This window comes from Callospermophilus lateralis, chromosome 3 (assembly GCF_048772815.1).
Source record: "Callospermophilus lateralis isolate mCalLat2 chromosome 3, mCalLat2.hap1, whole genome shotgun sequence".
NCBI classification, from domain to species: domain Eukaryota; kingdom Metazoa; phylum Chordata; class Mammalia; order Rodentia; family Sciuridae; genus Callospermophilus; species Callospermophilus lateralis.
The window spans coordinates 53,319,585-53,463,763 of record NC_135307.1 but is presented as its reverse complement, the minus strand read 5'-3'; the positions used below and the strand labels follow the sequence as shown (position 1 = coordinate 53,463,763).

At 33.1% G+C, this 144,179-nt stretch overlaps 1 pseudogene; it reads left to right on the top strand.

The window, feature by feature from the left end:
- Positions 1-119,402: 119,402 nt before the first annotated feature.
- LOC143396073 (U1 spliceosomal RNA) lies at positions 119,403-119,552 on the top strand (annotated as a pseudogene).
- Positions 119,553-144,179: the final 24,627 nt, after the last annotated feature.

Genomic DNA, 144,179 nt, shown 5'->3' with positions numbered 1-144,179 from the left:
ATGATATAAAAAAGTAAAGTACATGATAACAGCTAGTAGGTTTGGAATTCCTTAGATTTGCATCTCCTGTCTCATATGCATAGGGTAATATTAAAGCAGGATGTTTAATTAGGCTCTATGAACTTTAAATGAAGAATCAGTGATGTTTTACAAATTTCTCATGGCAAGGTTAAGCCACACAAAGTACTTTTTAAAAGATGTGATTCAGCAGATTTTACCTAGTTGAATGTTTTAATTCTTTAGATGGATTTCATAAGTAAGCATAGGTTGTGATATTAAAAAAAAAAGTGTTGGCAACAATTGCAGTAGAAGATTAGTTGTAGAGTCCCCGGATTTGCTAACATATCCCTGAAATATAAAATGCTATTTATTCTCCTAAATTCTCTTAGGTGCACCCCATCTCTCTCTCTCTCTCTCTCTCTCTCTCTCTCTCTATATATATATATATATATATATATATATATCCCAAAAACACACACACACACACACGTCTGTGTGTGTGTGTGTGTGTGTGTGTGTGTGTGTTTGGAGTAGTGTGTTAGTGTGTGGCCCAGTATATACTATTTTTAGGTATTAGTTGTTTGAATCTTGACTAACGAACATTTTTCAATACTATCTGTTATTTATTGATTCTACCTTTCATAATTATTTTTCTCTTCATTTGTTTACATGTTTATTCCTTTAGTGGGTTTTCAAAATAAAAGTTATATTAAGATGCAACATTACCCTCAAATTTACAAAGAAAAGAATCTGGATAATGGAAAACTTATAGAAAAGAAGCTGATGATATGTTTACTAAGATGCTTTAAAGCCTATGTCTACAGTGAGCTATACCATTAATACACAGGACGCATTTGTGTCTTTCCACAATGTCAGAATTTATTAAATAATCGTAAATACACAAGCTACCTCAATTTCTCCAACTTTGAGTCACTGAATAGTCATGGTTCACTTGGCATCTGGACAATGGCAATCACAAGTTCTTTTGTTCTATTCCAATTAATTGCTTATATCTATAACCTTCAAGTCACGCATCACATTCCACACAATGATGCATAGGTTACAGAACAGCTAAGAAAGAGATAACAATGGCCACAGGGTTTAGGGAGGTAAAGCTGAAATTAAATTTAGAGAAATGGTACAGATGCAAAAGAGTCACTGTAGGTAGCCAGATAGAATTCAGCTAAAGAACTTACCTGAGGCTTGAACTTATTTAAAACATAGAGCTCTTCAGAGATCTGAGGTATTCAAACAAAGTTGTTCAAGGGAAAAGACCAAAGGCTCCACATGGCAACTAGGTTTAAAGTGGAATGGATTGATCTGGGAGATCAAGCTGAGCTAAAAACCTGGGGCTAAGGTCAGGAATTCATCGCCTGTGAACTTCATGACACCTCACCAGATTGTTGAGACTTAGGTATATGCATGGCCATACCACTGATTAGGTATCTTTCTTTTCTTTTATTTGTTTTTGGTGAGAACATTGCATCATTCACTGGTATAGTGTGATTGATAAGCTAACGGGACCTGTTTCTCCAATATTGGTTAGATATGCCCATGCATCAGGGCAACTCTGATTTAATTTAATAAGTTTATAGGTTGTGATTTTTTATTAGAACAATTAATTTATTTGTCATTTTATGACTTATGGTTGTGCTATACAGCAGGAGGTTGCTTTTTTGGAGAAATCTAGGTAGTTTTTTTTCCCCTATATGATTTCTCATATATATATATTCAGGATCTGGTGTTATTGTTCGGATATGAGGTGGTCCCTAAAAATCTCTTATTTTTTCCAAGTGTTCAGAAGTTAAATGACTGGATTATGAGAATTGTAATCTGATGAGTTCAACCTAGTTTGAATGAACTGACAGGGTTGTAACTGTAGAGGGAGGATTTGGAGTAGGTGAACTACTCGGGGTATGCCATGGAAGAATGCATTTTCCCTGTGGCACTCTGTACCCCCCATTCTCTGCCTCCTCATTTCCATAACAGAAGCAAATTTCCTCTGCTGCTCCCTTCACCTATGGAATGCTATTTTATCTTGAGCACAAAGCAATGGAGTCAGCCATCTATGGACTGAGACTTCTGAAACTGTGAACATCAAATAAACTTTCCCTCTTCTAAGTTGTTATAGGGTATTTCAGTCACAGTGATGCAAAATTTGCTTGAAACTGAAATTGATACTGAGAGTGGGGTTATTGCTGGAACTAACTGACCATGGGGTTCTGAGGCCTTTGGAGCTGGTTTGAAGGAGGAATTTTGAAAAGATTGGAAATTCAGGCTGGAGAACCTTTAGAATGTTGTAAGTAGAGCTTAAAGGATATTTCTGGAGGAAGCTTAGAAGACCAGAATGGCAATAAGAATGAGGACTGTGATCATAAGTTTTCAGAGGAAAATAAGGAAGTCAGCTGAGAATGAGGCTAGAGGCCACTGATGCTACATTCTTGCAAAGAAATCAGCTACATTTTGTTCATGTCCTGAGACTTTGTGTGAATCTGAATTTAAAGATGATTTTCTAATTAATCTGGCAGAGGAAATATCAAGACAGCAGAGCATGGAGTCAGTGGAGTGGATATTGTTGGAAGCTGTTAGCCTGATATACTGTGTCAGGGTTTTTAGCCCCCATTTCCTCCTGACCTGCGGGAGAGATGGGGAAAACACAACCCAACCAGGAAGAGCCAAGAAAGGAGAGGGTCGACTGGCCAACCGTCTGGCACCCAGCCCTCCCTCCCAGAGGACAATCAGATGAGCCAGAGAGACCAGTCAAAGCAGGAGCTCATTTATTGAGAAAACACACACAGCTAATATAATGTACAGTAGCCAATCAGAATAAAGGTCAGCAGGGTGAGGAGAGTTCACGTGCACACCATCCTACAGGCAGTAATGGGTGACACGAGCTGTCCACGAGGGCGGAAGTGTTCTGAACCTGTCCTAGAGGTGGTCCGATTCTTCATCACAACCCATGGTAATGCCTTCTGGCTAATCGCCAGGTGCTTATCTTAGCCACACGTGGCCCCAGGACTGGGAAGCCGGTAGCAGCCAGCAAGTTAAGTTTCCTCTTTTCTGATGCAACATGCCCCACGTTACATCATGCCCTACAATACTGTGAGAATTTGGAGCAAAAGCAAGGCTAAGTGATTTAAAAATTTCAGCTGAGGAGAAATGTTCATGTGTGGTGGGGCCAAGGTACACATGCTTTTTGAAGAGATCAGAGTTCATAAAGACATGTTAAGTACTTTAAACATAAGCAATAGGAAAGAACTGAGGGCATTCTTGGACTTTGCAAGACCATTCCCACTGCTGGTTCAAGGATGTAGAAGGGAATATTCCTCTGAGAAGAGATCTCACAGAGGAGCCTAGAAAGATGTTTCATCATGCTGTGCCACACAGGCACTTGGAGGCTGCTGCAAACTTGATTCTGGAGAACCCAGGTATTTCATAAGCTGGAGTCAGACTTTGGCCTCATTCACATGGTGCTGGCTCTGCAGGAATAAAGGATGCTTGAGTTAAGGGGTGTAACTCAAGTTAAGGGGCTTAACTTCTGGAGGCTTCCATTGAGATTTCAAGGAAAGGTCTGGAGGCCCAAGTGCATGCAGTAGGGTCAAAATCCATGTGGACTGACCCTTAAAGGCTAAAGTCTAAAGCTGTAAATATGAAGATAAAGTTGAAATGGAGACTTGAGGAATTAAGAGATGCCCATAACATGGACTTTCTACTGGGAAAATTGTTTGGCTTCAGAGAGAGCAGGTTAAAAGAGAGGGTGTGTGGGCTACAAAAAGCAAGATCAAATGGGCAGGGCTGCCGGAGCCCTTTGAACATAACTTTTTGAAGTGTTGTAGATGTTGTATGTGGAGGGAGTGGTATTACAGATAGGGTTATGGACCCTACTTGCCATGCAGTGTTTTGGTCTTGCTTTGGCGTCATCCCTACTTTCTGTGCCCCACCACTCCCACTTGGAATTAGAATGTTCACTCTCTGTCACCTGTATTTTGAATTATTTGCTTTCCATTTTATTTATTTATTTTATTTTTTAGGAACCAGTGATTGAATCCAAGGATTAACAAATAAGCCATATCCCTAAGCCCTTTTTAAATTGTATTTTGAGATAGGGTCTTGCTAAATTGCTAAGGCTGGCTTTCAACTTGCAATCTTCCTGCCTCAACTTATAGAGCCATGGGGAATACAGGCATGTGCCACTGTGCCTGGCTATAACTTGCTTTTGTTCTTTACAGGGGATCACAGATAAAAGTTTATATTGAGGCTCAGAAGCGACTTTGAAGCAATGTTGTAATTATTGACTATGAGACTTTTGGAGGTGGACTAAGTGAATTTTGTATTATGAGATGGACAACTGTTTTGGGGGTTCAAAGGCATAATGTTATGATTTGGATATGAGGGGCTCCCTAAAACCTCCCGGATAATGGAAGAATATTCTGAAGGGAAATAATCAGATTATGAGAGCTGTAACCTAATCAGTCAATTCTAGTTTGAATAGAGTGACTGGGACATTACTGTATTCAGGTAGGGAGTGGCTAGTGGAGGTGGATCACTGGAGGTATGCCTGGGAAGGGAGTATTTTTCCTATGGACCCTCTTTCGCATCTACCTCCTTGCTGCTATGAGAGGAGCAGCTTCCCTCTGCCATGCCCTTCCCCCATATGTGTTCTATCACCTTGGGCGCAGAACAGTGGAGCTGGCTAATGATGAACTGAGACTTCTGAAACTGTTGACCTCAAATAACCTTTTCCTCCTCTAAGTAGTTCTTATCAGGTATTTCAGTCCTAGTGACACAAAAACTGACTAAAATGGACAGTTATATACTTGAGCAGAAGAGTTAAAATCTTTCTGTGTTAGCCTTTGCCGTCAAAATGGAATAGCTCAGGGAAACTGTTTCTTTATAAAATGGAGAACTCCTCACACCCTGTATGGATTTTTATCATTTTATGTCTAAACAATTTCAAATAAAAATAAATTATGATTCATGTTTAGTATAGAAACTATAGATTTGAAAAAAATTAATATAAATATAGAGTCTATCAGGTGCCAACTAATATTAACATGTCATGTTTTTAGCATATAATGAACATATTTTTTACATGTACACATACACACACACACACACACACACACTCACACACACTACACAACCTTCCCATGTAGCTTGGGAAATTTTCAAGGGGAGCAATATTAACTTTATATGGGTATTAAGAGAGTTTTCCAAAGAAAAATAACAAATTGGGTTTATTTAGAGATGTTATTTTAGATTTTTTTCTGCATTTATTCACATGTCCATGTGGTGGTTTCTACTTTTCCTCTAAGCACTAGTTTATTTTTAATTCAGAATGTTTTCCAAAAAGCAAAGAATTATGTTGGCTCTTGTTTTCAATGGTTTTAGATCATAGTTGCTTGGCCCCATTGATTTTGCCCTGTGGAGAAGCAGGAACTTCATGGTGTAAAGCACATGGTAGAGCAAAGCTGCCCAACTCATTTCAATCGAGAAGCACAAAGGGAGAGGAGTGGTCCAACTTTCTCCCATTCAGCTACAAACCCCAAACTAACCACCACTGCCCCATATCATCTATAAAACACAGGGCTTTAAGATCTAATAATAACACTATCAATTTTAAATATAAAAATTTTAATATAAAAATTTTAAATTCCCAACTGTAATTGAAGAAGAATTTATTTGTTCTTTCAGTTCTGTGAGGTTTTACATCATGAATTTTAAATCTATAATACCACCACACGATATCTTTGTGTTTGCTTGTCTCCATTATAAGGAAAAGTTATTTTTTTCAGAGATAATTTTTTTTTTTCAAAAGTCTACTTTATCTGATTTATCTAATCCATGGCTCTGTGTGTTTTAAAAGAATTTTCAAAACCTAATTATTTTTTTTCCTTTACTTATGTGTCCATATATTTAAGATGCTCTCATTGTTATAGAAGAAAATAACATCCTTAAATCCTGGATGATAATTCCTGCCATTTTTTTGAAGTATTAAGACCACTTATCTTAATTTAGTCATTGATATAATTTTAAGTGTGTCATTTTCCTTCCTTCCATCTGTTCTTTGGGCTTCCATTCCTGCATCTTTTACATTATTTCATATTACTTGCTAAATATATACATACACATTCGTGTTGTATATGTGTGTTTTCTCAGGAATATCATATTGCTCTGTTTAAGATATGAATGGTTTTTCAAGTAAATTTAAACAACTACCACTGTAAAAATCTAGAAAAGAGCCCACTAGACCACGATTAGAACTGTGTGGTAAAATTTACTCCATCAAAGAACACTTGAGCAAAGTCCTTTTCTTACTGAGACTAATCACAATTTATCAAACTGTGAACAGCAGTTACAGAATCATTAAATCACTCAATAACAAGGGGAAATGCAAGTTCAGAAGGAAACTGACAAGACTTTCTCCTACTTTTTCCATATTGGCACTGGGAGTATGCACCAGATCTCTTTGGATGATGTACACTCAAATCCATCTGCACCATTCCTAAAGCTTTTGTCAGCGCTAATAAAAAAAAGCAAACCACACAATCTACAGGCACTTGTATGGCTCTAATTTACTTTCTCCCTTATTCTGAAAAAGGCTAACTCTGACTATTCACACCAGACACTTGATGCTCTTTTAGTTGGACATATTCATTGTGCTTCTTCCCACTCTTAATGTTTTTCCTCTGCCTGCAATCCTCTTACTTTTATAATTCTCATTTTATGATTACCTGCAAATGTTTAAATTTCATTTGTAACATTAACATTATATTTAGCTTCTGATTTGCAGCATAAGATACAACTCTTTATTTTCAAATTAATTTGTGTGATTAGTTGAGCAATGTCTTTGTTTTTGAGAAGACTGTAGGTTTGAGGAGGGTACATTCTTTATTCTTTTAAGTTTCATATTCAAATACAGTATTCCAAAAAAACAACACAATTTCTGGAGAGTTGCTAGCATCAAAACTTATTTGTAAAATGGCAAAATAAATAGATTTAAGGATATTTCAAAGTGAAAGAAAGTCTCCAGGTTAAGGCAGCAAATTATGTTTTTTCCAGTACATACTCAAACATTCTAAGTTTAAAACAGAGACATATGTGACAATGTTGTACTAGTGAATGTTTAATGTGTATAGTAGGTCAGTGGTTTTGTGGACATGACTTGTGATGTATTCCTGCATGTGTATACATGTATGTTTGCATTCAGTGTTTGTATATGATATGTCTACCTAAGCTATGAGTTCATCGTGTAGCACATTTTAAAATTATATATAATGAAATATTTCAGTCTCAAACATTCATGTTAATGATATTTTTACATAAACCAAGAAGAGTGCAATAGCACTTAAACTGAGGGAACCTAAATGAACATTACACTTGAGAATTTGTTATTTATGAAGCAATGAAGCAATGAGTGTGCTCATGTGCTTTCTCTCTCTCTCTCTCTCTCTCTCTCTCTCTCTCTCTCCCTCTCTCTCTCTCTCTCACACACACACACACACATACACACATAAACACACACACACACACACACATATACTCATACATGTTTGTGTAGGTCCATCTAAATACAACTTGATCTTCTGAAGATAATATTACACATATATTTCTTCTATTTTCTCTGACAGGTCAATCTTTTATATCAAAAGTAACTTCTAATTAGACTTAAAATCATGCTGGTGCTGAGAGCCACAGCCGAGTCTGTATGGCCCTTGGCATTTTGCCAACAGTATTGGTTGACAGGTGAGGCATTACTATCCGCCTTGGCCGCTACTTTTGAGTTCTCACGCTACTTTGGAGTTCTCGTGGGGATTCCTGGGGATTCCCCAAGAGTTCCCATTGGTTGAGGAAGTGCAGGAGGAGGGATTTCCGGGAGAGATACTTCCGGCTGTGGGTTCCTGGGCAAGCCGCGTGGCATTCAGAGAATTCCCAGGGAGCATGTGTGATGTGTTTTCTTGCAAAAATAAAGTTTGTTCCTGCTTCAGTGGCTCTCCTGATTTGTGCCCAGCTAGACTGCAGCATTTGGCAGCCCGTACAGGGAACGTCTGAAGCTTGGGGGTAAGTGAAATTGCTCGCCCTTAAGAGAAGGAGAGAGAATGGGTGACCATTTTAAAAAACAATGTGTTCTTGTTTTGATTTGTTTTGTTTTTGTTTCAAGCTGCCTATCCCTAGAACTTTTTCAGGGAGACTGGGAAAAATGGTTGTCTCAAGGTTTGAAGTTGTTCGTCCCTGAGGAAGAGATAGAAATAGACCCCAAATGCACATGTCAAGAAAATAGGAAAATTGATACAACGATTTTTTGTTCCGTTTTTGTTTCATTCTGTTTCGGTTTTGTTTTGTGTTAACTTATTGGGTTGTGTTATCTTTATAACAGATTAGAAATTACTAAAAAACAAACTGAAAGAGTGTTAAGTAAATTGTTAGAGGTTCAGACCATGGAGAAAGACATTTTAGATCAAGCAAAAGAGAAGGTCTCTCGAGCTAGTCAGACAGAGGAAGAAAATTTAAAGGAAGAAAGCTTAGAGGAGAAACAGCTATTAGGGAAAAAGCTACAACAGGAGGCTGCTACTAACACCGTTCTATCACCAGAGGGCGTAATTCAACCAACAGCTCCACCTATGGAGATAGCTGAGTGGCCCTCAACCCCCGTAGTTGATAGATGGAATCCTGAGACAGGACCTCAAAGATTAGCATGCCCTGTACTTGAGCAGGCAGGAGGGCAGCGAATTCACCATGCTTTAGATTTCAAAACAGTGAAGCAGTTAAAGGAGGTTGTAACAACCTATGATCCTCAAGCAGTCTTCGCTATAAGCATGGTCGAATCCATTACCAACTTGGATATGACACCAGTAGATTGGGCTAGTATGTGTAAATCTGTGCTAAATGGAGGACAATATTTGTTATGGAAGGTTGCCAATGAGGAATTTTGCATGGAGACGGCTAGGCAAATTGCAGCAGCCGGTTACCCTCAAAGAAATCTAGATATGTTGTTAGGAAAAGGACCTTATGAGGGTCAACGGCAACAAATTGAATATGATCCTGCTATATATGCACAAATTACTGCAGATGCAGTTAGGGCATGGAAGACTTTACAAAGACATGGAGATTTGCAAGGTCAATTATCTAAGGTAATGCAGGGAGCTAATGAACCTTATGCTGAATTTGTAGATAGGCTTACTCAAACAGCTACCAGAGTTTTTGGGGATACAGAACAAGCAATGCCATTAATAAAACAATTGGATTATGAGCAAGCAAATCGTTGGTGCAGAGAGGTCATTAGACCATGGAAACATGGAGATTTAAACACATCTATTAAATTATGTAGAGACGTTAATGAACAAGGGCAAGTCTTGGTAGCTGCAGTAAAATAGGCTTTAGATGCCAGGCCAAAAACATGCTACAATTGTGAATAAACAGGAAATTTTAAAAGGAATTGCCCCATAGGAGGAGGGTTTAACAAAGCTAGGTATCAAAAGAGTAGAATACCACGTATTCGCACAGGATGCCATAGAGGGAGATATTGGGCTAATGAATGCAGTTCTCAAACCACCATAGAGGGTACTCTGTTATCAAAAAATGGAAAAGGACCAGGTGTTTACCCATGATATCGTGGAGAAAGGCATCAGGCTCCATTGACAAAAAACGGACAGGGGGGCACAATGCTCCGGGGCCCACGACCACAAATATATGGGGCACTGGAGGAACCCAGAAACACCATGGAGGAACCCAGCAACACCATCAGGATAGTGCCCAGGACACATTATCCATCAGATCTCTCATCAGACGAACCAGAGGGAGCGCAGGGTTGGACATCTGCGCCTCCGCCAGAGATGGGAGTACTAACTAACTCCAGAGATGGGAGTTCAAATCATTCCCACAGGAGTACAAGGACCTATTCCCCAAGGAACAGTAGGCTTATTGTTAGGATGCAGTTCTTCTAGTCTAAAAGGACTTATGATAAGTCCTGTGGTAATTGATCCTGATTATGAAGGTGAAATAAAAATTATAACTAGTTCACCAATAGGTATATCACTAATTTCACCAGGAGATAGAATAGCACTGCTATTAATAATACCCAGCCTACATGATAAATTTTCCAGTAGTAGTATAGAAAGAAGTTCCAGGGGATTAGGCTCCACAGGTGTAGATTGGGCTATGCTGTCTTTAAATTTAGATTCTCGCCCCATGCTAAAACCAAATATTCAAGGACATGAATTTAATGGGCTACTAGATACAGGTGCAGACCTTAGCATCATATCTCGTCAAGAATGGCCAAAACATTGGCCATTACAACAAGCCACTCAAACGCTTTGAGGCCTAGGAGTGGCAACTAATCCCCATAGAAGTGCAATGGTATTAGATTGGAAGGATCCTGAAGGATGTGAAGGAACTATACAGCCATATGTATTGGATCATCTTCCTATAAATTTATGGGGACGAGATGTCTTAGATCAATTAGGTTTGACATTAACAAATAACATCAATCCAAATGTGCCCACTATTAGGGTTAGACAAGGTTTCAGGAAAGAAAAAAGATTAGGAGAACAAGGTATAGCAGCACCAATTCAAATAGATGAAAGACTAATAGACATGGACTGGGTTTTCAGGAGGGGTCACTGAGGCAATAAAAATTATGTGGAAATCAGATAGACCAGTATGGGTTCCTCAGTGGCCCCTGACTAAAGAAAAGATACAAGCAGCCCATGACCTGGTCAAATATCAATTAGCGGAGGGACATATACAACCTTCTGTATCTCCCTATAATACTCCCATTTTTGTCATTAAAAAGAAATCTGGTAAATGAAGATTATTGCAAGATTTAAGAGTCATTAATAATGAGATGGTTATTATGGGACCTGCTTAATCGGGGATTCCTCTATTGTCTGCTTTGCCAAAAACCTGGTACATTTTAGCTATAGATATCAAAGATTGTTTTTTTTTTTTTTTTCAATTCCAATTCATCCTGAGGATAGTTCACGTTTTGCATTTACTATTCCTGCACTGAATCATGAAGGTCCTGATCAGAGATATGAATGGAAAGTACTCCCTCAAGGGATGGCTAACAGCCCAACTATGTGTCAAAGTTATGTTAACAAAGCAATCCAGCCACTTGGAAATCAAAATCCTGAACTACAAATATTTCACTATATGGATGTTGTATTGTTAGCACACAAAGATAAAAACACATTGCTAGAATGTTATGCCACACTTACAAACTAATTAAAAAATTATAATCTAGAGATAGCAATAGATAAAGTACAATTAAATTTTCCAATTAATTATTTAGGAGTTCTATTATCCTCAACCATGGTCCATCCACCAAAAATTCAAATACGAGTAGAATCAACTCAAATCACTTAACTACTTTCAAAAGTTATTAGGAGACATAAGTTGGATAAGGCCTTATCTAGGCATACCAACAGGAGAGTTGGGACCTTTATTTGATATCCTAAAAGGTTCATCAGATCCAAATTCACCCCACATGTTAACGCCTGAAGCCAGAAAGGCATTAAAAATTATTGAAGCATATATGGAAAATATGCATTTGGATAGAATTGATATAAATTTGCCTTTATTATTTATTGTACTACCAACAAAAAAAAATTCCTACAGGAGTATTTTGGCAAGAAGGTCCATTATTATGGATACATTTATCTTATTCTCCTAATACTATTCTTACTAGGTATCCTGAGGCTGTAGGACAATTAATACTCAAAGGAATAAAAGCAGCAAAGGGAGTGTTTGGAATTTCTCCCAATAAAATTATTACTCCATATACTATAGATCAAATTGATGAGTTAGCTAATGAGTTAAATACTTGGGCAATAATCATGTGTAAATCTAATGTTTCATTTGATAATCACTTACCATCTAATCCTTTGTTGTCTTTTTGGTTTTTGCATCCTGTAGTTTTTCTAAAAATGACAAGAAAAACCCCTATCATGAATGCTCCAAATGTATTCACTGATGGGTCAAATAATGGTACAGCAGCAGTAGTTACCCCTGATCAAACTTTTAAATTTTTAGTACCCAAATAGTCAGCTCAAAAGTAGAGCTTAATGCAGTTTTACAAGCTTTTGTGGTGTTTAAAGATTCTGTGTTTAATTTATTTTTTGATAGTCAATATGTAGTTAATGCTATAGTATCCCTTGAAGATGCTGGTAGGATTTCCCCTTTTCTCTTTGTTTTCCACTATACAAAGTCTAATCTGGGACAGAAAAGATCAATTCTTTATAGGATATATCAGAGCACATACAGGATTGCCTGGAGCCCTTAGTTTGGGCAGTGATTTAGCAGATAAATCTACACATGACATACATATTTTCTCTACACTAGAAGAAGCTACAAATTTTCATAAAAGGTTCCATGTTAATGCTAATAGTTTACAAAAGTGTTTTAAAATAACTAAGGAACAAGCTAGACAAATAATAAAACAATGTCAAAATTGTGTGACCTTTTTACCACAAGTTAATCTTGGAGTCAATCCTAGAGGACTGATACCTAACCATAATTGGCAGATGGATGTCACACAGTTGCCAGAATTTGGAAAATTAAAATATTTGCATGTTACAGTTGATACTTCTTCCGGATTTTTGATGGGCTCCCTTCATGCCGGAGAAAAAACTTAAGATATTATAGCTCATTGCTTACAAAATTTTGTCACTGTGGGCATTCCAAAACAGTTAAAAACAGATAATGCTCCTGGTTATACTTCTACCTCTTTTAAGCAATTTTACTCATCATTTGGCATTACTCATATAACAGGAATTCCATACAATCCTCAGGGACAAGGCATAGTTGAAAGAGCTCATCAAACTATTAAAATGTACTTATTAAAGCAAAAAGAGGGAATTGGAAAGGGGTATATATCCCCCAAAGATTAACTTAAAATAACCCTTTTTACTCTAAATGTTTTAAATTTGGATTCATCAGGACTTAGTGCTGCGGAAAGGCATATGTGTCCTAAAAATGTACATAAGCCTAAGGTACTTTGGAAGGATATTCTAACAGGACAATGAAAGGTCCTGACCCAGTGATTGTCTGGAGTTCTCTTTGTGTGTTTCCACAGGGAGAACAACAGCTGATTTGGATTCCAGAGAAACTAACCAAAGTGATTTCTACAGACCAAAAGAAAAAGTTGATTTGCCTCAAATCCATAACAGCTGATATCCAGAACTCCATTTTGGCTATTTTTTTTCATCTGCGACAGTGATTAACCAGGATGCTTTTTTCAATATCTATTTTATTATTGCCTTTTCCCACATCATAAAATTCTATTTTATTTTTTGAACTCATACAGACCTAGGTTAATGTTTTCCTGATCAGTTTTATTTTTTGACTGCGGAGTTTTAAACATTGCAATGGAGATTTCACCTGTGTAAAGCTACAAGGCCTTTACTATTGTCTTATGTGTTGTATGTTATGTGTGCACACTTCTGTTTTGTATTGTATGTCTATATTTGCATATGTCCATAGATCATATATGAAGAGCACTCAAGAAAAAATGGAATCCAAATATTTTTTATTATTCATGTGATTTAAATGGTTTAATTTTAATTGGGTAAACAGCTGTTGAGGATTGTTTTAATAGGTGAACAAATAAGGAGGTTAACAGATCTGTTTGTTTACTTTCACATTTTCTTCTCATTATATTTAATAATTCTGTTCAGAATAATGTAAATTGTTCAGAAAATTGTTTTCTTAGTACATGTTGGAATGTTACTTAATTTTTTTAGCATCATTGCCAGAATTTCTATCTTCATCTCAGTGCCGGTGAAGACAAAGATAAAACCAAACTACAGCTTCTTCGATAGTTATCACAACAAACTGTATAAACTGATGCATCAATGAATAATAACTCAACAAGTAATGCTCAATCAAGGAGTCAATTTACTTTGGGAGGAAGTGGACATATTGACAGATTCCTCTGCTTTGAACTGCTTGCAGAACTTGCCTGGACTATGTATCACTTGTATGCATTGTGAACTATCTGTTGGCACAGCGAATTGTGGTAGTGCTGGAGTATTTTTGCTGATGGTGTCACCGGTGGTACAATTTTTCAAAGGAGCCCTCAATTGGCTTAGTGTTATGGCACTTTGCATCCTCCTCCCTTCTACTAGTGATGGTCCAAAATTGGGGGTAAACAGAGGTGAGGCAAAGAACCTCACCCCCCCACTGGCACCAAGGCCAAATTTGGGGACCAACAGAGGTGAGGCAAAGAATCTCACCCCCCACTGGTGCAAAGGCCTATCCACAAGTATGGCTGTATGCTGGACCAGTAGTCAGTGACGGGTATGATGCAATTGCAGTGGTACCAACCTAAGACAGGAGGCTGACGCCTAGAGGTCAGCTCATCTGATGACGAGTAAGGACCATATGTTGAATTGGACAACCTAACAGGCACGGTCCTTAAGCCACATTGCTTGTTGTTTAATTAAACAGAAGGGGGGAGATGCTAAGAGCCATGGCCGAGTCTGTATGGCCCCTGGCATTTTGCCAACAGTATTGGTTGACAGGCGAGGCATTACTATCCACCTCGGCCGCTACTTTTGAATTCTCATGCTACTTTGGAGTTCATGTGGGGATTCCCAGGGATTCCCTGAGAGTTCCCATTGGTTGGGAAAGTGCAGGAGGAGGGAGAGATATTTCCAGCTGCGGGTTCCTGGACGAGCCGCGTGGCATTTGGAGAATTCCCCGGGAGCATGTGTGAAGTGTTTTCTTGCAGTTCAAAAATAAAGTTTGTTCCTGCTTCAGTGGCTCATGATTTGTGCCCAGACAGGCTGCGGCATGCTGGGAGAACCTTAGTTTCCTAGTTTCAAATCTTTCATATTTTTTTTGGAGACCCCAATTACTTCTAGTTCACACATGCATATAGAAAAATTTGGTCAATCTCCTTCCTCTACTCTTCTCCCTCCTATTTTCATGAAATCACGCTTTTTTATTTCTATTTCTCTCTGGCATCCACATATGGGAGAAAACATTCAACCCTTTACTTTCTGAGTCTGATTTATTTCATTAGCATGAAGTTTCCTATTTAGCAGCAAATGGCATACATTTGGTCTCGATGATTGCATAGAACTTCATTGTTTATTCATGTCATATCTGACTTATGCATTTGTCTGTTCAAATTGATACCTAGGCTGATTCCATAATGTGGCTACTCTGAATTATGCTTCTATAAATTCTGAATGCACGTGTCACTCTAGTATGTTTACTTCACTCCTTTGGGATAAACCAAGGAGTGGGACAGCTAGGTCATATAGTTAGGTTCTACTCCTAGTGTTTTGAGAAATCTCTATTGATTTCTATAGTGGTTGTACTACTTTGCCGTCCATCCTACAAGGTATAAGTGTTTCTTTATCACTACATTCTAGCTACCATTTATTATTATTTATATTTTGATGATTGCCATTCTATCTGAAGTGAGAGGAAATCTCAGAATAATTTTGATTTGATTTTTCTTATTTTTAAGGAGACAAAACACTTTGTTATATTTTTGTAGGATGTTTTCATTTCTTCTTTTCAGATATATATATATTTAATTCATTTGCCTTTATATTAATTAGTATATTGGTTTCTTGGTGGATAAGTTTTTGAGTTCTTGATATTTTAGAAAAAGAAACTGAACAAGAGAAGCAGATTAAACATAAGCTAATGGAAAGATAACTCAAATTATCTGTTTGTAGATGATACGTTCCTACATATTGAAGACAAAAAAAAAATCCACTAGAGGACTTCTAGAGGTGTTAAACAAATTGAACAAATTAGTTGGAAACAAAATCAGCAACAACCACAAAAAAAGCTTTTTTAATATACGTTGATATCAAACATAATGAAAAATAAATCAGGAAAATAGTTATATTAATGGTAGCCTCAAAGAAAAAAAATCTGCAAATAAATCTGATTAAGGAGGTGAAAGAATTTTACAATGAAAATTATAAAACACTGAAGAAATAAATAGAAAGAAACCTTAGAACAAGGAAAGACCTCCCCAAATTAATATCATTACAGTGGTTATACTACCAAAGCAATATTCAGATTCAATGTAATCCCCCATCAAGATACCAGTAATAGTCTTCATTGAACTGCAAAAAAAAGACATGAAATTCATTTGCAAGTATAAAAGATGCAGAAGAGCCAACGCATTACCGAGCAAAGAAAAACAATGCTGGTGACTTCATAATGCCTGATTTCAAATTATACAACAGAGCTACTGTAAAACAAACATGGTATCAACATGAAAACATACACAAAGGCATCTGAGTACAATAGAAGACACAGAGAAAATACCACCTATACATAGTTACCTGATATTCCACAAAGGTGCCAAAAGCATATATTGGCAAAAGGACAGCTTTATGAACAATTTTGCTTGGAAAATTGGATATACACATGTAGAAAATGAAATAAGACCCTCATCTCCCTACACATATGTCAATTCAAAAGATGACAGACCACAAATTAGAACAGAAACTTTGCAAATACTAATAAGAAAACATAGGGTCCATACTCCAACACATAAGTGCAGAAATCGACTGCTTTAATGCAAATTCTCCATCTCAAAAAATGAAACCAAGAATTACTAAGCGGAATGGCATTAAATCAAAAACAAAATCCAAAAACTTCTTCATAACAAGGGAAACAATGATGAGTGTCAAAAGAGAACATATTGAATGGGAAATAATCATTGCTAACTTTTCTTCTGATAGAAGAATATCCAGAATAATTCTTAAAAACTATTATTTAAGCTGATATATAGGCTTTATTACACTTTAGTGCTAACTCAAACACAGCTACATAACAAATTTGCTTTTTACTGTCGCTCGAATAACTTTCCATAACTTATCGGCTTACACTAAATCTATTTATTATACTAAAGTTAATAAAGCACAGATAATCTAAGTCTGTTTAACTGGATTTACAAGGTATCATTCAGGACTGTGGATTCTCATCTCTAAAGCAAGGTCTTCTTTCATCATCAACATTTCAATTTTAAGTAGACTTCAACTCCTTGTTCTTGTAAAGCAAGGGACTAAAATCTTTAACCCATGTTCCCTCATTACTAATTGACAATGGCATATTGAATCTTTCTCATACTTTTAATGTCCCTAAAATTCCTGTTTTTAAAATATACATAATTTCTTGGTTATTTTTAGTTATACATACATAAGGATTCCTTCTGACATAATTATAAAGGCATAGAATATAATTTGTTCTAATTCAATACCAAGTATTCCCCCCTTACTTTCTCCTCTTCTGTCCCACTTTTCTTTTCCCTTATTCCTCTGATCTTTCTGCTATTTACTTATTTTTTTAATTATACTGTTATGGATACAAATGATGGTGAATTCATTGTGGTATATTTTTATATGTACATAGGAAAGTTAGGTCAGATTTATTCCTCTGTTCTTCCCTTATCCCATCCCTCCTCCCTCTGTCCTAATCCACTTTGTCTACTCCATTGATGTGGCTATATCCCTATAATATGCTGATTTCAGATCTTTTAGATATAGACCAAGGAGTTGGGTAAACTCCCCTTTTGGTTTCACTTTTTGCTCTCAAGGGATTACATAAATACAATTGGCCCAGAAGACAATCCATAATTTCCTCATTGTGTTAATTTCAACTGACAAATAAATATTTTTGCATCTGCATCATTTCTTTTACCATGTAAAATAACATACTCATGCCGGGAGGTTAAATGACAGATGGTAGAAATAATGGCAGACACTATTTTGCCTGATACATTCCTAATCATATTTATTTCTTTTGAGTATGTAAGTAACTAAATCCTCCCTAATAAAGAAATAATTTTCTCTAATTTAATTTTGTTTCCCCTACCTCTAGTCTTAGAGTTGCCTATTGTCTATCTGCAATCAAACTTAATAGACCAGAGGCCTTTGCAATTATTTATTGCTAATAACTTGTTTTCTACTGAAGTATCAACAACTTTTAAAATATGAATGCTTGGTTTAACTTTGCTCATTGGCTCAATGTCTGAAAATTTTCTACAAATTTGAAAAATCTTTATAAGACTATTATCCTATTTTTTAATATTTCACAACTATTACAACCTAGTGTGGGTTTGAGGAATTAATAATGTTTCATGGTATTGGTGATGGGTCATGGGAAATTAATGACATAAATTTTGCTTAAAGAAAATCGGAAGACAGTGAATTTAATTTTATTCTAAATCATTCTGTGAATAACTGAATTAGTATAAGAAATATGACAAAAGACCTCAGGGTAGGGTAGAATTCCAGGCTGTCTGTATAGTAATGTCACTGGATGTGTGAAGTATCTTAAGAGGGGCCATCAAAGTTAAAGTCAAGCTATCTCCTGAGTGGGTAGAAGGGGTAACTCTTCACAGTGTACATGCCTGAGTTTCTAGGTGTTATTTTCTGAATTGAATTTACACAAACGCACTGGTGTAACAAATTTATTATATAATTAAAAAATATATTCTTAATTAATACTGAATAATAAGAAGACTGACTAAAACAGATTATAAACAATACCATATAAATATTATAGTCATAAACTACAAAGGTAATTGACTTTCTAATTTTTGTGGCAATCATTTTCATCTTCCATAAAATAGCAATTATCAGTGCCATTCACAAGCAGAGCACCCTGAACCTTGATTTTTTATACCCCATTTTATTTGTATAATAGCAGTCATAAGTATATACGATTACCATATTTTGATTATTCCATTAATATTATCTTTCTTGCCAAATAAGCAAGAATAATAAAACATCTTTTTATTATTCACTGTCAAAATTCCCAGGGCTTATATTATATCAAAAGAATATTTGCTAATAACTGTGTTATATATATGCCAATTCTATTACATTAGTAAATGAAGTACATCTTATGATTATTATCTTAAATATCCTTTTAATTTAATCATTTAATAATTACAATGATTTAATTATATCATGATATATTTCTTCAACATGTAGTTGCCAAATATTGTAGTGCTCTATAGATGTGTTATATCTTTTCCTACACCTATTTTAAAGGAAAAATTTTAAAAGTTATATAAAGTATTGAAACAGTGACACCTTCAGAAATACTGAAAAATATATGAAGTAGTTCTAAATTATTGACCAAATATAACTTATCTTCCATAAAATTTGTCTTACACTCTGTCTTGCTACCATTTAGCTAATACAAAATAAATACTCAAGAAAACATTTCTTTGTAATTTCAGTGCATTTATCTCTATGAGAATAAAGATGAAGTAAGTGTTTTCAATCAGAATATCGGATTTGGGTTATCTATATTACTTGGTTGAATCATGTAAAGATAGAAGCCTTCAAAAATCATTGGACTGTTGTGAAAATGTTCAAAACATACACAAGATTTTTGTTCCCCAAGATTTAGTAGCCTCCTGAAGCAGAAATACTGTGGAAATCATAGTGATTTAAAGAGATCATGATATTTTGGCTTCTGTACAACACATATTCATCTGAATAGTTGTTAAAGCTGACAACCACAGCCAGAGCCTAGCTGTCATAGTATTTGCCTCTTTGGGGCACAGCAATTCCACTAAACCATATAAATATATTCATATCATTTTAATGGAAGGTAAAATTGGTATAAATTTAGTACTGTCACTATTATATACTATCTTTATCTTAAAAATGATATCTTCTGGCAAACCATAAGCCATGTACAGTGAAGATGCTTATTTAAATGAGTCTTGGTATATTTATATCCCTCTTCATTGTTTTATACAAAATGACTTTAGAATTGAAGGAAACTAGGAAGTAAAATCTACTTTGTAAAACCAATGATTTTCAAAATTATTTATTAAAAGACCAGTCTACAAAATATGTTCAGAGAGAAAAAATAATAAAACAGTGTTTGATATGACCTAATAGAGCTCACTATAATTAATAATTTGGAGACTGTGGTTAGAGTATAGAACAAAATCACTCTGTGACTTTAAGCTAGAGACTTAAACTTGCAATCCTTAGTTACTTTCACAAATGAAGGTGCTGCACAAAAAATTTAACACAAAATTTTTGAAAAAAATATTCACTCTATTTTAACTCCAAGAAGATAATTTTTTTTTATTTTTTATTGTTAGTTGTTCAAAACATTACATAGTTCTTGATATATCATATTTCAAATTTGATTCAAGTGGGATATGAACTCCCATTTTTACCCAGTACACAGATTGCAGAATCACATCAGTTACACATCCATTGATTTACATTTTGCCATACTAGTGTCTGTTGTATTCTGCTGCCTTTCCTATTCTCTACTATCCCCCCTCCCCTGCTCCCCTCCCCTCTTCTCTCTCTACCCCTTCTACTGTAATTTATTTCTCCCCCTTATATTTTTTCCCTTTCCCCTCACTTCCTCTTGTATGTAGTTTTGTATACCCCTGAGGGTCTCCTTCCATTTCCATGCAATTTTCTTTCTCTCTCCCTTTCCCTCCCACCTCTCATCCCTGTTTAATGTTAATCTTCTTCTCATGCTCTTCGTCCCTACTCTGTTTTTAGTTACTCTCCTTATATCAAAGAAGACATTTGGCATTTGTTTTTAAGGGATTGGCTAGCTTCACTTAGCATAATCTGCTCTAATGCCATCCATTTTCCTGCAAATTCTATGATTTTGTCATTTTTTAATGCAGAGCAATACTCCATTGTGTATAAATGCCATTTTTTTTTATCCATTTGTCTATTGAAGGGCATCTAGGTTGGTTCCACAGTCTTGCTATTGTGAATTGTGCTGCTATGAACATGGATGTAGCAGTGTCCCTGTAGTATGCTCTTTTTAGGTCTTTAGGGAATAGACCGAGAAGGGGAATAGCTGGGTCAAATAGTGGTTCCATTCCCAGCTTTCCAAGAAATCTCCATACTGCTTTCCAAATTGGCCGCACCAATTTGCAGTCCCACCAGCAATGTACAAGTGAACCCTTTTCCCCACATCCTCGCCTGCTCAACAGATAAAAATGTTTTTAGTAATATTATGAGATTTAAAAAAAAAAAACTTTAAAGAAGAGAGAACTTATTATATTATTATAACTACCCTGGTCAATCAAATATACAAACCACTATAATTTAGATCTTGAAACAACCTAAGAGATAACCATAAATATTATAGTTTTTTCTTGAATACTAAAATAATACGAAGTAATACTAATGACAGCAATTCACATTGTTCTAATGCTTATTGAATTCCAGGTTATTTGTGCTAAATCCTATAGATAGGTTGAAAAGTAAGAGGATAGATCCTAGATAGGTAGATAAATAATTTTTATGTAATTTTTAATTAAAGCTCTGTTATGCTAATAATAAAGTTGAAAAATTTTTAACATTTTGCTTAAGTATACATGACTCACACAAAATTTAGCCTTGTCTGTCAATACATAACCTTTATGCTTTTGATCACAAAGCTAAAGTAATCAAAACAAACTGATTTATTATAATATAAAATAAAAAGAATATTTCCCATTATTTAAAAACATTTTAGAATATAAATAAAAGTTGTACTCCTCACTTCTCTAAAAGTTTTCTAACATCTGTTAATTTTTTAAAATGACAGTAGGCATTATTACGTAGTAATAAAAACTTGAATTTTTGGTGCACTTGAAATTTAATGTTGATATGTAGTTGTGTAAGAAAAAAGTTTTCAACAGGTACTTTGTGGCAGTATCATTGAAGTCTAATGACTAATTCAAACACTTTTTTTAGTTTATATATCAATGTCATTTTTGCTTGTTAATTTTATGATTTTTCTTTCAAATTAATTTTCAGCTTATTTATCAGGAGGTTCCTCTGTCCACAATAAATACTCCAATTTATTAATTTATTATCATATCATTTCTTCATTTTATTCTCTTACTGTCCAGACTATGATAAGTTGATTATATTTTTACCAGTTACTTTTTTAATGCCTTTTTCTGGGTTACACTATAAACATATGATAGCAAATTTAATTATAACCGTGATATTTTTAAAGTTTGATCATTATTTTTAAATCTTAGAATAAATATCTTTCTTAGTCTCAATATTTAACACCTAATTAAAGAACTATCAAAAATTCTGTCCTTTATGACAGTAACTCAGGATCATAACTCAGGATTTTACTCTACAGAACTCTCTCCAGGATTTCAGGCTAAGCACTAAACTGCCTATAGTCTCTCTATTTAGATAAAAACCAAAACATTCATACTGTAATATCACTCCCCATCAAACCACAAATTCCATATTTTCTGTCATTTATAGGGTAAATAATTATATTAATTATTAATGCTAAATGCTCTTCTTTTATTTCCCAAAATTACAGTTATGTGTTTCTAAAATTGACCTTTTAATATAGTGATTAAAACACACACTTTAGAACACAGTCTTGAGTTAATGTTCTGCTTCTTTGCCCTTATTTTTATTTATTTAAAGCACTTCACCTTGTTTCACCTGTAAACTACAAAGCTTGGATATTCATAATATCAAATATATGAGGAATAAATGTTTGTGTATGTTATGTGCCTGCTTTTATCTCTCTATGATTTATTCCATTAATATCATTGAATGTTAAAAAATAATAGAAATTGAAAATATAATTATCATTTATTGATCTTCAGAAATATGTCTTACAACAATCTTTTTCATATTTTTTTCACAAGTTGGCATAGGAATTCATTATTAAAATGTGAATATTATTTTATCGCCTGACATGTTTTACTTTTGAGTCAACAGACATCAACACTAAGAAAAAAATAATATCACAAAATACTAATTGGGGAGTAACTTCTGTGAAAGAAAAAATGGAGGTGAGGAGTTGAAAGAATTAGAAATAAGAAGGTAAATTCATTTTGTGTGTGTGTTGAGGATTGAACTTCTGGCCTAGAACATCCTAAATAGGTGCTCTACTCCTGAGCTGAATCCCCAACCTGAAAGTCAATTCTTACCTCTCTGCCCACTGGGAAAGGAAAGATGAGAAAAAATAGAATTGAATATGTGGAGTCCTCAACAGCCATGCAGATCTGAGAAAAGTGTTGACCAACACAACAGGGAGATTTGGAGCAAATATTACACATAAGAGGAGCCCAAATTATATAGAAATGGTCATGACCTAAGAACCCATTTTGTTTATTCATGTCCTGAGGTTAACACAGGAAGAGTAGCATTATGGCTTGAAAGCTTGGTTAACTTGTGGCAGTTCTGTATTAGGGATTGGGGTCTACAAACTTTGTGATTATGACATACTTGTTGACTAAGAAGTTTCTGTGCAAGGACACAGAATGCCCTGCTGCTGGGATATACCTGCCACTGGGAAACTCCTGTGAAAAAGCATGGGATGCCCAGCTGCCATAGCAATGCCCTTCACAAGTTTACCCTGCTTCCCAGACCTAGGATGCCCAGCCGTCTCCCTCTGAGGTAATAAGATAACTATTCAGGCACTAACTGCTCTCCATAGTGATGCACCTGGAGGATAGGGGCCTCATGTGTATTCTAACCTGGACCTTATCTCAGTTAGCTAGTACTCAGGGTTAAAGAAATACTAATGAGAATATAGTCATGGTAACAGGAGGTATGTGTTCTTTGAGTTAATAAACTCCCAGGCAGGGATGAGCGGACACTTCACTTCTGCACTTCTCCTTCACCATTTCACTTCACTCTCTTCACTCCATCCTGTCTGCTGCTTGCACCCTGTGTCTGTGTTTCTTTGTGTACCTCCTCCACAGGTCTCCCTGTGCAGGTATTTTATTACAATAACTTTCTTAGACTCTGCAGCTGGAAACTTTTATCAAGTTAGTCTCACAAACAGGACATTTTTTGATGAAAGAGTAACTGTCTTTCCATGCCTACCAAACCATCCTAATGCTGGCATTGAAGATAAACTCCTGTATTCCTGGCAATCCCAGAGGCTGAGGCAGGGGAATTGAATTTTTTTTTTTTTTAAAGAGAGAGTGAGACAGAGAGAGAGAGAGAGAGAGAGATTTTTTTTTTAATATTTATTTTTTAGTTTTCGGCGGGCACAACATCTTTGTATGTGGTGCTGAGGATCGAACCTGGCCGCACGCATGCCAGGCGAGCGCGCTACCGCTTGAGCCACATTCCCAGCCCCTAGGGGGATTGAAATTTTGAGGCCATCCTCAGCAAAACCTTGTCTGAAAATTAAAAATTTAAAAGGACTGGGGGTGTAGCTCAGTGGTAAAGTAACCCTGAGTTAAATCTCCAATGCAGAAAGGAAAAAAAAATAAAACAAAACAACAAAAAGCCTTCCCAACATACGGCTACCTTTTAATACATCCCTCACACAACTTCTGATGGATATAAAGGTGAAGTTTATATATTTAAAGTTAAAATATTTAAAAAGTTTATTATCAGCTAGAAATAAAAATATTATTTCCAAACCATTAGTAAAGATATCTTTATATTTTTTGACCTATCCACTAACTCATTTTACCTTTTAATTTGAGCTAAAGCAACTTTAAAATCTCTGTCATTTCTACTGATTAACACTGCTTTAACCATATTTGGTGTCAGTCTGGTACACATGCTTTTGAGCTCTGTATTGATTAATATTCATCCCAAATATAATTTCCTTCCATGACTTTACCTTCACAACATCAGAGTGCATTAGTCACCTCCCTTCACGTCCCATTGTGCACTATAGATGTTAATGGACAGAAGGGAAATAACTTCATTAGAAGCTATTTCATGTTGTGAAAATTTCATGAATTTCGTGAAACAAAGGTCATTATTATTGAGCAGAAAATATTCAGATGCGATGTCAGAGAGAGAAATTTGAAACAGAAAAGCATAGAAACAATTATATGAAACTGCAGAATTTTGGAAGGCATAATAGCAGGGCAATAATCCTTTCTTTGAATGTATTCAATTCTGTTAAAACAATTATGATTCATGAGGATTTTCCTGCATGTTGATCTGCATATAAACAAGAAATTCAAAAAGTAGAAAGTCATTATATTTGACTCTTTTTTGTGTGTGATATTTTGAGAAAAATACTACTGGATAGAATTTTAAATTTGCACTGCAAATATTTGATGTATTTAATCTATCTTTTGTATTTATAATCTAGCCTCCCCCAACAAACCTGCCATGTACAAGTGTTGTGGTGGCTGGATGAGAGAAGAATACTACCTTCAATGAATGTAGGAACTTTTGTTAATGTGTTTGTGAGAGCTCTGCACAGACCATCTTAGTAAGAGCAATGGCAGCATCCTACTTGCTTATCCAAATGGTGTTTTGAATCCCAACAGAACCATGAAGATGTCACCCTCACAAATACCCTTATAACTTAAGACACAGGAAACCAACTTATGGTCACTTTGCAACCTATCCCAGTTTGCAATGAAGAAAGCTTTTCCAAAGGAAAAGGTCCGATGTTGGCAAATCAGTGAATGAGAAATCCATGGTGTGGCTATAATTTTCTTTTCAATTCATTTCATTTCCCGAATGGTAATGTAATTAGAGTGAAAATTTTAAATTTGCCAAAGTGTTTTCATGGGTTAGAGAGATCATGCCAATTTCTTGAGAAACAAACAATTCCAGTGTGACCTAGAATAAAGATAATTCTCTGACAATTAATTCCAAGAACAGAGCATCATGTTTTTCATGTCTTTAATTTTAATTTTTGTTTATTTACTTTGCATTCTATCTCTAGGCATTAGTAATATGCTATCACATAGTAGGTCATGATTAGTGAATGAACTAGTACATAAATGAAATGATAAAGGTATCATAGTTTTAGCCATGTATTGGGCTTTAAAAGTTCTGCAATGACTTTGGAATCAAAGTAATGCAAAAGTAATAACAAAAAATAGTGATACAGAAGGCCAGAATAGGAAAAAATATACAAAGCATGTCAATCAAAAAATTTAATTCAGAAACCAAGTGAAATAATCTTTCCAACCTAAAACAGGTACTTATAAACTAGATTTCCCCTTTGAGATAATTTATAAAAAGGTCTATAAAAGAAAATTCACTTTATTATTAATATGTTTTAACATATATCAGTTATATATTCAATTATATATGTATGATAGATAAAATTTCACCCATTACAACTCCATAATTTATGACGGTTTTTGGAAAACTTATCAAGTGGTGCAACCACGACCATAAATAGAGCATTCCATCTCTCCAGTAAGAACTGTCATGCTAATTAACAACTAATTCCCATTCTACCTCCAGCCTCAGGCCACCACTAATCTACTTTTTGTAATTTTGCCTTTTCTGATCATTTCATGTAAATGCAATAATAAACCATGTGATCTCTTTTTGCTGGCTGCTTTTACTTAGAGTAATGGCTTTGAACATGTGTCAGAATTCTTTACTTTTTTTAGCTAAATAGTGTTTCATTGTATGGATGCTACATATTTTGCCAATGAAATCTATAAACATAGACAAAATTGGATATATATATATATATATATATATATATATATATATATATATATATATAATTATCTATGTGTAATGTATATTTGTCCACAATGTATAAGCATATAATTCTCATTATTAACAGATGTTACATTTTGTAAAATTTTTGTGGACATAAATTAGTAAATATTGCAATACAGTTACCAGGGTAAAATATAGATAGATAAATGAATAGGTAGATCTATTCCTATGCAGTATATAATTGGTTATAATTTTAAATCCTTAAAATAACTTATTTAAGTATATTCTATTGTCTGTATTTTATAAAATAGAGGGTGAGATTCAGCAGTATGAAGTGACTTGCCTGACACTACCCAGATTTAGCACTTGATCTCAGTTTCCAATATAGTCTAACCAGCCTTTAGGCCAGAGCTTATTGCTCTATGCTCCACTCTTGTCTACAGTCTCATTCTTGGTTATCTCTGCAGGAGAGTTAGTATAAGAGGTTAGAGCATCACCTGATTCCACTTCAGCTGGAAATGATACATCAAGAAAATGGAATATTTCATCACTTGGTTAAATAAAAAAAAAAGTACAAAAATGCACACACAAAGAAGCCTCATTCAGTTAATTCTTATTATTAACAGAATCCACATTTGTAAACATAATCACTCAAAAATTATTTGTAAGCCCTCAAACAACATTCAAAACCTTTTTTGAAGTCACTTGTAGACATGATCATAAGAACAAAATTTTGAGTCATCTGAAATACATGGTCCCACCTGAGGTAGAACAAGCCTTCTCATTTGAGACCCCCAAATTCAAAACTAGTGTCATTTTCAAGGTTTAGTTGTTGTTCACATTTTTCATATGGTGTTTTCCATTGGAATTTCACTGTGTAATATATTCTGCAAGAATACTGTCAAAGTGCTATCTAATCTTCCGAAGGAAAATTTATGGAAAAATATGTTTGCTAAATATTATACTTTAAATAAGAGGTGTCCTCCAAAAGCTCATGTGTTAGACAATACGAGAATACTAAGATGTGAAATGATTGTGTTATGAGAGCTTTACCTTAATTAGTGTTTTTATAGATTAACTGGGTGGTGGTCATAGGCAGGTAGGGGCTGGCAAGAAGATGTAGGCCACTGGGGCATGCCTTTGTGATTTATATTTTGTCATTGGTTAGCAAAGCTCTTTCTCTGCATCCTAGTACCATGTCCCGAGCTACTTTCCTCTACCACTCTTCTGACACGATATTCTGACATACATTGGACCCAGAGCCAGCCATATTTGAACTGAGACATAAAAAATTTTGAGTCCCCAAAGGAAATTTTTTCTTCACTAAAATAGTTTTCAACAGGTCTTTTGTTCATAGAAGTGAAAAAAAATGACTAGATAAACATTATTCAGGTAGGAATTTTAGAATACTGTAAGCTGTGTATTCAATATTATTGAATCAACAACATGGTACAACCAGAAATAAGAAAAGGGAATTCTCACATCTCTACATGAGGCCACTCTGGGAAGTGGTAAAGAAACATCCATGATGCATGATGTAGCTATATGAAAGATGGAAAAGTTGCTAAATTAATGGATTCATTAGATGATGATCTATTAAAAAAACTCATGTGATTATATTCACCTGATGGACAGATTTGGGGAAAATCTCCCTTCATTCCTGCTAAATGTCTCCATTTTATGCCATATGTCTTCTCTTTCTTAAGTAACTTGTTCTGGACCTCACACTTAGTGTGTTCAAATATCTAAGAACATGACTACAGAGGCTGTGTGTACTCTCAAGTTCTAGTCACATAAGGTCTCCTCCCACATCATATTGGTCAAAATGAATTGAAAGATCCATCCAGATTCAAGAACCTGAATGATTGCTTCATGACATAAGTATTAAAAGTTGATATATTGCAAAGGTGGGTGAACTACAGAAGATACTATTCAACAAAGACCATTAAGATAATAATTTATTAGTTTGTATATTTTTTTCTCTACAAAGTGTGAAAAAGATTCAATCATTTCCTATTCCATCTGAAACAATGTTGCAAGCAGCAAAGCTAGAATTATGTTAACTAGTATAACCTTCAAAAAACCAGGAGAACTAGGTTCTTTGTTTTAATTTGAAATATAAAATAGCATCTGATTTAATGTAATATTTTATACTATGATAGAAGCAATTTCTATCTCCCTTCTTTTTTATTGGTCTTTCTTTCTCAATAAATAAAGAGTAGAGAAAGTATTGTTAACAACATTGACACAAAAATATAAAGATTGAAAAAAATCTCTTTTGATCAAAGAAATTAAGTCAATGGTTAATAGTTTGAAATAAAGATACCATTAGATGAATTTTTATACAAGATCCTTTAAAGAGTACAAGTAAATGAAGGATTTTCTGCCATGCATCTTTTGAGGTGAATGTATTCAAAATACTGAAATAATTAAAATATAATTTTAAAATTGAAAATCAGATTAATTTCATACATTAATGTAGATACAAAAATCAAATACAAATTATTCCCATTCAGAGCAAATATGGTAGTACACACACAAAAAAACAAAATCTTCTAGAAAAGAGGTTAATTACACAAAAGCAAGGATTCTTAATATAGAAATATCTATAAACATAATTTTTCTCAGTTATAGGTTAAAGAGAAATATATTGATGAAGAAAACCTTTTTTAATTTATTTAATATCTGTTGTTAAAAGACAGTAAGCTGGCTGTATAAATGAATTTTATCCCACAAAAACCACAAAAATTATAGCAACCTAGATTCAACTCTGTACATTTCACATAAAGTGAGTCAAAGACCCAAATTTAAAATAGTAAACTACATCTGGGAGCTGTGGTACATGCCTATAATCCCAGCAGTTAGGGAGGCTGAGACAGGAAGATTGTGAGTTCAAAGACAGCCTCAGCAAAAGTGAGGCACTAAAAGCAAATCAGTGAGACCCTCTTTCCAGATAAAATACAAAATGGAGGGGGTATCGGGAGGGCAGCAGAATACAACTGACAATAGGACTGCTGTATGTATACACATGGATGTATAACCAATGTGATCCTTCAATGTGTACACGTGGAAAAATGAGAATTCATACCCTATTTGAATCAAATGTATGATATGTCAAGATCATTGTATTGTCTTGAACAACTAATAAAAAAGAAAAAGAAAAAAAATAAGGCTGGGGACATGGTCCAGTGGTTGAGTGTCCAAATTCAATCCCCAGTACCACCAGCAACCCCCACCACACACACACACACACACACACACACACACATACAAAAAAAAAAAAAGGTAAACTACAAAATTTCTAGTAGAAAACCTGGAAAAAAAACTAGGTGATGCTGAATCCAGATATAGGTTTTTATATACAACTAGCACAATCTATTAAGAAAAATATTAACATGTATTATATTATTTGCTGGGAGCCACAGCCAATTAATATGATGCATGGCATTTTTGATTGAAAGGTGACGCCAGCTAGCCATTGAGATGATATGATTATGTTAAAAATTACATTCATATGGATACCGGATTCCTGCTGTTTACCTGGGCCTGCTGCGGGACTCCTGGAGAGTTCCCATTGGTTGGGAAAGTGCAGTAGGAGGGAATTCCGGGGGAAGTTTTGGCGCTGGGGGTCCGGGAAGGAACCGGCGAAACGCCACGTGGGTGGATCAGGATTCTTCCTGGACACAAACGTGGTATTTGGCGGTTGTTTCAAAAATAAAGTTTGTTCCTGTTTGAGTGGCTCCTGATCTTGTGCCCAGCCAGACAGCGGCAACTGGTGGCCCTGTACGGGGAGCGCCTGAAGCTTGAAGGTGAGTAAAATTGCTTGCCCCTGAGGGAAGGCGACAGAATGGGTGACCATTTCAAAAAACAATGTGTTCTTCTTTTGATTTATTTTGTTTTTGTTTCAAGCTGCCTATCCCTAGAATTTTCTCAGGCAAACTGGGAAAAATGGTTGGCTCAAGGCTTGAAGTTGTTTGGCCCGGAGAAAGAGAAAATTGATACAACTATTCTTTGCTCCGTTTTTGTTTCATTCTGTTTCGGTTTTGTTTTATGCTACCTTATCGGATTGCGTTACCTTTATAGTAGATTAGAAACTAGTAAAAAACAAACCGAAAAACTGTTAAGTAAATTGTTAGAGGTCCAAACTGTGGTAGAAAACATGTCAGGTCAAACAAAAGAGAAGGTCTCTCCAGGTAGTCAGACAGAGGAAAATTTGAAGAAAGAAAGCTTAGAGGAAAAAGGACCATCAGTTGGGGAGTTACAACAGGAGGCTGCTACTAACTCCGTTCTATCACCAGAGGGCGTAACAGCTGAGCGGCCCTCAACTCCCGTAGTTGATGCACAAAATCCTAAGGCAAGATCCCAAAGACTAGCATGCCCTGTACTTGAGCAGGCAGGAGGGCAACGAATCCACCGTGCTTTAGATTTCAAAACAGTAAAGCAATTAAAGGAGGCTGTAACAACCTATGGCCCGCAAGCACCCTTCACCATAAGCATGGTCGAATCTATTACCAACTTAGACATGACACCAGCAGATTGGGCTAACATGTGTCGATCTGTGCTAAATGGAGGACAATATTTGTTACGGAAGGTTGCCAATGAGGAATTCTGCATGGAGACAGCTAGGCGAAATACAGCAGCCGGTTACCCTCAAAGAAATCTGGAGATGTTGTTAGGAAAGGGACCTTATGAGGGTCAATGGCAACAAATTGAATATGATCCTGGTGTATACGCAGAAATTGCTGCAGATGCAGTTCGGGCATGGAAAACTTTACAGGGGCATGGAGATTTACAAGGACAGTTATCTAAGGTAATACAAGGAACTAACGAACCTTACGCTGAATTTGTAGATAGGCTTATTCAGACAGCTTCTAGAATATTTGGAGATGTAGAACAGGCAATGCCATTTATAAAACAACTGGCTTATGACCAAGCAAATCGTTGCTGCAGAGAGGTCATTAGACCATGGAAACATGAAGATTTAAACACATATATTAAATTATGTAGAGACATTAATGAACAAGGACAAGTCTTAGCAGCAGTACAACAGGTTTTAGATGCCAGGCCAAAAACATGCTACAATTGTGATCAGACAGGACATTTTAAAAGGAATTGCCCCATAGGAGGAGGGTTTAACAAAGCTAGGTATCAAAGAAATAGAATACCAGGTATTTGCCCACGATGCCGTAGAGGGAGACATTGGGCTAATGAATGCCGTTCTCAAACCACCATAGAGGGCACTCCGTTATCAAAAAACGGACAAGGATCAAGTGTTTACCCACGATATCGTGGAGAAAGGCATCAGGCTCCATTGCCAAAAAACGGACTGGAGGGCCCAATGCTCCGGGGCCCAAAACCACAAATATACAGGGCAATGGAGGAACCCAGCAGCACCATCAAGGTAGTGCCCAGGACACATTATCCATTAAATCCCTCATCAGACAAACTAGAGGGAGCGCAGGGCTGGACATCTGCGCCTCCGCAAGAGCAGTACTAACTCCAGAGATGGGAATTCAAATCATTCCCACAGGAGTAAAAGGACCTCTTCCCCAAGGAACGGTAGGCTTATTATTGGGACGCAGTTCTTCCACACTAAAAGGACTTATGATAAGTCCTGGGGTAATTGATCCTGATTACTAATAATACCCAGCCTACATGATAAATTTTCCAGTCGTACTGTAGAAAGAGGTACCAGGGGATTGGGCTCCACAGGTGTAGATTGGGCTATGCTGTCTTTAAATTTAGATTCTCGCCCCATGCTAAAACTAAATATTCAAGGATACGACTTTAATGGGCTACTGGACACAGGTGCAGACCTTAGCATCATATCTAGTCAGGAATGGCCAAAACATTGGCCATTACAACAAGCCACTCAAACGCTTCGAGGCCTAGGAGTGGCTACTAATCCCCATAGAAGTGCAATGGTATTAGATTGGAAGGATCCTGAAGGATGTGAGGGAACTATACAGCCATATGTATTGGATCATCTTCCTATAAATTTATGGGGACGAGATGTCCTAGATCAATTAGGTTTGACATTAACAAATAACATCAATCCTAATGCGCCCACTACTAGGGCTAGACAAGGTTTTAAAAAAGAAAAAAGATTAGGAAAACAAGGACAAAATATAGCAGCACCAATTCAAATAGATCAAGGAACAGACAGACATGGGTTGGATTTTCAGAAAGGGCCACTGAGACAATAAAAATTACTTGGAAATCAGAAAGACCAGTGTGGGTTCCTCAGTGGCCCCTAAATAAAGAAAAGATACAAGTAGCCCATGATCTGGTCAAACAACAATTAGCGAAAGGACATATACAACCTTCCATATCTCCCCATAATACTCCCATTTTTGTCATTAAAAAAAAATCTGGTAAATGGAGATTATTACAAGATTTAAGAGCCATTAATAATGAGATGGTTATTATGGGACCTGCTCAATCAGGGATTCCCCAATTGTCTGCTTTACCAAAAACCTGGTATGTTTTAGCTATAGACATTAAAGATTGTTTTTTTTCAATTCCAATTCATCCTGAGGATAGTCCACATTTTGCATTTACTATCCCTGCACTAAATCATGAAGGTCCTGATCAGAGATATGAATGGAAAGTACTCCCTCAGGGGATGGCTAATAGTCCAACTATGTGTCAAATTTATGTTAACAAAGCAATCCAACCACTTAGAAATCAAAATCCTGAACTACAAATATTTCACTATATGGATGATATGTTATTGGCACATAAAGATAAAAACACACTGCTAGAATGTTATGCCACACTTACAAATTTATTAAAAGGTTATAATCTAGAGATAGCAATAGATAAAGTACAATTAAATCTTCCAATTAATTATTTAGGAGTTCTATTATCCTCAACCATGGTCCGTCCACCAAAAATTCAAATACGAGTAGATCAACTCAAGTCACTTAACGACTTTCAAAAGTTATTGGGAGACATAAATTGGATAAGGCCTTATCTAGGCATACCAACAGGAGAGCTAGGACCTTTATTTGATATCCTAAAAGATCCATCAGATCCAAATTCACCCCGCATGTTAACGCCTGAAGCAAGAAAGGCATTAAAAATCATTGAAACATATATGGAAAATATGTACTTGGATAGAATTGATATAAGTTTGCCTTTATTATTTATTGTACTACCAACAAAAAATATTCCTACAGGAGTATTTTGGCAAGAAGGTCCATTATTGTGGATACATTTATCTTATTCTCCTAATACTATTCTTACTAGATATCCTGAGGCTGTAGGACAATTAATACTCAAAGGAATAAAAGCAGCAAAGGGAGTGTTTGGGATTTCTCCCAATAAAATTATTACTCCATATACTATGGATCAAATTGATAAGTTAGCCAATGAGTTAAATACTTGGGCAATAATCATGTGTAAATCTAATGTTTCATTTGATAATCACTTGCCATCTAATCCTTTGTTGTCTTTTTGGTCTAAGCATCCTGTAGTTTTTCCAAAAATGACAAGAAAGACCCCTATCATGAATGCTCCAAATATATTCACTGATGGGTCAAATAATGGTACAGCAGCAGTAGTTACCCCTGATCAAACTTTTACATTTTTAGTACCCAAACAATCAGCTCAAAAGGTAGAGCTTAATGCAGTATTACAAGCTTTTATGATGTTTAAAGATTCTGTATTTAATTTATTCTCTGATAGTCAATATGTAGTTAATGCTATAGTATCCCTTGAAGATGCTGGTAGGATTTCCCCTTCTTCTACTGTTTTCTCTTTGTTTTCCACTATACAAAGTCTAATCTGGGACAGAAAAGATCCATTCTTTATAGGACATATCAGGGCACATACAGGATTGCCTGGAGCCCTTAGTTTGGGCAATGAATTAGCAGATAAATCTACACATGACATACATATTTTCTCCACAATAGAAGAAGCTATAAATTTTCATAAAAGGTTCCATGTCAATGCTAATACTTTACAAAAACGTTTTAAAATAACTAAAAAACAAGCCAGACATATAATAAAACAATGTCAAAATTGTGTGACATTTTTACCACAAGTTAATCTTGGAGTCAATCCTAGAGGACTGATACCTAACCATATTTGGCAGATGGACATCACACACTTGCCAAAATTTGGAAAATTAAAATATTTACATGTTACAGTTGATACTTCTTCCGGATTTTTGATGGGCTCCCTTCATGCCGGAGAAAAAACTAAAGATGTTATAGCTCATTGCTTACAAAATTTTGCCACTGTGGGTGTTCCTAAACAGTTAAAAACTGATAACGGTCCTGGCTATACCTCTACCTCTTTTAAACAATTTTGCTCATCATTTGGTATTACTCATATAACAGGAATTCCATACAATCCACAGGGACAAGACATAGTTGAAAGAGCTCATCAAACTATTAAAATGTACTTATTAAAACAAAAGGAGGGAATTGGAAAGGGGTATATATCCCCCAAAGATAAACTTAAAATAACCCTCTTTACTCTAAACTTTTTAAATTTGGATTCATCAGGACTTAGTGCTGCGAAAAGGCATATGTATCCAAAAAATGTGCATAAGCCTAAAGTTCTTTGGAAAGATATTCTAACAGGACAATGGAAAGGCCCTGACCCAGTAATTGTCTGGAGTCGGGGCTCTGTTTGCGTGTTTCCACAGGGAGAACAACAGCCGATTTGGATTCCAGAAAGACTAACCAAAACGATTTCTACAGATCAAAAAGAAGATGATTTGACTCAAATCCATAACAGCTGATATCCAGAACTCCAGCTTGGCCATTCTTACATCTGCGACAGTGATTAACCAGAATGCTTTTTTCAATATCTATTTTATTATTGCTTTTTCCCACATCATAAAGTTCTATTTTATTTTTGAGCTCATATAGACCTAGGTTGATGTTTTTCTGATCAGTTTTATTTTTTGACTGTAGAGTTTTTAACATTGCAATGGAGATTTCACCTAGGTGAAACTACAAGGCCTTTACTATTGTCTTATGTGTTGTATGTTATATGTGCACACTTCTGTTTTGTGTTATATGTCTATATGTGCGTATGTCCATAGATCATATATGAGGAGTGCTCATAAAAAAATGGATCCAAGTACTTTTTATTATTCACGTAATTTTAATGGTTTAATTTAAATTGGGTAAACAGCTGTTAAAAATTATTTTAATATGTGTACAAATAAGCAGGTTAACAGATCTGTTTGTTTATTTTCATCTTTCCTTTTCATTATATTTAATAATTCTGTTCAAGATAATGTAAATTGTTCTAAAAAAAAAAATGTTTTCTTAGTACCTGTTGAAATGTTACATTTTTTTTTTTCTTTCTCTCTTTAACATCATTGTCAGAATTCCTATTTTTCATCCCAGTGCCGGCGAAGACAAAGATGAAACCAAACTACAACTTCTTCGATAATTATCACAACAAACTGTATAAACTGATACATCAATGATCTTGGGAGGAAATGGACATATTGATAGATTCCTCCACTTTAAACTGCTTACAAAACTTGCCTGGACTATGTATCACTTGTATGCACTGTGATCTATCTGTTGATACAACAAATTATGGTAATGCTGGCGTATCTTTGCTGATGTGTCACCAGTGATGCAATTTTCCCTAGGAGTCGTCAATTGATTTGGTGTCGTGGCATTTCTGTATCCTCCTCCCTTCTACTAGTGATGGTCTAATTTTGGGGGCCAACAGAGGTGAGGCAAAGAACCTCACCCCCCCACTGGCACCAAGGCCAAATCTGGGGGCCAACAGAGGTGAGGCAAAGAACCTCACCCCCACACTGGTGCATAGGCCTATCCACAAGTATGGCTATATGCTGGACCGGTAGTCAGTGACGGGTATGATCCAATTGCAGTGGTATCAACCTAAGACAGGAGGCTGACGCCTAAAGGTCAGTTTTCCAATGACGGGTAAGAACCATATGTTGAATTGGACAAACCTAACAGGCACGGTCCCTAGCCACATTACTTGTTGCTTAATTAAACAGAAGGGGGGAGATGCTGGGAGCCACAGCCAATTAATATGATGCATGGCATTTTTGATTGAAAGGTGACGCCAGCTAGCCATTGAGATGATATGATTATGTTAAAAATTACATTCATATGGATACCGGATTCCTGCTGTTTACCTGGGCCTGCTGCGGGACTCCTGGAGAGTTCCCATTGGTTGGGAAAGTGCAGTAGGAGGGAATTCCGGGGGAAGTTTTGGTGCTGGGGGTCCGGGAAGGAACCGGCGAAACGCCACGTGGGTGGATCAGGATTCTTCCTGGACACAAACGTGGTATTTGGCGGTTGTTTCAAAAATAAAGTTTGTTCCTGTTTGAGTGGCTCCTGATCTTGTGCCCAGCCAGACAGCGGCAACTATTAGTATTAAAAACTTTAGCTCTCCAAATGTCATGGAAAAGAAAATATAAAAAAAATCTACAGACTGAGATGAAAAGTAAAAGACATATATTTGATAAAGAATGTGAATTTAAATATACTAAGAATTTTTAATCTAAATAACAACAACAACAACGTGAACATAGGCTTATATCTGAACAGATACCTCACTGTAAAAGAAACACATGCAAATAAGTAGAGATTATAAATATCCATGTCATTGAGGAGTTGCAAATTAAGGAATCAAGATACCAATAAGCAACTAATAGAATAACCAAAATGAAAATACATGAGAATATTAACTATTCCTGAGGAAGAAGAGCAAGAAAATGCTCATTTATTTTCAGGTGGATTGTAAATGTCCCTTTACAAGATAGTTTTTCAGTTCTTTGAAAGTTGAAGATTGTTTTACCTTTTTATACAGTTATCACATAACTAGGTATATATCAAAGTGGTTTGCAAAGCATGTGCGTTAAAAAACCTCTGCATGAGTGTTTGCAGCAACTTTATGTGCAATTGAACCAAACTAGAAACAGCTAGTGTGCTTCAATTAGCAAACAGATTTTAAAAAGCCAGTGTGAATTCTCTACAATAGGATATTATTATACTGTAAAATAATGAGTTATGAGGTTACTCAGAGACATGAGTAATGTTAAATGGACAATGTCGAATGAATTAAAACAGTCTTTCAAACATATATACCATATAGTTTAAGTTGCATTGTAACATAGAAACAAGTGCAGGGAGAGTAAAAATATCAGAGGTTGACAAGAATTTCAGGAAAGAAGAATATGGTTGAACAAGTGGAAAAGGGGTGATTTTTCAGAGAGGTTAAACTATTCTCTGTGATGCTACAATTCCAGTTTCATGACAAGTGCAAACCTTTTCTAAAAGCCACTGAAATTTACTACCCTCCAAAAGAAGCTTAGTCTATACAGATTTTAAAATATCTTTTTAGAAATTAGTTAGGATAAAATGGATAAAATGTAGAATGTGACAAAATAAATCAACTATATTACAATTGTATTTAACTTCAATGAAGGGGGAGAAGGAAATGTGCTGACTTAAATAACTATGTAAATGAATGGAATATATCAAACTAAAGGCAAAATAAATTATACATAAATACTGTAATCTAGTTGATATATTTTATAGGAACACAGGTTAACTGTTCTGATATTGCTATACACATATATGGGAATTAAACAATTAAGTAAATGGGTGGCAGAGGGTAAATACCAATTTTATTATTTTTTGAATGAATATTTATACATAAGCCTGGGAATGAAGCTATAATTATATACGAGGTATGAATTTATTTATTTATAGAAATTTTGTTGATATATGCATACACATGAGTTAGCAATATACATATATTTCTTTGCCCTATCTCTTGAGTGGGTCTAAAAGCAGTGGAGCCTAGAACCCATCAATGATTACACCAACGCCTACATCTAATACAATTTTCCAAAAGAAAGAAACTGGGGTCCTTGGAAAATAACTAATTTAGGTCCAGGTAAAGAAACACACAAATTAAATCTGAAGCATCTTAGAGTGCCACAGAATAGCTCAAAGCTCACACACACCACACACACACACACACACACACACACACACACACCACAGAGTATTATAGTAGTATGTTCAAGAGACATAAAAGCCAAATGACAAATAAAAGAAAGGCTCCTGAAAGCCAAAGCTGTAATAATTTGAGAAACAAAGTAAATACGATAGAGATAAATTATAATTCAAAATATAAAACAAGGATCCCTGAGTTGTTATTACTGTAAATAAACATTTGAATAAGCAAATAAATGGGGTAAGAGACACATTTTCCACACATAAGTTTTCAAGCAATTTGTGAAGATACTGCACCATAAAAGTGATAGATTATGACCTCTCACAAATGAAGTGTGGGTTTTATGTAGCAACTGGGTTTCAAAATGCACACTGTATAAAGTGGGGTGAATAGTGGCTTATGATTTCTCTTGTACTGGGATGAAATGCAGGGCCTTTATGCATGGAGGCATGTGCTCTACCACTGTACCACTCTACTACATCCCCAACCCCTGCAAGTGGTAACTTAACAGTGGAGAAATCTTACAACCAACGCATGATACAGATAAACAAGACCTATGTTAAAAGTGGTAAATCTGTATATATACCTTCTTACTTTTGTGCTCTTCGTTTCAAAAAACAAATAAACCCAACAAAAAAATCTCAATGCAAAAATATATAGTCCAAATTAAAACAAACAACAAAAAACAAAGAAACAAAAACCTAACCAGCATCTCTAAAAACAACATCATCAAACACAAAGAAAGTATAGGAAGTGGAATAGATAAGCTCAAAGAAACTTCTCAACTAAGAGCAAAGTTACATCTGGATCTGTTCCTGAACTGGAAGAAATGTGGTGAAAGTTTAAACTAAGATGATTTATGTTAAATAGAAACTTTAATTGATAATAATGTATTAATGTTCATTCATTTATTTGAAAAAAAAAATGTACCATAATAATGCAAGGTATTATTTAGGGAAAGTAGGTGCAAAGTATATTGGAATTCTCTGTAATAAACTAGCAATTTTTCTATAAATAAAAAAAATATATAAAATAATATTTAGTTAAAACTAAGGTCCATATTCTAAGAAGGAAAACATTTAAAACATTTTATAATCAATAAAATATAAGATTTTTTGCTATTAATATTTGTAACCATTATTCCTGGGTTATAGATAGAATAATTAGACAAGAAATCAAATGAAAATATATAATATAAAAAGTAGGAAAAACATTAGTAATTGTGGACATGTACCCTGATTTATAAAATGTAGAATAACATATGAAAAATCTTTTAGAATTTATTTTAAAAGTGAATTTAAAAAGTTAATTGGTCAATTAACCAGGTTAAAAGGCAACTTACAGAATTGGATTAACACATGATACAAAACAAATGAATCTTGAGGACATTATACAAAGTGAAATAAGCCAGTTATAAAAGCACATATAACTTGTTAGATTCCATTTATGAGGTGCCTGGAGTAATGCGCAAAGGAGAATTTGAGTTAATAGGGGTTATGTGAAGGAAGTCTTGAGGAGTCATCTAAGAGATATAGACCTCCATTGTTTACATGTGAAAAAAAATCCTGAGACTAATTCTACAATAATGTGCATGTACTGAATATTATTGAAATTTGCACTTAAAAAGTGCCTGTCATTGAAAGAGTCAACACAGAAGCTTCAGTGTTCACCTTTCTCAGTACCTGCAACTTGCTTGATCTGCTTTTGAAACTGAAACAGGGGTGGCACTATCACTGGACAACACTGCCACCATCCCCCTCATAACCCCCCCCACACACACACACAAAAATAGAAGCCAAGATGCTGTCAATGACCATGTAGCTATTATCCACTACCCATTGTAGTTTGAATAGGTAAAAACCTATAGCTTCCTAAAGTTGTGTGATTCCTCCATATTAAAATGTACATTTCTTTGGATGTTTGGGAATTCTGTTTCCAGTCTTGGATAATGTCATCCTACAAATTGAAGAACTTCCTCATGATTATCTTAATACATTTTGTGTCTCTAGCATAGCACAAACATCAAAAACATAAAATGATTAACAAGGTAAATTGTTATGGTTTTCTACCATGATTGGCTAGAAAGTCAAATAAAATTATTTTTTCATTAAATATTTTATTTTATTTTTTAAATATTTAATTGATTTTATTTTTTTAAATACATGATAGTGGAATGCATTACAGTTCTTATTACACATATAGAGCACAATTTTTCATATCTCTGGTTGTATAAAAATTCGTGTCTTCATACATGTACTTTGGATAATGATGTCTATCACATTCCACCATCCTTGTTAACCCCCTGCCTCCGCCCTTCCCCTCCCACCCCTCTGCCCTATCTACAGTTCATCTATTCCAACCATGCTCCCGCTCCCTACCCCATTATGGGTCAGTCATCTTAGAAAACATTTGGCATTTGGGCTGGGGATGTGGCTCAAGCGGTAGCGCGCTTGCCTGGCATGTGTGCGGCCTGGGTTCGATCCTCAGCACCACATACAAACAAAGATGTTGTGTCCGCTGAGAACTAAAAAATAAATATTAAAAAATTCTCTCTCTTTCTCTCTCCCACTCTCTCTTTAAAAAAAAAGAAAGAAAGAAAGAAAGAAAACATTTGGCATTTGTTTTTTGGGGATTGGCTAACTTCACTTAGAATTATTTTCTCTAACGCCATCTATTTACCTGCAAATGCCATAATTTTATTCTCTTTCATTGCTGAGTTATATTCTATTGTGTATATATGCCACATTTTTAAATCCATTCATCTATTGAGGGATATCTATTTTTATACCCCTATATCATTAAAACTAAGAAGACAGATTCAAATGTTTTTTATAATTATCACACAATTTAAAAAAAATAGAACTGTATCTGAAAAAATATATAAAAAGCTTTTTTAATGTATTTTAGTCAGCTTTTTCACTAAAGGATCCAACCAGCACAATTGTATGGGGAGGAAAAGTTTATTTTAGGGCTCAAAGTTTTAGAAGTCTTATATCATAGAAGGCCAGCTTTATTCCTCAGAGCCCAAGTTAAGGCAGAGTGTCATGATGGAAGAGTGTGGCAGAGGGAAGCAGCTCACATGATCAGATATCTGGGGGGGGGGGGCTCCATTCTTATGATACATTTGTATACCCAAAGCCATGCCCCTAATTCCCACCTCTTCCAGCCACACCCTATCACTTCAGTTACCACTCAGTTAATATCTATCAGGTGATTAAATCACTAATTGGGTTAAGACTCTTAAAATCCAGTCTTACAACTAAGTCTCCTCTGAACTTTCTTGCATTGTCTTACATGTGAGCTTTTGGGAGACACCTTATATCCAAACAATAACATTATGTTAAAATATTGAAATTATTTAAAATATTTATGTATATGGAGAGTGTATTTGGTATAGAAAAATCTTAGAAATTTTATTTTATATAAAAAATACAACTTCCAAAATACAACATGCTATAATACCCTTTATTTAGAGTTAATAAACAAGAAGTTCATGAGCAACATATTACTTACATGTGGTAGAACTATTTTTCAAAGGCAATGGCAAATGCTTATCTCTGGATTAGAGGACAGGAAGATGGGCAAGTGGAGGATAATATAAATTGGTGGAAAATACTACTAATATTAATTTTTTAAGATGACGGACAAGTTTACAGGTATACATTGAAAGTACAGTTTTTAAGTAAATAAAAGAAATCTAAACCAACTCATCAAAGATATATTATTGTACAGTAGCTACCTTTTTAAACATTTATTTTGTTTATTTTTATCTTTGCGGAGGACTGAACCCAGTGCTTCACATGTGCTAGGTAAGCGCTCTACCACAGAGCCACAACCCCAGCCCCACAGAAGCTGCTTTTTAATCAGCTATAAGAAAATTGGCTTCCAAATTTTAGTTTGCTTTCAAGAAGAAATGAATGAAGAATGTGTGATATTCTTTAGAAAGAATAGCTGACATGTTAATGAACTAATATTCAAATGGGAAGAAATGATAAGGAACATCTTTCTGTGACTATATGTATTATTATGTAGTTATGAGAATATAATTCATGCAAGTTCATTTTATTCCTCCATTTTACCAGGTAATCTCCGAGAGAAATCAGATTATTTGATGTGCTCCTTCAGCTGGCTTTATTAATACATAAATTAAATGTCATCTTTGTTGATGCATGTCCAGCCAGAAGGAAGTATGTTTTACTCAGTTTGTTATGACCAAAATATCTGACAAGAACAATTAGAAGAGGTAAAGTTTATTGTGGATCACAGTTTCAGAAGTTTCAGTACATAGAAGCCTGGTTCCATTCTTTGGGTCCTGAGGTGAGGCAGAACATCATGGTTGAAGACTGGTGGAGGAAAACAGCTGGGGACATGGCACAAGGAAACAGGGAGTGGGGGTGGAGAGATCTCCTCACCATAACAAAATATACTCTCAATGCCTATCTCCTCCATCCACATCTCACTTGCCTATAGTTACCTCCCAGTTAATTTCTATCAGGGTATTAATTCACTAATTAGGTTAAGGATTTATAACCCAATCATTTCACCTCTAAGCCTTCTTTCATTTTTTCATACATGAGATTTTGGGGGCACCTCATATCCAAACTATAACATAGTGTATTAAATTTCAGTGCCACTACTAGGATTTTGTTCTGGATTTGTGTGATCTCATACATCATATTAAGTATGACCATTTTATGTAAATTTGATCCAGAAGTGAGCTAATAGTTTAAGATAATGTAGTAGAATAGATAAAGAACACCTTAAAACATGGCCAACTGACACAGTAAAACACCCCGATAAAATCATTTTAAATTGGCATCTGAGTTTCTAAAAAGGCCGTTAAGTTAAATAGCAAATTTATTCAGCTCTAATGAATATTTGATTGGCTTTCAGAGATAATTGCCCTCTACCAGGGTCATAACATTAAAATGAAAATGAGTCATTATCCTCTCAGTGAGAATTGGAAAGAAATCCCTATTAAAGTTTTTGAAGGAGCTTTTCAATGAAATAACTTTGCATACTGTTGACATTGTATAATCATTTGAAAATATCTCTTCAAATTTGCTTTGTATATTGACTTGAAGTCACATTTCCAGGCTCATAGAAAATCATCTCAAATATATAATTATGACATACCTTTACCTTTTTTTCCTGCATTACTATTAGTACATAAAGATTGTAAAAAAGGATAAAGCAATAGGCTAATAAATAACTTAATGTCTTTTCTTTTCATGTCTATTATGAATTATTATTTGTTTGGGATTAGAGTTTTTTTTGGTTATCCAGAAATGAAATATTTTTGAAGTACTTTCAAAATTACCTAAGCCATACTCTTTAAGTGGCAATTTTATTTCCTTAGAAAATAGATATACATAGCCATAGGAAATAAGGTACTGCTCTTAAATTTAATCTGGGATTATGAAAACAACATGTGATATTGGTCTCAGCAATAAAACTAATATGCTAGTTTTTTTTACATCAACTCCATCAGAATATCTTCAACTGTCATGCAGAGTATGCAGAGATTTAGGGGAATTCTACACTTAAGTGCAGTTATTGTCGTATTTCTTATGTATATTAGTTGTAAGTTACCAAAAATAGAATGAAAGAAAATGTTCAAAAGAATCTTGTGTAAGCATGGCATTTCCAAGTGAAATTGGCTGTAGAAATACTTCAGTGTCACAATAGCAATAATAACAACTACGAAAGTCTGAAACATCTACTTTGAAAGCTGGTAGTTGATGGTGGTTTACAAACTGCTACAATGCAGATAAGAAAGAGAGAAAACTATCCCACTCCAATTAAAAACCAAGTTCTGGGGAGATAAAAGTCATAACTATTAAAATAATGACAGACACAGAGAATAGCACTCAATAACATCAAATGCATGAGTGCACATCATGATTATAACAATACAATTCACTGCTGTGTCACAGTAGGATTCCAAAACTTAGGTATACAAGAATGGTACTATTTCATTTACTTTAACGTGCTTCCATAAAATTCCCTACACATCCCTTATGGCATTTCTTAAATATTACTTAACCTTTTATGATATAGTTTAAATAACTCCACTTCTGTTATCCCAAGTAAAGTCTGTCTTTGCGGCTTCTACTTTAATTTTGTATATCTCTAGTGTAGAGATGAAATATCCTCTACAGACTCATGTGTTAAAAACTTGTTCATCAATCTTTGGTAAGAGAGGTGGTGGAAGTTTTAAGAGGTGGGGCCTGGTTAGATGCCAGCTCCTTGAAGGAGACATTGTCCTCTCACACCTTCCTGTCTCTCTTTTGCATCCCAGCCACCATAAGGTGAGCAGTTTCCTCTGCCATACACTCCTGTCATACTGTACCACCTCACCCCTCCAAAAGAAAGGAACCAACTGACAATGGACTAAAACCTCCGAAACCATGGGTCAAAATAAACCTTTCTTTCTTCTAAGTTGATTATCACAGTATTTTGCTACAGTAATGAAAAGCTGTTTAATACAATCACATTAGTGCTCATGCCATATTTTAAAACGTATAAACTAAATTTTCTTTCTTACTGGTATGTAAAATCATTGTGTTATAATCATTGGATAATTAGATTTGCAGAAGTACAATAATAAATATGCATGCCTGTCTTCATCACTAGACAGCGAGCCTGAAAGTGTGAGATTTGCAGCAAGATTAATATTTTATGTTTCTTAGAGGCCAAAGAATGCTCAGGATATAATAAATGTACACTGAACAGATGGGTAATGGTGACTTATTAACAGCCTAATAATTAACGATGCATTAAAAATAGCAAATGTTAAAAACTTTAAATATTTTTTATAAGGACTATATGTGAAAAAAATGGTATGATGAAGACAACAACATATGTTCTTCAGGTTCAGATTCTTTTTACTGAAGAAACATTGTCTTCCATTATATTCAAAACAAAAAGAACAGGTTTGTATATGATCTAGAAGCAATTTATAAAACCAGTGTAAATCAGGTGGCAGAGCCTAGGACAATTTAACAAATCCTAGAGAAAAATACCTGGGGCTCACATGGAGCCAAATCACTTAAAGACTGGTTAATTGAGAATTTAATCTTTTACTGAGTTTTATGACAATGTCATTTATAGCCTAATGTAAAATCTTTTGAGAATGAAAGAGGACATTATATATTGTCAAGATAAATTTAAATAACTAAAAATAATTTGGCGTACTGTGTGTCAGTTCCAGTTAATAAAACATATATATTTCATATATATGTATATACATCTCTCTCTCTCTCTCTCTCTCTCTCTCTCTCTCTCTCTCTCTCTCACACACACACACACACACACACACACACACACACACATGCACATATACCTAATTCAGAATACCTCAGAGTATGAGTGAATAGAAAAATTTATATATGTAGGCTTTCCTCCACTTCTGTATTAATCAATTTTACTCAGGATATCATTGGTAAATTGACCTTTTTTTAGATTTACTAAGATTTTGTTTATTTTATCATATCAATTTTGTTTACTTCTCATTTTTATCATTAAAAATTAAAAATATATAAATAATGGTATAAAAAAACTTATATGCCCATTTTCTAGTTGTAATAAATAACAATGAAGGACCAATCTTATTTTATCTATATTTTCACCTACTTTCCACCCATCTTTTGAATTATTTTAAGGCAAAAGACAGAAATTTTAATATGTAAAATATAAATATTTCAGTGTGAGCACTAAAGGTAAGGACTTAAATTTTAAATATAAATTTATACCATTATCACATCTAAGTGAAAACCTTTATTCCTTAAAATTAAATATTTGGTAAATATTCAGATTTGATATCAAGTTATATCATTTATTTACTTTTTATTTTTTAAAAAATTTGTTCTTATTAGTTATACATGATAGTAGTATATATTTTGACATACATATATTGAGTATAGCTTCTTATTCTTCTAGTTTTATGTTATGTAGAATTACATTGGTTATGTATCATATTTACATACAAAATTCATTGATGTTTTGATTTTTATATTTGAATTGTTCAGTTAGGATTCAAACAAGGTACAGTTATCCCTTCCTCCTACTATTATTGAGGCATAATCAGTTGGGCCCATTTAAAATACAAAATGAGGCATCCATCTGGGAAACAATGATCACATTCAAGTTGCAAATCATTTTCTTTAGCCTTATTTATGGTCTATAAATCTTCCATCCCCAAACTCATGCAATGACTGACCCATTATCTTTACATGTTAATTTGTTTATGTTATATTAAATGTAACATAAAGAGAATGATACATTGTTTACTGGTTTGAGTCTGGCTTCTTTCCAGCAGAGTAATTTTGAGAATCCTTTGCATCATTTCACATATCAGCAATAACTTTTTGTTATTAAGCAGTGTCCCTTTGCACGGATATACAATTTTCTTTTTCTGTTCACCCAATGCTGAACATTTTATTTATTTCTACTTTATGCCTCTGACAAATAAAATAGTATATTTGTTTATAAATATTTGTGGGGAGAGTTTTTTTAAATATTTTTAATTGTAGATGGACGCAATATCTTTATTTTCTTTATTTGTTATTGTTTGTTTGCTTTTTTTGCTTTTGTTTTTGTTTTATGTGGTGCTGGGGAACAAACCCATTGCCTCACATATGCAAGGCAAATGCTCTACCACTGAGCCACAACCCCAGCCCCTATGGGGACAGTTTTTAATTTCTTCTTGCAGTAGAATTGCTGGATCACTTTAAAAAGTGCTTATCTTATTTCTTAAAGAAACTGCCAGTCTTTCAAAGAAGTCTCATCATTTTTTATTCCCACCTACAGTACAGTTGCTCCATATTTACTCTAATAATAATTTTTCTTTCTTTTGCCTCTTCTTTTCTGTATGTGTGAGCCATTGCAATGTGTTTATGGTGATAGCACACACACAAGTTTAGCTTTTTAAAAGATCCTTATTATTTTAATCATACATCTTTATCAGGTAAAGTGCAATAAATCAATACACAAACATAATGTATGCTGATCCAACAGAAGAAATTCAACAGTGTGACTTTAATTGACATTCTCCTGAGAAGTAATGATTGAGCAATTTTAAAATATCATTGGACATCCATGTATATACTTTTGAGAAATATTACTGTACACCTTTGAATCTTTTAATTGTATTGTTTATTATTATTAAATGATAAGGATTTTTTTTACTATTCTAGATAAAAATGTTTTATCTAGGAGCTTCATATAATTTATTTCATTTTTAGTTTTCCTACCAATAATTTTTGAAGAGCAAATTTTTTCATCTTGATATATTTTATTAAAATACGATTTTATAAATAAGTGCTATATCCTGGAAACATTGCAATTAATGTGACTTCACAAGCAATAGTACTAATCTCAAAAATCTAGATAGGTTTTTTATTTTATTTTGTTTATGTGGTCCTGAGGATTAAACCAAGAGCTTCCCACATGTTAGGCAAACACTGAGCTACATTTCCTGACATTTTTTAAAACTTTGTTTTGAGTGTGTAGATATTTCTTTTGAGAAATGAGAGATCTTGAAAATAAATTGCATAATAAAGTTCATAAATTTTGTTTTCTTTAGGTAGTCTGTAATGTTTCAACTTTCTAGGATTTCTTCATTTAACTCCATTTTATTTTTATTTTTTTCATTATTTTATGTAGTTCTCATGTTACTATTTTCTTAATATGAAATTTGACTTTTATGTCTTACTGTACCCCTATTTTCAACTTCTGTAATGCATGTATGGATTGACTTCTCAAATTCTTAACATTTTTAAAAATCAAACACATAAATTATAATTAGGTATAAATTTCTTCATTTGTTTTAGTGTTGGAATACTCTGTCTACACATATTGAATAAATATAATCTATAAATTATATTTCTTTTACTTTAGTTTTTTAAATATTTAAAGTGTATTAATTATACAATTATTCATATTGGAAAGTTTATATAAAAATAAATTTAATTTAACAATTACAGTTATTAATAAGTTTATATGAAATGTGATATGGAAGCAGGTTAAATAGTATCCCTTTCTAGCTCTTCTTTGATTTGAAGATACTCCTCTGAAAAATGAAAATTATAAAAATCACAACATAAGAGACTACATGCCTGTATGGCTAAAATAATATATATAGTATTAATCTGTTTTCTGTTGCTATAACAAAACAAGTAAAGCTGGGTACTTTATAAAGTAAAGATCTTTATTTATTTCAAAGTTTTTTGGTTTGAGATTATGGTGCCAGGAAGTACTACAGTCTGGTAAATGCTCCCTTGGCTGAGATACATGGCAGATGACATCATGGTAGACAAATATGTAAAAGTGATTATGTGGTGAGACAGGAAGCCAGAAATCATGGACAGATCAGCTTCGCTGTACTATCGCAACCCTCTTTGGAGAACTCACCTTGGTCCTTAGTCTTTTCAAAGGGTAATGGCCTCCTCCTATGTGGTAACCCTCTTCAAGTTTCTATCACCTTTAACACCACCCCATGGAGATGAAAGCTTCCCAACATGTGAACCTTAGGGGGTGAAGCACATCCAGATATCAGCAAAGGGGAAGTGAAAAGCAGCTTGTGTTTATTACACTCAGAGTCTTTTACTTGCCTCTTGACAATCGTAGGTCAATATTACTGTAAATATGTATGCAGTTGAGCTTTAAAACCTGGTGAGGGGCACTTCCTCTGTGTTCTGTCTCTCAGGAGAAATGAAAGTTTCTAAACCTTCTTCTATTGACTGAGACTGACTAGAGCCAACAATGTTAAGAGAAGGACTTATGTGAGCTCTTCCTCCCATTTCTTTACCTGGTCTCCTTTCCAACCTTTTGCCTCTTTGAATGTATTTATGAAATGGCTCCAGGAGTTCAACTGTTGATTAGGTCAACTCAGAGCACAGTATCCAGATTGTTCACAAGATGGTGAACTTGAGAGTAGATCATTTCCTCTGGCCTGCAATAATTCAGTTGAGAAAATCTGAGATTGAGGACAGGAGTGCTGAAACCTGGTTTTGAGTTACACTCATGTAGAGGTAAGCCCTCTGAACCACCTGAAGTTCACTACTAATATTTAAACTTGAGTTTGTACATGCTCAAACATCTCTTTCTATGTCTTTTTTTGAATAAATGATACTCTTCTGTAAGATAAACATGATTAAAACCATAAAATCAAAATGTGTTTGTTTACATGGCTAAAATTATGAAAGTGATATGTATTAATCTTTTTTATGTTGCTATAATAAAATAGCTGAGGCTACATTCTTTTTAGAGAAATAAGTTTACCTAGCTCATCTCATTTTTGTGAAGGTATCTATCATAAGGCCACTGAATGTGGGCAAGGAATGAGGTAAGGAGAAAAAAGGCAACCAGAATCTTATCCTGCTTATTTCCTGCTGCCTACATTCTGGATGTTTTTCAACTTTCTCCACAGTTTAAAACAGTTGTGTCACAGAGCTAACTTTGTGTGACTGGACCTATCTCTTCTGAAGCCTTTTGAAATTGTGGCCTTGTGACACCAATATACATTTCAAATCAGTGATCTCTTTTGATTCCAATTATAGTGGAAAAAGTCATGATTTCCCGTGTTCTAAATCTATGCTGGATAAGGGACTGACTTTCTTATAATAAATTTGAAATTTTTTGTTTCTTCATCTACACATTTATTACTCATTCTGCCAGCTGATGTTGATATTTAAAATACAGGAATGTGTTCAATATTTTTTATTACTATTAGTTGTTCAAAACATTACAAAGCTCTTGGCATATCATATTTCATACATTTGATTCAAGTGGGTTATGAATTCCCATTTTTCCGCTGTATACAGATTGCAGAATCCCATTGGTTACACATCCACGTTTTTACATACTGCCATACAAGTGTCTATTGTATTCTGCTGCCTTTCCTATCCTCTACTCTCACCCTTCCTTTCCCCTCCCCTCCCATCTTCTTTCTCTACTGCCGCAGTCTCTGGCTGGGCACAAATCACGAGTCTCCACACAGCTTGTAGATTCAAACAGCAATTCTTTATTCCCAAACTCACACCGGCCGTCTACAAACACGGTCTGGGGAAATCCATGTTTTCTGCCCAAATCCACTCTCTGCCCAAATCCACTCTCTGCCCAAATTCACTACTCTGCCCAAATCCACTCCGCATGGGCTTCTGTCTCCCAAAATATACTGTCTGACCCTAAGAACTCAAGAGGAACTCAGCAGCAGGATACGCCCTATTCTAAAGGGGGAACACCCTAATCTCCTATTATGCTAAACTGCCCTATTCTAAAGGGGGAACACCCTAATCGCCTATTATGCTAAACCGCCCTGGTCCTTGAGCAAGGTCACCTTTCAGAAGTCCTTCCACTAGACAGCATGGGAGTAAGCTGGCAAGGAGATTGTCATACCTACTTGGCTGATGGCTCCCAGCACTCTACCCCATCTACTGTACTTCATTTTTCTCCCTTTTTTTTTTTTTATTTTTACTTTCCCCTCAATTCCTCTTATATGTAATTTTGTATAACACTGAGGGTCTCCTTCCATTTCTATGTAATTTCCCTTCTCTCTCCTTTTCCCTCCCCGCTCTGGTCCCTGTTTAATGTTAATCTTCTTCTCATGCTCTTCCTCCCTGCTCTGTTCTTAGTTGCTATCCTTATATCAAAGATGACATTTGACATTTGTTTTTTAGGGATTGGCTAGCTTCACTTAGCATAATCTGCTCTAGTGCCATCCATTTCCCTGCAAATGCCATGATTTTGTCATTTTTTAGTGCTGAGTAATACTCAATATTTTTTAATTTTGATTTTTTAGTTTTACATGGACACAGTACCACTTATTTATTTATTTGTTTGTTTGTTTGTTTATTTTTATGTGATGCTGAGGATTGAACCCAGTGCCTCACACTTGTGGTTTTACCACTGAGCCACAACCCAGGAGTTCAAAAGAGGACATGGTAGGGAGATGTGTTGTTTTGCACTTGCACTACAAATTTCTGAATGGCAGAAAATTTAACATGACCAGAAAACAAATGAGAATTCACAATTTCCTGGATACTTTGAATAAGAACTATGTTTGTGAAAATCAATGATGTACTCTAATAACCTTTGAGACAGTCACTGTAGTCTGTCTCATGGGACCTTAGTGGATAAAGAACTTCTGAACAGTGATGTTACCAGTGTTACAAGGTTGATATTGAGGGGACAGAAGCAAGAGAAGCTGTTTTCAATATATTAACAGGGCCTGAATAGCCATGGCATGGAGAGCTGTGACAGTGTTGCTACCTTTCCTTACAGTGACAGATATGAAGATAATGTCACTTTTGATGGTTCCTGTAACTGACAGGAGATGGTGTCTGATGGTGTCAGTGGTAAGTCAAAATAATTTACATGAATTCATTAATTCTATAGTATGTTTTAATGAAATTGTTTATGTAAACTGGCCCCATACATCATAATATCATATTCCTATTTGTTTATGCTTACAATAAAATCACCCCTCAATACCAAAGCAATAAAAATTAAATTATTTTCAAAAGGCCCTGTATGAACTTTATCCTTTTCAAATTATTTTTTTAAATTATTTGTTCTTTTTAATTATACATGATAGTAGAGTCTATTTTGGCATATTTATACAAACATGGAGTATATCATATTCCAATTAAGATAGGAATAGGAAAGACAGTGCAATGAATCAGACACAACTTTCTTATGTACATATATGAATATACCACAGTGAATCTTAACATCATGTATATCCACAAGACTGAGATCTTAATTAGAATAAGATATAATTTAAGTAAACTTGTAATCACAGCAAAAATGATCATCAAATCTGTACGTTTGCTTTTTTGATGAAGTATTATAATGGTAATACATTTGTTATGTTCTTTGTATCCATATAATGTATGGATTTCTGTACTACTATACACTTGAGATAATAACTTTAGAGTAATTAAGAAAAAAATTTGAAGTGTGTAATAATTAAAATTTAACAATAGACCTTACTTATCAGGTAAATAATGAAAAAATCATAATTATATAATTTTTATTAATTTGCATGTCTTTAGACATGGCGTATTATGTTTTATTTTATTATTTACTGATAATTGTCAGATTTCAAAAAATATCTTCTAGGGTTGTCAAAATATGCACAAGCAGAGCCAAGATAATTGGCCTAGAACAGTGACCCAGTCAAATCAGGCATTTGGTCTTTCTTTCAGACACACATTTAAACTAAGAATGAGTACAAATCACTAGCATTTTTCTACTTCTCTCACAACTGCACCAACCTAAATGGAATATTTTTCTTCCCAAACATTTTCTCCACACTAATAAAGTATAGAAACCAATTTATAAGCAATGCAAGAGTGTGAATGTATGTGAAAATAAACACTTTTTTTGCAAAATTAATTTTGAAGATAAAAGTAAAACTAGAGTTTAAGATGACTTTGCTTTCAAAACAACTCCTGGTTCTTAAACTTGCATCATTGACCATGTATATACTCTTTTTCTTTGTTTTGTTGAGTAGTGCATGAAATTTCAGTCTAATTTCTAACACATTGTGAGGTCCTTGTGCTTTGTTTATATTAACTTTTTAATCCTAAACCTCAACTAATGAATTCCTCAGAACAGACAACTGATATATGAATTAAGTGTTCATAATTGGTATTAAAATTTCCTTCACACTTAGGAAAAATTGTGTTTTATTTGGTTTTAGAGCAGACTGATCTCAGTAATCTCAATGATAATTCATTCTTTGAACAAATAAAAGAATTTGTCTGACCACTTTAATATTTAATGAGTGCAATACTATGAAGGAGGATAAGTAATTAAAATCATTCTTACCTAACAAGATTGGAAATGTAATTCAGAAACTAATTAAAATCTTTTACTGAGAAGAAATAATTCAATTTTATTTCCTATAGAAACATCATTATTCTGTCATTTGTTTTTAATTCTGCCCATCAAATACAAGCCCACTTTGTTAGACATTGAGTACAGCTGAATTTTCCAGGCTTACACTTAATAACTTCTGCATCAAAATAGAATATTTTTATCTTGATTTTCTAGAATCTAGATATCAATTGAAGTGCCTTATATGTTTGGCAGAAACCATTTATTTTCTTTGCACACAGGCTCCATTTCCCATTTCTCCTGCAGTTAGATATGTCTATGTCTCTATGGAAGGACACAAAACCGGGGAGGAGCTGGAGTGCCAATGAAGAGCAGTACTTCAAAGTCTGACCAGGCAAATCTCCCACAGATGACTATGTTGCTCATGTTCCCTCCCAGCTGTGTAGAAGGGAGACAGCTTCCAGCATAAATTCATCATTCACAAGGTGAAAAATGGAAGGTCCTGGGTCCCTACGTGACAACTTGAAAGAGTGTTGTACAGTCTGCAACACTCACATCTCCTTAATAAGTAAAATATTAATAAGGTACTAAGTATCAAAAATTTGGTGATTTAGTCTTCTCAATAGTTAATGTCATCGTCATCTTTACTTAATTTAGTGTAGTTGGGAAAAAAAAAAACAGAAACAGGATCAGGGCACCTTCAACCAAACACACTGTGAATTTATGAAAGTTCTAGACCTCAATTTGATCTTCATCTGTTCATTGTTAGGGGTTCATTTTACATGTGAAACAAAATATACACATACATGTTCTTTTTTAATTGTTCTTTTTAGATATACATGACTGCAGAGTGTATTTTGACACATTATACATACATGAAGTATAACTTATTTTAATTAGGATCCCATTCTTGTGTTTGTACATGATGTGGAGTTTCACTGGTCATGTATTCACCTGCTTGCTCTTAATGATTATTTCCTATATTCCCTGTGTTCCAAGAACAACTTGGAGTAGAATGAGCTAGATATAGTGCTTGCCCTCCTGGATTTAAGTCTTCCTAATATAGCATCCAGAGCTATATTTATGATATGATTACACTGTTATAAATCTCAGTGTGTTGTAGTGATTAAAAATACGCAAGCAAGGTCAATAAATTGCTGACCTGGAGTAGGTCATGATCTGTGGTAGATTTGGAGGAAGAGGTAGATTGACCCCAGGAGTTTGTATATTGCTAGATAAGCACCACACCACTGAGCTACAACCCCAGAACTTTTCATTTCATTTTAAGACAGGATCTTGCTAAGTTTCCCTGGCTGGCTTAGAACTTACAGTCCTCCTGCCTTGGCCTCTCAAGTAGCTGAATTTGTAGGCCTGTACCACCAGGCCTAGTTTATGATAGGTTTTGATGAACACAGAGTCAGGTAAACTTTATGAAGCAGTTCATAGAATATTCACCTGGACCCCAGCACATTGAGAATGTTAAAAATGTTACTATCAGAATTTAAAAAAAAATTGGAGCATCACTTCTATTCTCCAAAGGAAATACATTGCTTTGAAATAAGATCATAAAAGTTCAGAAGAGAAGTACATTTAAAAAAATTAATAAACAGAATTAATAAAACTGAGTGATATTGGACATCAGGGACCAACAGAAAGGCAAAAGAACATAACCACACCACTTTCCTGATTTTTGCAACTGAGAAAATCGCAGTACTATTTAATGAGTCATGAAACATAAAAAAAGCAGGTAGGGGTATTAGAAAATCACTTTAGAAATAATTAATTGGAAACTGCAACCCAATATCAAAATATAAATATGTTAAAGTATGTTTCTCCATTTATTGAAGAAGCCCGATATGTATTAGTAAAATATATACATATGATATGTCACATATGTGCATATTATATATGCATGTACTTATATATTGTATTGTCAAGTATATATGGTTACAATTGGACAAATCTATAATCATTGATTTTGCTAATTTAAATATATTAAATATTGCAACATTTGGTGTGATATAATTTGATTGAGGTGCAATAAACTCTACATTTGTGGAATGTAAAATTTAATAAAATGACATTTATTTGGATGTTGCTGCAAACCCAAGAGCAAAATTAAGATAATGCAAATATCTATTATACTAGCTCTATCCATTTCTCTGAAAATGATAGGATTTTATTCTTCTTTATGACCGAATAATATTCCATTGTGTATGTATGTTGCATTTTCTTTATTAATTAATCTGTTGACAGGCAGCTAGGTTGATTATATATCTTAAGTATGGAATAGTGCCATAATAAATATGAACATACAGGACTTAATTTCCATTTAACATATACAAAATAAAGGTGAGATGCCTGAGTCACATGGTAGTTCTATTTTAACTTAATGTATCGCCACATTATCTTTTTATTAGCATTCTTTAATCTTTCTCTTTATGATACACAAATTATTTTAAAATGAGTTTCCTATAGTTTACAAATAGTTTATTTTTTTCTTAGTCAATTTTATTAATTCTGCCTCCAACTGAGTTTTTAAACCATTTATAGTTAATAGGATTGTTTTTATGATTAGTATTTAGTCTTTCATATTGCTGTTCTTTAGATTTCTTGCAGCTATAATATATAAATTTCTCCCAGACATAGCATATATATTTAACTAATAAATACAGGACTTCTTCAATAAATGAAGAAGCTTCCTTTGACATATTTACATTAAGGTATGGTGTAGTGACCTCTAATTAAATATTTCTAAACTGATTTTCTAACTCCTTACCTTTGTGTTTGGTGGTCTAGAAATACTCTCAAGTCACTGATTTGCTCAAAGTTCCAACATGATTTATATTGATGGTTAAGGGTCATTATAGAAAATGTCATAGAGAAGCAGGATAAAAATCATGCACTGGGTGCAGTCCAGAGTGGTCAGGCACAGGCTTCTAAGCTCAGGACTTGTTCTGTCTTAAAAAAAAAAAAAATCTTTCTAGGGAGCTCCCTTGAGTATCAGAGTTTTAAGTTTTATGGATCCCTCTTGTGCAAGCACATGTTGCTACATAACCAGCCATAGTAACAACAAATTAGGACTCTCACAAAGAACTAAGTGTACATCATGAGTGTTGGATTTTTTTTTATGCCAGGAACTGGCCAGGGGCAAGTGATTTTCCGGTCTCCTTGTGAGACATAGAAGGAGTGAAAAGCCAAGCCTGCTATGTTAATTGATTGTTTTTCTGAATTTCTTTATTATTTATGTTATTTTAAGATTTAATTTTATGTAGTTATCAGTTTTTTTATTATAATCTATTTTTTATAGTTGACTTTTGCTTTGGGATTTGTAGTGTATATAATTAACTTGTCATAGGCAAATGTTATATATAATGTTACACTTTGTGTGTAGTTCATATACTATAAATATATATATGTGCACATATATAATGCATGTATGCTTCCTTTCAATTTTAGACTGTCTTTATATTTTAAGTTGACATATTTTATAAAGTATAAAATAAATTATCATTTTTTATGAAATTGCCTTTGAAGTAAATACATTTAAAAATTATACACATACTTTGTAAAATTCCTATTAGTGCTTTTTCAGGTTCTCTAACACTCTTTTCTGCAATGTGTAATCTGTCTCTCTCCAAGAGAAATCTCAAGAAATAAAACTGTTCTAGCAGTTGTCTCATAATCATCTAATATCTAATCTCTCTTTGCTTGCCTCTCCTTCCTCTCCTCTTCTATTTTTCTATTTTCTTTCCTTCCTTGTTTTTGTGTGTGTGGTACTTGGAATTGACCCAGGGGGACTTAGCCATTGAGCTAAACCCCTATCCTTTTTTAATATTTTATTTTATTTATCTATTTATTTTTGGTACCTGTGATTGAACCCAGAGGCTGTTAACCACTGAGCCATATCCCCAGCACTTTTTTTATATATTTTATTTAGAGACAGAGTCTTGCTGAGTTGCTGAGTGCTTCATTATCTTGCTGAGGCTGCCACAGCTTTTCGAGGCACTGGGATTACAGCCTGGCACCACCAGGCCTGGCTGATATTTTATTTTGAGACAGGGTTTCACCAAGTTGTTTAAGGTCTTACTAAATTGCAGAGACTTGCTTTGAAATCACATGCCTCCTGCCTCAGCCTCTTGAGCCTTACAGGAGTATGTTACTGGTCTGTTTTTTTTTTTTTTTCTTTACTATTACTTTAGAATTATTCAGGAAGTTCTTCTCCCTTTGTACTTACATTATCTTGCAGGTATACATTCTACTGATTGTTGCTTTACCTCATAACATAGTTCCATAGCTTTATATCTTACAATTTATTTAGTGATAATTTTTTTTTACTGTTAAGACTATTTCCAATTAATTTTAATTCTAATGTTAAATTACTTATCATTATAAGTTTCAGAGGATTACATATTCTTTGTTATATTCTTATTATAAATATTCTGTATGCATGAACACATGTAAATTCCATATTTTCAATATAGCTCACATGAAATATTCTATATGTTCAAATAGATGTTACTGTAAATGTATGATAAAATATGTAACTAGTAAAATAGATGATACCTTTTAAAACAACCAGAAAAAAAGATCATTTTTAGGATATATTTTAAATACTGATTAATAATTACAGAATATTTTAAAAACATATGGAGGAAGGTCTCATTTAAGCTTTAAAGTAAGTAGAAAATGGTGAGAGAGAGAGAGAATGACAAATTCGTGTCAAGATTTTATGTAAGAAACTTATGAACCTGAACTTTGGCTGCAGAATCTTTTATGGCAGATCCAGGCCAAGGTCCCTGAAACACTTGCCTTATAGATTAAAATTTCAACAGGAATTATGGAGGCTGTCCAAGGCATCAGTTTGGCAAAAATGAAATACTCTTGTGATTTCTATATTAGATTATAAACGGAAAATTAAAAGGGAATGTGTTGTCAGTTTTTTGTCTTTGTGACAGAAGTCCCCAGTATGAGCAGGTTAGAGAAGGAAACCTTTTTCTTAGAATTTGTTCTGTTTAGTTATACATAACCATAAAGTATGCTATATTCATATATGTACATACAGAAGTTAAATCAGATTCATTCCACTATCTTTCTTATTCCTGTCCTCCCTACCTTCTCTTTACTTATTTGGGGCTCACGGTTTCAGAGGTCTCAGTCAGTGGTTGGCCAACTCCACTGCTTTTGGCCAGAAGTGAGGCAGAACATCATGGTGGAAGGGTGTAATGAGGGAAGCTGCTAAGGTTATGACACATTGGAAAAAGAGAGAGGAAGGGGCCAAGGGTAGAGAAAGGCTAAGATCATACCCCAGTAATTTAATTCCTCCGGCCAAGCTCCATCTGCCTACAATTACCACTCATAGTTTATTAAAATTATTAATACATTAAGTGAATCAATTAGCTGATTAGGTTACAGTTCTCATAAGCTAATCACCTCTGAACATTCCTGTACTATCTAACAGCTGAACATTTCAGGGGACATTAAAGATCCAAGCCATAATAGATGAATTTAGTGTTAGTTTAATTTTGCACAATTTTCATAGATGGATCTTTCAAAGAGTAGATTTATGAATGGAATGTTATAATCAATAACATGGTTAATATTAAAAATTGGAATTATTCAAGAAATAAAAAACAGAAAGAAAATAAAAGAAAAGAAAGGAGAGAAAGTAAACCAAGATGTATTTTGGAAACAGCTGAGGGAAAGTTTGTGGAATATGATAATGGAGTATTAAAGGCATTATGTTATAGATCATGCAGAGCTTGAAAATCGTGTTGGACTGAATTTAATATTTTTATTATTTTTCAAATTTTTTTTTCTAAAAAATGTATTCAAAAGACAAATAAAAGCACTTAAGCATTTTTATATCTAAGAATAATTCTCCTATCATAAAATATGCCATGTCATACTTCATAGAAGCTAGTAATCTAGAAATGATTTGAAAATCTGATGAAATATATTAAAGAAGATGTACTTAATAACATATGGCCCATTTAGCTGATTAATTGATTATATTTGGAGATGCAGATGTTTTTTAGTGACTCTCTTTTAAACAGCAATGTTCTGGTTTAATACTTTTGGGTCTCTATTGACTATTGAGCAAAAAAATATGCTTTATTTTTTCAGTGGTATTTTCATATTAGACAAAATTTAAATAATAAATATTTGACTATTAAAATTAAAATAAATAAGAAATCTCAATAACAAAATATTCCACCATTTTCAAAATAGTAAAACAAATTTACTTTTCAACTATTATTATTGTAGAGGGAGAAACATATATAACATATAAGGCATAAATTATATATATATAGACATAAACAAATACATATATTCAAAATTCTAACAAGCCCAAGTAAAATATCTAACACCCAACGTAAATTATTTCAGATCATTGTTTGTGTTCAAAATTAATATATATATATTAATGGCTTTAACCATTTTACATATGAAAGCAAAATTCTTTTTTCTGGGATTAGGGATTGAATTCAGGAGCACTGGACTACTGAACCACATCCCTTGCCCTATTTTGTATTTTATTTAGAGTCAGGGTCTCATTGAGTTGCTTCAAGCCTCGTTTTGGTTGATTCTGTCTTTGAACTCTATATTCTCTTGCATCAGCCTTCTGAGTCACTGAGATTACAAGCTTTTGCCACTATGTCCAGCACAAAGGGAATCCTTATTTTAGCTTTCTGATTTTGCTTATCCCCTAGAATGATGATAAATTCATAGTGTTTCAATGAAGTTGACCTCTGACATTTTAGAAAGATTGTTTTGGAGGTTTACCCTCATTTGTTAGGATATCTTGTTTTATGGTATTCTATCAATAAAGTTTTGGTATGCTGCACTATTGATGATTAATATTCCCTTTCACATACATCAGCCTGACTAAAGTTTTATAGAACAAATGATCCAAACAAATCCATTGTTTATTTTTAGATTTCTAGGTTTTCTTTTCTACATATCTTGGTGCTCATTTTTCTAGCTTAGTTGAATCGTTGACATTGGCTCCTATATTCTATCTACAACTCTGATCAGCTATATCCTCTTCTCTTTGAGAATCTATGCTTGTGTGTGGAGGCTCATAGGGAGGAAGTGCAGATGTAAATTCACAAGTGATAAATTGCAAAAGCTTAATCACTTATGATGAGCTTGAAAACCAGTATTTGCAGTTTTTAAAAATGCCTTGTACAAACAATTTGTAACAATACTTATGAAATTCAGAAAATAACATTTCATATAAGGTTATAATCACAAGACTACAGTGTTTTAGCTTTTATTTTGGGGGGATGGGGGTACCAGGGATTGGATTTAGGGGCATTGGACCAGCCCTATTTTGTATTTTATTTAGAGCAAGGGTCTCACTGAGTTGTTTAGCGCCTCGCTTTTACTGATGTTGGCTTTTTACTCAGGATCCACCTGCCTCAGCCTCCTGAGCTGCTGGGATAATGGGCTTGTGCCTGGCCTTCAGTGTTTTTCACAAATCAATAGAAAGAAAAATATGTTTCTTCACATAAAAAAATATTTATTTTTCTATAGAGTACATTTTATCAATTTAATCCACTCATGAAGTCATACAAAAATATTTCTTAATTCTATTTTTAGTGGACTTCTGTATTCAATAATTCTTGTTATTGTAAATTAATTGTTATAAGCAAAATAAGTATATGTTAGATCTATATTATTCCTAACACTTTTGTTTTTGCTTTTTACCCCATCTAAAATGGTCTTCTTTTTAAATTCTAATATGATGTGATTTCTAACAAGTGGTTTTTAAGCATTTCAGTTTCTATTTTACAAAGCAGAGAAAATGTACTTTTTATAATACATACCATTTTTTTAAATGTCAGAAACACTATGGTAATGGATGCCACTAACACATCATTTTACAGATGAGTTAAAGCTTTTAAAAGGTATATATTCTGTGTACTCTGCTACATTTAAGTAGCTTAAATGCTTTGAGATCATTCATAAGCTATTTTTAACTCTTATTTATTGTCAAAGCAAAAGATTTATTTAAATAATAAACATAGCTAAGATAATAAATTAATTGAATGTTTCAAAGTTTAAAAACATATTATATCATAAATGCAATATTGTTCCAGGACAGAAAAGTAGTTTTAACAGTGTAAAATATAAGAACTAAATTTACTATTTATCAAATTAAATGAGAAAGAGCCCATAAATAAAATAACAGATAACTAAAAGACATTTTATTCATTTAAGTTTCTATTAGGAGATAAATTTAAATTACATAGAGAAAAAGATAAGTATAAGAATTTCTAAAATTCATGTCCTATTATGATATTGCTATCAATTATTCTAAAATCAATACATGAATCAGTCAGTCCTAACATTAATTCAATTTTTAGAACTTGTGATGTTTTATTCTATTTCTCGGTTCTCTTTCTTTGAAGAACTCTGCCCTCTGACTAATACAGAATTGGACAAATATTTTTAAAGGTAACATGGAAGAATCAGTATCTGAGAATAACTATTTAATGCTGAGTTATTTTTCTTGAGGATATAGTGCTTTATAAAATGCTAATTCTAATTTAGCTATTTGAATTAGATAAATTTGACTTTTTTATATACACATCAACAGAAATGCATATGTAAACAATATACTGTGAATGCAATTCCATTGTATATTGGCACTAGCATAAATACATATATAATTTGAAAATATTTTGTCATATTTTATGAGTATCAAACTCATTGTGAAATGCAAATATCTTATCTATTCAACTGGACAAGTATTAATAATTGCATACACCTACATAACACAATCTAAAACACTTTGTAAAATATAATCATTGCTCCAGAAAGTTCACTATGCCATTTTCCAAGGAATTCCACCCTGCTATCAGTAATTTATTATTTTCATCAATGTTTACGTTTTGATTTTTCTCAAACATCATGTAAACAGAAAAATACCAATTCTGTGAACCATTTACATGAACTCTAGGATTCAGTAATTTTAGGATGACAGTTATCCTCAAACTTCCAAAGTGACTATGCATTCAATACCATACCAATAGAAATTGATTAAAGACTTTTTGGGAAAAGCATCAAATGATCTTTTTTTTAATTTATGGAAAGTTATAAATTTTACATAATCAAAATAGCATTGAAAAAAGGGCAAAGATGACAGCCCTGCTATTCCTGATTTCAAGACTTGATACAAAGCTTCAATCAATGAAATATATAGAGATGCCTAAAGTTGAACTATGTTTATGCCATTGAATAATTAAAAAAAACCTTTTTATTTAATTCAATGAGGATAAAATAAAGATTTCAACAGGTGTTGCTGGAATAATCCTATATCTATATAGGAAAAAAAGTGAAACCCAATTCTTATCTCAAACTGTATATTTTTATGACATATTTATGACATAATATGTCATAGATGATAATAAAAATTTCAATTTATTATAATCCTAGAATAAAATATAGGAGAAAAATCTATGTGATACTGGATTGGTCAATGAGTTTTAAAATACACATAATAATGCAGACCATCCAAAACTATGTTGGTAAAATTTACCTCATAAAAACTAAAAAATTTTACTCTGAAATAGACATAGTGAATTAACTAATGCTTACCATATGTGTATGGCAGGGGGAAGTAACAAAACATTTATGTAAAATAAAATTCTTATCCAGAATGTAAAAGGAAGGATTATAACTCAAGACATTACATATAATTTTAAAAGAGGCATAGGGTATGAAGGAAGATATTCACAAAAAAAATTTCAACATCCTTGGACATCTGAGAAATGACTAAAACCAAAACCAAGCACTAGCACTTAACTGCTAAATGGAGTTTAAAAATCTCACATTACCAATGTCTGCAAAGATTTGGAGCATAGGAAATCATGGTTTTGCACTGGAAAGTAAAATCATATAACCACCATTGAAAACAGCATAAAAGCATCAGAGAATATTAAGTACACACTGACTCCCTGATTCTGAAATTTCACTTTTAAGTATTTACTCAAAGGAAATATAACATTTGTGCACACATTAGACTATGTGTATGTTATTGAAACATCATTCAGTATGGATAACAAAATGGAAAGAACCCAATTATCTAATAAGTACTGAATTGATAAACAAATGGTAGCATATCAATATTGGGGAATGATTCTCAATCATAAAAAAATAAAATGTTAAAATATGTTACTGCATAGACAAATATGAAAAATATGCTAAACAAAAGAAGTTAAATAAAAATGTGTGCATGTCTTATGCTAGAGGTTAAGGGAGACAACTGACTGCAAAGTAGAACAAGGGCAATTTTTACGTTGGTGGAACCATTTTTCTTGATTTTGAACAAAGTTACTCAAGTATATATATAGAACTGCAAGATTTGATCAAACTGTACTTTTAAGTTGAGTAAATATTGCTGTTTTGTTTTGGATTTGAATTATTTTACTATATTATTTGCATTTCATTTGTTTTTTTTCCTTATTGATTTGTACAGTTCTTCATATATTCTAAATAAATTTCTCCTGTGAGTCTTTGTCATTTGTTTGTCAAATATATGTAAACTGTAGTCCTATAAATCAAAAGAAAATATATAAGTATTTTAAAAAGAAACCATTAAGTAATTAATGTTGGTTCATGCTTCCCACACCTGGATGTGTAATGTGTCTAGCTTGGGAGAATAGCTGAATAAGGATAGAGGACTTGTGCATTGTAAATAAATTATTTCTTTTTTCTTTATATATGTAGCATTTTGTTTATTTTTTATAAATATGGTAGTTTTAGAGGTGACCACTGGTTATTATGTGGTGGTATATTTGCACCATCCATGTGCCTAATTATCCCTGAAAATAAACATTATACATAAGTATGATACATAAGATTTTCCTCCTGTTTACATTGACAGGAGTCCCCTATAAAGTTTTGTAAATTCGAAGACTTACAGACATCTAAACTAACAAAGACCTTATATGCTGTGTACATTTTATATTGAAAGATCTAAAAAACTGACATTTTAAATATACTTAATGCTACTTACAAAATATAAAAATTATAATTAATTAAATAGACACTAAACTAGTAGGATAAATCATTTATAGATGAAATCTGAGGAAAATATTGATGGAATTAAATTATTCATTTTATGAATAAAAAGTATTCTTTATAAACTGATTTTTATTTAATGACTACAAAAACTGAATTTTCTTCTTATGTTTTCCAAATTAGCTTATACATGTATAAGATAAAGTATATATTTAATTTTATTACATTTATATATATATATATATATGTACACATCTATATACGCTATACCATATATATGTATGTATATATATAGAGAGAGAAAGATTTGTTTAATAAAATAGAATACAAGAACATTTTTATTAATACAAATATCAACACATATATTAAGAGGTGTTAGAATAATTTATGAAAAAAAATTAAAAAACTGTTGTCATATGATATAAGAAAGACATTTTTAAAGTTAAAATAATTTCAAAGAATACAATACTGTGTTTTGTTGTATATGGAAGAACCCCAGTAGTATGGATTTGCTCTTTTTCAAACTCTCCTAAATCTGGCAAATTGAAAAATTCATTTAAATTTTTCCATCCTTAGATCAAACTATACTGAACTGAAATAACTTTTTCTCATCAATTTCTTATTCCTTACATTGTACCAGGAAGAGTATATTGAGAACATCATATAGAACAAAATACAAACATACATACATACACAGATACATACTATATATACAATAACATAATTTTGGTGATAGAAGATAAAGGAGGCAAGTAGAAGTTTCCCTAGAAACTTAGTTGACAGTTACAAGAAAGATTTCCTTCAAAATCACCAATTTCCTCAGATTTTTAATTTACAGATGGTTTATTTTTAAACCTTGTTATTTTTGCATGATTTTTTGAGGAAAATATTCTATACTGATATTCTATTCTGATATTGTTGTTTTACTCAACTTTTTTGATGCTGTGAACAAAAGACCTGACAATAACCATTAGAGGAAAAAATGTTTATTTGGGGCTCATGATTTCAGAAGTCTCTGTTCATAGGTAGCTGATTCCATTGCTCTTGGTCTAATATGTGGCAAAACATGTTTAGTGGAGGAAAATAACTGGGAACATGGAGCCAGGAAGCAGATGGACAGTTCTCTCACTAAGGACAAAATATATACTCCAAAGATACATAAATCCCACCAGCCACACCCTACCTGCCTAAATTTTAAGATCCAGTCAATTCCCTATCAGAGGATTAATGCACTGATTAGGTCAAGGGTCTCATAACCCAATCATTTCACTTACAAGCTTTCTTGCACTGTCTCCCACATGAGCTTTTGCGGGACAACTTATATTTAAATCATAACATTGTGTTTATCAATTTTTCATCAGTAAGGTTGGTAAAGAGAACAAAGGAAAAAAGAAACAACCAACCAACCAAAATAAGCAGTAAATACTTCCAAATCTCTTTTAAAAACTTTTTTTTTCATTTATAATTTGTATTAACATTGTATTACTTTACATTTTGCAAAGTAATTAATACGACCTAAAAAGAAACCTTAACAAATAGGCAACAAAAGCAAAAATATAAATAGGAATATGTCAAACTAAAAATTTTCTGCATAGTATAGGAAACAATCAACTGAGTGAAGATAAAAACTGTAGAATGAAGAATATATTTACAAACTATTTATTTATCAAGAGATAATTATTTAAATATATAAGGAACTCAAATAACAGAATCAAAAGAAATAATCCAGTTTTAAATAATCCAGCTTCTTCAAAGAATAGAGGGTGCAGGGATGAATTTCTGTGTAGCCCAATTATCATTATTAAATTTGTGCTCATAGTTTACTCCCAGAAGGTGGTGTCTGAACATAAGGTCAGAAGTCATAGTCCGTTGGCCAGCATAGAACCTCCTTTGGAGCAGGGCATCACCATAGCACCTGGGCATTCTCAATTTGCAGCTTTGTGCCAAGAGTTCCCAGATCATGGCAATCCTGTTGCTGGACAGTTCAAGGACCATAATTAAAATCATTGCTTTCAATAGTACATATTTTGAAAATATAGATGAGAAGATTTTGAATATTCTCAAAGTAATTATAAATGTTTGAAGTTATGGATATGCTGATTACTCACACTCATGATATATACATATACATAGGTATGTATTACAAATAAAAAAAGAAATAGTGCATTATAATATATCAAATAAAAATAAAGATGATTGCCAAAAATTTTTAATTGACAAATACATGATGTTACATTTTAAAATGCCCATTTTTACTCTAATTTCCCCAAATTTACATAACCATATACCTATAGGGAAAATTATACATTCACTCAAAAACACTAATTGCATATGTATTTGTGTGTGTGTGTGTGTTACGTAAGTTTGTGTCTATACACTTTCTTTAAAAAAATCAAAGAGATACTGGTACTATGGATAAAGCTGAAGAGAAGGTGAGAAACAGATGCCTGAAGAGGTGGGATGAACCATGTGGACATGTGGACTTTTGGGAAGCACAATTCAAGTAGCGTTTACAGTGGGCTCAAAGGCTTTGGAGAAAAGCACGCCTGACATGTTAGTGAAGTAATAGAAAGATGGAGTTCACTGAGAGAGGTAGAATACTGAAGCAAAGGCATAGCAGAAACCAATGCTGATTTTTATTCTGAGGGAGGTACCAAGCCATCACCTATCCAGTGCCAGAACAGTGGTGTCATTTGATGTACTTTGGAAAGAATCACTCTATTTGCTGCATTGAGAATAGACCTGAGGGTGGTGTGGCCGGTCAGAGCAGAAATGGCAAGATTCCTTAGGAGGCTCTTTAAATAATAGAATATTAGTTCAGGTTCTTAATTATGGAAGTGTTAAATGGAAATATACAATTTTCTGGACATACTGTAAAAGAAAGTGAAAAAAATGAATTGAAATGACTTCTCAGTTTTGCCTTGCTGCCTGGAAGGATGATGTTATTTGCTGAAACGAGAAAGACAATATGAAGGAGTATGTTTGGATGAAAATTGAGTAATTTGGTTTGAATAAGGTAGGTTGAAGAATAGATGACAAGTAGTCATAGAACATGAATTTGAAATTCAGAGGAAAGGTAAGGGTAGAGATTTAAAATTAGGAGTCTTTAAATTCAGATCACTGAGAGAAGAAATAGGCCCAAAAAGTGAGCTTTGCTCTCTCCAACACAGGCATAGATAAGATACAAGGCAAAAGAAAACTTAAGATAGACCTTTGAGTAAGGAAGATAACGATAAAGGGGAGAAAGAAGTGAAACTACATCAGGCCAACATTTTGTACATCTCATATGAGAAGGAATATCAAGTTGAAAAAATCGACCTGCAAGTCCCACATGAAAAACAATCAACTTCAAATTAACAGTTCATATTACATGAAATAATGTTCAGTTAATTGGCAAAAAAAATTGATATTCTAAAAGAGGTACCAGTAAAATCCTCATTGAGCATCAGCTTTAAAGAGTATAAATTGGATTCTTTTTTTAAAAAGAGTAATTTCATAGTTAAATACCTCAAATTGTAATTATGTAAATTTGCAGACATGAATAATCATAAATATATAATGGCAGAAAATAAGTTTCAATTTAATGGTATTATGTCATAGGCAATACTATCCCAGAAAAACAAGCAAACAAAAATACTGTTTTAATGTACTCCAATTTTAACATTATACTATCAGAAGACAATTCATTATATTTGGGAATAGAAAATAAATCTTTTTGTGTGTGTGTTTTCAGTTCTAGTAAATGTTTAATCATTATCATCAACACTGAATCAGTTAATACAGCTTTTTTCTCTGCAATTGACTGAAATCTAATTTTAGTTGATTTTCTTCATAAATAGGCCTTTCAATTTTTTAGATTGTGGAATGAGATGGATATCATTACCGTAAGTACATGTATGAAGACACAAATGGTGTGAATATACTTTATATACAACCAGAGAAATGAAAAATTGTGCTCTATATGTGTAATATGAATTGCAATGCATTATGTCACCATGTATAGCAATTAGAATAAGTAAAATCTTTTTTTAAAAACAAGAACATTTATATTAGGAATACTACAAATAATAATAGACTAGTAATGAATCATGATGGCGAATAGGTTTTTTCAGTGTTCTGATCAAAAAAGCTATAGGATGATACTGAGGATTCCAAATAATTATTTTTTTTCTTTCTTCACACTTTAAAATAGACAAGATAGAACTGTAATCTATCTCTTTATTTATGTATTTATTTTTGTGACAGGGATTGAACCCAAGTATACTTAATCATCATCGTGCCACATCCCAAACTCTTTTTCTTTTCTTTTTTTTTTATAAAAATGAATCACAACTTTTCATTTATCTGGTTTTTGTGATGCAAAGTCACACCATTCATGCAATCATACACATACACAGGGTAATAATATCTGTCTCTTTTCACCATCTTTCTCACCCCCACATCCCCTCCCCTCCTCATTCTCTCCTCTACCCAATCCAACCTTCCTCCATTCTTTTCTTGCCCTGTTCCCATTACGGATCATCATCCACTTATCAGAGAAAACATTTAGTTTTTGAATTTTGGCAAATGGCTTCTTCACTTAGCAAGATAGTCTTCAACTCCTTTCATCTACCTGCAAATGTCATAATTTCATTCTTCTTTAGGGCTAAGTAATATCCCATTGTGTATATATACCACAGTTTCTTTGTCCATTCATAGTTTTAAGGCATCTAGGTTGGTCCCACTGTTTCGCTATTGTGAACTGAGTTACTATAAACATTAATAATGTCGTGTCACTTCAATATACTGATTTTAAGTCCTTTGGGTATAGGCCAGGGAGAGGGATAGTTGGGTCACACGGTGGTTCAATTTCAAGTTTTCTAAGAAATCTCTGTACTGCATTCCAGAGTGGTTGCACCAATTTGCAATCCCACCAGCAATGAATAAGCATACCTTTTTCTCCACATCCTCAGCAACACTTATTGTTGCTTGTATTCTTGATAATTGTCATTATGACTGGAGTGAGATGAAATCTTAGAGTAGTTTTGACTTGCATTTCTCTAATGCCAGACATTGAACATTTTTTATATATTTGTTGATTGATCATATATTTTTATTTTAAATTTTGTGACAGGGTCTCACTAAGTTGTTTAGGTGCTCCGAAATTTGCTGAGGTTGGCTTTGAACTTGAGATTCTCCTGCCTCAACCTCCTGAATTGCTGGGATTACAGGCATGTCTCACTGCACCCAGCTTAGATCTAATAATTTCTAATACATCTTCTACAATATTATATAATCATGTGCATTAACATTAGTCTTAAACCTCAGAAATATATTCTTATAAATAAATTAAATAGAATTTGATTTTGGATTGGAGTGTAGAAGATACTATCAAAGTTATATCCCAGCTGCAGCTCTGCTAGGTGAAGGATACATTTGCTAGGTGTGAGAAAAACACTTTAAAGTCTAAATTCATTATTTCTACTGAAAAAGTAACTTGCTTTAATTCTGAATGATTTTTGTATTCTCATTTTATATTCTAGGAACACTATGATTGCTTAATTTATGAATTGAGTAAATATGTGTAAATGTTGTAGAATGGCATATAGAAATTATTATAAATGCTCAAAAATGCTGATTACTATTGTTATAATAATTTTTGTTATTATTTTTACAATTGTATGATGACATGGTGCTTCAAGTAAAAAGTACCATTTCATTCATTAACATGGTATGATAACATGAAAACTCAGATTTTCTCTGTGTCTGTTTCCTCTGGAACTTGAAAACAATTTTGTAATGTGAAGAATCCTAATAATTGAAATATCCAATGATACAATGTCTGGAAAATGCAAAATAAGTCTTAATATGCACACACAAGCTCATATACGGTTTTGAAAAAACAATATTTAAACTGTCCAACATTTGAGGACCAGAGGTATTGTTACTAAAATATTTTATATTAATTGAAAGTCAATATTATACAAGTTAAATCACATGTATAAATGCTTTGTTTGCTTCTACCCTATGTATTATTAACTTGTAATAATGTGACATAGCAGTAAATCTATTGTGTAAAATGTATTTAATTCTAAATATAATGATCTGGCTAGGCAGTAATTTGCTTTAATTGGATTATTATCCCCTTACACTACATTTATTGCCTTTGATATGGGGCTTTTTAAAACAAATTTATTAAATGATATCAGTCAGCCATGAAAATACATGAAAAATATTTACCAGCCACAAAATGTTTTACCAGCCCTTCTGCTTTGGTGACATCCCAGTTGTAATCAAATTAATGTGATTAGCATTCTTTATGATTCAGTCAGCTGGAGTTCTTTTCCCCTGAACCCCCAAACAAATGGCTAATTTCCAAATGCTAATTAATTTTTGTGAATTGTTTTGGACTTGACACTTTGAATATAATGTATTATGACTTACTAAAGCCTGAAATATTGCTAAATGTTTATTCTGTAACCATTGTTGATCTATGTTAACGCATATTTTCAAAGAAGAATATTTAGCTGGAATAGTGGAGAAGAGTTTGAATATAGTTAAAACAAGAAATGATTTGATCTTTCCGATGACTAAATCCATCTACAAAAACCTTATTTGCTAGTTAAGGTCTATAGCTTCAGAGTCAAACACCATGCCCAACAATTCCTCTCTACTATTCACAGAGAAATGAGTATTTTTGGGAATTTGGAACTGGAAGGAAATAGTGGTAAAAGGTGAAGCATATAGTTCCCTGTGATCATCCTACATTCCTAATGATGGGACACAAATTCTCTGGCAGGCAATTGTTGGTTTTGAAATTAAAGAATAATTCAGAAACACATTCTCTCATCTGGCTCTAATTCATGGTGGGGGTATCAGAATTGTTGTTTAACCTTTGTGGAACTCAATGTCTTTAATATTATAATAGGGTTAGGTAATTAGTTAAATAATTTCTAAGACCTGTCTTAATGATTCAAATTTTTTATTATTGCTTGGCTTGATTTGTACAAGATGACAGGGCATACCTAGTGATATGTGCATTCTAAAGCTGCTTTGTTTAACATACAGGTCACCATTCAAGTTGAGAAAATAAATTTATAATAAATCTAAACATTAATTTGTGCTCAAATCATGAAAGCTCTCTATCTTCAGACAATCTAGAAAGTCATAAAAGAAAATAAGAGAAAAAGAGAGTAATATCTAAACTTAAAAAACATATGAAACAAAAAATACATTAAGTCAGGAATGTATTCACATAAATAAGTCTAGTATTATTCCATTGTAGAAGAATTGCCACATAAATAAGAGAGTTTTCATGGTATCAGAATTGCAAGGATAGAAGCTTAGAAATTGGCATTTACAGTCCAGACAGTGGAAACAGCTCCAGAAAGTGAGAGGTGAACTACAGCATTACCCACATATCGGGGGAACGTTTTAGGCAATGCTATATTTCCCTTCTGTTGGAAGGAAGAGAAAAATTCTATATTTAAGGAACCTGAGAAATGCCAAATTCTCCTAAGAGGCCAGTGCTCACTAGATTTGACAACAAATTAGTGACTTTGATGAGGACTGTTCAAGAATACAAGAAGTCCTTCTTTGCAGTATATTGCTTTTTGCAATTGCACATGAAATTCTCATTGGCAGCTGGGGTCAAAGAAAATTTTCTGAGGCACTCTGAAGGTAGGATAGGCTAATAGAGAACATTGGGTTCACATACCTTTTTTATATTGTTTGTTCTATTCTATTTGATCTTTGTATCTCTAGCCTTTAACTATGTGGCTATCACTGGTAGGCTAAATAAATGCCAAATGAGTTGAATCTATAAAGATATTATTTATTCCAAATTTCCAGTGCCTTCTCTATTGTGAACTCATGGAGTTTGGCTCAATTTCTTGAGAAATACAAAGAATTTTTTGATGTGAATTAAATGATCCAGGGAAGTTGCAGTTTGAGGATGGCTCTTTTCCTTTTATGTTTCTTCTAACAAATAGTTCATTTACCAGCAAGTTCATACATGCTAAAGTGATGTAGTCCTCACCCATGCTGCATAAGCTATTCATAAAATTGGACTTGAACATTGCCTGAGCAATTTCTTGCTTTGCCTTGTGACCAGAGTCCTTTTGTTCTGCATGTCATGAAATGTTGTAAACGGGGATTCTGACCCCCCTAGTAGAACTTATTTACCTGTAAAATTGTGAACTAGCACTCACTTCCAGAAGGTCTCTCTCTCTAGTAGAGAAACAGAAAGACTTAAATATTCTGCATCAATGATCCCAAAGTAGTGTGATACTGGGATTTGACTTTTAAAGTCTTGTATGATTTTTTTTAACTTTTTTTTTTCCTATTCATAACTACAGTAAGCCTTTGGAGAAGTTGTGCCCTGACTGGTTCACCCAGAATGAGCTTTCCCTGAGCATGTTCTAGAGATGTCCATCAACATTAGCTCTATTTTTCAATGTACCAAGACAGGTTGTATATTCATAGTATGCTCATTTACAAAATAAATGTCTAGTGTACAGGCACTCACACATTGTGGAATAATATTCCTTAACACTTTGTAGTTTAGTTGGCTCAGTTCCTCAGTGGTTAACCAACAAATTGTTATTAGTGAGTTATTGGTATTAACTATTTATTTGAACATGATCTCAAATAGGGAAAATAGGAACTCAATAAAAATTAAGGACGCTACAATATGGTAGAGAAAGGGAAAATTCTGAACCACTCAAATGATTCTCATTTCCTATTACTTCCCTTTGTGTCAGAATATTTTATCTATCTAAAACATGCTGATTATGTCAGGCCCATTGCTTGAGATTCTTCTATTGATCATTAATGACTGACAGATAACAGTAAAACAAACACATTCTGCATAAATTTTCAAGATTTGATCACATCTTTTTATAACTGATTTCACTTACTGTAGTGCAAAACAATAAAAACTTCATAAATTATCTACAGTATTGTAACAAGAAATCAAAATGTGAACTTGTGTTAGTGATTTTCAATATTATTGTTCTTAGAGGAAAATAATTAGCCCAGATGATAGCTTTTATATGTTACTTAGATATGAGGAGGTGTGTGGGTTTTAGAATTGTTCAATTGTATTTATATGACAATTTTTCTGTTTATATGTACTGAATTCCAAGAACACAATATCTAATTTTAATCCTCATAAGATCAAACAGGAGGAGAAAATAGATGCAGGAAGAATTCAATACACATTATACAAGCAAAACACTAAAGTTTTTTTGCAGAGAACACAACTAGGTCACCAATTCTATTACAAATTTGAAACAGTAATATTGAATCAGATTTAACAAGTAATTGCCAAACCGCACTGGAATTGCCAAAAAAAAAAGACAAATTGAAATTGGGGATTCTATCCATTACTGTTTAAAACATTACTCTCTCATTAATAATTGGATGCACTTATATTATTATTATTAAAGCATAATTAAAAAGACATTTACCAACTAAAAGCCCAGAACATGTACACAACTTCATATCAGTGCAATAATTTAAAAATATTATCTATTTTAATGTCATTTATCCTGTAAAAATTCCTAACAATATGTCACTAGAAATTCAATAGCCACAGATATATGACTTATAAATGCATATCTATACCAAGGTTTAATATTATTTTTGTCTTTCTTTTGAATGCTCCAGAATGCAGCATTAAGTACAAAGTAAAGCACCTCTTGAAACTGTACAATATAAATATTCTGGATGCACAGTCAAATGAGTTGAGGGACCAGTAAAATATTGCATTCCATATGCTTTCCCCCTCTCCCTCATTAAGAGAATCCTCATCAATTTTTTTTCTTTTTTTTTTTAATAGGCTATCATTTTCTTCAAGGTCTAATACAAAGACAGTTCCTCTGAAAGATAATCTGGATTTCCAAAAAGAATGATAGTCACTTTCTCCTCTCTGCTCTAATAGACCATGTAGTACATAGGGCACTCATAAAAATTAATAAAATTATACCATGAGTGTTTTTCCATATTGTCTTCTCCTCCTGGACTTTCCAGAAAATATAGATCAGATCATCATTGAAACTTTAAGCTACCAGCATTTTACACAGACTAAGATCTTAAATATCGTATGTATTTCTTTAACTTAATCGTGATCATTGTTGGTACTGTGACTGCACATGCTTCATTCTTACCGGCATTTCTGGTCCTTTATATGCAATCTATTAAAGTTCCTCTTTTGTAAAATATACTCCCCATTCCTCTGTAAAAATTGCTTCTAAACAGAAGATTCACTGTTATTCCATTCAGATTATAGATCTTGGTTATAGCATTTATTATAATGTACCAAATCTTTCTTATTTCTCCAGGCAATAAACTCTCCAAAGGTAAAAATGCCATATAATCTTTTCACCTGCATATGTCTTACAGGGTCTTTGAAGGAGTATACACACACACACACACACACACACACACACACACATACATACAAACAAACACACATATATATATTTCCAACATAATATTTATGTATGTTTATGAGATATGATAATTTAAATATACATATTTACATATCTCAAATGCATATACTTATCCCACATTTGTAGAAATCAGATTCGTGATTATTAGTGACTAATATAATATAACAGATCCTCATGAATTTTATGTAATATTTGAAGATGATGGTGCTGGTAAATCAGAAATAAAAGATAGTTTTACAGTCCTGTGGAGCATTTTTGTTTTGTTTTTTTGTTTTACAGTTCTGTAATTTTAATGATAATGCCAGTGAAATCCCTTCACAGAAATAAAACCACTTAGAGTGATCCAGGCATGTGGTTGATGGGAAGGACATTCTTTACACACTATTAAACACTCATTTTAACTGTAACTAAAATTTGTGATAAAGAGAATCATTTTCTTTCATTAGTCTCTATTGTGTGATATCAAAAAGCATAGAAATGAATTGTAGATAAAAGTTTCAAAACTTTTTCCAAATAAGTCTGGAAAAACACCTTGTGATTCATATTTTTAATGAAAAATATTTTACAAAATATTTTAAATTTATAAATGTGTCATACATGCTTATCATAGAAAGTTTTAAAATTAAAGAATAGGAGATGATTGAAAACTAGGCACTCCTTCTATATAATATTACTACTAATATTCTGAAGTACCTCTCATTTTTAAATTGATACATAATGTTTATGTATGATAAATATGATAATTTGATACAGGCATACAATGTATAATAATCAAATCAGGGTAATTAGAAATTCCATTTTCTTAAACATTTAGTATTTCTTTGTACTGGGAATCTTTGAAATCCTTTCTGCCGGTTTCTCATAAAATAGACAATAGATTGTTTGTTTGTTTGTTTGTTTTGTGTGTGTGTTTGTGTGTGTGTGTGTGATGCTGGGAATTGAACCCAGGGCCTTGTGCGTGTGAGGCAAGCACTCTATCAACTGAGCAATATCTCCAACCCTAAAATAGATAATAAGTAGTGAAAAATTGCCAACCTACTCTGTTGTACAACACTGGAACTTATTTCTTCTATCCAACAATATTTTGGCACTTATCTGTACACCCCTAACTTATCTGTACACCCCTCTTTTTCTTTTCCAGAATCTGGTGATCACTATTTTATTTTCAATTTCTATAGTGTTAATTTTTGTTTTCCACAGAGGAAAGATTAGTACAGTATTTGTCTTTTGGTACCTGAATTATTTCATTTAATATTGTTTCACATAAGGTCTTCTAGTTTCATCCATATTGTTGCAAAAGACAGGATTTTTGTGGGCTTTCACAGGAAATATTTGACATTAAAGTCTGAAATCAGCAGGTACACTAGCAACTTCTGTGATCCAACTACTCAGGAGGCTGAAGCAGGAGGATTGCAATTGCAAGGCCAGTATTTGCATCTTAGTGAGATCCTCAGCAACTTAGTGAGATCCTATCTCAAAATGCAAAATAGAAAGAGCTGGGGATATATCTCAGTGCTAGAGAAACCTGAGTTCAATCTCCAGTACTAGAAAAAATGATAACAAAGATTTAAGAATATTTTCATTAATGATATTTCATTAACAATATTTTTTTTCAATTTTTTCTCATGCTACTCAGGTATGTGGAAATGAACTAATCAAAACTATTGGTTAATGGAGAGAAATAGCATCCCTTTTTTTCTATTCTCTGTGATCTAGTTCAAATAATTCAGTAAGTTTCTTAAGTTTATTTGATTTTGAATGGTACATACTAATTGGAAACATTGGTGGGTTTTCTAGTGGCATATTTGTGCATACATAAAAACACAGTCTGATCAATTTCACTTCCCATTACCTTTCCACTTTCTTTCCCTTCCTTTCCTTCATGATCTTTCTCTACCCTACTCATTACCTTTTCTAATAGTAGTGTCTTTGAATTTATCATCTATCATAAACTATCATTAAATTGTACCTAGTTGTGTATATTTCAAACTTTCTACCCCTTACTTTGTTTATAAACCTTCTTGTATCCTAGTTATGCATCTTCTCCTTTTTTTTTTATATAGTTTGACTTTATCAATATGTTTTCCTGAAAGCATTATTGATTCATTTGGTTACTTTTAATGTCAAATGGCATTATTCAAATTCTATACCATAATTTAAATTATTTAAATCTCTTGATTTGCTAATTAATACAAACCTAATGTGACCAAGAAATTACATTAAAATAATGTAATTTGTGAAGATTATCATGCAAAATGAAAATGTTTTTCCTCTTCTATTAATAGAGAGCCCATCAAAAAAAAAAGAAATCCATGAATGGAAAATGAAAATTTGTTTGGTTATCCATAAAAGAAATCACCACAGTTATAAATTTGACATAAATCTATTCAAATATAAATATCATGCCCAATTTTGAAGACATTGTTCATAGTGTGTGCACATAAATCTCATCATCTTTTCCAGGCATATTTTAATATGTAAAGTGATGTACTATTCATGATCTTTTATATCAATTTATGATCTTTTAATAAATTTCTTTTTATAGGTCATCATTGCATATTCTGAACATTTCTAAAAGAGACATTCAGATGTGAATCAAGGAATATTAAAAATTTTAATTTAAAAAAATGCCACCATTATGGAGTATTCTAGATCACATTTTCATTGACATGGCTTGAAAATACCTTTTAAACCCCAATCACTAATACCGGTAATCATTAATCCTCTTTATCCTATGCAGTATGGAAATGTGACTCTACAAAGTGTCACACAAAGCAAAAACTTCTGAATTCTCTGTGTTTTATCTTTAAACATAATATATTTTGGAAACATGTTCAAGAAACATAAAAAGCAAAACAGATTTTTCTCTTTGGGAAAGAAATAGCTGTTTCTGTACGTTAGCTTGGGAATATATCCAGAAAAGAGGGGTTAATGGTTGTTGGCTCAATTAGTGCAACCTGAATGAGCAACTTTTTTTGAGAGCTTGAGGGTAAATTAAGACAACATTTAGCTCTGCTTCTTATTAGCTGTGCATAAATTCTCCCAAGAGCCTAATTAGCTCTGTCACAGTGAGTGTCTCATCCATTTACACAAGAGAACATTTTCCTTCCCTTACACTTTGTCATGGAATAAACTACTACAATATTGAATTTAAATTCTGTTTAGGTAGTATTATAAAATTTGCTGAAAGTTACAATAGTTCCTGGAATTAAATGGATATTTTTATTTTTTTTTCTTCTGACTCCTGTGGTATTGACCTAATATTAAGTAAGAAAAAACTTGTGAGGGCAAAGTGTTCTTCTGTTCATTTGCTTTCAGTTTTTGTGCCCATTACATCCTGCATAAGACATAGATTTATTTTCATGAATGAAACTTTTCTACTACTCTTTAAGTAGTTTATTGTGAAAGAACAATGAATTATAAGCAAGTGGATAAACATAGAGTAAATGGAAAAGACAGAAAAGAAACGTTAATTTCATGTTAGTAAAACCAACTTAAGATATCTATGCTATTTATTTATTTATGTTGGGGATTCAACTCAGAGGCACTTGGCCATTGAGCCACATCCTCAATCCTATTTTGTATTTTATTTAGAAATAGGGTCTCAGTGAGTTGCTTAGCACCTCACTTTTGTTGAGGCTGGATTTATACTCTCAATCCTCTTTCCTCAGCCTCCTGAGCCTCCCTAACCACTGTTATTACAGGCATGCATCAAGGCGCACAGCATGATACAAGTTTTATAAGAAATAAAATTCACTCTCAAGTCCTGTTGGATATCTTTAGGCCCAAATAGTAGTCAAGGGGTAGCAGCTCATGGAAAAGGGAACTTGAACTTGAGGCTGAAGGATGCACACATTAGCTTTTGCACACGCAAAAAAAAATGCTGACAGAAAGGGTGGACACAGAGTTGGGCAGTGTGCTCTGAAGGCTTTGACTGAAGCCTCATAGCTAATGACTCATTCAGATTCAGGCTCTGAGCTGCCAGAAGTCAAAAAGTCTACTTTTTTAAAATTAGTTACTTTTATTGACACATAATATGTGTAGATATTTATTTATTTTTATAACTTTATTTTTTCGATCCTCAGCACCACGTAGAAATAAAGATGTTGTGTCCACCAAAAACTCTCTCTCTCTTTCTCTCTCTCTCTCTTAAAAAAAAGGGATCCATATAAACCTCTTCAGGAAAAATAGGATAGGGATAAGGGTAAGCAGACTGTTTGGCTCTTAGCAGGTCACGCCCACATCCGAGGCTGTGCTTAACTTGAGTGGTGAGCTAGAACAGGGAGCCAAGGTGAATTGGGCATTCTGGCACCAGTGGGTTCTGCCTGGGAGTTCCCCAAACCAGGCTCCCTTGACTAAAGGATGGACCAGGGCTCAGTTCACACATGGCTCATAGATGGCTTCCCTTCAAAATTCTTCTATGCTTTTTGAGATATATGATGCATTATTGTGTATTATCTTCACTCTGCTGTGCCTTAGAACACAGAACTTGTTTCATCTTTTTAACTCTAGCCCTTGTCCATCTTTTCTTTCTCTCCCTAGTCAGTTGTCACCATAATTCTACTCTCAAAAAAATCAATTCATATAGATTCAATATGTGAGTGATAGCACAGTGTTTATTTTTTTTTCTTATTTTACTTAACATAACGTCCTCTGGGTTAATCCATGTTATTGTGAATGACAGGATCTCATGATTTTTATGTCTGAACAGTGTTTTATTGTGAAATTTACTACATTTATTTTATCTGTCTGTTTGTTGATGAACATTGGGATGATCCCACACTGTGGCTATTGTGAATCATGTTGTGGCAGTGATAAACAAGAGAATGCAACATGCTGATTTAATTTCCTTTGGATATATAGCCAGGAGTGAGATTGCTGGATCTTGTGGTAGTTCTATTTTTACTTTTTAGATGAAATTCTATACTGCTTTTGATAATGGGTATACTAATTTATTACATTCCCACCAACAGTGTATAACAGTTTTCTTCTCTAAGTATTCTTGTCAGCATTTGTTATTTTTATCTTTTTTTAGTCTTTATATGGGAAAGTTTGTCTATGGCATATGTGGCATAAACTGAACTGTATGAAAAAGAATGAGATACATGTGGGATCTGGCTTTAGTAGACCTGGAATGTAGTGAAGGAAATACCTGTATAAGTGCACTTTTATAACATATAAAAAAATAGAGTAAAATCAAAAAAACCCACAAAGCTTCTACCAGTCATCTTCATTACTCTTGGCAATTTATTTAACCTACTAAAACTTATTTCCTTATCAGTAAAATGTAGATGAAGCTAATATCTACTTTATGGATGGCTGTTAGCAAAACATTTTAAGAAATATGGCTTTAATGGTTTCAGAAAATCTGGCTCCTTCCAAAGATCCCAGGGAGATATCTGTTTCTTTGAATACTCCAGCTTTGAGTGGGTATCAGCTTTCTTTGGCTTTTGACTGTGTCACTTTGATTTTTGTTTCTCTGCTCACATTGACTTAGTTTTCTTTTATAGTCAAATGTCCCCTGCTTCCCTCTGAGAAGAACCATTATTATTAAGTGTCATCTAGATGATCTCTCATTTCAGTATCTTTAATTTAGTCACATGTACAAAGTCCTTTGTACCATGTAAAGTGAAATGACAATAGTGAATTATCTAAAGTAGAATTTAGAAAACAACCCAACTTAAAATAACTACAAAAAATACTTAGGAAGAAATTTAAACAGAGATGAAAGAGCTCTAAGATTAAAATTATAAAACACTGATGAAAAAAATTGAAGAGGACACAAAAATACAGAAAACATGTCATATTCATGGTTGGAAGAATTATTAGTTTTTAAATATCCATACTAACTACAGCAATTTACAGATTCCAAGGAGTTCCTACTAAAATACCAATGTAGTTATTCACAGAATTAGAAAATAATACTGAAATTTATATGGAATCACAAAAAATCCTGAATAGTCAAGAGCAAAAACAACAAAGCAGGAGGCATAACACTACTTGACTTCAAGACATACTATAAATGGCTAGAGAAATAGGACTCTTTCTTCAAATTAATCTACCCCCAGCAATACACACACACAAACACACCAAAAAAATAAATAAATAAAACTGAAAAACTATTAATCAGAAGAGCCTATAATGGCATAAAAATAGACCGATGGAATATAATAGAAATGCTAAAAGTGACCCATGGATACAGAGCCAATTGACTTTCAACAAAGATACTAAGAGCATGCAGGGGAGAAAGGAGTGGCTTCAATAAAGAGGGCTTCAAAATATGGAAATCTACTTGCACAAGAATGAAATCAGGCTCCTATATCTTATTAAGTTATAAAATTTAACTCAAAATGGATGAAAGACCTAAATGTAATGGAAACTGTGAAACTACTAGAGAGAAATACAGGAAATGCTTCAGGAAATTCAAGTGTGCAGGGATGTTTTGGACAAAAATCTCCAAAGCACATGAAACAAAAGCTAAAATAGACAAATGGGATAAGATAAAAATGAAGAGCTATTTCGCAGAAAGGAAACAATCAATAGAGTCCATAGGCAACCTAAAAATATTTGAAAACAATATATCTGATAAGTTGTTGATATCCAAAATGAATAAGGAACTCACAAATGCAATAGCAAACCATCTCTCCCTTTCATGGATTTTGTACTGTCTTGTGTATGGACAGAGTCTTTAAGTGCTGTCTCTGGATAGAATCTTTAAGTGGTGTTTCATTTTACCTGTGGTCCCAGAGATTTAAAGTTTTATATTGGCAATACTATATAAATTTGAAATTAAATTCAACTTTCAGTCATATGCAAGCATTTTGTGGTTAACTAGCTGAACAAAACACTATCTAAAAGAGCACTAAACTTCAACCAAACAACCTGAATTTAAATTTTATTTCTATCACTATGTAATCAACTCCCCTGAAAACTTAATTTCATCACTCTAATACCTTCCTCAAAGATTTATTATAAAAATTAATGAATAAATGTGAAAAAAATCCAGAATTGATTTTAATAAATATTTAGGTATAAAAGTAATGCAATTTCTTCTTCATCAGAGCTCAGAGACAACACATATTAAATCATGTATATCAATTAATTGCATACATTGTTTAGAAAATACAATATCATGCCCACTTCCTATTTAAGCATATCTTCTTTTCACAGTTTATGAATGTCATTGTAATCACATCTTCTTAATTAAGGTAGAAATCGACCAAAGTTTTAAATTATGCTTATACAAAAGATATCATAATGTTTTCCACATGAGTTTTCAAAGAAGTGATTGCATGTCATTTATAAATCATTGAATATGAGATGAAAATAAACTTATGTGTTTCAAAATTATCTCTACCCTAAAGGTTAAGGAAAATAATACTCAACTAAAACACAATGACAAAAACAATAAATTAGAAAAATTGTTTTTTATTTGAGAAACCAGACAAGCAAAGTATTACCCTTTAAAGTAGAGTCACAATGTATGGTTTTGTTTGTTCTTGAAAACTGATTAATGACTGATGATCTTTTGTTATTACCAGTATTAAAAGTAAGTGTTATGTATACTTCAAAGAAAACCTGATAGGCCATGTCCATTTATATATTATAGGGCTGTAAACCATGAGACCACCATTACTGTGTTTTAAGCAACAATGTTTGACTGCAAATATTGATTACTTTGGTGATGTACTCCAAAGGATAGATGTCACATTATACTTTTGCTACTATAAAATTAGTTGTTTTCTACACAAATTGTTAATGTGTACATAACAACAAATTTTCTTGTTTCAATAAATTTTAAATAAAATATCATTGCTATTAAGACAATACTTCTTTATAAGAAAACTCTATGTTCAACATCAAGAAGTTAACATGTCAAAAACAATTTTTAGAAAGTAGAAAACATAAAATGCAACTTAATTTCCTATGCTTTATGATCACTGATTTTACTGCACCATACACTGATCTCACTCTTAGGTGATAAAATCAGTTGTCTTTTCAGTTTTAACTGTAGAAGATCAAAATCATACCCTCTGTGTATTATTTATTCCTCTCTCAAGAAAGTTTCTTGATGAAATAAACTCCAGTGACAAACTTAACAACTGCTACATACAAAGTCAGACTGACATTAGGCCTATGACATTTTCCAATAGCACACATAATCTACTTAATAAAGCTTCAAGAGAGTTAACTTTCCTTCAATATTTCTAATTTAATTTTGCCATATTGGGATTTCCATGTGTTTTAATCTCCATAGCTATGCCATATGTTAGAAAACTACTTCCATTTTACCATAGAGTAAATTAAGCTTCATTTCTGGTAAACCAGTGTTTCTAAATTAACACTCCATTAAATGGTGAGCTTGGGACACCAGGAGATGTCAGAATATGTATTTTAGTGAATATTATTTAAGAATATGTGATAGAATTTTGAACTATGTTGGAAAGTTAAAGCATCAGGGTATAATTTGCCATGTGAAGAATTGATTGCTTTGAAGTAAGAAGCCAGAGACCAAGCTTGCTTAAAATTATTACTTAGAATTTGAAAGAATGAAAAAGACATGGAAATAACACCTTTAAATTTTTAAAAAGAAAGAAGAAGATGGGGAAGAAACAAAGAAAAGAAAATAGATAAAAGGAGAAAATGCACTGAAATACATACATGACACATAATATGCATGGCAGGCAAGTTGCTTTCATGAAGCTCTCATTTGCTTATGTTTACTGAGGTAGAAAAATTGTTGCTTTGGCTTGTCTCCCAGTTCTATGTGCACACATTAAAGCCTGAAATCACACAAAAAGTTAACTCAAGATGAAATTGTGCCATAACTGTAAAAGTTAGAGAAGACATATAAGATGATGAATAGTTTTGACTTTATTATATTTTCTTGCTTTTTAATGATTTATAATAATTTTAAAAATATACAATAATTAGATCAAGCTATGAATTTTTATAATTATAATTATAAATCATATGTGTACACATTAACAATGTTTATCATTTCTATTTTAAGTAATCATTTAAAAATGTAGTAGAAAACAATGTAGACGTTTGCCCTTTTTGCATATAAAGATGTGAAATTTATCACTTGGTTCTTCAGTTATAGGAAGAAAATTTATGAGGAGGTTAGATGAAATTATCTTCTTACATTTGATGCAGATAATGAGTCATTGACCTAATCCTATTTTCAGTTTAAAGAACTTTTATTCTTAAAAATAGCATAGTACAAAATTCTCTTAGAAGATCCCCTCTCAGGGAACTTAGGTTTATTATCAGGGTAATCTGTAATTCTCCACTACTGCTTTGAAACACAATGATATGGGGTTTCCTTTGAGTAATACAATTGAAGAAAATTATTTTTAGGAGTAGTTTTACTTGTCACGAAACATCAGAATATTTTTCAATAGTTCTGAGACTGAATAAGATATAACACAATGCCATAATTTCTCAGCGGATTAATCATAAGGGTTTTCTAGCAGATGTATTAACTTGATACAGTTCTTGAATTTCAAAATAAACCTCTTACTTCATTGCACTCAGTATTGACCTTCAATGTACAGTGTGACTAGGTTCTGTTTTAAATTTCCCCTTTCTCTGTTTGTTTATTTGAAAATTTTTGAAATTTTTCATAATAAAACAGTTTTTTATTTGCCACAGTCCGGCTGCAGCAAAATAGCCAGGGGGTGAGGAGCAACTTGTGTAGATTGATACAGCTGGATTGGGAGCCCTTTATTGTAGGACCGGAGGGGTATATATACATTCCACACAGCTTATCTTAATTAACATAAACTAGATACAGCAGTCAACCAATAAGGAATCTCCACACTTAATGGCTCGCTGGAGTTACTTCACAAACCACTCCCTCTGCAAAATGCCAGGCACCATCTTTACTTGTTTACAGAGTCTAACATTTATTTCTTTTTTAATTTTTTATTTTCAGTACTGACAATTGAACCCAGAATCTTCCACATGGTAAATAGGCACTCTTTCATTGAGCTACAACCCTGACCCTGTGGTTACCTTCTTTCTGTGATTCCAGAAAAAAGACATAAGAGTCAGCCCTATCTAGGAGTTTATTTCTGCTTGAGCATTAGATAATTTTAGTTTTTCCTCATAAGTAATACATTTAATTTTATGAGAATCCACCGGAAATTGAGTTATTTCAAAGTATTTTAAAATACATGAAAATGACTTTAAAAGGTTTGATTTATCAATGATAGGTAAACACATCAATAATGAAGGATTCGTCCTAAATATGAAACTGGATCTAATCAATCCTCTAGATTTAACTACTGAATTTGATGGAATAAGCTAAATGATGCCCACATATAGAATATGTACAATTCTACAAGACCAATGGTTCAGTTTCTCTAAAAACATGAGGCTGGAGAGAAACACTGTTTAATATAAAAGAGACTTAAGAAATATAATGAGCAAGTACACCATATGGGCCTTGCTTAGATCCTGATTTGAATAAACCAAGTGCAAAAAGACAGTTTTCACAATCAAGTAAATTAAAATTTGAAGGGCACTATAGATTAAGGTATAATTGTTAATTTTGTTCAATGTGATATTAATGTGGTGGATGTGTTTTTTAAAGTTATTATGAATTAAGAAACATAGATTCTGAGACATTTATTGGTGACATGTGTGGGGACTTGGAGTACTGCATACATGGCATGTGTTAAGGGCATCTGAATGGCAAATCACACTCCTTGTGCTAGGCATGTGAGTGGCAAACCATTATCCCCATAGGCGCAGCCCTGGGCATGAGACCATATAGTGCAGTCCCTGTGCTTGCTCCTTGGCCCACTCCTCCATTGGTGGCTGCAGGGACAGTTGGCAAGAAATTGTATTGGTGGCTGCCTGTAATCTGCCTAGCTACTGCCTGAGTATGTATACATGGTAACTACACAATAAAATCAGACCTGCTTCCAGCTTGGTCTCCAGAGGTCTTGATTAGCAACTCTGTAGCCACACTCTCCTCTACTCTGTTCCATGGACCTCCTTGCTGGATGAGAGCCAGCCAACACAGACATGCAGTAGGAGGAGAAAAGGAAGGGAGTATAAAATAGAGTTGGAGAAATAGTAATCATTGTTAAAAAACTGGATCACGAATTCATAGAAGTTTATTACACCAGTTTCTCTATGTATATATGAACATTTTCATAATATAGTACTTAAAATGAAAAAAAGGTTTGAATTATATCAAATCTTTAATTAGATACTTGGTAAAAGAAAAGTTATAAAAGCTACTAGTTTGGCCATATATCTTTGTTTTCTAAAATAAATGAAATAAATAAAATAAGGGAGGTTAGAATCATCTCTTAAATCTCACACAAAATGAATTCTATGTAATTGTATAAATTGAAACCCTAGAAGTACTGGAATATTTCATGATATCATTATCAATATTAGAGTGGAATGAATATACAAAAATAATACAAATGAACATTAGTAGTTTTGAGCAATCAAACATTATAGCAATCTGCCTCACAGGGTGGTTTTAATAACTATAAAAAATTCCAGCTCAAAGATCATAAAAATGTTATTTATTTCTTCATATAAAAACTTATGCACAATTAAAAGTTTAAAAACTAACAATATAATATATAATAGGTCAAAGATAAATATACATGCATTTTAAGCACTTGAAAATATATTATTATTTTGTTTATATGACAGGGTGTTACTAAGTTGCTGAAGGTCTGGCTAAGTTGATCTTCTTGACTCAGCCTCCTAAATCTCTGGGATTTGAGACAGGTGCTACTGCAAAGGGTGAAAATATGTTAATATTCACTATAATTAGAGAAAGGCAAATTATCATATATTGAGATATTAATTTCTACCTTCAAATAGAAATATAATTTTATATGTTATAAATATATTCCATAGGTAAATGCTGCAGATAGACATTTTCATAATTATGGGATAACATAAGGGTATAAGGCTTTTTTAAATTTGTTGTTTTAAATTATACATGACAGTAGAATTCATTTTGATATATTTATATAAGTATGAAATATATCTTATTCTAATTAGCATGCTAGTCTTCTGGATAACATTATGTAGAGATTCACTGTGATATAAATATATATGTGTATATATATATATTGAGATATATATATATTATATATATATATATAATATATATATATTGGGATATATTATATATAGGATATTTCTCTAATTATAGTGAATATTAACATATTTTCACCCTTTGCAGTAGCACATGTCTCATCTCTCTCTCTTAAATATATATATATATATAGTCAGATTCATTCCATTGTCTTTCCTATTCCTATCATCTTCCATTCCCTTATCCCCCCTTTTTCTAATCTACTGAACTACTATTTATCCTCTCACTCCCTAGTTGTGGGTTAGCATCCACATATCAGAAAGAACATTTGGCCTTTGGTTTTCATCATAGCTGAGTAATAATTCATATATATATATATATATATATATATATGTTATATTTATGTATATTTATATTTATAAATATATATACACACAAAAACACACACACACACACACACACACACACATATATATATATATATATATATATATATATATATATATATATATATATATATTTATTTATTAGCTTTTAGGTAGGGGCCATAGTTTAACAATTGTAAATTGTGTTACTATATACATGAATGTGATGACATCATTTTAATATGCTGATTTAAAATCTTTTGGAAATAAAATGAGAAGTGGAATAACTGGGTCAAATGGTGGTTCTGTTCCTAGAATTTTGAGGAATATCCATACTTTTTTCCATCATGGTTGCACCAAATTGCAGTCTTACCTAAAATATGAGTGTATGTTTTTACCCATATCCTTCTCAACATTTACTGTTGTATTTTTGATAATTTCCATTATGATTGGAGTGAGGTGAAATCTCAGTGTAGTTTTCATTTGCAATTCTTTAGCTACTAGAGATGTTGAACACTTTTACATATATTTGTTGGCTGATCATATTTCTTCTTCTGTGAAATGCCTGTTCGGTTCCTTAACCCATTTACTGATTGGGCTATTTGTTTGTATTTTTTTTTCTTTTGGTGTTAAATTTTTTGAGTTCTTTACATATCCAGGAGATTAATGCTCTATTGGAGGTGCAGGTGTGCAGGTGAAAAAGCTTTTCTCCCATTCTGTTGGCTTTCTCTTTAGATTCTTGATTGTTCCCTTTGCTGAAAAGAAGCTTTGTAGTTTGATTGCATCCCATTTATTGATTATAGATTTCATTTCTTGTGCTTTAGGAGTCTTGTTAAGGAAGGCAATTCCTATATTGACATGATGTAGATATGTGCCCTCTTTTTATTCCATTGCATTCAGGGTTTCTGTTCTAGTCCATAAATCCTTGATCCACTTTGAGTTGAGTTTTGTGCATGGTGAGAAATATGGGCTTAACTTCATTTTGCAACACATAGATTTCCAGTTTTCCCAGCACCACTTATTGAAGAAGCTATCTTTCTTCGAGTGTATGTTTTCAGCTCCTTTATCTAGTATAAGATAACTGTGTTTATGTGGGTTTGTCTTTGTGTCTTCTATGTAGCATTGATCTACATGTCTATTTTGGTGACAATGCCATACTATTTTTGTTACTATAGCTTTGTATTATTACTTAAAGTCTGGTGTTGTGATGACCACTTCTTCACTTTCCTTGCTTTGGATACTCTGGGCCTCTTAATTTTCCAAATGAATTTCATGGCTGCTTTTTCTATTTCTATGAAGAACATCATTGGAAACTTAATAGGAATTGCCCTAAATCTGGGGTTTTTTTGGATAGTATTACTATTTTGATAATATTAATTCTGCCTATTCAATAACTTGGAAGATCTGTCCATCTTCTGAAGTATTCTTCAATTATGTAATTATCTATCTATCTATTTATTTATTTAGCATTCTGTACTTTTCTTTGAGAGTTCTTTCACCTATTTTGTTAAATTGATTCCCAAAATGGGTTTTTTTTTTGAGGCTATTGTGAACGGGATAGTTTTCCTAATTTCTCTTTAGCTGATCATATTGATGTATGGGAATACATTTATGGGTGTTAATTTTATATCCTGCTACTTTGTTGAATTCACTTGTAAGTTCTAGAAGTTTTCTGTTGAAGTTTACTTGGGTTCTAAATATAGGATTATGTTGAGGGCAGAGATAGTTTGAGCTCTTCTTTTCAATTTCATATCCTTTTAATTTCTTTATTTTGCCTAATTTCTCTGGCTAGTGTTTTAAGAACCATATTGAATAGAAGTGGTGAAGGAGGGCATCCCTATCTTGTTCATGTCTTCAGGAGAATGTTTTGAGTTTTTCTCCATTTAGAATGATGTTGGCCTTGGCTTTGTTCACATGCATTTTAAAATGTGGAGGTATTTCTCTACTATTTCTAGTTTTCTAGTGTTTTGAACATGAATGTTTCCTGTATTTTATCAAATGATTTTTTTCTGCATCTATTGAGATAATCATGTGATTTTTTTTTCTTTAAGTCTACTAATGATGTGGTGAATTAAGTTTATTGATTTTCTTATGTTTAACCAAACTTGCATCCCTGGGATGAAACTCACTTGGTCAGGGTATACTGTCATTTTAATATGTTTTTGAATGCTATTTTCCAGTATTTTTAAAGAATTTTTGTATCTATTTTCATCAAGGATATTGGTCTGTACTTTCCTTTCTTTGATGCATCTTTAGATATTGGTATCAAGATGACAATAACTTCACAGAGAGTTTGGAAGGGTTCCCTGCTTTTATCTCTAATGGAATAATTTGAGTAGAATAGAATTGATGTTAGTTCTTATTTAAAGGTCTGGTAGAACTCAAATGAGAATCTCTCTGCTCTTAGGCTTTTCTTTGTTGGTATATTTTGATGTGTCATCATTTTAATTATTTGAAATTAATCTTTAAATTTTCTATATCCCTGGTTCCATTTGGGTAGGTCACATGTATCTAAAAATTTGTTATATCTTCAAGATTTTCTATTCATTAGAGTATATATTTCCAAAAGAGTGTCTAATTATTGTCTGTATTTCAGTAGTGTTCTTTTTGATACCTTTTTTTCATCATGAAGTTTAGTAATTTGAATTTTCTCTCTCTTTTCATTAGCTTAGCTAAGTGTTTATCAATTTTATTTCTTTTTTTTTAAAAAAATCAACCATTTGTTCTGTTGAGTTTTGATTGTTTTATTTTAATTGTGTTGGCTTGGGCTCTGATTTTAATTATTTTCTTTCTTCTACTGCTTTTGGTGTTGCTATGTTCTTCCTTTTCTATGTTCTTGACTTGTATTTTTAGATTTTTTATTTGGTTTCTTTATATTCTTTTAAAATGGGCTCAATGCTGTGAATTTTCCTCTTAGAACACCTTAATAGTGTCCAAGAGATTTTATTATATGATATTACTATTATGATTTATCTGTATTTTTTAATTTCACCCCTTTCTTCTGCTATCAGTCATTCAACAGCATAATATTCAGTCTCCAAGTATTATAGTAGCTTCCTTTTTATATATATTATTATTTATTTCTAGTTTTCTTCCATTATAATCTAATAGAATGTAAAGTATTATCTGTATTTTTTTTGTATTTCCTGAGAGTTGCTTTGTGGCTTAAAAAAGAGTTTAAGTATAATACATCAAAGTGCATAAATGCATTCTACTGTCATGTATAACTAATTAAAACATTTTTTAAAAATCAGTTTAATTTAAAAAATGATCCATGTTCTGCTATGAATAAAGTAAATTCTTTGATGGATGAAATACTATACATGTTTGTTAGGTCTAAATATTAATTGTATTTTTCAGTATTATAGCTTATTTATTTAGTTTTCTTTGGAAAATCTGTCCAGTGATGAGAGAGGTGTGTTAAAGTCACAAATTATTATTGTGTTGTGACTTATTTGGATTTTCATATTGTTATTCTTGTTTGATACATAGAGGTTTCATTGTTTGGGACATAAATATTTATGATTCTTATTTCCTGTTTTTGTAAATTCCTTCAAGTAGTATTAAATGACCTTCTTTGCCTTCTGATGAAATTTGGCTTGGAGTTCATTTTATATCATATGAGAACTAAAACAGCAGCTTTTTTATGAGATCCTTGTGAAGGATATATTTTTTCCCATCTTTTCACCTTCATTCTGTGGATGTCTTTGCCTATGAGTTGAGTCTCTTGGAGACAGCATATTCTTTTTTTAAAAAAATTCAATCTGCTTGTCTGTGTCTTTTGATTGATGATTTTAAATTAAGATCCAAGGTTAATTTTGAGATATAGTTCTTATTCACTTTTATTTTGATTTATTTCTAAATTTTAATTTGAATTATTTTCCTCTTTGATTTACTATTCTTCTAGTGTAGTTTCTTCCTCTGATGGTTTTCATTTTTATTTTTCACTTTTGCTTTGTTTTAAAATAGTTTATCTATAGTATGTTTTGTAGTACAGGGTTTCAAGTTATGAATTCTTTTAACTTTGGTTTATCATGGGATGTTTTTATTTCATTTTCATTTCTGATGCTTAATTTTGCTGTGTATAGTGTTCTTTGTTTGCATTTGTTTTCTTTTGAAGCTTGGAATATATTAATGTAAGACGTTTTTGCTTTTAAGATATGGCTTGAGAGATCAGTTGAGATCCAGATTAGTTTACTTATAAATATGACCATTCATTTTTCCTCTAGTAGCTTTTTAAAATTCTATATTTATTCTGTATGTTAGGCATTTTCATAATAATATGTCTTTGAGAGTGTCTGTTGTAATTTTGTGTACCTAAATTCATCTTTGACCCCTGGATTTTATTTTCCATTTCATTTTTAAGGCTTGAGAATTTTTTTCATATTATTTTATTTAAAAGATTGTGCATTACTCAGGGCTGGAGTTGTAGCTCAGTGGTAGAGCACTTGCTTCACATACATGAGGCACTGGGTTCTATCCTCAGCCCTACATAAAAAGAAATAAATAATAATATTGTGTCCATCTACAACTAAAAAAAAATAAAAAATAAAAAGATTATGCATTACTTAGTTTATATTTCATAGCCTTTACCTATTCCAATAAATCTTAAATTTTGCCTTTTGATGTTACCACATATTTCTTAAAATTTTTGTTCAAGGTTTGTTAACATCTTTTCTCCATGGTCAAGCTTATTTTTTTAAGATTATCTACTGTGTCTTTATTGCCTGAAACTCTGTCTTCCACATGGTCTAGTCTGCTGGTGATGCTTTCCATGAATTTTTAATTTGTATTTTCATTTCTTCATTTCAAGGATTTCCATTTGATTATTTTTCAGAATATCTATTCTTTATTGTAGTGATCTATCAGCTCATCTATTTTCTCTCTGATTTCATTTCTTACTTGTATTTTACCTTGGAAATCCATTTAATTATAAACTTTCTAATCTTCTTCTCTGACATTTCCTCAACAGCAGTGTCAATAACTTCTGTTATTGAAGTGTGTTTTTTTTTTCTTATTTGTGTGTCTACCCATTAATCAGTATCAATCTGAAGCAGGAGAAATTTTATACCCTATGATTTTACAGTGTCCCTAAATGTTTCTATTATGTCACAGTTTAAGAGGAGACAAATAAGAGCAATAAATATAAACAATATACAGCATTAAGCTAAATATTTAGTTCCTATTATAACATTTATAATACTAATTGGCACAATTAACAACAATGGTATGATAAGCAATTGCCAATAGTAGAAACAGTATATTTGTAAGAGAGTTTGCTATTTCAAAAGATGAACAGGGTGAATAAAGAAAAGATGTACAATGCCAAGATTATGAGGGAGGAGGAGAGAAAGTAGAAGTAAAAAATTAAAGGAAAAGTGAAAGAATAATAGAATTTGGCTGTTAGCAGAAGAACAGAGAGAAAGAGAATAAAAAAAAATAGCCAAATGAATAACAATATAAACAAACCCAAAATATACTATAAAAACCCTAGTTATGAAAAATAGCTACTTTCAAAATGCTAGAAATGAGGAAAGAGAAACAAATGTGTATATGTATGAATATCCATGATTCATTCAGTACAAAATTGAGAGAGAGAAAAGGAAGCCAATTCTTCATCCCCTCAGCAATCCACAGATCCAACCCATCCCATCCCCAGACTCAGTCTCCAAGTGCACAGTCACTCTCACTGCCCAATCTGTCCTTGCCTGCCTCACTTGGTCCTATGAGTCTCCAAACTCCATATGTGGGAGGAACCTGGGATCTCTTGAGTCTCAATGACATATATTCCCCTGGGTAAAAGACTTTCTGCATCTGAATTTCTCCTGATCTTCTAGGGACTCTCTAAGTCTTATGGTGTAAGACCTTCAGGTCTGGTTTTCAAACCCTGCTCAGATATTCCAGTTCTGTGCTCATGAACTTGTTCCCACAGTTAATGGCCACCATACCTCTGATGGGAATACCGCTCTAGCGTTGGTTTCCTCTGGACAACCAGGAGACAGATGAAGTCTTTCCTGTACCATGAAATAGTATAGCACACTCTCTAGATCAGTACAACAGTGACCTTGATCTCTGATTTTGTTAGTACCAAGGCACTCCATGGTGCCAAATAGAATGCAGATTCTTAGGCCTTCTCCTTACTTTGCCCAAGGTGGATCAGCTCTGGCAGTCACTGGAACCAGCAGTGAGCTTTCTTCTTTTATTTCATTGTATCCCTACTTCTGAGTCCCCAAGTTTTTGTGAGAGTCCTATATTTAATCCCTGTATAAACCCTATTTTATCCATCTCACTGAGAAGCTGTTTATCCACTTTCTTGTTTTCATGACATAGAACAGTCTTTTACTCCACCATCTTCCCTGTCTCAGCAGCAAAATTCTTAATGAATGAATGACAGTATTACAGTGCATGTTCATAATTACAAATGTATTCTCATTCGTATATTAATCTGCTAAATTTATTTCTGAGAAATTAAACAACCTATACCTGTGTATATATATATAACACGCTAATTTTGAAATGTATTTATTGCATCATTGTTTTATAAGGCAAAATAGGAAAAAAGAACCTAAATCAATAATAATAGAAAATGTTTGTAAAGTTATAATTCATTAATGCAATGAAGTCAATTGGATTGGAAATGACATTATTTCTCTATTGAAAGGGATGGTGCCTAATGAATGACTCACAGTGGGAAACATCAACAATAAAATGTGTAACATAATATCTATTTTGTAAGAAAATAACAATATAATATTTGTATCAATCAGTACAGATGTAGGATGTTTCCAGAGGCTGAAAACCTTGGGTGGTCACCACTAGGAAAATTTAGTAGGTGTTAATTAAAGAGGATAAATACATTCACTACTCTTTTATAAATTTTGATTTTTCTTATCAGGAAAAAATAGTAATTCAAATCATAAATGCAATTAAAAATGATTTTCTTTCTAAAAATCATAGTCTATTTATCTGAAAATAAGTATTAATTTTAAATATATAATTGAAATGTGTAAATATAGCAGATACTAAACTAGTCTGAGAAATAATTTTCACGAGACCCATAGTAAATTGTAATACATAATAATTATAGATTACATTCTCATAAATTCAAAATAGAGCCAATTAGTAAATAATACACAGAATTTTATAATGTATACAGTTATATTAAAATATAATGAAATTACATAGTTATAGATATATTTCTTCTAGAATTATAAATGGAATATCATGCAATTCTACAGTTCCATCTGGGCTCCAAAATAACAGAAGTTATTCTTAATTTTGAAAACTATTTATCATGTGCATCCAGTGAAATATGACTACCTTTATCTTAGTACTAAAGTCCCATTCAATTTTTTTTTTTTTTTTTTTTTAGAACAACTTGCCTTAGGTTGCCTTAGGTTATAACAGTTTAATGGAATAGTTAAACATTTTAACCACCTACTTGAACTTACAAATTAGAGACTTTAAATATCCCACATGGGATTTTGCTCTCTTTGCCCTCAGAATAAATTCATATTAATAGTGATTATAGTGAATTACCATTCTAAGATGAGAGTAGGAAGTCCACTAAAATATTTAACAGTCTACACCTGAAGGGTGAGATGGTAGTTGAAGACTATTCTGGATCTGCAACTTGAACATATAACATACAAAAATTAAATTTTATTAGTGCTCTTAAAATCAAATACTCAATTTCCACATTTCTAATAGAACAATCACAATTTTTATGCGTTGTTATTCCTTTTTTTATTGATATTTCTCAATACTAAGCATTTTGTGTATATCATAAGACATTCTGTCCTGTTGAGTTCCTCTCCTGGTTATCCTTCAAATTCTATCTTCTCAGCACAGCTTTCCCATAAACCTTTGGTCAACAGTGTATTTCCTCATTTAACCTACTCCGGCTTGATTCTTGTTTATTAGTATTGTCAGACCTTATATTTTCCTTTATGTCATCTTTATAATTTCTTTCACCGTACTAAAATAGATCCTCAATATGATCAGGAGTGGTCTGTCCTATTCACTGATTTATGCTTAGTTATGAAACACCATCTAGCACATACTGGACATTCAAATACATTTATTAAATCAAAGGACAAGTAATTAAATCTGGAGTTGATGTTTAGAGTTTATCAGCCTTTCTTCAGAGATATGAGCTATCAATGCCTCTTGATACATTTTAATTTGTGTGAAGCCTCTCTTAAGTTTGACCTGTATCAGTGGTGCAAATTCTATTTGTAATAATAGAGGTAAGTCTCTCAGCTTGCTAATTAGAATGTCCAGAGAGATAAAATAGGGTTTAAAAAGTAGGAAACAAGTAAGGATTCTCATTCTTGCACTGTCTTCCATTTTAACTTTTATTCTAATAGGTACATAAAGGAATTATATTGTAGTGTTTATTTACTTTTTCCTATTGACAGATATTTTCAAATGTGCATTTGTCATATTTTTAAATTTGTTTTAATTAGTTATACATGACAGTAGATTGCACTTACATACTTCGATGTATCATACATAGATGGGATATAATTTCTCATTTTTCTGAGTATATATATATTGTAGAATCACATTGGTCATGCAGTCACATACATACATACAGTAATAATGTCTGTTTCATTTTACTATTTTTCTTATCCCTACATCCCCTGCCTTCTCCTTCTTTCACTTCCCTTTACCTAATCTAAGGTAACGTTATTTTTTATCATATTTTGTCGCAGTCTGGCTGAGCACAAATCACGAGCCACTCAAGCAGGAACAAATTTTATTTCCAAACTCACGCGAATGCCACCCACATGGCCCTTTCAGGCACAAACACCAACTGGAACTCCCTCCACCAGAATTCCACTCACCAACACAAGCTCCCCAGGAATCCCCGTGAGAACTCCAAAGTAGCAGGTGCCCGAGGTGGACAGCAGGGGTCTATATACAATTGAATCAACCCAGCATCATCTTAATGGCTTGCCTCTCAAACATTACTTCTGGCAAAATGCCAGGCATCATCCCGATTTGGCTGTGGCCCTCAATATCTCCCCCTTTCTGTTTAATTAAACAAAAAGCATGTGGCTTAGGGACCATGCCTGTCTTAGGTTTTCCAATACTACATTGTAATTGGATCTTACCCATCATTGACTACTGGTCCAGAATACAGCCATACTTGTGGATGGGCCTTTGCACCAGTGGGGGAGTGAGGTTCTTTGCCTCACCTCTGTTGGCCCCCAAATTTGGCCTTTGCAACAGTGTGGGGGGTGAGGTTCTTTTGGCCCCCAAATTTGGCCTTGGTGCCAGTGGGGGTGTGAGGTTCTTTGCCTCACCTCTGTTTGCCCCCAAATTTTAGACCATCACAAGCAGAAGGGAGGAGAATGCAAAATGCCATGACACCAAGCCAAATGACAGTTTCTTTTGGAAAAATTGTACCACCAATGACACCATTAGCAAAGATGCCCCAGCACTACCACAATTCGATGAACCAACAGATAGTTCACAATGCATACAAGTGATCCATAATCCAGGCAAGTTCTGAAAGCAGTTCAAAGCAGAGGAATCCATCAATATGTTCATTTCCTCCCAAAGTAAATCGACTCCTTAATTGAGCATCACTTGTTGAGTTATTATTCATTGATGCATCAGTTTATACAGTTTACTGTGATAACTATCAATGAAGCTATAGTTTGGTTTTATCTTTGTCTTCACTGGTACTGGGATGAAGATAGGAATTCTGGCAATGATGGCTAAAAAAAAATTATGTAACATTGCAGCAGGCACTAAAAGAAAGCAATTTTCTAAACAATTTACATTATCATGAAGAGAATTATTAAATATAATGAAAAGAAAAGGTGAAAGTAAACAAACAGATCTCTTAACCTCCTTTTTTGTTCACATTTTAAAATAATCCTCAACAGCTGTTTTACCTAATTTAAATCAAACCATTTAAATCACATGAAAATATATATATATATATAAAATATCTATCTATATCTATATCTATATCTATATCATATATATATATATATATATATATATTTGGATCCATTTTTTCATGAGCACTCCTCATATATGATATATGGACATATGCACATACAGACATACAAAACAAAATGCAAGTGTGCACACATAACATACAACACATAAGACAATAACAAAGGCATTGTAGCTTTTTACAGGTGAAATCTCCAATGAAATGTTTAAAAATTCCACAGTCAAAAAATAGAACTGATCAGAAAAACATTAACCTAAGTCTGTATGAGTTCAAAAAATAAAATAGAACTTTATGATGTGGGAAAGGGCAATAATAAAATAGATATTGAAAAAAGAATCCTGGTTACCACTTGGGTTTGACTCTTCTTTTGATATCTCATCCTTTTTCCTGTAACTTGCGTATGGATCTGAAGGTATTCCCACAAGCAAGTCCCAAGGTTTTTTTTACATTTGAAATAGGCTTTGATGGTGTCCATTATTCATTAGCCTCCAGGTGTGGGAGAACCACTGTTGCAGATGCAAGGCTATCAGCTGTTATGGATTTGAGCCAAGTCATCTTCTTTATGGTCTGTAGAAATCACTTTTTTAGTCTCTCTGGAATCCAAATCAGCTGTTGTTCTCCCTGTGGAAACACACAAACAGAACCCCAACTCCAGACAATCACTGGGTCAGGACCTTTCCATTGTCCTGTTAGAATATCCTTCGGCTTATGTACATTTTTTGGACACATGTGCCTTTCTGCAGAACTAAGCCTTGATGAAGCCAAATTTAAAAAGTTTAGTGTAAAAAAGGGTTATTTTAAGTTTATCTTTGGGGGATATATACCCCTTCCCAATTCCCTCTTTTTGCTTTAATAAGTACATTTTCATAGTTTGATGAGCTCTTTCAACTATGCCTTGTCCCTGTGGATTGTATGGGATTCTTGTTATATGAGTAATTCCAAGTGATGAGCAAAATTATTTAAAAGAGGTAGAAGTATAACCAGGACCATTATTTGTTTTTAACTGTTTTGGAATGCCCACAGTGGCAAAATTTTGTAAGCAATGAGCTATAATATCTTTAGTTTTGTCTCCAGCATGAAGGGTGCCCATCAAAAATCCAGGAGAAGTATCAACTGTAACATGCAAATATTTTAATTTTCCAAATTCTGGCAAATGTGTGACATCCATCTGCCAAATATGGTTATGTATCAGTCCTCTAGGATTTACTCCAAGATTAACTGTGGTAAAAAGGCCACACAATTTTGACATTGTTTTATTATATGTCTAGCTTGTTCCTTAGTTATTCTAAAACACTTTTGTAAAGTATTAGCATTGACATGGAACCTTTTATGAAAATTTGTAGCTTCTTCTAGTGTAGAGAAAATACGTATGTCAAGTGTAGTTTTATCTGCTAGATTATTGCCCAAACTAAGGGCTCCAGGCAATCCTGTATGTGCCCTGATATGTCCTATAAAGAATGGATCTTTTCTGTCCCAGATTAGACTTTGTATAGTGGAAAACAAAGAGAACACAGTAGAGGAAGGGGAAATTCTACCACCATCTTCAAGGGATACTATAACATTAACTATATACTGACTATCAGAAAATAAATTAAATACAGAATCTTTAAACATCACAAAAGCTTGTAATACTGCATTAAGCTCTACCTTTTGAGCTGATTGTTTGGGTACTAAAAATGTAAAAGTTTGATCAGGGGTAACTACTGCTGCTGTACCATTATTTGACTCATCAGTGAATACATTTGGAGCATTCATGATAGGTGTTTTTCTTGTCATTTTTGGGAAAACTACAGGATGCGAAGACCAAAAAGACAACAAAGGATTAGATGGCAAATGGTTATCAAATGAAATATTAGATTTGCACATGATTATTGCCCATGTATTTAAGTCATTAGCTAACTCATCAATTTGATCTATAGTATATGGAGTAATAATTTTATTGGGAGAAATTCCAAACACTCCCTTTGCTGCTTTTATTCCTTTGAGTATCAATTGTCCTACAGCCTCAGGATACCTAGTAAAAATAGTGTTAGGAGAATATTATAAATGCATCCACAATAATGGACCTTCTTGCCAAAATACTCCTGTAGGAATTTTTTTTGTTGGTAGCACAATAAATAATAAAGGCAAACTTATATCAATTCTATCCAAATGCATATTTTCCATATAGATTTCAATGCTTTTTAATACCTTTCTTGTTTCAGGCATTAACATGCAGGGTGAATTTGGATCTGATGGACCTTTTAGGATATCAAATAAAGGTCCAAACTCTCCTGTTGGTATATATATATAAGGCCTTATCCAATTTATGTCTCCTAATAACTTTTGAAAGTTGTTAAGTGATTTGAGTTGATCTACTCGTATTTGAATTTTTGGTGGACGGATCAGGGTTGAGGATAATAGAACTCCTAAATAATTAAATGGAAAATTTAATTGTACTTTATCTATTGCTATCTCTAGATTATAATTTTTTAATAAGTTTGTAAGTGTGGCATAACATTCTAGCAATGTGTTTTTATCTTTGTGTGCTAACAATACATCATCCATATAGTGAAATATTTGTAGTTCAGGATTTTGATTTCTAAGTGGCTGGATTGCTTTGTTAACATAAATTTGACACATAGTTGGGCTGTTAGCCATCCTTTGAGGGAGTACTTTCCATTCATATCTCTGATCGGGACCTTCATGATTCAGTGCATGGATAGTAAATGCAAAACGTAGACTATCCTCAGGATGAATTGGAATTGAAAAAAAAAATCTTTGATATCTATAGCTAAAACGTACCAGGTTTTTGGCAAAGCAGACAATAGAGGAATCCCCGATTGAGCAGGTCCCATAATAGCCATCTCATTATTAATGGCTCTTAAATCTTGCAATAATCTCCATTTACCAGATTTCTTTTTAATGACAAAACTGGGAGTATTATAGGGAGATATGGAAGGTTATATATGTCCGTGTGCTAATTGTTGTTTGACCAGGTAATGGGCTGCTTGTATCTTTTCTTTAGTTAGGGGCCACTGAGGAACCCATACTGGTCTTTCTGATTTCCAAGTAATTTTTATTATCTCAGTGACCCCTCCTGAAAGCCCAATCCATGTCTATGTATTTCTTGATCAATTTGTATTGGCGCCACTATACTTTGTCCTTTTTCTCCTAAACTTTTTCCTTTCCTAAAACCTTGTCTATCCATAATAATGGGCACATTTGGATTGATGCTACTTGTTAATGTCAAACCTAATTGATCTAGGACATCTTGTCCCCATAAATTTATAGGAAGATGACTCAATACATATGGCTATATAGTTCCTTCACATTCTTTTGGATCCTTCCAATCTAATACAATTGCACTTCTATGGGGATTAGTTGCCACACCTAGACCTCGAATCATTTGAGTGGCTTGTTGTAATGGCCAATGTTTTGGCCATTCTTGATGAGAGATGATGCTAAGGTCTGCACCTGTATCCAGTAGCACATTAAATTCGTGTCCTTGAATATTTAGTTTTAGCATGGGGCGAGAATCTAAATTTAAAGAAAGCATAGCCTAATCTACACCTGTGGAGCCTAATCCCCTGGAACCTCTTTCTATAGTATGGCTGGAAAATTTATCATGCAGGCTGGGTATTATTAATAATTGTGCTATTCTATCTCCTGGTGAAATTACTGATATACCCCTTGGAGAACTGGTTATAATTTTTATTTCACCTTTATAATTGGGATCAATTACCCCAGGACTTATCATAAGTCCTTTTAGAGTAGAAGAACTGCATCCCAATAATAAGCCTACTGTTCCTTGGGGAAGAGGTCCCTGTGGGAATGATTTGAACTCCAATCTCTGAAGTTAGTACTGCTCTGGTGGAGGTACAGATGTCCAACCCTGAGCTCCCTCTGGTTTTTCAGCTGAGATATCTGATGGATAATGTGTCTTGGGCACTACCCTGATGGTGTTGCTGGGTTCCTCCAGTGCCCCGTATATTTGTGGTTGTGGGCCCTGGAGCATTGGGCCCTCCTGTCTGTTTCTTGGCAATGAAGCCCGATGCCTTCCTCCATGATATCGTGGGTAAACACCTGGTCCTTGTAAGTTTTTTGATAATGGAGTACCCTCTATGGTGGTTTGAGAACTGCATTAGCCCAATGTCTCCCTCTATGGCATCGTGGGCAAATACCCGGTATTCTACCCATTTGATACCTAGTTTTGTTAAACCCTCCTTCTTATGGGGCAATTCCTTTAAAAATGTCCTATTTGTTCACAATTGTAGCATGTTTTTGGCCTGGCCTTTAAAGCCTGTTGTACTGCAGCTGCCAAGACTTGCCCATGTTTATTAATATCTCTACATAATTTAATATATGTGTTTAAATCTTCATGTTTCCATGGTCTAATGACCTCTCTGCTCCAATGATTTGCTTGCTTATAAGCCAGTTGTTTCATTAATGGCATTGCTTGTTCTGTATCCCCAAACACTCTAGTAGCTGTTTGAATAAGCCTATCTACAAATTCAGCATAAGGTTCATTAGCTCCCTGTATTACCTTAGATAATTGACCTTGTAAATCTCCATGTCCTTGTAAAGTCTTCCATGCCCTAACTGCATCTCCAGAAATTTGTGAGTATATAGCAGAATCGTATCTAATTTGTTGCTGTTGATCTTCATAAGATCCTTTTCCTAACAACATATCTAGATTTCTCTGAGGATAACCGGCTGCTGCATTTTGCCTAGCCATCTCGGTGCAAAATTCCTCATTGGCAACCTTCCATAACAAATATTGTCCTCCATTTAGCACAGCTTTACACATGTTAGCCCAATCTGCTGGCGTCATGTCCAAGTTGGTAATGGATTCGACCATGCTTACAGTGAAGGGTTCTTGGGGACTATAGGTTGTTACAGCCTCCTTTAACTGCTTCACTGTTTTGAAATCTAAAGCACGGTGAATTCGCTGCCCTCCTGCTGCTCAAGTACAGGGCATGCTAATCTTTGAGGTACTGTCTCAGGATCCCATCTATCAACTACGGGAGTTGGGGGCCCCCCAGCATATGTTGTCTCTATAGGTGGAGCTGTTGGTTGGATACTTACGCCCTCTGGTGATAAAAAGGTGTTAGTAGCAGCCTCCTGTTGTAACTTTTCCCTCCTGATGGCCCTTCTTCCTTTAAATTTTCTTCCTCTGTCTGACTAGCTTGAAAGAACTTCTCTTTTGCTTAATCTAACATGTTTTCTACCATAGTCTGGACCTCTAACAATTTACTTAACAATCTTTCAGTTTGTTTTTTACTAATTTCTAATCTACTATAAAGATAATGCAACCCAACAAGATAACACAAAACAAAACCAAAACAGAATAAAACAAAAATGGAACAAAAAATCGTTATATCAATTTTCCTATTTTCTTGAAATGTATTTTCGAGGTCTATCTCTATCTCTTCCTCAGGGCCAAACAACTTCAAACCTTGAGCCAACCATTTTATCAGCTTGCCTGAGAAATTTCTAGGGATAGGCAACTTGAAACAAAAACAAAAGAAATCAAAACAAGAACACATTGTTTTTTGAAATGGTCACCCATTCTCTCGCCTTCCCTCAGGGGTGAGCAATTTCACTTATCCCCAGGCTTCAGGCGTTCCCTGCAGGGGCCACCAAATGCCACAGTCTGGCTGGGCACAAATCATGAGCCACTCAAGCAGGAACAAACTTTATTTCCGAACTCATGCAAACGCCACCCATGTGGCCCTTTCAGGCACACCACACCAACCGGAACTCCCTCCACTGGAATTCCACCCACCAAGGCGAACTCCCCAGGAATCCCCTTGAGAACTCCAAAGTAGTGGGCGCCTGAGGTGGAAAGCAGGGGTCTATATACAATTGAATCAATCCAGAATCATCTTAATGGCTTGAATCTCAACCATTACTTCTGGCAAAATGCCAGGTGTCATCCCAACTAGGCTGTGGTCCTCAACAATATTTATATTTGATATTATGCATGTCCATTTTAAAGTCTTATTTGCTATATTATTTTTGTTATAATTTATGTGTATATAATTCATTTAAATTGAACTCATAATAATTCTATAAACATATGGAAGTACATATTTTTATGTATACATATGATCAGAAACTAAAAATGTGACATATTTACTTAAAATCGAATATGAGCATGTGTAGATTTGGTATTGTAGTATAAGCTTAATATTACATCATTTAAAAAACATTTTCTTATAAATTATACTATAATACTAATTATATACTATACCTTTTAAGACATTATAATAATTATTATGTATCTTATTGAAGCCTGGTACCATTGAGCATCAACTTTTTATACAATTGAATATATAATGTTGTAATGTTGGTAATCTCTGTTATAAGTTCTGATAACTTACCTATTTATATGTTGTTTTAATTGTTTAATTACAATATAAAATAAGACAAAAACAAACAATACTAAAAAAAAGCTAGGACAAGTAGAAAACAATACTAAGGTGGAAATATATACCTAACCATATCAATGTTTATATGAACTATAAGTAGCCTAACAACCACATCAAAAAGAATACTGTTATACAGATTGGGTTCAAAAATATCAAGAAACAACTATATGCACCTTAAAAAACAGTAAATACAAAGAAAAATTGATGGCAAATAAAAGGATGAGAAAACACAACTTCTTAATATTAAACAAAATATGTAATCTGGTTGTTGAGGGCCACAACCAAGTTAAGATGATGGCACCTGGCAGTATGCCAGGAGGAGTGGTTTGTGAAGTAATGCCAGGGAATCATTAAGATGATGAGGATTCCTTGATGACTGACTGCTGTATCTAGATGATGTTAATTAAATTAAGCTGTGTGTAATTATTTAAGTATATATACCTCTGTTGTCCCATCATAAAGCGGCTCCTGCTGTTTCAATCTTCACAAGCTGCTTGTCACCCCCCTCCCGATTACTTTGCCCAGCCAGACTGCGGCAAATGGTGGCCCATATGGGGAACTCCGGGATGCTCAGGGGTAAGTGACAGGTAGGCTGCCTGTCCCTAGAGATAGATGGGACAGGAGCAAAGCTGCTCGCCCCTAGAAGCAGATAGGGCGAGAGAAAGGATGGCCATTTCCGGAAAATGGAGGAGATTGATACAGTATGTTTTTGTTTTGTCTTGTCTTGGTGTGTTGTATTGTCTTTATTATGGAAATATGAAAAGGGTGTTAAGTAAATTGCTGAAGGAAGGAGGCACCCCAGTAAGGCCAAGAACATTTAGGGCATACGTTGATAAAAGCCAAGGAACTCCAGTCAGAAAGAGGAAGAAAGTTCAGAGGAGGAAGGACTATCAGAGAAAAAGTTGCAACAAAAGGCTACTACAATGCGGCGGTGCAGTGGCTGCTGCACTGTGTGTGCAAGGCTGCACAAGGCGGTCACAGTGGGACACCACTGTCGCAAGCCCAAACCCAGACCTGACCTTGAGGCACAGTCTCACAGGCTCTTGCTCCCTGTGCCGGGTGGCAGTTTGAGTCCGGGACACTCTCCAGGGCCCTCTGGAGCTGCCCAGGGATGCTACAGCCGGTGGCAGAAGATGCACCTGGAATCCCTGAAGTTTGGTCATTTCCAATGCCAATAACTAATGAGCCCTCAGTTTTTTCCCTATTTGATGCAGGTGCTGCCAAGGGACTCCTCGCTATTCCTGTGGATAAATGCAGGGTTAGCAATATCTTTAATTCATGGCAACTGATATCCAGAACTCCAGTTTAGCTACAATGATTCTCCCACACCTGGAGGCTAATTAATTATGAGCACCATTGAGGCCTATTTTAAATGTAAAAAAATCTTGAGATACTGTACTAAATTGTTCAGAAGGTTGTTTTCTTAGTGCCTGCTGGAATGCTACAAGATTTTCTTTAGCCATCATTGCCAGAGTTACTGCCTTTGTCCCAGTGCTGGTGAGGATGAGGGTGGAGGGATTTCCAGTGTTACTGAAAACCAAACTTTGGAATTACAGCTACCATCATCACAGCTGTTGCTGTTTCAGCTGGTGCTGCAATAGCTTATTCGATGGCTTTCACACAAACTGTATAAACAGATGCATCAATGATTGGTGTGGCTCAGCAGGTGATGCTCAGTCAAGGAGTTGATTTACTTTGGGAGAAAATGGACATATTAATGGATTCCTTTGCTTTGAACTGCTTGCAGAACTTGCCTGGACTATGTGTCACTTATATGCATTGTGAACTATCTGTTGATGAAACAAATTGTGGTAGTACGGGAGAATCTTTGCTGATGATGTCATCGGTGGCACAATTTTTCCAAAAGGAACCATCAATTGGCTTGGTATCATGGTATTTTGTATCCTCCCCCTTCTGCTTGTAGCAGGTTATCCACAAGTATGGCTAAGTATGTTCGGCCAGTAGTCAAAGACAAGTAAGATCCAATTGCAATGGTACCAACCTAAGACAGGAGGCTGAGGATTTGAGGTCAGACCATCCAATGACGGGTAAGGACCATATGTAGTATTGGACAATCTAAAACAGGCATGGTCCCTAAGCCACATACTTGTTGTTTAAATTAAACAAAAAGGGGTGATGTTGAGGGCCACCACCAAGTTAAGATGGCACCTGGCAGTATGCCAGGAGGAGTGGCTTTGTGAAGTAATGCCAGCGAGTCATTAAGATGATGAGGATTCCGTGATGACTGACTGCTATATCTAGATGATTTTAATTAAGTTAATCTGTGTGTAATTAGTTAAGTATATATACTTCTGCTGTCCCGTAATAAAGCAGCTCCCGCTGTTTCAAACTTCACAAGTTGCTTGTCACCTCCTGGTTATTTGCCCAGTCAGACTGCAGCATCTGGTAATGTTAAAAAAGGTATTTGAAGGGTCTATATTAATATTAAAATAACTAATTTCAAAGCAAAGAATCTCATGGGGAATGAAGACTATGATTTCTTTATTATAATGTTGTCAAGTAAGAGGACTTAGCGATGTGCTTTAGTTTGCTTTTTCATGGCTGTGACCAAAAAGTTCTGTCAAGACAATTAGAGGAGGAGAGGTTTATCTAGGGCTCATGTTTTCATAGGTCTCAGTTCATATACATCTGGCTCCATTCTTAAGGGCCTGAAATGAGGCAGAACATATTGGCTGTCACTCATAGGGACAAAATATACACTCCAACCCAGTTTCCCATTGATCCACCTCCTTCATTTATACCTTACCTGCGTACAGTTAATGATTATGTTGAGGATTTCATAACCCAAACATTTCACCTCTAAGCTTTCTTACATCACCTTATACATAGCTTTGGGGGGATAACACATATCTGAACCATAACACAATCTTAAATATATAAGGAAATAACAAGAGAGCATTTTTCTACTTATCTATGTAGCAAAGCTCATAGAATTGTGAATTACAAAAATTAGACACATGCACAATTTTCATTTATTCTTTCTTTCTTTCTTTTTCTTTTTTTTTTAAACAGCAAAGAGGCGTTTATTGCAAGCTAGATTGGTCCTCTGCACACACAGTAATTGTGACACTGAGAGGCCTCGAGCCCAGGGTTTGCAGCAGTTTTATACACTCTTTAGGGAACACAGCAATTTCACATACATCATAGCATCTCTAAGCAAATCATCACAAACCACGGGAAAATCATAAAACAACTCTAAAACATGATTAGCACATTCACTGGTGGAAACAAGTTGGGTAAGAGTGATTGGTTAGTACAAGAGGGGGATTTGTTTGAACTCATTGGTTTAAGCCACAAGGGGAGTACATGCTGAACTACATGGTTTCCCAACATGTTATCAACCACCATAAACTACTAGGATGGTCACCTGGCATCCCAGGTATTTTCCCTGTCTCATGCTGATTGATGGTTGGTAGGGAGTTGCTATGGGTCCTCACCTAGCCTGACTGATTCAGGGACATCTGGCAAAGCATATCTCTCCTGTTATTTGTAGATAAACAACTCAGCAGGGTGGGTATGTGCTTAGGAGTGCTCTGCACAATTTTAAAGAGGATACTTCCTTTTTATCAATTATAATAATGAACAGTCAATAAGGACACTGGAGTACTTTTTGTAACATCTTTATATCATCTGCTTTTCTCTTCATTGTAGTCACATTTTCCCCTAATTACTTGAACATTTTCCCTGTTGACAATAATTACATCAACTTCCATTTCCAGATTTTCAGAGAAACATTTTTTTCTCTAGGTTATAAGGCATAACTTCCTGTTTCTTTATGACTAATATATTTGACAGTTTGTAAATATTTTAAATTTTATATTGTTGATACTAAGATTTTGTTACAATTTATTGAAATAGCATGTAATCTAAGTTAATTTGAAGCTACAGGATTCTTTCCAGTCTTGTTTATAAACATTGCTTAGTGTATATCTAGAGAAACTTTGAGGTTAAATTTAGCTGTCCTACTAAAGAGATACCTCTGAATTGCTTTACCTTATGCCCTACGCTTTACAGTATCATTCCATCTAACTTGTACCAATACAAACTTATCTCTCTCAAAGCTCTATAATATAGATTTACAGTAATTCTTTCCTGAGTATCAGTTACTTTACCATCATGCTCAAATCAGAATCTAGTATACCTCTCTTTAGATTTAAGAGCACCACCTCCTTAATCTCCCACCTCTCCAATTATCTGTTAGCTAAATTGTAGCTCTTCTGAAAATATCTTCCATAAAGTAGATACTTGGAATCATAGAATTTATCATCTTTTATTCCATTTTCTTTAGTTTTTCATGCCTTTGTTACCTATTTTTGAATTCAGGTATTGATGGCTGAATATATTTTTCTTGTTTCTCCAGTTGTTTAGAGTAGAAGTATAAATCTATTACTATTCTCCATTGTGGCCTGAATGAAAAATTCCTAACTTGTTCTCTTACACATTTTCGTTATTAAACATAGCAGGTTTTTATCATCTAGAATTGTTGATAATATTTGAATTAGAGATGAATTTTTAAAGAACAAGTGAATCGCATCTTAATTATTGGGTATAGTTTTTCCATAATATCTGAATATGTTCATGTATATTAATGGGTGATATTTTATAAATCTTAAGTCTGTGATACAGGTTTTGTCATGAATTTCACCATTGTTGATGTATCAAACTAAAATCCTATTTTATTTCTTTTAAAACAAGTTAAAATGGTTTTAATTTGAAATGTCCTCAAAGACCATATAGTAAAGTATTGTTTGCCATCCTGTAGTGCTGTAGTGCTATTGGGGAGATGGTGCAACCTTCAGGAAGTGGGACCTGGTGGAAGGAAGTGAGGTCATTATGGAAGTGCCCTTAAGGATGTATCGAGACTCTGACCTCTCCATCTTTCTCTTTTTATTGTTTCCTGACTTCCATGAAGTGAGCAGCCACCTCTTGTGCACATTCTCCACTCTGAGGTCAGCCTCACTATGGGCACAAAAGCAATGAAGTCAACTGACCATGAACTGAAACCTATGAAATCATGAGTCAAAATAAACTTTTCTTTTTTATAAATTGTTTATCTCAGAAATTGCATCACAGTGATGGGAATTTAAGTACCACACATGTGTAACTGGAACATTGTTTTAGAAAAAATAACTCAATATTTTTATAAGCTACCAAGTGTGTGATATTTTTATTATACCATCTTAAGGTATGCTCCGTGGTCTTTACCCAAATAAGCAAAAATCCAGGAAATTTTTAGTTTTATTCCCCATTGTAAAATCTTAGAAACAACCAAGATATCTTCAGGAAGTGAAGTAAATAAATTATAGCTCCATACAATGTACTGTTATTCTATAATAAAAAGAATGAGTTATAAAGTCACCAAAAAACATAGATGAACCTTAAGTTTATATTGCTAAGTAAAAAAAAAAATATCTCCTGGGAAGGTTTTCTATTCTATGAGTCCCAACAAATGATAATCTAAAAATATGGAACATAATGAAGACAGTATAAAAGTCACTAGTGACCAGTAGTTAAGGGCTAGGTAGAAAGAATAGGATGAGCATTTCAATTTTTTAAGATTGTGAAACTACTCTTTATGTGATACTATAATAATGCCAAGAACTTGTTTATGCTTGTGAAAAGTCTATTCAATTTATCATTCCTCAAATATAAACATGCTTAGTTTACTAGTTATAACATCTATGTAGAGAATTAATACATTTTTGCTACAGATTAGCATTGAGAAAGTGGAATTAAAACTCATGAAGAAAACTCAAAAGGTAAACAAAATTATGACCATGGTTAACACTGGTGTAGGAGAGGGATGGTTTCCAGAAAGGGGCAAAAAGAATGCTTCAAATACATTTATCTTCCACTTCTTATGTTGCTTATGTTGAGTACTCAGAGGAACATATTTTAAACAATTCTACCATGCACGTTTTACAATATTTACTTAGTCATTCAAGATAGGCTTCTCTTTTTTTTAATGAACATCATTTAAATTTTCACAGTTCGATTTATAGTGTAAACTTTATCTTTCTCTTATTAATTAAACTCTACATGAAATATTTTAAAATATAAAATCTATTCTGTCACAGATTTTACAAATATTTTTATTCAATATTTCACAATGCTTTTTAACATATATACTGGTATTTATTGACATTCAAAATTTTGAATATCTAGTCAAATGTATCTAATTTTTCTTTATGTGGTCTGAATTTTTTCTATGAATTAGAAATGGCTTTTCATTCTACATTCATTAATAGTGAAATTTTATACCTCACTATTTTACCCAAATAATAGATTCTTCTAGATGTTTATGAAAAATAAAGGAGGACTTTCAACACATACACACACACACACACACACACACACACACAAATACACAAACACACATTGCAGTATTTCCCACTGGTTGGTAATGTTTCAGTGGCATCAACTACAATGTAAAAGACATCCTTTACTCATTAACATTATCATAAACTGAAATATTGAATACCCACCAATTTTTGGAATTTCATTATTCAACTTTTATTTAATATTATTTGTTATTCAAAATTCAAAAGTCATACTCAGATTTATGGCATAGTTTACCATCTTTTAAAACTAGACACATGTCTGTCTTTCAAGATATTTTCCTAATATTTTGTTAGTTTCCAAAGCAATGCCATTTTAAGTAGAAATATTCACTGCACAGTTCTGTGTGCTCAGAGTTTGTTGGTTGGTCTTTCCAATCATTATTGAAAAGTCAAGCTCTCATACTTGGGCCTCATTTTAGTCCCAAGGTCCAGGAGACCTATGCTACAACCAAGATTGCAGTGACCTGTTCTAGTTTCTATCAAATTCAATGAAAATTACTTGAATTTTTATTAAATTACATATTTTTAAATGTTTAAATAAACATGTAAATGAGTGGAACAATATTTAAAAGCATCACTTCTCAGTGTAACTTGATCAGTTCTGTTAACATTTTATTTCAAAAAAAATATTTTTCAAACTTTTCCTCTGAGAAATCTGAGCACAGTCCAAGATCAATTCATGAAGATATCAATACCTAAAAATAAGTAGAATGAAATTATTCAGAATTACAACATGCTTATTTCAGGGTAATCTCAAATTCTAAAAGATATTTTAATTTCATAGTGTTATCTCAATATCCATCAAGCAAATGTGACATCAATTCAATTGGTTTTTCCTAATTTATGTTTAATTATTGCTTTTCTCTATCTTCCTGTTAGAGTCTTACTACTTTTCATTTTTTTCTAAAATACTGACAAAAATGTAGACATAAAATCAATAAAAATGAGTACCTATATTTTTAAGCAAGGGTATATCTGCATGAGGGGTTTCTATTATTCAATGCTATTTTTAAATATCTCCTGGGATGGATATTTCAAAATTCTCCCTTACTATCTCTTGTTCCTCTGACAACTCAAGTTGTTATACTTTGGGAATTGGTAAGGGTAAAAAAAAAAAAAAAGCTGAATTCATTCCATGCCTAGACTTTAAAATGATACAGTTGATTGCTTGGTAGAGCTGCAGTTTGCAGTTAGGTGAATTAGTTGCCAGAAAAGTAACAGATATGATCCAATCATAAGCTAAGAGTAAGTAGCAATAATCTAAGGAATTTACTTGTTCTCCATTTGAAGCAATAGAAAAATTACTTATAACTGTTGGTTTTAAAGCTAATGCCATCTTAGTTTTCTAGTCTAATTGCAGAAAGTCTGAGTCATATAATTTAGTAAAACAAGGTGATTAAATTTGAATCAGGTAAGATATGTTAGGTATTCTGTAAACAATTAATAGAAATAGATACAAGGGACAATGTCAAAATACAGCCATTGTTAAAAGTTAATTTTTGAGTCATTCAATCAAAATTGAAATGCATCTATACTGATCTTCGATCTATTTGCAAAAGTTAAATATTATTGAAAATAATTACCAATTTGTCTAATGTGTGACATTTGTACTCAAAATAAATAAGAATACCAAATCAGTCACTTGGATAAATACATATGTGTGTGTGTGTGTGTGTGTGTGTGTGTGTATGTGTGTTGTGTGTGTGTAATTCAGAAAGAAACCATTGCAGACTGTATGCATGATGTATTTTGATTGTATGATCATGTAAATGTGAAGAAAACAAAATAATTAGATGAGATGCAAAGTTTACAATTAACCAGAGAAGTCAAGCACATTAAGAAAATAAAAACAAAATTATGAGGTTTAAAACAGGTGGCAATAAGATAGCAATATTTAAGAGCATGTTTTGTTCTATTTTTAGCCTTTTTTTCAGTTATTCTTGGATACACACAATATGTACTTACATGCAGATATACATTTAAACATAAATACATACAAATTTCTGGCAAAACTGTATTAACCACAAATCATCACAGTAACAAAACAGTATTCCACAATATTATTATCTAAAAGCCACCTAGATTACACAGCAATGATATCTTCATATATTCAGGATTAGTATCATGATTATAAGCTCCTCCAGAGTTTCCCTTCTCTATTGTGAGTTTATATGTCTCCTGAGTTCCTGTTGGGTTAGCCATTAGAGAATCATAGCACAGGGCTGATGGGTTTTAGAAGAAGAAGGTCAAAGTTGGTAGTCCCCTACTTACCACTTTGCAATCCTGCCTAGTGATTGCTATAGCTCTGCACAAAAGGTCATTGCTTCTCCCAGTGTGGCTAATTCTACAAAATGCTTTTTTCTTTGGGGCTCTAATCCTCTTCTTCCCTTCTATCATTTCACAAATGCAATGATACTAACTTCAAGTTCAAGCACTATTATGATTCTGCTATATACCATCCAAGCTTTTGAAATTATTTTTTGCAAATAAACTCTTTGAAAGTTTCCAATTTGTGTGTGCCATTTCTTTCCCACTGGACTCTGTCTCAATGAGATAAAGATATTCAATTCCAGATTTTGACCAAATGCAAACAGTGGGAAAGGCAAAATTTCTCATATAGAAAATATACCTGAATATGTACATAAGCAGCTGAAAAATGTGTCATTTTATATACATAGCAACTTTACCAGGAAGAAGGGGAGATGCTGAGAAGGAACATGATGTCAACTATCATTATGGTGATCATTTAATTAGAATATTCTCTAGAGCTTCCTGATTCTCAAGCTTTGTTTTCACTATGATTTAGAACCCCCTGAGAAAATTGTAAGAGTCCCAGGCCTTCTCCATAAATGTTTTGATTTAGCAGAGTAGGAACAGTTCATGAAACTGAATTTAAATATCACACCAGGTGATCCTACTGCAGGTATTTTAGGGAACAGAATTTGAAATACATACATTGGCATAAATAAAAAGGTTGTTTTTCTTAAAAGAAAAAAAAAAACAAATAAAAAAGTAAGAGATAAAATAACAATGTAGACTTCATAACTATTATAAATGGCAATATTTTTCTAAAGAGCTGGTTGAGCATTTTTGCTAAACAATTACTGCCTTTTTTACAGACTGATTGAAATAAAATATGGTTCCAGAATAGGTTTCTAAAGAAGGATTCAGTTTTATGGACAAAACACTTGTGATTTCATATATGACAGATCTTTTTTCCTATGATTATGAGAAGGAAGTACAATAGTCGAGACACAATGGATTTAACGATGCACCATAAATGTGTTTTCTGTGATTATGTCAAATAAGATTTGGGGAAAAAAAGTAATTTGAAGATTAGTCTTAAAACCAATATTAAGTTATTTTACAATACCCCTAAATGTCTCACAATTGCAAATTTATAATATTTATAATTTAAAAATTATAAAAACATAATATGATTATATTTTTAACAGAATTTCTTTCTTTCTAATATAACAAAAGAAAGTAAAATAATTTTTGGTTTCTCAAAATTATTCCCACAATTTTCAAAATATTTAAGAAATAGTACATCTGGCTAATATTTCTCAAAATCCAATCTTCCCCTTATACCTTGGCAAAGTTTTCCCTGTCAGTACAGCACCCATGCTAATATTTATGTGATAATTTTTCTATTAATGGTTTTTAAATCAACTCAATTTTCTTTCTTTTCAATTTTCTCCAAAGAATAATGTATTAAGTCATTGATCTCATATTCTCGTTGTTTTAATAAGCCTGAAATATAAAATTATTTGTCAAATAAATGACTCATCAATATGACATGAAATAATTTTGCATGTCATCAATGTTACATGTATTGTAGTTTCTCAGATGTTAATTGTCAGCATACTGTTTCTAGATTGAGTTCTAACTTTGGAGAATTACTTTTACAATATTTTAAAGTAAGAAATAGTGAAATAAAACCCTTGACTAAATGTCATAGAGATGCATATCACAACTCTTCCTTCATATTGTGTTTTTTTTTTAAATTTAAGTTTTAGAAAATGTATTAGAGTTGTCTACCAAAATCATGACTAATGAAAAGCAAATCACAGAATGAAATATATATCAATGCAGACCAGGACTGGAGCTCCCTTTGTATTATCCACTGAATGTATCTCAGTATATGATTTGATATAGTCTGTCGCATCATATTTCTGTTCCATTTTACACATAATGTGACCCTGGAAAACATTGTTGAACATTTGTATTATTTCCTGATCAAGTTCCCTTGTACATTTTGAAAATAGAGATTGCTCTTTATCTGAATACTTCTATTTATTAAAATCATAAAACTGCAGACCAAAGTGTTTCAGAGAAACAACTCTTTTAACTGTCTTCTTTCCAAAGAAATTATAAGCAGAACAACAACTTTATTTGTGAAATATATCTAGATGTTACATAGAAAATATCCTTTCCATCTATCAATTAGAATTTTCTTTCAAGTTGAACATCTCTATAAGACTTTACCCCAAATAGAATTTATTTGTTATTCATAGATTGATTGCTTTAGTACTTGTCTTTATTATTGTTATTATTAATAGGAGCTAAATTTTACTGAATGCTCATTTCATGTGATTATGCACTTATATATTTTACATCTTACTAGAACTTTATGGTTACCTATGATGTCAGTATTATGAACATTATTTTAAATACCTCACAATTTGCGTATGTTCAAAAGTATTTTAGTTATGAAGTTAGAATTTGCATTCATATCTGACAATATCTTTCAGCAAAATAAGTTAGAAGTAAAGATTTTGAATTAGTTAAAAATTAAGTTGTATATTACATTAAAATGCTCTCTTTTCCCATGAAGAATTTTAAAGCATCTAAATAAAATGTTTACATAATGTTTCTAATGTAGACATAATCCATCAGAACCATTTATCTAAAAAAAGGCTTCCATTATCCACCAGCTTAAAACTGAATAGATTTTTAGTTTCTTATCTGCTTACAGTAATCCTCTTCCTTCCTCAAATAATTAATTACCAAGCTCATCTTCAGCAGGAGGGCAAAAAAACCTAGCAAAAATGTTTTTACAGATAATGACAGGAGTTTTCTCCTTATCCAAATAAAATCAAATTTCTCTTCAATGAACTTGATTTCCTGAGTGTGACACTGATCACTGAGATGTTTAGAGTATATACCACTTTGTCCATGCTCAGAATATAAATTTTCATTATAAATTTTAGGAAATGTATTTATGCCTCAAAAACAATAATTGCATATATGAGGTATTACAGGTTACGAAAGGTAAACAAAATCTATGAGTAAAGAACATCTAATGATTTGAAATATCGCAAATTAAGCTGAAAAGAGTCAAATCTGTGAAGTACCAGTTGCCAAATACTGGATAATTCCTACCAGCACTTAGAAATTCTAATTTAAGAATATCTACAGACTGTGCTACATTTCTTGCCAGCAGGAGGATTTAGCCAGAAGACTAGGCCATATTATGAATAGTACATCCTCATTAAGGCCAGACACTAGATGGAAATTTCTCTTCAATTTTACACCTAATTACTGAAAATTTTTAGAGAATTTTTTTTTTTTACATATTTGAGCAAACATACTAGATCTGCTAACTAACATATATTTTATAGCCAAAATATATTTGAAAATTCAGTATTATTTTAGTCTCCATTTATATCTTCACATGAAAATAAAATTAAAATATGGTGAATTCTGTTATTAAGATATTAAGTACAATAAAAATCCGTTTTAGGGAGAGGCTATAGCTCAGTGATAGAGCACTTCTCTGGCATAACGTCTTTTGTTTGCTTCTCAAAACTGAAACAAACAAACAAAAAAGTCCTAGAATAGACCAAAAAAAGAAAAAAAGAAAAGTAAAAGCAGTATATTTATTTCATAGAAATTTAAAATACTACTAAGCCTGTGTTAAACTTTTTACCTGTATTTGTGATCATGCAAGACATGTAATAGTCTTGACACTTAGAAACTACTAGTGAGCTCAGAATCAAATGTGCTTCCCAAATTCTGTACAATTTTTTGCTTCACATGTAAAACAATCTACTAGACAAATCTCACTTCTCCACATAAATATCCTCTGACCTTATATTTCTACCTTTTAGTACACTTATTCTTGAATGACACAAATATTAGATGATTCATATTATTTGCAGAGAGAATCGATATTAGAGGTATAAAATAAATTGTTGAAGACTACATATATAGGGTTTCATATATTTATTTTTGTTTTGTTTATTCCATGACCAGGTATTTGTGGCTAAAGAGATTTTTATCAAGTGACTGGGCAATTTTTATCTTAATTTCAACTATTTTTGTCCTACTCTAACAGAAACTAATTTTTTTAAAGAACATGATAGAGTCACAATATTTTAAGTTTATATGACCATATCCAAAAAACAAAAACAATGCCTGCTAGTTTTAAATAATGAATATTAAAACTATCTTAGGTACTAATTCTTCTTTACCTAAATATAGAATATATTTATGAATAAAATCATAATGTCCACTGAGAACATTATATTGAATTGCTGAGAAAACACAATAGATTGTGTACCTTCTCCTCGGAAGGCAAGGACAGAATTCTTTAGATTTATTACCATGGAAACTGACACCAGAGAAGTCCCCTCGGAGTAAGGTGAGACTTAGAAGTAGTTTTATGTCACAGAGAGCTATTGTCAGAAGGGTGGATGTATCAATATGTTTAGGATAGTCTAAGGGATGAGGGATAAAGTATAATGAAATTAACTCATATAATCAGTTCAGGAATCAAAAGTCAATGGAATAAAATAATGATGTCAAGATGTGGGTACTTTTTGTAATGGACTAAAAGCCTACTTTCAGTGAGGCTTGACTGTTGTATATTCCCCTTAGAATAGATTAAAATGTGCCCTAGTTTAAGATCACAAGGCTTCATGTAACCTGGCACTATAACTCCAAATGTTTTCTACCATTGCCTTCACAGCTCACTATATTCCATTCATGTAGGTCCCACTCCTGCTTCTTGGCCTTTGGATTGTCAATGTCTACTGCCTAGAAACTTATGGTCCAGTAGCTTATGTTACTCAGATTTTTACTTAAACTCCCTCTCCCTTTAAAGTGGCTTCCTGGTTATTACATTCAAGTCCTAGAACTGCCCAGATCCAAGGACACAATATTACAGATTATATCAGTGAATCCCACAATGCTCTAAGGTGATTTAAAAAAAGAATTCTCACTTTTTATAATCTGTTTCTCCTATAAAGTGTAGATAAACAGGAAAGTTGCCTAATATTTCAGCATCTTAAAAACACCTGACATTTAGTAGGCAAAAATATTTATTCCCTATGTATATTCATATTAGTCAATTTTTATCAAATGCTACTGGAGAAACAAGCCATACCTAGATCTCAGTGGATTACACATAAGAGTTATTTCTTCTTTGTGTTTTATGTTTTTCTGTGTCAGTTACAAAGCCCTAGTCTAGGACTCAAGATGAAAGGGTAGTCCAGAGGGGTCACCTTATTATTGAGACTGGGTAAACAAGAAAGAAAAGAGGATGAAATAACACAAAGTATGTCATGTATACTTGCATTTTATTGTCAAGGTTGACTTCAGTAAGAACGTATCACAATGGTCAGGAATGTATAATCCTGGTAGCACCCTAGTACAGGCTGCTTCCTGTGATATGTAATACACACTAGAGTATGCTGCACCTGCCTGTCTGTATCTACAAGAAAGACTAGATAACTATAAACAATAATGCAATCTATCATAACATTAAAATTGATACAGAACAAGTACCATAAAAAGCCATAGACACATTATTTAAATGTGCAACTACACTCGTCCCCCACTCTCATAAGTACAATTAACATGCTCAGCTAAATAACATTGAAAACTTCTTCTAAATATATGTATTTTATGAATTTAGGATATTGATTTTAAGATAACACTGTTGTTTTTATGTATCCCTAAGGAAGGAATAAAAAACAATAAGTACACAGAATATTGAGAAGCATTTGGCAAATAGATTAAAATGAGACTAGTGCATGGATATTAAAATCCATAAAAGATGACAGTAAACTTTTAGATATCAATTATTCAAACTGAAGATACTTCTGTGCAAACTGTGTGTCTTTCTTTGACCTAATAAAAATTAACTAAGCAAACTAATGGGAGCATATTTAATCTACTTAATTTCACATTTTCATAGTCACTTGATTTTGATTCATAAATGATTGTTGCTATTTCTAAGAATATATCTACTTTTCACTTGGGCTGACCAACATATCCTTTCATTTGAGAAAAACCCTGGGAGATAGATAGTAATTATTATTATTATTATTATTATTATTATTATTATTACTATTATTAATTGGGATTGTCAGTAACAAGCAATGCTTCTTTGGAAATGAAGACTGACCTGCCTGTTTCTCAGTTTTACATCCTGTAGAGTAACAGAACTGAAATAGTGCTGAACTTTGCAAGTAAGCTCAATGGAGTCTTTAGATTTGCTTGATGCTAGTCAATAAAGGGATGGGAACCTGAAGCAAGTGGGGATATAAATTTTCCTTTATCTGGCCTATGGGTTTTCTATACATGCTGCCTAGAAATTTATGGCCCAAATCTTCATATTGTTAATTTTTGGTTGTTATTTAGATTTTCACTCAAACTCTATGTCCTTTAACGTGTCTTCCTGATCATCATGTTCAAGTCCTGGAGCTACCCAGTTCCAGGGATACAGTATTCTATATTTTCAGTGATGCCTACATTCTAAAATATCCTTTTTTTTTAATTTCAATTTTTGACTTGTTTATACTTTGTTTTTCTTATAAAATATAAGCTTCATGCCTGTGTAATATATCCACTATTCAAGAATTGAATTCACAAATTAATAGTGCTGCCTTATAAACTTTGTTCTGAGACAAAGTTAACCTTGTCAGTATACTTTATTGATAACAGAGTGCTTAATGATTTCCACACAGTCTCCAGGAGACCAGCAAGAACTCTCTGCCAATGGCAGGCGTCACATGACAGTATTTGTCCTATGTGACCAGAGACTATAGGAAGCTTGGGCCTATCCTCCATTTTCACTCCCTGATTCCATGGTGTTCCTCACACAATATAATATGTCTGACCCAAAAAAGAAAGCTATTTTTGGTGCTCTGTGCAGAGGAAGAATGATAGGAGATTGCATTTAGCTTCTTTGAATTCATGCTGTGAGGCAGGATTTGAAAGTGATTATGACTCTTCCTTTAACACTGTTGATATATGGTACAATTTGCAATATTCACATGCACAAATAATTAAATGCATGTAAACAATAGATGAATTATATGCTTATAGTAAAGTGCAAGGAAAGTCTGGGCATGAAAGAAAAGGGTGCTATTTTTTGTTTTGTTTTGTTTTGTTGTTTTGTTTTGTTTAATTTTTTTCTGCCAAAGACCTTTTCCTCTCCATTTCTGACTGCAGTTCATATGCTATTGTAATATTTACCTGCCCTCTTTCAAAAGATTAACAGGTAATTAAATGTCTACTGTTATATACTTACCTGGCAGGAGACAGATCACGATCACAAAGGTGGTTATCACATGTGAGGCACTCTGGATATGCTGACCCCTACGATTTCCCCAAATGTGGGAAAATCAACTGCATAATTTGTGGTTGTGGGAGACTGCATTGGCATATTTTTTAATGTCTACTTTTAGGAAGTTTATATTATTAGACTGAGGAGGCACAAAATCATAGAATAAATAATTAAATATGGTATTTTAAGAAGAAATTAAATTGTGTAGTATATTCAAGAGTACCCAAATGAGGCTTGTGTCTTTTAGCCAAGGAAGATAAGAAGGCTTTTCTGAGGGTATAGAATTTGTTTTGAGAAAAAGTAAAGGCAAAATATATAACTGAAAGAATGGCAATGCAATATTGATGAACTAGAAGAAAAAATTGTGTAAAAGCACATTGAGGAAGTAGGCGGAGTTTTGAGTTAGGGAAAAAGAGTGAGAACTTATTTTAAGTAATATGATACATTTTGGAAAGATCACAGGTAATAATAATAGTCTAAATTAGATGTTAATGTCCCTCCTAGGGATGTGAAGTGTAGGTGAGCAAGAATGGAAATGAGAAAACCTGCTAGAAACTTTGCTGACAACAATGATGCAAACAATGAAGAGTTACTTAATTATGAGGAATGATCACAACAGGTCATTTTTGAGAATCATTTTCATTAAAAAAATCATCAAAATAATACAGTATTGCATTTTGTTCTCTATATTGCAAAAGCTGATTATACCCACTGGTAGAGGAAGTGGGGAAAGAGACACACAGTCAATGCTAGCAAATGACCTTATTTTGTAAATTTTATTATAAGAACATGGGTATTAATTATTTCAATGTAAGAATAGAATTTAACTTGGCTTTGATATTAAGAATAATTTTCATTTTACCATATAGTATTTCTATAGCTATATCATCATTTTATTGATTAGAAATACAATATTTTCTTGGTTTATCTTGATATCTATGGAGAAATCATGACATTTTTAAATGACAATTTTGTATTTGAATTTTGTCTTTTATTATAAAATATTGTTGCATACAAATAATAATAAATGTTCGAATAAAGAGATCTTTTGTTTAAAAGCACATGAGGTATAATGTTCTTAGGTTTGATAGAATTAAATAAATTAATATCAAAATTTGGGTAGCAGTAGTCACAGTACTACTACAGAGTTTGGCAGGGGATCATTTTTGAAGTGAGCATAGTAAGTCACCTGTAAATAAATCTCTTGTTCTTAGACTGATGTCTAATGAAAACATTAAGTTCTGTGAAAAATGTGAAAAGGAATGTTTCCATATTTTAAAGAAATCTAAGACATTTTCTGCAATGGGTAGAATACTACAGGATTTGTGTGATTAGCATTTTTCTGACAGTCCAAAAACAGAACACAAACCAAACTAAAATGAAGATAAGCCTATTAATTTTCAAACACATAAAATTGTGTTTTATGATATTCCAAACACTTCTAAATCTTTAGCACTAAGACATGAACACATGCTTTGAAACAGCAAATAGTGTGTTTTCCTCAATCACAATTATAAACTTTATGAAAAATTACACCATCTAACTAGAATTTTATTACTGTTTGGAAACGAAATGCCACAGTTTCTGCTAAAACAGTGTTCAGGAGGCTGGATTAAAACTGGTAATTCTTGGAAATGTGTAATAAAAAAATGTCCATCCCAACTTGAAAATTCATAACATATTTTGCTGCCTTTTTGCATGAGCTTTTCTTCTCTGCTCAGCCAGAATGTAAAGAGAGCTTGCCACTTTGCAAACAACCATTATCCAATTTCTGCAGCAAGCACAGTTAGGATGGTGATTCTTTATAGGTCAAATAACGCTTCCAAGCAGTGGATATTTATAGCGTTCTACTTTCCTGGGGAAATGCTGACATTGCAATACTATGTTTAACTTGAGAGCTCAGATAACAGATTGGGATGATAACATTAGTTCCAGCTTTTACATCTCACCTTTCTTCTTTCTAGTTCATTTTTGTGAAATATTCTATCTACCTACTTGCACAAATGCCATGTCTATCAATTCAAGGAAATTTTTGTCCCCTGTTTCTTTTCTCAACCTGGAACATGCACCTCAACTTGAGAGAAACAAAATGAAAATAAATTGTGTGGGAATATTTTTCTAAGCAAGCTGATAAAAATGCATACTATTCCTGTTTGAGAGAATCTTTCTCAAGAATCTCTGAAAAAAATAATGCATGCAAGCATATGCTCACATGAGTTAACACATACCAAACACTGACAATAATATACAGACTGTGTAGCACAAATATTGCAGCAATGCATGGCGTTCACTTGAGCCTAAAGGAATTCTGTTACTGAGTTGAGTAGAAATAGCTTGGCTAAATATATTTGAGAATATATGTAGACTAGGCATTTGTAGTTTCTCTAGTTATTTTTCCTGAAGTAATATGCTATACTGCCATATTATGATTAACTGAAACAAAACAAATAATAATGATCCTTCTGTAATTCTCTGGATTTTAGCATCCTTTCAGGAATCTCACTCTCCTGAAATATACCATAAAACTGAAGCCAAATTCTGTCTGTAATTTTGTACTGGGAAAAAAAATCTAAACATTTCTGAGATGAAGTAAAGTCAACCTCTTTATGCAAAATTTCATAAGACAATGTAAATATAAAAATAAGATAGTTTTTTAAGAGAAAGTGAATGCTAAAAGAATGGATAAATTTATAGTGATGGGTTCAGCAACAAACTTAAATCAATCTGAGTTGCATTACAAAAATTTACTAAATAATTTATTATGAATGTGTGTAAGAGAAAATCATTAGAATAGACATAAACACATGTCAATATTCAAAATTCTTTCCTACATATTCCGTAGGTTTAACAACAATTTTTTATGACATGGAAAAGAAAATTGTTTGACAGTTGGTGAATTTCTCTTTCATTCAATAGGTTTCATACTTATTATATTATTATCAATTTGTATGAATACATGACTCAAGGGTCGACTCTCATAAGAATCATATAAAAGTTTATATTTTAAATTTCTAAAGAGCTGTGTTACATCTTAGTCAAGTGCATAATAAGAAATTCAATTACATACAATTATGTTACAATTATTAAAATTACATTGATAACCCTAAAAGCTATGTTTCTACACCCCAGTAATTCTGGCTTACATCACGAAAAATACATCAATATCTTGTAGGACTGAGTAAGGACTGTTTATTAAGTTTTTAGGGCAATATTTATTCAGTAGTTCAATATTAAACTAATGTTCCAAAACTTAATATTCAAGTATAGATTTGTAACTAATAAAATAGTTTTTATATCTAAAAGTAACTAATGTTTTGTTGAGGAAATATTGTGAGACATAACATTTTCTGTTCATAAGGATCTATGTTAAAACAAAACACAACATGTCTTAAAGCAGTAAACACACTAGATAGGAAAGAGATAAAATAAATTAAAAAATTGGATTCTTTCATAAACTAATTCTATTTCATGATCTTATTAAAATTTTTAAGTCTTTATAAAATTCAAGCTTAAAGTTCAATAAAATACACTTATGCAAACAGAAGAATAGCTAACTTTCAAAAGGAAACATTGCTTGTCATTGCACAGTATGCAGACTACCTGGAATATTCATTCACTGCTGAATGGAATCCAAAATTGTACTATATTTCTGGGAAACAATTTGGCTATTTCTTATAAAATTTAATTTATACTTACTATATGATCCACTAGTTCAATTAAATTCAAATAAAAGCATATTCACGCAATAATTTCTGTGCCAATATTCATGGAAACATTCATTGTAAGAATCCCAGTATTGGGGGGTGCTTAGTCAAGATGGCAGAATACAGGAGGTGGCTTACCCAGCTGCTCCATAGCCTGAAACAAAGAAAAACAATAGGCACATTCTCAGGAAGGTGGGTGAATTTTAAAAAGGGGTGACTTTACTGGGAATTAATACAGGACATTCAAAGCAGATTGGAACTCAGGAAGATGGATATAATAAAATAAGGGAGAAATTTCCCATACCACCACCACCTCCCCACTGTTGTCAGTCAGAGCACTGCACCCCTCAAACAAAGTGGAGGGATAAAGGAATTAAAGGAACCCACATTTTTAGGAGACCTGTGGTATGTCTGGGTACAGAGAAATAAGATATGAAAGACAATGTTGAAATAACCTGAAAGGTTTGAGGCACAATATCTTTGTGTGGGAAAGAGGCCTCATCTCTCCCAGCTGCCTGGAGAGGACAGAGGAAAGAGCCATTTTGCAGCTGCGCCACAGGGACTGACAGCTGTGGGAATCCATTCCTGGCAATCCCCAGCTGGGCCGAAAATATAGGCCTGGCAAACCCACACTGCCCCACATAGAAGGAGTCCAAGTCACGAGGAGAAAATCAGAGTCAGAGAGAGGTTTATACAGGGGAATTGGCATAGCAACCCATCCAGTTCCCCCTTCCCCCTTGAGTCCTGTGTCACAGGACAGGCTGGAAGGGACAAGCCAGGCCAGGAATTTGAAAGGGCGGGGGTGGGAGTGACTGAGTTGGGAGAGTAAATCCAAGTCCAGGAAGTGCAGGGTCCATTGGTGACTGAGGGTGCCAAAGATTGACTCCTCCACTGCACAAGGGGAACCCAGGGCAGATCCCTGTGGTGCTGTACCCCAGCATGGACTGGCAACTGCTGGGCCTTGGAGGTGGCTGATTTAAAATCTTAAAACCAACTGGCATTCAATGAAGCATCTGGAGTCTACCCAGGCCTAAACCCCACCTACAGTGCTTTAGGATTTCCTCTCACAGAACACTCCAGGGACCCTATCCGGAGAGTGGAGGAGACATCACACTCCAGCGCCCCCTTATCTAATACTGTGGAGAAGGAAAGTGGAACCATTTTTGAACTCCAAAGGAAAAAATTTCTTTAACTTTTCATTGAGAATGTTTTTTTTTCTTTCTTTTCTTTTCTCTCTTTAATTGTGAGCTGAATTGTTCAATGGACAGTAATACATATATGTATTTTTTTCACATTCTAGCTTTTTTTGAAAGAAGTTACTTTTTAGGGCTCAGTCTTTTGACAGATAAGTTTTTGTTTGTTTGTTATTATTTTATAATTTTTTTGCTTTAATTTTATTTTTTAAAATTAAATTTTACCTTTATTTTTCTCTCCTACTTCCTCATAATCATCACATAATTCATTTTTTCTCTTCTCTCCCTGTTCACCATTTGAAATTGTAAATCCATTTGCAAACTTACTGTTTTTACTGTAGGGAGTTACTGATCACTTCATTTCTTTTTATTATGAATATTAACATTGTAGATGTCACAACAAGAGCTATTTGATTTAATGCTGTATGTTATTTTGCATTGGCTGTTGTTATTATTTGTCTCCCCCTAAATTGTGAGGACTGGAAATGTTCATGAACACTATAAGTTTATAGGGTAGAAGCTCTACTGAATCATGCATATTGGTAGAAAGGTAGACACACAAATAACATGAAAATGCAAAGAAACAAAACACCTCAAACAAACAAATATATGTCAATAACAGAATGTATCAGTACCACTGTGGAAAAAATGTCAGAGAAGAAGTTTATAATTTCATAATTAAAATGATCTGCAAGGTAAAGGATAAAGTAATGAGTGAAATCAGAAAATACAGAAAGTGAAAGACCACTTCAATAAAAAAATAGAGATTCCGAAAAAATAATCAAGTGGAAATCCTTGAAATGAAGGAATAAAACAACTAAATTAAGTATTAAATGGAAAGCATCAACAATAGAATAGACCACTTGGAAGATAAAGTCTCAGGTAATGAAGACAAAATATATAATCTTGAAAATAAATTTGACTATAGAGAAAAGATGCTAAGATACCATGAACATAATTTCCAGGACATATGGCTGACATTAAAAGACCAAATATAAAATTCATCAGAATATGTGAAAGCTCAGAGAGACAAACTAAAGGAAAGCACAATCTTTTAAATAAAATAATATCAGAAAATTTTACAAGCCTTAAGAAAGTAAAGGAAAAACAAATGCAGGAAGCATATGATACCCTAAATATATATAAAAGAAAAAAAAAAAAACAATTACAGCAAACACACACCAAGTCATATTATTATGAAAATGCCTAACATAAAGAACTACAATAGAATTTTGAAGGCTACCAGACAAAAACGACAGGTACATTTTCAGGTAAATCTATTAGGATCTCAGCTGATTTCTCAACCCAGACCCTAAAGGCTAGGATGTCTTAGAATAATATAACCAATCTCTTAAAGAAGATGGCTGCCAACAAAGTATACTATGGTCAGAAATATTAAGTTTCAGAGTTGAAAATTAAATAAAAAACTTCTATGATAAACAAAAGTTAAAATAATTTACAACTAGAAAGTTTGCCTTATAAAATATACTCAATAAAATATTTTATGAAGAAAAACAAAAAAATAAAGTAAAATAAAATTGAAAACCTGCAAAGGGAGGTGCTGCACTAGAAAAATAGTCAATCAAAGAGAAAATAATTCAAACTGAAAACTAGACAGAAATGAAAATGACATGGAATAAAAATAATCTCTCAATAATAACATTGAATGTAAAAGTAAAAACAAAATATTTATGCCGGAAAGAATGGAGCACTTATATACAACAAACAACAATGTCAATATGAAGAATCAAATGGGCCATAACACAATTATACTGGGTGACTTTAACACACCTCTCTCTCATCACTGAATGGATCTTCCTAACAAAACTAAAGTAGAGACCATAAAACTAAAAAATAAAATTAATAATGTAGACTTAATAAACATATACAAAATATTCATCCACTAATGGCTGAACACACTTTGTTCTCAACAGCATATGGATTATTTTCTAAAATACACCATATCTTAAGCCACAAAGCAAGTATTAGCACATACAGATAGGGAAAATCCCTTGCATTATATCAGATAATAATGGAATAAACTTAGAAATAAATAGTAAAATAAAATTTAGAAGGCACTCTAACACCTGGAGACTAAATAAATTTTATTAAATAAACAATGGATAGAAGAATAAGTCTATAAGGTATGAAAAAAATCAGTACTTAGAGGTGAATGTTATAACAGCATAACATATCAAAATAAATAAATAACCTAATTCTACATCCCAAGGCCCTAAAGAAAGAACAAATCAACATCAAAAGCAGTAGAAGATATGAAATAATTAAAATCAAAGCCAAAATCAATACATTTGAAACTGATTCTCAAAAATATTAATGAAACAAAAGTTGCTTCTTTGACAAAATATAATAAAATTGACAAACTCTTAGCCAAGCTAACCAAGAGAAAGAGGGGGAAATATAAGGTTACTAAAATCTGTGCTGAGAAAGTAAATTTCACCACAAGCTACATTGAAATACAGAGGATAACCCAAAACTATTTTGAAATTTTTATTCTCTATCAAATAGAGAAGTTTGAAGACATCAACAAATTTCTAGAGACATTTGTCCTACTCAAATTGAACCAGGAGGACATGGAAAATTTAAACATATTAATTTCAAGCAATGAAATAAAGAAACCATCAAAAGCTTACCAAAAAAGCACAGCCCTTAGACAAGACAGATTCTCAGCTGATTTCTACCAGACCCTCAAAGAAGAACTGAGACCAATCCTGCTCCAATTATTACTCAAAATAGAAAAGTAGGGAACACTTCCAAACTCATTCTATGAAGGTAGTATCACCCTGATAACAATATCAGACAAAGACACATCAAAGAAAAAAAAACTTCAGACTGATATTGCTGATGAATATAAATGCAGATTTTTTAATGAAATGGTGGCAAATTGCATACAAGAACATATTAAAAAGATAGTGCACCATGATCAAGTGGTTTTCATCCCACAGATGAAAGGATGTCTCAATGTAAGAAAATCAATAAATGTGATTTACCACATCATCAGTAGACTTAAAGAAAAGAGTCACATAATTATCTCAATAGATTGAGAAAAATCATTAGACAAAATACAGCATAAATTCATGTTCAATACACTGGAAAAACAAAAACTAGGGTTAGTAGGAAAGTACCTTTACATTTTCAAAGCTAAATACGCTAAACTCAAATCAAAATCATTCTATGTGAAGAAAATGAGAACATTTCCTCTAAAAACTGAAACAAGGATGCCCTCTTTCACCACTTCTGTTCAAAATAGTTCTGGAAACTCTTGACAGAGCAATTAGACAGAATAAAGACATTAAAAAGAATACAAATAGGAAAAGAAGAGCACAAAATATGCTGATTTGCTGATGATATAGCCCTATATTTAAAAGATCTAAAAAACTCCACTAGAAAATTCTTGTACTCATAATTGAATTCAGCAAGTAGCAGGATATAAAATTATAACACCCACAAATAAATTCAGTTCCTATACACCAATGCTGAATAAGCTGAAAGAGAGATTAGGAAAATTTACAATATGTTAAAAAAAGAAAAAACAACCTTGGGAATCAATCTATGAAAAGAGGACAAAGACCTCCACAATGAGCACTACAGGACACTAAAGAAAGAAATTAAAGAAGATCTTAGAAGATAGAAAGATCTCCCATGTTCTTGAATTGACAGAATTAATATTGTCAAAATGGCCATAATGCCAAAATGCCATATAGACTTAATGAAATTCCTATGAAAACACTAATGACATTCTTCATAGAAATAGAAAAAGCAGTCATAAAATTTATTTAGAAAAATTAGAGGTGCAGAATAGACAAAGAAATAATTAGTAAAATAAAGCAGGAGGCATCACATCACCAGGCATTAAATCATGCTAAAGAGTTATAATAATTAAAACAGCATGGTGTTGACACCAAAAGAGATGAAGACCAGTGATACAGAATAGAAGACATAGAGACAAACCCATGTTAATACAGTTATATCATACTAGACAAAAACACCATAAACATACATTGAAGAAAAGAGCAAATGATGCCTGGAAAACTGGAAATCTATATATAGCACAATGAAATTTAACTTCTCTCTCTCATCCTATACAAAACTCTACTCAAAGTTGATCAAATACCTTGATATTAGGCCATAAACCTGCATCTCATAGAAGAAAATTCAGGTCCAACTCTATATCATGTTGCCTTAGGAACTGCTTCCTCAACAAGACTCCTAAAACACAAAATGTAAAATCAGGAATCAATAAACTGGATGGTATCAAACTAAAAAGCTTTTTCACAGCAAAGGAAACAATTAAGGATGTGAAGACAGAGCCTAAAGAATGAGAGAAAATCTTTGCCACATACACCTCAGATAAAGCATTAACCTCCAGGATAAAAAAAAAAAAAAGAATTCAAATAACTTAACAACAACAACAAAAACCCAAATAACTCAATGAATAATTGGGCAAAATAAAAAAAAAACTAAACAGAAACTTCACAGAAGTAATTAAAAGACAAGTAAATATATAAAAAATACTCAACATCTTTAGAAATTGAACAAATGCAAATTAAAACTACACTTAAATTTCATCTCATTCCAGTCAAAATGGAGACAATAAAGAATACTAGTACCAGTCAATGTTGGCAAGAATGTGGGGAAAAGTGTACACTCATATTTTTCAGGTGGGCCTGAAAATTGGTCCAACTACTATGGAAATCATAATAGAGATTCTTCAAAAAATTAGGAATGGAACCACATTTTAGCCAGTTATACTCACCGTATATATCTAATGTAGTTAAAGTCAGCATACTACAGTGAAGCAGCCACATTAAGATATATAGTAGCACAATTCACAATAGCTAAGCTATGTAACTAATGTAGGTGTCCTTCAATATATCAATGGATACATAAAAAGTGGTATATAGACACAATGGGGTATTACTTGAACATAAATAAGAATGTCTTTATGATATTTACCAGCAAATGATCTAAAGACTATCGTGCTAAGTGAAATAAGTCAATCACCCCCCACCCCCCCCCCAAAAAAAAAAAAACACAGGTAAAATTTCTCTCTGATACCTGGATGCTAACATACAACAAAGTGGTGAGTGGTGGGGAGAGTAGAAGTACACAGGATTAGATAAGGGGAAATGCAGGGAAAGGCTAGGTGTATAGGAAAGGGAAAGATAGTGGAATGAACCGGACATAATTTTCCTGTGTCCATTTATGTGGAAAGCAATGATTTGAATCATGGTCTTTCAGACTCTCTTATTGCTATGTTACACTGAGAACTGCCTGTACAGGTAAGATAGCTCAGTTGCTATGGGGACACCAGCCCAGCACAAAGGCTCAGAATTATAAGTTGGGAATCTTGAGTTCAGGCACCAAATCCCAGGGATAGAAAATTCTGAGCATAACAAGATGACCATGATGTCTCACCAGTCCTGCAAACTTCATGTTCTCTGCTTTACTAAACATTTCCACAAATAACCTTTTGCTGATGAAACCTATATAATAAATGTGCTGAGTTAGCTTTAGGTCACTGCTTCTGCATCAGAGGACAGTATCCCACCTGTCCCCACCTTTTTCTCCCTAGGTGTGTCTGTTGACTTTTCTTCATTCCCCATCATCCTTCGTCCTGCATCTCCTTAATTAATGGCAGTGGCTGAGAGAGATGGGAGGGACATGACACAGATATGTGTAAACCATAGTGAATCCCTACAATAATGGGGTCCTAATTAGAATAAGATATGCTCCATGTATGTATTATATGCCAAAAGATATTTCACTGTCATGTTTATCTATAAAGAAAAAAATAAACGAACCCAAGTCTTGGAAGATCTACAACTAGTGAATAGTTAAAATATAATAGTGAATGGAAAAACAATAAAATACTAAGAATATGTGCAATAACATGAATTAATATCAATAGCATCTTTCAAATTGTGGAACCTAAACAAAAAAAAATATCATACCCTTGATGATTTCATTTCTTCATTTTCATGTAACTTTGAAGCAAAATGATAGTTACAGAAAAAAAGAGAGTTCCAGAAAGCAGACTGTTGTTATTATTTGATGCTAGAGAGGACACAGTAAGGAATGATGAAAATATATTAGAAATGGTGAAAATATATTACTTAGTGGTAGTTAAACAAATGAAGTTGTTTGTGGAAACATTAAAATCTGCACTCAAAGAAATGAATTTTATTTTATGTAAATTAAACTTAATTAAAATTTTAAATTGTATTACATTTCCCCTCTTTATCTTCCCTCTTTCTTTCCCTATCTGAATAAATCAGTTCAAACTCATTAGGTAGGGATGAATAAGGTAGACATTTAAGGATGAATTGTGGTAAAACTGGATTCACATAAGATCAAAAGAAGGTAGTGAGCATTTCCAGGACTGAGAGTGATGGCCTGGTATAACTGGAACGAGGGATTACAATCTAAGTGGAGAGAAGAAGTTCTCCTCTGGAGGTGGGGCATGTTGAATGCATACCAGTTTTGATAGATAGATAGATAGATAGATAGATAGATAGATAGATAGATAGATATAGCTATAGATATATGGTGTTCCCATAGCAACTGGGCTATCTTGATCTGCACAGACAGTTCTCAGTGCAACATAACAACAAGAGAGTCTGAAAGACCATGATTCAAATCATTGCTTTCCACATAAATGGACACAGGAAAATTATGTTCGATTCATTCCACTATCTTTCCCTTTCCTATACACCTAGCCCTTCCCTGCGTTTCCCCTTATCTAATTCTGTGTACTTCTACTCTCCCCACCACTCACCACTTTGTTGTGTGTTAGCATCCAGATATCAGAGAGAAATTTTACCTGTGTTTTTTTGGGGGGAGGGAGGGTGGGGGTGGTAGATTATATATATATATATATATATATATATATATATATATATATATATATATATATATTGATATATTGATATACATTTATTCTACTCAACTTGCCTGGTATACCATATATATTATTTGGTATACCAGGCAAGTTGAGTAGAATAAACATGGGGAGATCACCTGATAGAGAACACAGAATGAATTCTCTGATATGCTTGCCAAAGATAGATGTAAATAATCTCAACAAGAAATATCAAAGAAACATAGTTTAGGAATTTCATTCAAAATACTTGGTCCAGTGTCAAGATCTTTACTATAAAGAAATGATGTAAAATCAAAATCATAGAATCTAATGGATCATAACAATGAATTCAATGAGGAATGCTAGAATAGTTCATCTAGGTATGAATTTTTTTTTTTTTTAGAAAATTAGTGAAAGTTGAATTACACAGAATATATCCAAGTCTAAAATTTGATATTTCTATTAGGGTATATAAAATAATATTCTCAGATGTGGAAAATTATAAAAAAATACTGAAATATCATTTGGATAATTTCCTCTCAAATTGTTCAGAATTTTTAAAAATTCTCTGTACTTCATTTATCTGTAAGTTTGTGATCTTTTCTAAATAAAACTTAACCATGTATTACCTAATTCTAATATTTAACTTAAATAATTGACAGTACTCTCAGATATCTTATTTAAATATTATTTATAGCTTAGAAAGAGTCCTGGATATTTAAAATTTTAGTGTACTGAAAATAACTAGATATTGATATTCAAATAAAGAAATTCAAGTGTGCTTACAATATGGATATGTAAAATAATAATAATTCATTTTTTTCTTTCTTGGTACTATTGATTGAATTTAGGGCCACTATCCACTTCAGCTACATCCCCATTCCTTACAAGTGTTTTGTTTGTTTGTTTGTTTGTTTGTGATGAAGTCACTAAATTTCTTGGGCTGGCTGTGAACTTGTGAATCTCCTATCTCAACCACCTGAGAGACTGGGATTACAGTCACATGTTGTCATGCTCATTTTTTATTTTTTTAACTTCTAGTGCTTGGGCTGACCTAATGCAAGCACTCTACATTGACTTACACCCCCAACCCGAGAACTATTTAAAATCATCACGTAACATGCAAGTTTGAGTTTTATAATAATTTAATGATCAAAGATTAAACTTTTAAATTATTCCACCATAATTAAAATTTATTTATAACCATTATTTAAAAGTCCATGACTTCATGCATATTTGATATTTTTTTCCTGTTGTATATGTTGTCTTGACTTTTGAGAAAATGTTAAAAGTAATATATAATTTACAAATTTTTGTGAAGACGTTCACATATTTACAGAGTAAAATTTGCTCTCTTAAGGGTACAATTTTTTAATGTAGAAAACATATGTATTTATTTATCCTCTACCCCCCACAAAAAAAATAGAATAGTCCCATCACAACACCAAAATTAATGTATTTTCTCACTAGTAAGTTCCAGAATTTTGAATATTAAATTACAAATATTTATGAATGTGGGGCTGGGATTGTGGCTCCATGGTAGAGCCCTTGCCTAGGACATGTGAGGCCCTGGGTTAGATCCTCAGCACACATAAAAATAAAGAAATAAAATAAAGATATAAAAAAACCACAAATATTTATGAATGTAGATGTTTGATTTTCATGCAGACATTCAATATATCCTTAATAAATAATAGACTTTCATCCGAAGTTTTAATGTCCTTCCTGTCCATTTCTTTTTTGCTCAGTGATCTATGAGAATTCACATGTAGGTAAAAGGGCACTAGGAGCACTGAGCACAATCAAGATAACTCGTTCAAGACTCCTTAAATAATGTACATAATTAAATGAACATTTAATAAACTTGTTAGTAACAAATTTCTCACTGCTCCTTTTGTGTTTTATTATTTTTTGATATAAATTTTCAGTAAATCATGAAAATTCTTTTGCTATTTTTGTAACTCCTGGTCTTCATAGGAATATGCATCTTTATTCATGGTCCAATAAGACATTTGTAAAAAAGTGGCATATAGTTTTAGTGGAATCTCTCACATATCTCTTTTTCATCCCTCAAAAATAAAAAGGAGGGCTGGAGTTGTAGCTCAGTGGTAGAGCCCTTTCCTCGCTCCTGTGAGGCCCTGGGTTCCATCCTCAGCACCACATAAAAATAAAAACAAAAATATATTATAAAAAAATGTGCATTTATAATTAAAATTTTTACCTCCTAGTTCATGGAAATATACAGTTCTAGAATAATTATTTTGTCATCTTCTGGCAATTTTTGAACACTTGCTGTTGTTTTTCTACTGTGTGATAGAAGTAAAGGGCAGTGCACACACATGAAACTCTGTACCTCTTTGTTTTAACACAACAATCAAATGAGAAAAGAACCTTCAGAACAATCAGCCCCCAAACAACCAATTTCAGAACCTTGGAAAAAGAAAAACATATACTAGTTCAATAAAATCTCATCTAGCAATAAACATATCAAAGTTCAACAGAGTTTATTTTTCTGAATTGGTACTCTTTAATTATCCAGAAGCATTAACAGTGTTAGAATATTGTATGCAGCCAAGGGATTGCAATTAAATTGTCCTTTCTTTCTATTGCCCTGTATTTGCTCTTTATGCCCCTCTACTGTTCTTCAGAAGTACATTGAGTATTTAATCAGGAGCCGGTAGAGATTTAAAGTTCTGTTAATATTTCCTAGTGAAAATTAATGTATCTTTAAAACAGATAACTAAATTATTTGCAAAATATGCCCCAAATATCAAATTTTATACCATTACCTTAAAAAACACACTAGTGTCCGATGTCAAAAAATATGTATTCTCTTTCTGTTTTTCTGTCTCTCTCTATCACTGTCTCTTCTCCCTCTTGACCTTAATCAGTTGGGTGTATGTCATTTATTAAGTATTTATTCACCAATACTATAATTTATGTCTTTTTTCCCCTTTAGACAATTCCATAGGTTAGAGAAACAAACATAAAACACACTTCTTTTGCCTTGACATTTATGGAGTACTTTCTGGAAGCTTTTGTACAGAGATGTCTGCCTATTGATTGATTGTTAAGTTTATATGTACTAAATGTGAAAGGTGGTATGGAATTCGTTTTTCTCATGAAAAATAACCACAGAATTTTGTGGACTTCTTAGAAGCTAAATTTTCCTGGAAAAAAAGAACAAACATTTTTAAGAATACTAAAAATATGTATGATCATGATGGAGGTGATATGCTTTAAAACACATCATAAATATGCAATATTGTACTTTTTTTTGCAAATATTTTCTCTTGGTTTTCAGTAAGAATATAAGAACCACTGATTAGACAATAGATTGTTAATTTGATATTCAAGAGCTCAATCATTTTACACATATTAATCTCATTTTAATTTAAATTCCAAACCTCTACTTTGTATATTTAATTGTACATTTAAAGATGCAGAAGTTATCTGAAGATAGTTTATATTCATTTTCATTGCAAGCATTTGCATATTTAAAAATAATGCTGTTTAAATATTCATAGAACACATATATAAGTACAAATAAAATGTGGGTCTGCCGCATTTGATTGATGCCCACTATGTAGGAGTTATTTACTGCTTGAACTCAATTAGCATTGCCAGATGATATTGCTATTTCACAGAAGAAAAGTATAAATCTATGCACTAGTATTTACTCTGGAATCATTAGATTTGTCAGGGATAAACATTAGATATTTTAGGATGAATAAATTATATTTACCTTCCCATATCTACAGCATATCTGAAAAAGTTTTTTTTAAGATTTGACATGTTATTCCTTACTAAGAATGACGTAAATTGATTCAAAATCCCCCTGCATTTCTATTTTGTCCACAAAAATAGTACATAACTATTCAGAGAGCATGGTGGCATCTGTTGTACAGCTGACCCAGCAATTTGACAATCACTTTGTATTTACATTTATTATAAGAGAAATGATTCTTCAAATGAAAACACATTTTTTCAAAAAAACAGCAGTTATTTGCTCATCAATTTAGGTGTCACCTTTTCTAGGAAGATTTTATTATCTGCCCATACTACGTTAGGCTTGCATCCATTAGAATATTCTTAGGTTTTAGATCACACAATATGACCAACTAAAATGGTATTGATCTAGAAGAAAAGGAAATGGAATTGTGCAGAAGACTGCATAATTAGAGTTAAAGCTAAACCTAGAGAAATATTAGTTCACAATTTGGGAAAAACAGAGAGAAAAGGATATTTCTGCTTCAAGAAAGCCTATCAGTGTATATGTATATATATATACATATACATGTACACACACATTACTGGTTCTAAGAGATCTCCTGATGTCAAGTAGGAAGCAAGAATAAGAATAAACCCCTGTCATGTGGAATTGAATATTAAAGTACACACATCTAGAGAAGGGGGAAAGAATAAGTAGGGGAGACGCTGTTAAAACATAGTCAGTTTTTCCAGTAGCTGTTTACATGATATAAATATATGTGTGCCTCTTTTTGCTGCTAGTGAAAATTGTAAATAAAATAAATATTAAGAATTTTGTATGCATAGTACTTTTATGTATGGCCACACAAGTGTGTGTAAGAATATTTGGAAGAGCAATAAGCCTTAAAAATTATAAGTTTGACATGTGGTTTGGTAAAGTACTGTCACCCTACTTGGAAATTATTTTCACTTATTCAGTTTCTACCTAATAATGTTTACTACATTATCTAATATTTGAGTGCTCACAAGCTACAATTTTTCTAAGTAATTCATCAGAAGAAATACAAAGTATTATTATTGAAGAAACACTTCAACATAAATTGAGAAACTAAAATTTTAATTAGCAAAGGCAATACCAATCTTATCAACACCAAAATATTCATCAATAAATAAATGCAAGGAACCTATATGAAACAACATTTACCCTAACAACAGCTTGGATGTGTTTTTTACTATACCCTTCACCATTCCTCCAAAGTTATTTATATCTGCTTTCTCATGGAGTCAAATGAAGACTCTAAGGACAATAAACACTTTACATGTTATAAACATTTTTTTAGCTATCTGTAAATTTTAAGAACTAGATGTTTGCAATTTTTTAAAATTCTTTTAATTTTTTAAAATACTATCATTTGGGTATTTATCATTACTTTTTTCTGTCTTTAATTTTTTTTTTATTTAAAGCTTAACCGAAATAGGGATAAATTTTACATATTATTTAATTACATAATCACCTTATCTTTTTCATAATAAGCCAAAAATTTCTTGTATGTAATACATATGTATGTATAGTATTGACATATATAATTCTTAAGTTACATATTAATCATATAATGATTAAAATTTGAATATAGCATATATAATGTAAATTTAAAATATACATGTATATATTTAGAGAGAATCTCAAACTTTCAGTATCTATATATATTATAAAACATTACTATTATCATGTTTATTTTTTATCAAGGACATGTAATAAATTGCTGTAAAACATAAAAAATACTTTTTAATTTATCTATGGTCACTTTCCTAGTTTTAAATCCTAAAAATAAATATCTTCCAGGTATTTAGATATGCAGCACATACCTTAGTCGTCCCTCACAAAATATTGAGTCTTTATGATACATTTATTTGTAACTTCAATTATTTTTAACTTCATATTAAGTGCCTCAAATTTTTATAAATCAATTTTAATATGCTTAGATTTTATGCCTCTCTTTCCTAATAAACAGTAATTTCTCTGAGGGCAGAGACACACCTTTTTTTCCACTTATTACATTACCATCATGGCCTAGCATATAACTTGAAGAAACACTTCAACATAAATTGAGAAACTAAAATTTTAATTAGCAAAGGCAATACCAATTCAATAGATATTAGATAGATTAATCCATAAAAAGATTCAGAAGTATGAGGTTCTTTTCAGCTAGCTGCCTGCCCACTCTGTGATTTTATGGTGATTGCATTCCTAAAGCTGAATATATATTTTATTAAATTAATATTTATTTTATAAATATATAACTAGTGGTATAGAGAAATGTGGAGTTATGGAGGAGAAATTGAATTGTCTAGTAAGAATTCACCATTCAGCATTCATTTCAAAACAATAATACATCACATTTATTAGACTTACCATAGTCAGGTATTCTGGTGCATGTTTTGTGCTCCTTATGTCATGAAACACAAGTTTACAGATTAGAAAAAAAGATAAGAGATTCTTACTTAGGTCATAGATTATAAATGGATTAAGATTTTAATTCATGCTCATTTCTATCTGAAGGTGTTTTTCTGTTGTACCTCACCAAAAGTTTATAGATGGTGGAAAAAACTTGTTTTAGGGAATTATTTTGAAAAATGTATATTCTTTGTTTTCATATGCTTTAAAACTATGTAATATACAGCTTTAAGGGTTATGTTTTTCTTAATAAAGAATGAGAAGTAGACTTATCTGACATCATTATATGTAGTGCTTCCATGCTAACTATTAAAACAAATCTTACCTATAATATAAAAGTTTTGTTTTTATTTTGTCTAATTTACCAAATCTTGTAGCAGCATCCCAAATAATTTCTAAAAGAAAAAATAACTTGTGTTACCTTTTTAATTTATTTTTTATTCTAATTTTTTATATGACAGGATGCAGTACAATTCATATTACACAAATAGAGCACAATTTTTCATATCTCTGGTTTTATATAAAGTATATTCACAATATTTGTGTCTTCATACATGTATGTAGGGTAATGCTGTCCTTCTCATTCCATCATCTTTTTTACCCCATGTCCCTCCCCTCCTGTCCAACCTCTTTTCCTATATAAGTTTCTCTAATCCTCCCATGCTCCTGCTCCCAACCCCATTATGAATCATCCCATATCAGAGAAAATATTCAGCATTTTTTTAAGATTGGCTAACTTCACTCAGCATTATATTCTCTAACTCCATCCATTTACAGGCAAATGCCATGATTTTACTCTCTTTTATTGCTAAGTAATATTCCATTGTGTATGTATACCAAATTTTCTTTATCCATTCATCTACTGAAGGGCATCTAGGTTGGTTCCACAGTTTGGCTATTGTGAATTGTGCTGCTGCTATAAACATTGATGTGGCTGTGTCCCTGTAGTTTATTCTTTTGAAGTTCTTTGCATATAGACCGAAGAGATGGATAGCTGGATCAAATGGTGGTTCCATTCCCAGCTTTCCAAGGAATCTCCATACTGCTTTCCATATTGGCTGCACCAATTTGCAGTCCTACCAGCAGTGTTTGAGTGTGCTTCCCCCCGCACATCTTCACCAATATTTATTGTTGTTTGTGTTCTTAATAGCTGCCGTTATGAAAGGAGTGAGATAAAATTTTAGAGTAGTATTGATTTTCATTTCTGTAATTGCTAGAGACATTAAACATTTTTTCATATATTTGTTGATTTATTGTATATCATCTTCTGAGAGGGTCAATGTTGCTCCCTGCAACAAGAGTATATGGGAGACCGGCAGGACCAGCCTGTCATCTCCGAGGGGCTGAGTGAGAGGGTAAGGGTAGAGGCCCAGTCCCCACCCCAAATTTGGGAAGAAACCACACTGAGCTGGGAGCTGTGTCAGCCATAAAGGTGCATCAGATCTCAACTTTACTGTGTCAGGGACAAGGTTATATAGTGATAGAAAGAGGGGGTAAGAAGAGACAGTAGCGAGAACCAATAGGGGGCAGGTGGTCACTATCACTAAGGGCCTATGCAGATTTCAGGTTAAACCATTAGGCAAGGCTAAGGTCAAAAGCTCATGCCCGCCAATCCAGCCGGGTCACCTATACGGAAATGCTCTGGAAGAACCCATGAGGCCCTCAGCCAACATCCAATAATGGCCGCAGTCCCAAAGGAGGTAAAAGGTTCCAACAGGTCAGTTCAGTTCCTTTGCCCAATTATTGATTGGGTTATTTGTTTTTTGTTTTTTGTTTGTTTTTATCTTTTTGAGTTCTTTATATACCCTAGAGACTAGTGCTGTATCTGATGTCGGAGTGGTAAAAATTTGCTCCCAAGATATAGGCTCTCAATTCACCTCAGTGATTTTTTTCTTTTGCTGAGAATCAGCTTTTTTTGTTGAATCCATCCCATTTATTGACTCATTATTTTAATCATTGTGCCATAGGATTCTTATTAAGAAATTTGGGCCCTAATCAGACATGATGGAGATTTGGGCCTACCTTTTCTTTTATTAGATGCAGTGTTTAATTCTTAGGTCCTTGATCTATGTTGATTTGAGTTTTGTGCATGGTGAGAGATAGGGGTTTAATTTCATTTTGTTGCATATGGATTTTCAGTATTTCTAGTACCATTTGTTGAAGAGGCTATCTTTTCTCCAGTGCATAGTTTCAGCACTTTGTCTAATTTGAGATAAATATAATCATGTGGGTTAGTCTCTGTGTCCTCTATTCTGTACCATTGGTCAACCAGTCTGTTTTGATGCCAATACCATGCTGTTTTTGTTACTATTGCTCCATAGTATAGTTTGAGGTCTGGTATAGTGATGCCACCTGCTTCACTTTTCTTGCTAAGGATCACTTTGGCTATTTGGGGTCTCTTATTTTTCCAGATGTATTTCATGACTGCTTTGTCTATTTCTATGAGTAATGTCATTGGAATTTTTATTAGAATTGTGTTAACTCTGTATAATGCTTTTGGTAGTACGGTCATTTTGAAAATATTAATTCTGCCTATCCAAGAACAAAGAGGATCTTTCCATCTTCTAAGGTCTTTATTTTCTTTCTTTTGTGTTCTGTGTTCTTTGTTGTAGCAGTCTTTCACATCTTTCATTAGGATAATTTCCAAGTATTTTTTTTTTATTTTGAGACTATTGTAAATGGTATAGTTTTCCTCATTTCCCTTTTAGAGAATTTGATGCCTTTGATTTATGGGTGCTGATTTTGTATCCTGCTACATTGCTGAATTGATTTACAAGTTCTAGAAGTTTTCTGGTAGAATTTTTTGGGTCTTCTAGGTATAGAATCATATTGTTGACAAATAGTGATGATTTGAGTTCTTCTTTTCTTATGTGTATCCCCTTAATTTCCTTTGTCTGTCTAATTGTTCTGGCAATAGTTTGGCATAGTTTCAAGAACTATGGTGAAATAGGGTATCCCTGTCTTATTCCAGTTTTTAGAGGGAATGCTTTCAATATTTCTTCATTTAGAATGATGTTGGCCTGGGCCTTAGTATAGAAATCTTTTATGGTGTTGAGTTATGTTGCTGTTATCCCTAGTTTTTCTAGTGTTTTGAACATGTATGGGTGTTGTATTTTGTTGAATACTTTTTATGCATCTATTGAGATGATCATATGATTCTTTTCTTTATGTCTATTGATATGATGAATTACATTTATTGATTTCTATATGTTGAACCAACCTGGCATCCCTGAGATGAAACTCATTTACAACTAGAAAATCTAATTGGTGCACTATCTTTTCGATATGTTTTTGTATTTGATTTGCCAAATTTCATTGAGAATATTTGCATCTATATTCATTAGAGATATTGGTCTGAAGTTTTTTTTTCTTTGATGTGTCTTTGCCTGGTTTTGGAATCAGAGTGATATTGGCCTTATAGAATGAGTTTGTAAGTGCTCCCGCTTTTTCTCTTTCCTGAAATAAATTGGAGAGTTTTGATATTAGTTCTTCTTTGAAGGTCTTGTAGAACTTGGCTGTGTATCCATCTGGTCCTGGGCTTTTCTTGGTTGGTAGACTTTTGATGACATCTATTTCATGGCTTGAAATTGATCTGGTTAAATTGTGTATATCATCTTGCTTCAATTTTGACAAATCATATGACTCTACAAATTTGTTGATGCCTTTGATATTTTCTATATCATTGGAATACAAGTTTTCAAAATAATTTCTAATTATCTTCTGTATTTCTGTAATATCTGTTATATTTCCTTTTTCATCATGTGTGTTAGTAATTTGAGTTTTCTCTCTCTTTTTCTTCCTTTGCATGTCTAAGTGTGTGTCAATTTTATTTATTTTTTAAAAGAACCAACTTTTTGTTTTGTCATTTTTTTCAATTTTTTTCAATTTTATTGATTTCGGCTCCGATTGTAAGTATTTTCTGTCTTCTACTGTTTTTGGTGTAGATTTTTTTTTTTTATTCTAGGGCTTTGAGATTTAATGTAATGTCATTTATTTGTTGACTTTTTCTTCTTTTAAGGAATTAACTCTATGCAATGAACTTTCCTCTTAGTACTGCCTTCATAGTATCCCAGAGATTTTGATATGCTGTGTCAATGTTCTTATTTGCCACTAATAATTTTTTAATCTCCTCCTTGATGGCTTTTGTTACTCATTGATCATTCAGTAGCATATTATTTAGTTTCCAGATGTTCTAGTAGATTTTTTTTATTTTATCATTGATTTCTAACTTCATTCTATTATAATCTTATGGAATGCAGGGTAGTATTCTACTTTTTTAATTGCTAAGAGTTGCTTTGTGGCATAGTATATGGTCTATTTTATAGAAGGATCCATGTGCTGCTGAGAATAAAGTGTATTCACTCATTGAAGGATAAAATATTCTATATGGTGAAGTCTATGTTATTGATTGTATTATTGAGTGTTATAGTTTCCTTGTTCAGCTTTTGTTTGGAAGAACTATCTGTGTTAAAATTATCCAGAATTGTTTTGTTGTTGTCATTTTGACTTTGAACTTAAAAAGACTTTTTTTTTTTTATGAATATAGATGCTCCATGTTTGGAGCATATATATTATATTTGTTACATCTTGTTGGTGTATGTTTTCATTGAACAGTATGAAATGTCCTTCTTTATCCCTTTTGATTAACTTTAGCTTGAAGTCTACTTTATTTGATAGGAGTATGGAAACCCCTGCTTGCTTCCACAGTCCATGTGAGTGGTATGATTTTTCTCAACCTTTCACCTTCAGTCTGTGGGTGTCTTTTCCTATGAGACAAGTCTCTTGGAGGCAGCATATTGTTGGGTCTTTTTTTTTTTTTTAATCAAATCTGCTAGTCTATGTCTTTTGATTAGTGAGATTAGGCCATTAACATTCAGGGTTATTATCGAGACATAATATATATTCCCAGCCATTTTTTGTTCATTTTTGGTATTTAACTTGACTTGGTTTCTCCTCTGATTATTTTTTTTCTTTAGTGTAATACCTCCCTCTGCTGATTTTCATCATTGTTTTTCATTTCCTCTTTATAGAATATTTTGCTGAGGATGTTGGTTAGTGTAGAATTTTTAGTTGTAAATTCTTTTAACTTTTGTTTATCATGGAGGGTTTTTATTTCATCATCAAATCTGAAGCTTGATTTTTCTGAATATAGAATTCTTGGTTGGCATTCATTTTCTTTCAGAGCCTGAAATATGTTATTCCAGGATCTTCTAGCTGTCAGGGCCTAGGTTGAAAAATCTGCACAAAACCTAATTGTTTCCCACTTATATGTAATCTGATTCCTTTCTCTGTTGACTTTTAATATTCTCTGCTTACACTGTATGTTAGGCGTTTTCATTATAATGTGCCTTACTGTAGATCTATTGTAATTTTGGCACCCTGTAAGCCTCTTATATTTGGTTTTCCTACTTATTCATAATATTTGGAAATTTTTCTGATATTATTTTATTGAATAGAAGGTTCATTTCTTTGGTTTGGAACTCTATGCTTTCCTCTATCCCAATAACTCTTAAATTTGGTCTTTTTATGCTATCTCATATTTCTTGAATGTTCTGCTCATGGTTTCTTACCATCTTCACTGTGTTATCTACATTGTTTTCAAGGTTATATATTTTTTCTTCATTGTCTGAGATTCTGTCTTCCAAGTGGTCTACTCTGTTGGTGATGCTTTCAATTGAACTTTTAACTTTGTTATCGTTTCTTTCATTTTAAGGATTTCTGTTTGTTTTTTCTTTAGAATCTCTATCTCCCTATTGAAGTAATCCTTAGCTACCTGTATTTGTGTATGTAGCTCCTTGTCAAAATGATCTTTTGCTCCCTTATATCAACCTTTAATTCACAGAATATTTTAATTATGTACATTCTGAACTCCTTCTCAGTCATTTCTTCTTCTGTGATGGCCATGGATACTGATAATGCAGTATCTCGATTTGCTTGAGGCACTTTCTTTCCTTGTCTTTTCTTATTGCTTGTGTGTCTTCTCTTCAAGCACTGTGGATCCCGAGGCATTACCGTTTTTTACCCTATAGGCTTACAGTGCCCAAGTAGGGTTCCAATACCTCTCTTTTGAAGTGAAGGACAATGTTAACAGATCCAAATACAACCAAATACATCCTTAATCCAAATACCTGCTATTAAGATGTTTACAGTTGGTCACAAAATACAGAAATGGTGAATTCAAAAATTATCTACAATATAATCAGTAGGTTTGTAAAAGGGTTTACAATTTCTGATGGTGGACAAAGAACCAGGGTTAAGGTATAGGAAGACTTGCTGAGGTAGTAGGAGGTGAGATTATAGAGTTATTTTATCTTAGGAAGTGTTAAAGAGAAATCTCAAGTAGAAGGTTAGTAGCAGGAGAATAGTGGTAGTAATTTGGGGTAAACAAGTAAGTGGGAAGATAGCAGAGTACATAAAACAAACATACATATATATAAAGAAAAAATTTAAATATGTTAAAATAGTAAAAATTGGAGAGAAAAAAGGAAAATAACAATATACAACACAACAGTAATATAGTATTCAGTTGTCTCAGTCCTCAATATGCTAATACTTGGTTTCATATATGTTTAGGTCAGCCTTCTTTGATTTATTCCTAAAAAAAACAAATTCCAAATATTTTGATATTTCTTCAAGCTCTTTCATATGCTTTGAACACAATTTCAAATTACACAATACATATTAGATGACAAGTGAATACTTTTGAGTGCAGAGGTGTGTGGTTGCATATGTGAAGTATAATTCCCAATCTATGAAAGATTTATTCACTATGTTCAGCAAATATTGAGCA